This window comes from Eriocheir sinensis, chromosome 22, assembly GCF_024679095.1.
Source record: "Eriocheir sinensis breed Jianghai 21 chromosome 22, ASM2467909v1, whole genome shotgun sequence".
In the NCBI taxonomy this organism is placed as follows: Eukaryota; Metazoa; Arthropoda; class Malacostraca; order Decapoda; family Varunidae; genus Eriocheir; species Eriocheir sinensis.
The window spans coordinates 15323810-15458809 of record NC_066530.1 but is presented as its reverse complement, the minus strand read 5'-3'; the positions used below and the strand labels follow the sequence as shown (position 1 = coordinate 15458809).

Sequence of the window (135000 nt, the reverse complement as noted above, 5' to 3'; positions counted from 1 at the left end):
ACCACCACCATCACCACCACCACCACCACCACCACCACCACCACCATAGTAACGCTCACCACCACCACCACCACCACCATAGTAACGCTCACCACCACCACCACCACCACCACAGTAACGCTCACCACCACCACCACCACACTTGAATTAAACACACCACATCGAACGCCTTCTCCCCCTTCCCATTCCCTTTAGGCTGAAGAGGAGGAGGAGGAGGAGGAAGAAGAGGAGGAAGAGGAGGAAGAGGAGGAGGAGGAGGAAGAGAAGGAGGAGGAGGAGGAGAGGTGATGGTGGTGGTGATTGTTATGTGTGATATTATTATTATTATTATTATTATTATTATTATTATTACACACACAGCTTCAAAGTTAATTAAGAGAAGGCTCGTCAAGGTTATAATAATATGATTTTGATACAGTCCATTGATCATTATTATTATTATTATTATTATTATTATTATTATTATTTCCCAATCTCTTTTTTATCCATCTACTATTCTCTCCTTTTTTGCCTTGCCTAAATCCAATCATTGTTCTTGTTCTTCCATTTCATCATCATCATCATCATCTTTTCATTGTCCTTTTTCATCTTATTTATTCTGTCCATTTCCGTTTCTCTTTTCTAATTCCTTTCCTTAATTACTTTTCTTCTTTTCTTACCCCGTATATATCCATTTGTAGACGTTTTTTTATGATTAGAGAGAGAGAGAGAGAGAGAGAGAGAGAGAGAGAGAGAGAGAGAGAGAGAGAGAGAGAGAGATAACATGTCCACTGCCCTTTCAACATCCGTATTTAAAAGGATTCGAGTAGCCTTGTAACAGGATCACGACGTCACGAATCCTCTTTCTTCCTACTCCTCCTCTTCTTTTTTCCCCTCCTCCTCCTCCCTTTTTTTTCCTCCTCCTCCTCCTCCCTTTTTTTTCCTCCTCCCTTATTTTTTCCTTCATTGTCTTCTTTTCTTTAGTTTTCCTCTTTTTTCTTCCGCTTACTGATTATGTTTTCTTCTTCCTCTTTTTTTTTTCTTCTTCTTCCTCTTCCTTCTTACTTATTTTTTCTTCTTCCTTTTCCTCCGTATTTTTTTCCTTTTTCTATTTTCTTTTTTTCCTCGTCATTTTCTTCTTCCTCCTTTATCTTTCCCTTCCTGTTTTCCATTTTCTTCTTTTCTTCTTCCTACTCCTATTTTTTTCATGTTTTCTTCCTTTCTTTCTTCTCCTTTTCATTTTTCCCTCTTGCTTTTCATATTTCTCGTTTTCTTTTTCCTCTTCCTCCTCCTCCTCCTTCCAGTTTCTTTCTTCTTCTTCTCCTTCCTTTTATAGTTTTCTTCTTCTTCTTCTTGTTTTTATTTTCCTCATCTTTCTTTTTCTCTCGTCTTTATTTTTCTTCTTTCTTCTATTTTTTATCATCTCCTTCTTCTTCCCTCATTCCTTATTATTACTATTATCATTATTTCCACTTTTCTCCTCTACTCTCCTTCCTCCTCCTCCTCTTCTTTTTTTCCTCTTTTTTTCTTCTTCTTTATGGATGCTGAAACGACGTCTGGGAGGATAACGAATCTCTCTCTCTCTCTCTCTCTCTCTCTCTCTCTCTCTCTCTCTCTCTCCGTGACTCGTGATCGGATCTCAAGGTCGTGGGTTTCGATCGCACGCCTTGACGCTACTTGAATCTATCTTCTTCCTAGTCTTCTTCTTCTTCACTCCCTCTTCCTCTTTCTTCTTCTTCTTCTTCTTCCTCCTTTTCTCATTTTTATCTTCGAATTTCCTGCTTTCTTTCACTTTTTCATTTGTTTTTCCTTTTTTTTTTTTTTAGTGTTGTGGATTCTATGTTGTGGAAATATACATTGATTCTATTTTTCAAACTTAATTTCTTCCTTTTCATTTTTTTCATTATTTTTTCGTCTTCTTCATTAGCACTTTTTATATATTTTTTACATTTTTATTTATTTTCGAGGTAACGTTTAGTGTCTTTCTGTTTGTGTCTCTCTTTGTGTGTGTGTGTGTGTGTGTGTGTGTGTGTGTGTGTGTGTGTGTGTGTGTGTGTGTGTAAATGTATATAATTTATTTATTTATTTTTTCTTTTGTTTATTCTTCCGATTTATCTTTCCTTTTCCTTTTCGCATGATCCATTTTCGAAGTAGTATTTAGTATCTGTCTGTTTGTCTGTCTATCTGCCTGTCTGTCTGTCTATCTATATCTGTCTGTCTGTCTACCTATGCATGTCTCTCTGCCTCTGTTTGTCTATCAATCTGTCTGTCTGTCTATCTATATCTGTCTGTCTGTCTACCTGTGCATGTCTCTCTGCCTCTGTTTGTCTATCTATCTGTCTGTCTATGTCTGTCTATCTGTCTGTCTGTCTTCCTATGCATGTCTCTCTGCCTCTGTTTGTCTATCTATCTGTCTGTCTATGTCTGTCTATCTGTCTGTCTGTCTTCCTATGCATGTCTCTCTGCCTCTGTTTGTCTATCTATCTGTCTGTCTATGTCTGTCTATCTGTCTGTCTGTCTACCTATGCATGTCTCTCTGCCTCTGTTTGTCTATCTATCTGTCTGTCTATCTATCTGTCTGTCTATGTCTGTCTATCTATCTGTCTGTCTGTCTATCGGCCTGTCTGTTGCATAGGTTTGTTACTCCTAAATTTGCCTCAAAACTAACCTGTAAAATAAAAAAAATAAAAAGAAGGAAGAATGAAAAGAAAAAAAAATGCATAGTGTGTACATCAACAACAACAACAATAAATAAATAAAAGAAAGAAGAAAAGGAAGAAAAGAAAAGAAGAAAAAATGATAGTGTGACGCGATGCATTCATAAGTCACTGTATTTTTCTTCTTTATGCTTTTTTTATATTCTTTTTTTCTTCCCTTCCTCTGACACGCGTATCACAAGGACATTTTTTTCTTCTTTTCATCCCTGTTTTATTTTTTTCTTCTTTCCTCCTTTACCTGTCTGTCTGTATTCGTCCAGCTAATATAACGCAGTCTTTTGTTTTTTCTTCCTTCTAACTTTTTCTTCTTTTGTTTATATTTTTCTTGTTTTCTCTTTCTTCTTTTGTTTATATTTTCTTGTATTCTTTCTTCTTTTGTGTTCATTTTTTTTTCTTCATCCTCTTTCACGTTATCTTCTTTTCTTCATATTTTTCTTCTTTTTTCCTCTTCCTACTACTACGTGTTAGTCTTCTTTTGGTTTTGGTTTTCTCTCCTCCTTCACCCTTTTCTTCTTTTCTTCATATTCATTTTTTTATTTTTCCTCGTCCTCCTTCACCTTGTCTTCTTTTCTTCACCATTTTCTTCTTTTCCTCTTCCTCCTACCACGTGTCCGTCTTCTTTTGGTTTTTGTTTTCCTTCCTCCACCTTTTTTCTTCTTATTTGTCTTCTTTTGTCCTCTTCCTACTTCTCTGTTCATCTTTTATCCACCATTTTCTTTTGATTTATTTTCTAGTCCCACGTTTGCTTTTCTTTCTTCCTTTTCTTCGTCAGACTAAACAGTGATATTGTAGGACGGGGTATCTCTCTCTCTCTCTCTCTCTCTCTCTCTCTCTCTCTCTCTCTCTCTCTCTCTCTCTCTCTCTCTAACTCGTCTTTTTTTCAATCTCTTCTCTCTCTTTGTCTCCAGTGATGCAATGTCAACTAATGCTGCAGGGGAGGAGGAAGAGAGGAAGAGAGAGAGAGGGGAAGGAAGAGAGGGCAGAGCAGGGCAGGGGAGGGGAAGGCAGAGGTCAGGAAGGGTCAAGGTGTTAGCTAGAGAAGGTCACGGTGGGTTTGCTATTCGTGAAAGAGGGAAGGACAGATATAAGGAGGAGGAGGAGGAGGAAGAGGAGGAGGAAGAGGAGGAGGAGGAGATGAAAAATGAGACAAAATATAAATGAATGAATGGCGAGGAGGAGGAAGAAAAGAGGGTAATAAGGAGGAAGAGGAAGAAGAGAAGAAAAAGAAGATTAGGAGGAGGAGGAGGAAGAGGAAGGAGGAAGAGGAGGAGAAGCTGGTAAATGTGACAAAATATAAATGAATGAATAACGAGGAGGAAGGAAGGAGGATGATATAAGGAGGAGGAGGAGGAAGAGAAGAAAAAACAGGAGGAAGAGGAAGAGGAAAGAGGAGAAGGAAAAAAACTGAAAAATGAGACAGAATATAAATGAATGAATGAAGAGGAGGAGGAGGAAGGAGATGATGATAAGGAGGAGGAGGAGGAGGAGGAAGAGGAACAAGAAGAAAAAAAATTAGGAGGCGAAATATCAGAACTAGATTAAGAGAACAAAGGAAATAAGATCAGGTATAGAAGAGGATGAGGAAGATTAAGAGGAGCAGGAGGAGGAAGAGGCGAAGGAGGAAGAGGAGGAGGAGGAGGATCGGATAACAGATTCAAGATACCAAACACCCTACCCTCAATGTGACTTATCAATGTTCTGTTACTTTTTCTTTTATTTCTATTCATTGTTAAAATAGACACGTTTATCATCACTATCTTTGTTTCTTTCTTCTTCTTATTTTTTTTTTAGCTTTCGAGTTTGAAAAATAACCCAAGAATTTTCACGATCACATATTTCCACGTTTTCCTTTTTTTTCTTTTCTTTTCATCTACTATATATAAAGAAAAAAAAATCCCTCCCGTTTCATTTAATCTCTCTCTCTCTCTCTCTCTCTCTCTCTCTCTCTCTCTCTCTCTCTCTCTCTCTCTCTCTCTCTCAATGCTTAGGAAACACATGTTGTCAATCAAAGGTGACACACAGACGCAACACACACACACACACACACACAACAAACACACACACACACACACACACACACACACACACGTAAACAACATCCACGTTAATCACCACCAAAACGCCTTAGAGAGAGAGAGAGAGAGAGAGAGAGAGAGAGAGAGAGAGAGAGAGAGTATATTATGCAATGATGGACGGGAAAGACAGATCAGCATAGCGATACGAAAGTCAAACGTCACAACAAGGAAGAAGAGGAAGAGAGTGGAAGAGGAGGAGGAGGAGGAGGAGGAGGAGAGACATTCCCAGACAGCTGTTTTCGCACCATCACCAAACAGATCACTCTCTCTAAAAGGCTGATGATGATGATGGTGATGACGGTGATGATGATGCAAGAGTTGTCTAGTAAAGAAGAAAAAAAAAATGTTACACCTATACGATCGATAATTTAAGGGAGTGAACGCTAATTAATGAGAACCCATGGGAGTGACCTCTTGTATATTGGCTTTTCGTACGTTTTCATAATGTCACGTTTGTTTTGGTGACACTTGACTGACTGACTGATTTACTGACTTACTAACTGACTAACTGACTGACTAATAGATTGACTGACTGACTAACTGATTGATTGACTACCTGACCTACATGTTTTTTTATTCCTTTTCATAAACAAGCTTTCCCTAAGCTTATCACAAATCTCTCTCTCTCTCTCTATCTCTCTCTCTTTCGTTGGCATGCACGCCTTCTACGAGCCGTCAAAACTTCCTTGCTGTGTCTGACGGAAGGAAGAATGTGTGTGTGTGTGTGTGTGTGTGTGTGTGTGAGAGAGAGAGAGAGAGAGAGAGAGAGAGAGAGAGAGAGAGAATCTACTTCCCATTATAATACACAAGATAGGGTAATCACAACGTTAGCCAATTCAGGAGGTGAATATATATACATGTAAAAGTAAAAATTGCTTGGGTTAATACACCACATAACAAGAATGGAGAAAATTATCCCATTCAGAAAAAGAAAACATAGAGAGAAATACGTATGATAACAACATATTTTATCTTTTTATCTATTTCTTTTAATTATCTATCTATCTTTATCTTTATGTTTTGCTAATGAAAGATATGGATGTCCTAAATATATGTATGTGTGTGTGTGTGTGTGTACCTTATGTAGTGAAATAGGGTAATCAGAGTCTTGAAAGTATCACATATCGGTAATTATTCCTGAAAAACGGTAAACATTTTTGGGCCTTCACTCAGCACTGTCTAAACCTGTGGGGGGGAAGGCACTGACTGGCTTCGTACTTCTTTTATACAGCATAAGAGGCAACAAGGGGCGAAAAAACAGCATAAGAGGCAATTAATTGAAAGAAAATCCAGCATGAGGAGGCCAGGTGCAAAAAACATACAGGAAGAAGCTCTCAAAAAGTAATACTAAATCCTAAAATAATTATGAATACAAAGGTGACTGTTCCCTGGCATGACCTTACTGACACCCAAACAGTTCTTTAACCCCTTGACTGTGGATTTCCTACAAGAAGACATCACCAAGCTACAGGAATGGAGCAAAGAGTGGCTGCTACAATTCAATGAAGAAAAATGTAAAGTCATGCACCTGGGGAGGGGAAATCCAGCATATCAATACCACATGGGAAACACTCCACTATCCACCACAGAGGCAGAGAAAGACCTGGGAGTGTATGTGACCAGGCTAACAGTGAAGGCCAAATCCATGCCAGTCACAGTGGACGGGTTAAATATGATCACTGGCACAAATGACTTATATGTAATTAATTATATAGACGTAGAAATTAATAATGAGCATTATCTGAATCAAATCTAAAATTGAAGGAGTTCATGGATGCTGCCACATAACAACACTTAATAGTTTAAAAGATAGATATAAAAACCTTTCAAGATTATCAACTCATAAAATATATGGAAAATCAACAAATAATGTGTAAACGATATTAATCAGCATCAGAAGGAATAAAATCCAGAGGAAAGATGTAAAGAATGAAACAAACAAATTAAATGGGAATGACTAATGATGAAATAATGAGGAGAGAAATTGCCTAACTGCCCTTTTTACAAACTCTATTCCTCACCTTCTTTCACTTCTCTTCTCTCAAATATTTCGATCCCACTGTCTTTCTCTTGCTACCTGCCTGCCTTACCTTACCCTAACCTAACTAAAAACGAGACTTGGGTGGAGGTGATATCGTTCCACCCTCACCGGCCTTTTTGCAAACTCCATTCCTCACCTTCTTTTACTCATCTCTCTCAAATATTCTGATCCCACTGTCTCCCAATTGCTACCTGCCTGCCTGTCTTACCCTAACCTAACCTAACTAAACACGAGACTTGGGTGGAGGTGATATCGTTCCACCCTCACTGCTCTTTTTGCAAACTCTATTCCTCGCCTTCTTTCACTCACTCCTCTCATATATTCTAATCCCACTGTCTTCCTATTACTCCCTGCCTGTCTTACCTTACCCTAACCTAACGTAACTAAACACGAGACTTGGGTGGAGGTGATATCGTTCCACCCTCATCACCACCTCCAGAAACAGCATTATCAACACTCTTCTCACTCCCACTTCCGGCCTCCACCAGTCGGGCCGAAAGAGTAGCCCACGCCCTCTCCACCTGTTTTTGTGTGTACTCCCCCGACCACTGCGTACAGAACACCACGTTGGCTCTCTCGATGCGCTCGGTTGTCGACATCTGTGAGTCAAGTCGTCGCTCTGCCTCCTCCGGTGTCTTGCCGTCTCGTTCGACAATGCGCCGGACTGCTTCCTCACGCTTCACAATGCACACCCACACCTAGGGATTGGATGAGTGTTATATTAATAGTTCTCGTATTCAATCCAGCTCAACCTAAGCCAAATATATTCAACACCCGACTAGTCCCACCGCCACAACCATGAGAGACAAGAACCAAACTCCACCCAAATATGAGTCTTGAAAGAATGAGAGGTATTGAGTTTACAAGGGAGGGAGTGTATGGTGAGAAGCAAACCTAATCATATTCAACCCAACTCAACCTAAGCCAAATATTTTCAACACCCAACTAGTCCCACCGCCACAACCATGAGGGACAGGAACCAAACTCCAACCACACATGAGTCTCGAAAGAATGAGAGGTACGGAGTTTGCAGGGAGGTATAGCATTGAGAAAACCTAATCATATTCGCCCAGATCCAGATCCAGATATTCAACCTAACTAAACCTAAGCTAAATGTATGCAACAGTAAGCTAATCGCACCACCCTAAGCACCCAATCACAAGACAATACTCACTTGGTGGCATCTTCTCTCCCATCCGGCTTCCAGGAGAACAGCCGCGTCCAGCACCACCACCTTCACACCCTCCGAGGCAAGCTGACTCACTTTTTTCTCCACCAAACGCTGAATCTCTGGCCACACGATCTCGTTCAGACTCGTCCGTGCCTTCTCGTCCCCAAACACCTTCGCCGCTAGTGCAGGCCGGTTGATGTGTCCGTCCTCCCCTACGATATCCACCCCAAAGGCCTTGACAAGTGCCTCATGACATGCTGTTCCTGGGAGATATGCCTCGTGTCCCACTTTGTCGCAGTCGATCACAGCCGCTCCGAGCTTCGCGATACGCTTGGCCACGCTTGATTTCCCTGTCGCCGATCCACCGGTGAGCCCGATAACATAAGGGCGACTTGGTATGGAGGGATTCGGTAAGGGTTCCTGGAGGACAGTTCCGAGGAGTCGCATTCGCATGGACGATGAGCTAACCTTCGCCTCCTCCTCGGATGACTCTCGTATCTCGTCTTCCACCAGAGGAACGATGTGTCCCTCCAGGAGACGCAAATCGTTCTCCTTCCTGACCTTGTTTATGGCCTCCACGCCTCGTTTCGTCTCCTCGCTCACCACGATCATGTCCATATCGGGTTCCCAGCGCGTAGGGCCAAGGGGCTCCTCTATGGCATACACACGGCAGTCTATGGTTGGGTCTAACTCCCCTACCAACTCCACAACCCCTACCATCCTTTCCTCTATTGGCTTGATCAGCTCGGTCAGTGTCTTCTTCTTTAGCAGAGGACCGTCCGCCACGCCACACGTCAGTTTGTCACCACACCGCATCAAGGCAGTGGATAGGAACACCAAGTGGCCAGCATGTGGTCGGTCAAATGTCCCTCCAACCACAACACTTGGGTACACCTTGTCCGTAGGGAGAGGGGAAGGAAGGGAGACACCACCACTACCCTCACTGGTCTCCACATCCCCCTCACACTCCTCTATCACCACTACATCACCCCCACTAGTCAGACACCCTCGGTAACGCCCCTCGACCTCCACCCTTGCCTCACCCGTCACCCCTTCCAAGATCAACACATCAATTGGACGCTGGGTCTTGGGGGGGTGGGGAACCGGACCCTTGAACCCTGCTAGCAACACACGCACCTCCAGGCCGCGGCAGAGGGAGGGGCTGCGGGCGTAGACACTGCTGACGATGTGACTGTAGAGGGTGAGGGGTCGGGTTGTGTCGGGTATCTTTGTTTGGGCCAAAGGGTCAAGATGCACATAGAGAGTTCGACCCACTTGCTTGGAGGCAGCGCTTAGGACCTGTAGATGCGTTGGGGAGTTAGTAAGATACACGTTTAATTGCTGGGAAGGTTAGCAGCTCAGACAAACACATACGGCTACTTATTTTTCTTTGTTGATTTATACCATAAGGTGCTGGCTATCATGTGTTTGAAGATATCTTAAACTTAACCTAACAAAACCCAAAACAGTTACTATAGGTCTTGACTCAGAAAATTCATATATGCTGCTTTACAAATGAGACTTTTGAAATGCCATAATTTTTACTCTTTACTACACTCCCACACGACCATCGCATGTAATCGAAACACACGAGAAATTAATCCAGACAAAGAAAGGTTTGCTGGCGCCGGGGATCGAACCCGCGACCAGTGCAACGGGAGAGCCACTCCTTTACCAGTCGGCCAAAGAGGTACCCCCTGGGTAAGTGGGTTATGGGAGGCTCGCCCATCAGGCAAGTCGTGTCACTACACTTTCTATACAACAAAGTGAGGTCATTCTTTGTTGATTTATACCATAAGGTGCTGGCTATCATGTGCTTGAAGATACCCTAACATAACCTAACAAAACAAAAACATACACTATAGGTCTTGACTCAGAAAATTCATATATCCTTCCTTACTGATGAGACCTACACAACCAAGTGAAGTCATTCTGTGTTGATTTATACCATAAGGTGCTGGCTGTCATGTGTTTGAAGATACCAACTTGAAAATTTCCAGAATTCCTGGAAACTTTCCTTGGAAAGTTTCTATTTTTCTGAAAACTTTCCCACCCTTGACAATCCTAATCAAGTCCAACACACACCCGTGGAAGGCTGGCCACAATGCTGGCAGCTGGGCGGGTGAGCACCAGGAGACCCGTTGCTGGTGACATCCTGATGCCTCTACTATCGGTGAGGATGGGAGGCTGGTGAAGGCAGGAGCCACACTCCTGCTCCTCGGCACGGCTGGAACAACAAGAACAGTGGCGAAAGGTTACTTTATGTTTTACAGGAAGGGAAGCACCTCAAGGGCAAAAACTAATGAAAACAAAAATGTGGAGAAGATTGTCCAAAAGAGGGGTCAATTTCAGGGTGAGAGAGGTTAATAGGCATCATCTGTTGGGTAAGGGTGAGGTTAGGTAAGTTAAATTTAGGTAAATCTGGCATAACAAAGTGTGGATTCTATGGTGACCTGCTCTGTCATACTAACACCGTTTACCGTTGATGAGGTTTCAGGCCCTGCTCCGCAGCTGATGCAGCGCTCTACGAGGGCCGTCAACAATTACAATGTTAGCCTCAATAATAGTCTTCGATGCACTTATTCTCAAACATCATAGTGAGTGAGTGAGTGTCTTCATTTCTTTCATGAATAATATCACAAATAACCATTAGTTCAGTTTTCATGGCTAATATTTTCATAGTAGTATCACAATTAAATATCCAATGATTATTTCCCACACGCTGAACATCCATCACACACAATTTATCGTTAAGTACAGACACTAATTAATAGCCATGATCAGTCATCTTACGAATTCTCTCAATTTCAGTCTGGAGAACTACACAACACTGGTCATTCGCTGAGTGGTTGATTTCAGGTTTCTTGTACGGGTGTGATTCTGTATATTTATTGCTTTCTGGTGTAAGGTGGGGTTAGGTAAGTTTAAAAATGTGACCATGGTGTGGGTTCAGATGTGCCCTGCTGTCATATTGAAGTAGGTGTGATTCTGGATATTTACTGCCTATTGGGGAAAGGTTGGTTTAAGAGGATGTGGTTAAATGGGTGTAATTCTGGATATTTACTGCCTATAGGTGAAAGGTTGGTTTAAGAGGATGTGGTTAAATGGGTGTAATTCTGGATATTTACTGCCTATAGGTGAAAGGTTGGTTTAAGAGGATGTGGTTAAATGGGTGTAATTCTGTATATTTACTGCCTATAGGGGAAAGGTTGGTTTAAGAGGACGTGGTTAAATTATTATATTGAAATGGGTGTAATTCTATATATTTACCCTTCTCAGAAACAATTACTGCATGAAAACTTAGTAAATTGCTGTTCTAACCTTATAAACTCATTTGTGAGACTAGATTATGGGTAGAGTGCTAAGAGTTAGTTTTCTATTGTATTTAATGTTTCAACAATAGATATTAAACTCAATCCACCTAGGGAAATTAATGGTTCAATAGGTATGTTCTCTTGCCTTGACTTTACGAACCATTCTTAATTCTACTACACCAAGTGCAAGTAATTCCTGTAATGCTCCCCCTCCTGACCATGGATTAAGGTGAATCTACCTGTGTGTATCGCCTCAAGGACACACGAGTCTTTGGTGTCACGGGCCAGGCAGGCCGGGCTATTCCTTACCAACTTTTATCTTCCGGGCCCTGAGCCTGACCTTGATGTCACAGTCTTACAAGTGACTTCAACTGACTTGAAAATTTTCTCAGATCTGCACAAGACAACAACGCCAGCCAGCAACCAAATATCAAGAATAAGCCATAAGTGGGAGCCGTTACAAAGGCAATCCCACGCCTACTACTGGACTGGACTGGACTGGAAAGCTCCTCGCGTGCGATACAGGTCAAAAGAAGAAGAAGAAGCGGCGACGAGTGTCAACAAACACTGTGGAGGGTCAGGGCTGGAGGCCGCGGCCCGCAGCATAACTGGCCCTCTAGAACACCTCAGAAGAAGGCCACACACGTGGACACATCACCCACGGCGTCTTACACACACCCATGGATCATATTTATTCACAATATTCGGTCCCAGAACTCAAGCTGTACCTCGAGAACAGAGTTCATATGACGGGGTAACATACAAGCACTTCAGACTATCTCCAGTTCTCCACACGACCTTTGCTTGTCATGAAACACACGAGAGATTAATCCAGACTAGGAAAGGGTTTCACCGGCTCCGGGGGTCGAACCCGCGACCAGAGAGAGGGGAGAGTAGCTCCTTAACCAGGTACTCTTTAACCGTAACTCCTTCAGCTGTGTAAAATTCCTTAATCAGTCGGCGCTCGCAGAGTCAATTATGGAAGGCTCGCCCATCAGGCGGGTCGATCTGGCACTACACGACTTCCCTTCCCTATCCAATCAATTGATGTGTGTTTGCCACTGAAACTTCCCATTTTCTATGAACTCTTTGGAGAGCATGGGCCCTTACTCTTCCTGTAACCCACTCGGGGACGCACAACAGAACCCAGAAGATGCCCACCGCATTGCCACCACATGTATTGCCCAAAATTCCACTTCACTATATCTCCACACGACCTCTGCGTGTTACGAAACACACGAAAGTCGGTATGCTGCCCTGACTTCTACTCGGCAGGCACAGGTTCGATCACCGGTACTCATGCAGTGGTGTTAATTACGGGATTTTTTCAGTGTGTTTATGCAGCTTCCTTAATTTCACTGCTTTATCTAAAACATTTTTCCACTTTCGTACATTCCACTCAAACCCGTTTCAGAGGACGAGACATATTTTCACGCGGCCGTCTTCAAGTCTCCAGTCGTCCATTCTTGCCATTTACTTTCCATCATTCGGTCAGTTTTTATCGGCGTGTTGCGAAAAGGAAACCAGTTGGAGCTGTTCACCTGAGTCTATTTTCAAATGTATCTGGGGACTGTAAGCCAATCAATTTTCTAGATATTTTTGGGAAATGTAGGCAGACAGACAGACATTCAAACAGCCAATAGAAACGGAAAACGTCAGGAATGTTAAGAGCACACACACACACACAAAAAAAAAAAAAAAAAAAAAAAATATGGCAACGTTTTCATTTCCTTAAAGCTATACGAAAACTGTAAAATTGGTAAAAAAAATAGACAGAGTAAACAGACAGACAAACAGACAAATACCAATGAAAACAGGAACTCCAGAATTTTTTTACAGTACAAAAAAAAAACATATATTGCAACATTTTGACTTTTTTGCAGTAAAACGAAAACTTTCTTAACGAGGACGAGGACTACAAGCAGAACTTAAACTTACCTAAACTTAAACAAGATAAACATGACTTAGACAAAGATTACGTACATGAGACAAGAATGATTAAACAAAACGGAGAATCACTTAAACAGAATACAAAAACTAGAAGAAAAGAAGAGGAGGAAGAAGTTCTCATGTATGTAGTGTGGTATTTTTATTTTCATTACTATAGTGTCGCGTCCAAGAAAGTTGTGTCCATTCAGTCCATTCAAGAGGTGAGAACAGTCCCAAAATTCATCAGTCATCTAAGTGTTTCATGATGAGGATGACCACTATGCAGCTCCTTCGTCCTCATCGTCATCTCAAGTCATCACCGAACTACATGAGGGAGTTGAGTTGAGGAGTTAAGTTACAGAAGTAAGGTCAAAGGTTACCGAAATGAGATGGAGGTGACTTAAAATTGAGCTAAAGATAACAGATAGATAAACATTACGTATATATGACAAGAATAGATAACGTAAACAGAAAATTACTCAAAATGGAATACAAAAAAAGGTTGAGGAAAAGAAGAGGAAGAAGAAATAAGTAATAGTATAAGTAAATGAAGAAGATGAACAAGAACAAGACTGTATTGGAAGATGTAGTAGAAGAAGAAGAAATAGAAGGAAAAAAAATAGCAGTTGAATAAGAACAAGAAGAACAAGAACCGAAGAAAAAGAAGAAGAAGAAGAAGAAGAAGACAATAGTAGTTGAAATAACAGAAGAAGAAATAGGAGGAAAAAATAGCAGTTGAAGAACACACGAAGAACAAGAAAAGAAGAAGAAGCAGAAAAACAGTAGTAGTAGTGGTAGTAGTAGTAGTAGTAGTAGTAGTAGTAGTAGTAGTAGTAGTAGTACAATAATAATAATAATAATAATAATAATAATAATAATAATAATAATAAGGCACACACACACACAGTAATCTTCCATCAACACCTATATGAAAGCAGACAACCCACCCATATCACAGTTGACCTCGTCCGCCCCGTCCCAGCAGTCTTGGCGCCCGTCACAGCGGTAAAGGGAAGGCAGACAGTAGCTGCTATCACATACGAACTCCCCCGCCTGGCAGCCTGAGTGTGAAAGAGAGACGGGGACGTGTATACAGTAAGGGGAGAGGAAGGGAGAGAAGTCTGGGTCCTGGAAGGTAACCCACACTGTCCAACTCACTAATGCAAGAGCTAACCGGAATCTTTGCTCTTTCATCCCATTCTTAAGCGTACCAGGCTCCTATTACTATTTCCGAAGCCCACAGAGAAAATTCCCCGGGATTTCATGGGTGATTTTCCCCATTCAAGATGCAGAAGCCGTGTATAACTATCACTCCAGGATCACAAAACAGTCCATGGAAATCCCAGCAACTTCTATGGGAGGTTTTTCAAAGAGGCGTTCTGAGGTGTCGATACGTTGAAGAATCCAGACTCTGCTTTCGGTCTTGTTCTTGCTCTTGTTCTTCTTCTTCATTTACTTTTAACTATTACTTATTTCTTCTTCATCTTCTTTTCCTCAACTTTTTTTTGTATTCCATTTTAAATAATTCTCTGTTTACTTTATCTATTCTTGTCATATTTACGTAATGTTATCTGTCTCTCATCTCTACCTCACTTTTAAGTCATCTTCATCTCATTTCGGTAACCTTTGACCCAATTTCTGTAACTCTTTAACTCCTCAACTCAACTCCCTCGTGTAGTTTGGTGTATAACTTGAACACACGACAGATTCTTTAAACGTCGTAGTAGCATTTGTTAAGAGTTCCAAGGTTAGTTTGGCATTTCTGATTCCATTTTTGGGACGCAGTTTGCTAGAAGTGTTAGGTTCTCAGAGTTCAGTCGATATGTTACAAACTCAGTCGTAGAAAGTGACATAATAAATAACAGCAAAACCAACTCAATCTTTGGAAGTAGTTGATATGAGAGTCGTAGTAGCATCTGTTAAGAGTGACGAGGCTAGTTTGACATTTTTTATTCCATTTTTGGGACGCAGTTTGCTAGTAGTGTAAGGTTTTCAGAGTTAACAAATACCGTCATTATAGTCGATTATGAGTCTTTGGAAATAGTTGATATGAGAGTCGTAGTAGCATTTGTTAAGAGTTCCGAGGCTAGTTTGGCGTTTTTTATTCCATTTTTGGGACGGAGTTTGTTAGTAGTGTTAGGTTTTCAGAGTTCAGTCGATATGTTACAAACTCAGTCATAGAAAGTGACGTAATAAATAACAGCAAAACCAACTCTGTCTTTGGAAGTAGTTGATATGGGAGTCGTAGTAGCATTTGTTAAGAGTTCCGAGGCTAGTTTGGCGTTTTTTATTCCATTTTTGGGACGCAGTTTGCTAGTAGTGTTAGGTTTTCAGAGTTAACAAATACCGTCATTATAGTCGATTATGAGTCTTTGGAAATAGTTGATATGCGAGTCGTAGTAGCATTTGTTAAGAGTTCCGAGGCTAGTTTGACATTTTTTATTTCATTTTTGGGACGCAGTTTGCTAGTAGTGTTAGGTTTTCAGAGTTCAGTCGATATGTTATAAACTCAGTCGTAGAAAGTGGCATAATACATAACACCAAAACCAACTCTGTCTTTGGAAGTAGTTGATATGAGAGTCTCAGTAGCATTTGTTAAGAGTTACGAGGCTAGTTTGGCGTTTTTTTATTCCATTTTTGGGACGCAGTTTGCTAGTAGTGTTAGGTTTTCAGAGTTAACAAATACCGTCATTATAGTCGATTATGAGTCTTTGGAAATAGTTGATATGCGAGTCGTAGTAGCATTTGTTAAGAGTTCCGAGGCTAGTTTGGCGTTTTTTATTCCATTTTTGGGACGCAGTTTGCTAGTAGTGTTAGGTTTTCAGAGTTAAGTCGACATGTTACAAACTCAGTCGTAGAAAGTGATATAATGTTAAGAGTTCCGAGGCTAGTTTGACATTTTTTATTCCATTTTTGGGACACAGTTTGCTAGTGGTGTTAGGCTTTCAGAGTTAAGTCGACATGTTACAAACTCAGTCGTAGAAAGTGATATCAACAACAACAACAAAAATTCTGTCTTTGGAAGTAGTTTATATGAGAGTCGAAAACGTTTGAGGATACGATGCTGCTTCCCTCCTTGAAAAACGGGTCAAAAAGAGACAAATCAACCACACTATTGCTGTTGGACTAATATGACATTTGAAACAGCATGCGTTGTACACACTCCCCCCTCCCCCCCTACACGTCATCCTCCAATCCCCAGACATCCAAATAAGCACAACGATCCAAGGCCTGCCTGAGATAAGATATAGGCAGCTTAGAGTCATATATCACGGCGGCCACTGTAAATATAATTCGCCTGCTCCACTAACAGGCTGGGACGATCATATTGGCAGCACACACAGACACACACACAAAACAAACAAACAATGAAACTAACCCACGACAGAGGGAGCAAACACATGTATAACGAGAAGTGAGTGAATCAAGGCAACCCACACTGTCCAACTCACTAATGCAAGAGCTAACCGGAACCTTTGCTCTTTCATCCCAATCTCGGGTTAATCACCTCTACAGCCTTCATTCCTTCTTTTGTATACTCCCTTAAACCTAACCTGACTAATTTCCTTTTCTGTTTTTGGAAATAGATGAAAGAATAGATGAAATAGAGATGAAATACAGAAAGCGTCTGAGAGTCCGTGCGCTGGTTCACTCCTTTCTCGTGGACATGATATTTACGCTTTAAGTTAACAAAGAGGTATGTTTCCTCACCGCAGCCTTCCTCGTCGTCACCGTAGAGGCAGTCCACCGCTCCGTCACACACGTTTATCTGACACACGCTCTCGCCGCTCTTGCACCGGAACAAGTCATCCCCTGGACAACCGCTGGCGCCATCTGTAGGACACATGCCAATGAGTTATTTAGAAGTATATATATATTTTTTTACATGTTGTTGTCTCTTCTATTCTTTCCTGTCTTTCTCCTTCTCTTTGGGTCATTTTCTTAAACATTTCAGTGAACAAGCACGTACATTTAACAAGGCTTTCGTAGGAGTCGTGGGCATTTCCAGGGGTAGTTTTATGACCCTGGTGGTGGTGGTCATAAAACTACCCCTGGAAATGCCCACAACTCCGATGAAACTCTTGTCAAATATGTGTGTACTTGGGCGCTGATATGTTTAAGAATATGGCGCCCATCGTCTCTGTCTTCTGTCTGTAATCAGGTCGTTTACTCATTCCATTTCAGCCATTGATCAGCCTTTTCTTTACCGTGAACAAGACAAAGAAGCGCACCGCAGTTGGTCTCGTCAGCGTTATCAGCACAGTCTTAATGAATATGGCGCCCTTCGTCTCTCTGTCTTCTATCTGTATTCAGGTTGTTTACTCATTCCATCTCTGCCTTTGATCAGCTTTTTCTTTACCGTGAACAAGACAAGGAAGCTCACCGCAGTTGGTCTCGTCCGCATTATCAACACAGCCTTTAAGAATATGGCGCCCTTCGTCTCTCTGTCTTCTATCAGTATTCAGATTGTTTACTCTTACCATTTCAGCCTTTGATCAGCTTTTTCTTTACCGTGAACAAGACAAGGAAGCTTACCGCAGTTGGTCTCGTCCGCATTATCAACACAGCCTTTAAGAATATGGCGCCCTTCGTCTCTCTGTCTTCTATCAGTATTCAGATCGTTTACTCATTCCATTTCAGCCTTTGATCAGCTTTTTCTTTACCGTGAACAAGACAAAGAAGCGCACCGCAGTTGGTCTTGTCCGCGTTATCAGCACGGCCTTTAAGAATATGGCGCCCTTCGTCTCTCTGTCTTCTATCAGTATTCAGATCGCTTACTCTTACCATTTCAGCCTTTGATCAGCTTTTTCTTTACCGTGAACAAGACAAAGAAGCGCACCGCAGTTGGTCTCGTCCGCATTATCAACACAGTCTTTAAGAATATGGCGCCCTTCGTCTCTCTGTCTTCTATCAGTATTCAGATCGTTTACTCTTACCATTTCAGCCTTTGATCAGCCTTTTCTTTACCGTGAACAAGACAAGGAAGCTTACCGCAGTTGGTCTCGTCCGCATTATCAACACAGCCTTTAAGAATATGGCGCCCTTCGTCTCTCTGTCTTCTATCAGTGTTCAGATCGTTTACTCTTACCATTTCAGCCTTTGATCAGCTTTTTCTTTACCGTGAACAAGACAAGGAAGCTTACCGCAGTTGGTCTTGTCCGCGTTATCAGCACGGCGCCCTCCGTCTCTGTCTTCTATCTGTATTCAGGTTGTTTACTCATTCCATTTCAGCCTTTGATCAGCTTCTTCTTTACCGTGAACAAGACAAGGAAGCTCACCGCAGTTGGTCTCGTCAGCGTTATCAGCACAGTCCAGGTAACCATCACAGCGGAAGGCAAGCGGCAAACACCTGTAGCCGTCACACACAAACTCCCCTTCCCAGCAGCCTGTGGGTGTGAGGATTAGGTAATAGATAGATAGATAGATAGACAGATGAAGTGTGGGATGCACCGTTGCCAGATTATCGTACTCAGAGCCTCGTATTTACCTGTTTCTGAGCCATAGCTATTGCCGAAAAGCACCAATAATTAACCATTTTAACGATAACTATATAATATGAAGGCAGTTATTGGGGTCGAGGAGGCAGTTTTGGGGTTGGAAATCGGCAAACATAGGAGGCTGAGTACGACAATCTGGCAACGTTGGTGGGATGCTGGGTCAAAATGTGTCAGTTAGAAGAAGAACGGATTAGAAAAGAAGAGAATTAAGAAAGTGAGGTCAGTCGTTCCCCACGCTGCTCCCTCTACTCTGCACTTCTTTTTATGCGTTTTCTATCACTTCCTTCCCCCTTTTCGTTTTTGCTGACGTCACTTAATCTGACCCTTTTGTATAGGCACAGGTACGGACGACAGGTAAGAAGGTAAACTAACGGGTAGGTAGGTAGGTAGAAATATGCATAGGTAGGAAAGAAAGGAAATAGAAAATAGATATAAAGCTCTGTGTGAAGGCATATGCATAGGAAGGAGAGAAAGGAAAATAGAAAATAGGTATTAAGCTCTGTGTAAAGGGATGTACATAGGAAGGAGAGAAAGGAAAATAGAAAATAGGTATAAAGCTCTGTGTAAAGGGATATGCATAGGAAGGAGAGAAAGGAAAATAGAAACAAGGTATAAAGCTCTGTGTAAAGGGATATGCATAGGAAGGAGAGAAAGGAAAATAGAAACAAGGTATAAAGCTCTGTGTAAAGGGATATACATAGGAAGGAGAGAAAGGAAAATAGAAAATAGGTATAAAGCTCTGTGTTAAGGGATATACATAGGAAGGAGAGAAAGGAAAATAGAAAATAGGTATAACCTCTGTGTGTAGGCATATGCATAGGAAGGAGAGAAAGGAAAATATAAAATAGGTATAAAGCTCTGTGTAAAGGGATATACATAGGAAGGAGAGAAAGGAAAATAGAAAATAGGCATAAAGCTCTGTGTAAAGGGATATACATAGGAAGGAGAGAAAGGAAAATAGAAAATAGGTATAAAGCTCTGTGTAAAGGCATATACATAGGAAGGAGAGAAAGGAAAATAGAAAATAGGTATAAAGCTCTGTGTAAAGGGATATACATAGGAAGGAGAGAAAGGAAAATAGAAAATAGGTATAAAGCTCTGTGTAAAGGGATATACATAAGAAGGAGAGAAAGGAAAATAGAAAATAGGCATAAAGCTCTGTGTAAAGGGATATACATAGGAAGGAGAGAAAGGAAAATAGAAAATAGGTATAAAGCTCTGTGTAAAGGGATATACATAGGAAGGAGAGAAAGGAAAATAGAAAATAGGTATAAAGCTCTGTGTAAAGGGATATACATAAGAAGGAGAGAAAGGAAAATAGAAAATAGGCATAAAGCTCTGTGTAAAGGGATATACATAGGAAGGAGAGAAAGGAAAATAGAAAATAGGTATAAAGCTCTGTGTGTAGGCATATACATAGGAAGGAGAGAAAGGAAAATAGAAACAAGGTATAAAGCTCTGTGTAAAGGGATATACATAGGAAGGAGAGAAAGGAAAATAGAAAATAGGTATAAAGCTCTGTGTGTAGGCATTACCAGACCCCTCCCACACACACACACTTACGGCAGCTGGTCTCGTCTTCACCTGAGCGGCAGTCCATCACCCCGTCACACACCTTCACTTGGCACACCTTCTTGCCGTTGTTACACCTGAAAACGGCGTCCCCTGGGCAACCCCGACAACCTTGAGGCTTCACGACCCCTCCCCGTGTGATATCGTGACTCCTTCCTCCGCCCTCGTCTAGCGTTCCTCTCTCCTCTTCCTCCTCTGAAAAGTACCAGTCGTCGTTGTCGTCCTTAACCGGTCCCTCGTGGTTCTCGTTGTCTGGTCTTAGCGGTCGTACGTGCGGTCGGGTTGTGTTCAGTACCGACTCCCGTCTCGTCCTCAACTCCACCATTCTCTTAAGTCTCAAGTTCTCGTCGAGCTGGAAGAAGGAAAACAAGTTACCATCCTCGTCTGGTTTCCTATATCGGATTCTATGTTTCAGTTGGTATTTGAATCATTTTGAAGTGGCTCTGGCTGCAACCGCGACTTCCGACTAGTAAAACATCTTTCGGCTACCTCTTTGGATTCTTTTTAGGAGCAGCGAGTAGCGGGCTTTTTTTTTATTGTTTCCTTTTTTTGTGCCCTTGAGATGTCTCCTTTGTTGTATAAAAAAAAAAAGCGTGAATCAAGTTGAGGCGCTACTATAAAAAAAATCTGTCCGCTTAAGTACAGATTGGGTCCAAAATGCAGAGTCGTTAAAAAACAGACAAATTAACGGGTGTCTGATAAAATAAACAAAAAGGAAGAATGGATTTAAGTGGGAAGATAGAGGGAAGTGGAAGAAGGAGGAGGAGGTGGAGGACGAGGATGAGGAGGAGAAGGAGGAGGAGGAGGACAAAGAAGGATATCGTTTGCTTACTCACCTGAGACAAAGCGAAGGTGAGGACAACTGGGAGAAAGGTTACGAGTAGGAAAACTTTCATGGTGGTGGTAGTGGTCACAGTAGTAGAAGCCATAGTAGTAGTAGTAATAGCAGTGGTGGTGGTGGTGGTGGTGGTGTGGGTGGTGGTGACGAGGCAAACCCCAACACGTCCTTTCCAATTACTCTTCCACTTCCCAACTGACCACCATCACCACCAACATCTAAACATATACTACAACCCTGGCTCCTCTCTACCCCACACACAAACATATTTCACGTGTTTTCGAAGTGTATTATCGAAACGATATTAAAAAGATATCGAGTCCCCCACAATGCTCCTGAAGACCCTTATCACTTCTTTGAGAACCTCTTCCAATCCTTTAGTCAAGCTTGAATGCCGTAAAACAAAAGCTGACCTGCTGAGTATGGAAGGAATCATTCAGCTTTACCCTCTTATCAAGCGTCACATTTCACTACTACTACTACTGCTACTATTACTACTACTACTACTGCTACTACTACCGCTGTCATTACTACTATTTCTACTCACCCTACTCACACTATTACCTCTATTGCTACACCCACCCACACACACACACACACACACACACACACACACACATACATAATACCACGTGCTCTACTGTATCACGAGCAAGATAAGGAAAAAAAAAACACTAGATAAGCGAGTTTAAGGATTTATAGACTCAATGTATCAGTGTGCGTCAAAACAAATACGTGACACATACTTGTATTTATGCACACCTTGGTAACCTTGAACACGGCGACAGGTGAGAAGGTAAGGCAGGTAGGTGAGTAGGTTGATAGGTATTAAGAGGAGGGAATTGACTAAATGACAGACTAACTTAATAGCAGACAAACTACTTAACTATCCAATTAGCTTCATTATGCATTCTACTTTACTAACTATCTTTCTTGTATCTTATTTTGTCTTATCTTCTTCCTACCTACCTCTTTATGCCTTTTGTCTTCTTCTCTTTCTTCTCTTCTTGTTATTTACCTTAGGAGAAAGACATTTTTTCCTTACTTTTGTCTTCATTTTTTCTTCCTTTCCTTTCCTTTCTTTCGTTCTTTCATTGTTTGCTTTATTTTTTGTGTGTGTATTTCTGGGGTCCTGTAAACTCCTCTCTCGGTAAAAAAACACAATATTAGGAGTAAGACGTTTTATTTCCTTACTTTTGTCTTCCTTTTTCTTACTTTCCTTTTCTTTCTTTCGTTGTTTCATTGTTTGTTTTTTGTTTTTTATTTTCATTTTTTTGTGTGTATTTCTGCGCTCCAGTAAACTCCTCTCTCGGCAAAAAACAGAATATTAGCAGTAAGATATTTTTTCCTTACTTTTGTCTTCATTTTTTCTTACTTTCCTTTACTTTCTTTCGTTCTTTCATTGTTTGCTTTATTTTTTGTGTGTATTTCTGCGGTCCTGTAAACTCCTCTCTCGGTAAAAAACAGAATATTAGGAGTAAGACATTTTTTTCCCCTACTTTTGTCTTCATTTTTTCTTAATTTTCTTTTCTTTCTTTCGTTGTTTCATTGTTTGTTTTTTGTTTTTTATTTTCATTTTTTTGTGTGTATTTCTGCGGTCCTGTAAACTCCTCTCTCGGTAAAAACAGAATATTAGGATTAAGACATTTTTTCCTTACTTTTGTCTTAACTTTTTCTTACTTTCCTTTTCTTTCTTTCGTTCTTTCATTGTTTGCTTTATTTTGTGTGTGTATTTCTGCGGTCCAGTAAACTCCTCTCTCGGTAAAAAAAGAATATTAGGAGTAAGGCATTTTTTCCCCTACATTTGTCTTCATTTTTTCTTACTTTCCTTTTCTTTCTTTCGTTCTTTCATTGTTTGCTTTATTTTGTGTGTGTATTTCTGCGGTCCAGTAAACTCCTCTCTCGGTAAAAAAAGAATATTAGGATTAAGACATTTTTTTCCCCTACTTTTGTCTTAACTTTTTCTTACTTTCCTTTTCTTTCTTTCGTTCTTTCATTGTTTGCTTTATTTTGTGTGTGTATTTCTGCGGTCCAGTAAACTCCTCTCTCGGTAAAAAAAGAATATTAGGATTAAGACATTTTTTCCCCTACTTTTGTCTTAATTTTTTCTTACTTTCCCTTTCTTTCTTTCGTTGTTTCATTGTTTGTTTTTTGTTTTTTATTTTCATTTTTTTGTGTGTATTTCTGCGCTCCAGTAAACTCCTCTCTCGGTAAAAAAAGAATATTAGGATTAAGACATTTTTTCCCCTACTTTTGTCTTCATTTTTTCTTAATTTTCTTTTCTTTCTTTCGTTGTTTCATTGTTTGTTTTTTGTTTTTTATTTTCATTTTTTTGTGTGTATTTCTGCGGTCCTGTAAACTCCTCTCTCGGCAAAAAACAGAATATTAGGATTAAGACATTTTTTCCTTACTTTTGTCTTCATTTTTTCTTACTTTCCTTTTCTTTCTTTCGTTCTTTCATTGTTTGCTTTATTTTGTGTGTATTTCTGCGGTCCTGTAAACTCCTCTCTCGGTAAAAAACAGAATATTAGGAGTAAGACATTTTTTCCTTACTTTTGTCTTCATTTTTTCTTACTTTCCTTTTCTTTCTTTCGTTCTTTCATTGTTTGCTTTATTTTTTGTGTGTATTTCTGCGGTCCTGTAAACTCCTCTTTCGGTAAAAAACAGAATATTAGGAGTAAGACATTTTTTCCTTACTTTTGTCTTCATTTTTTCTTACTTTCCCTTTCTTTCTTTCGTTCTTTCATTGTTTGCTTTATTTTTTGTGTGTATTTCTGCGGTCCTGTAAACTCCTCTCTCGGTAAAAAACAGAATATTAGCAGTAAGATATTTTTTCCTTACTTTTGTCTTCATTTTTTCTTACTTTCCTTTTCTTTCTTTCGTTCTTTCATTGTTTGCTTTATTTTTTGTGTGTATTTCTGCGGTCCTGTAAACTCCTCTCTCGGTAAAAAAAGAATATTAGGATTAAGACATTTTTTCCTTACTTTTGTCTTCATTTTTTCTTACTTTCCCTTTCTTTCTTTCGTTGTTTCATTGTTTGCTTTGTTTGTTTTTTATTTTGTGTGTGTATTTCTGCGCTCCTGTAAACTCCTCTCTCGTCAAAAAACAGAATATTTGGAGTAAGACGTTTTATTTCCTTAATTTTGTCTTACTTTTTCTTACTTTCTTTCACCTTTTCGTTCTCTCTTTCCCAGTCCGTATGAATATTTAGAAATCCGGCTTACAAAAATTACTTCTGTATTTCTTATGTATTCAAGTAACTTACCGATCGACTAATTTATCAAGGCATTTATTAATTTATTCGTCACCTTCCTTATACTTTTAATTTCTTCTATCATTTTCTTTCTCATTTTCGTTCTTTCTTTCCAGTATCTCTCTCAACATACACATTTAAAATTCCAACCCACATAACAAGCTTCAGTTTTTCTCATCCTTTCAAAGTAATTTATTGATCAACTAATTTATTAAGGCATTTATTTCGTCCATTCGCTTATTCGGTCACTAATTAATTGGGTCATTCGGTAGGCTGTGAGTTCGGTTTAATTTTCCGGTTCTCTGATCAGGGGAGGCGAAAGAAAGCGTCCAACCGTCGACTTAAGGTAAGGACTTTGGGACTTGGGGTAGGGATAGGGTTACCGAAGCTCCCCCTACGTTGTACCGCTATCCTTCGACCCTTAGTGAAGGAGTAGGAGGAGGAAGAAGAGGAGGAGGAGGAGGAGGATGAGACAGACCCCGCCAACCTAACCTGTTCCTTCCATATGATTTGCTCCATAGTTTTCAGATTCTAACGAACACACACACACACACACACACACACACACACACACACACACACACACACAGAGGAGACATACTTAAGCTTATGAAAGAAGAAGACGACGACGGAGGTTTTTGCAAATGGTTTTACTTATAGAAAAATATAATTCTATTCGAAGGAGCTGAACGGCGACAAAATATATACATGCAACAAACCCGTTAAAGTCACGTATGATTTTAAGCTTTGGAATGTATACAAATATCTCTACAACCATACATATACATACATACATATATCTCTAACTACCATACATATCTACATACATACTTCACAACTACTTAAATACCAGAAAATACTATACCATTACACATCTCAAATTCAAATACTAATACATATACATACCATACATACATACAAGTCTTTAACTACCATTCGAATAATTACACATCAAACCGATAAGTACATTTTTTTACATCTTTTCTCTACCTCAAGACCTTTAGACATAACACAGAGGCACATAGTTAGTTCTTAAGGAGAGGAAAGGAAAGGAAAGGAAAGCGTAACAGGGTAGGAAAGGATTTGAAAGGAGAGGAAAGGAGGATTGGAAAGGAGAGGAAAGGAAAGGAAAGGAAAGGAAAACAAAAGATGGAAAGGATAACAGGGTAGGAAAGGATTTGAAAGGAGAGGAAAGGAGGATTGGAAAGGAGAGGAAAGGAAAGGAAAGGAAAGGAAAGCAAAGGAAGGAAAGGATAACAGGGTAGGAAAGGATTGGAAAGGAGAGGAAAGGAGAGGAAAGGATGATTGGAAAGGAATGGAGAGGAAATGATATAATAGGAAAAGCAATAAAGGAAGGAAGGAAGGGAAAGGAGAGGAAAGGAGAGGAGGGGATAGCAAGGAAGGAAGGAAAGAAGGAAAGAAAGGAAAGCAAAGGAAAGGAGGAAGAGGAAAAAAATAGGGGATGAAATAAAATGCTAAGGAAAGGAGAGAGAGAGAGAGGAAAATTAATAAAAAAAAAAATCATTCGAGTAAAAATAAGGAGATATAAACAGGTAAAATACATCTTTCTTTCAACACACCAACTACGTACACACACACACACACACACACACACACACACACACACACACACACACACACACACACACACACGCTGGCATCCCATTCTTAAAAGTAAAATGTACAAAAACGATACCTTGCACAAAGCAATCTAAATAAACAATAAACAAAAACAAAGTGCAGGTGATCATTCGTTTTCTTTGTAATACTTTATGTGCGAGGTAAATTGAGGAAGACACAGACAGGCACAGAATAGGCCACAGACAGACATAATAAGACACACACATTGGCACAGACAGACATATATATAGACAGACAGAGACCGGATAAGACACAAATATGGACACAGACAGAGACAGAATAAGACACAGATATGGACACAGACAGAGACAGAACAAGACAGAGATATGACCACAGACAGGCACAGAATAAGACACAGATATGGACAGAGACAGACAGAATAAGACAGACATGGACACAGACAGACACAAATTAGAACACTGACAGAGATACAGACAGACAGAATAGGACACAGACGTGGACAGACAGATATAATAAGGCACAGATATGGACACAGACAGAACAAGACAGAGATATGGCCACTGACAGACACAGAACAAGACAGAGATATGGCCACAGACAGACACAGAACAAGACAGACATGAACAGACAGAGACAGAATAAGACACATACATGGACACAGACAGACAGAATAGGACCCAGACACAAACAGACAAATACAGACAGACATGACTAGGAGCACAAAATATACATAAAAAACAAACAAACAAAGAAACAAAAAAGGTTCAGGTCTGTTAGGTTTCATGTGAGAAGCAAACAGATAAAAACACAGACAGAGACAGACAGGACTAGACAGACACAAAGACGAACAGATAAAATAAAGACACTATTAAATACACAGAGAGAGATAAATACATAGTTCTAGTTTACAATTTCTCATGGGAAAGGAAAGACATGGAAAGACGCAGACAAAACCAGATATAAAGAGAGGGACAGAGTGAGATACAGCCAGACTAACAGAAACAAACTCCACAGACAAACGTACTAAGACACAGACAACACTTAACAGAGGGAACCATGGAGGTATTATAACAGGAGGCGCCTTCCCGCGCCGTCCCCATACAGGCGAGTGAAGCCAGTGGGCGGAGCTTACCGAGTCTGTGGGCGGAGCTTACAATCGGCAGATAGACCCAAGACATTGCGATCTCCTGGGCTGAACTAAGGGAATTTACCACTTGTTTTTGCATACTAGACGAAAAATAAAAAAAAGAATTGATGGTTTGAGTCACGAAAAGTACATAATATTTTCCTATATATTTAATGTAGATCTATTATCAACGGCATTTAAGGTCAAGGCAGTCCCGTGGCTTAAAAAAAGCAATGAAAGGGCCCCGGCATTCCATGACATAGTGTTGCAGTGTGTGGCCCCTCGGCCTGGCACACAGCGTGCAGCAGACACAGGGGAGTTACTAACCTGCAGTAGTACCTATAGCCTAGCCTAAGGCGCATTGCTACCACATCCTGAGGTGCACTGTGTCGCCCATAGGGATAAACAGTGGTGGGAGACACTTGCATAATGGAGGCTGCTGGTGCTGCCATTGTCACAGCAGTGTCTGAGTTGGGTAGCAATGCTATTATGGAAATAATCCCTAATTCTATTCTTAACATAGCTAAGCGTATAGTCAGTGCCAGGGTCCACTGTGTCATCCTGAAGGGCACGTCGAGCAAGGCAGTCTGCCTTTTCATTGTGCTGGATGCCCACATGGGAGGGCACCCAGGTGAAGTGGACCGTGGCACCTGCGGCCTCAAGGGCACGGAGGGCAGTCAGGCACTTAATCACAATTAAGATCACAGTCTGTAGGGGAGGAGGACACAAGTTCATGTAATGCAGCCTGGCTATCGACAAACAAGTATACATCTTTGCGGAAAGCTGCTACAGTGTGGAGAGCCTCAAGTATGGCATACAGCTCAGCCCGGGTCGAGGACAGGTACCCTGGCAGCCGCCTGGTAACCTCAATGTCAGTCTACAACAAAACTGAAGATTTCTATCATATGTAGCCCTATCTGGTTATACAGTTCTCAACTCACCTGTGAAATGATGTAGAACCACTACGCTCCCTTTTCGTACAGCCATATGAACATAAGAACATAAGAACGTAGGAGTCTGCAAGAGGCCGATAGGCCTGTACGAGGCAGCTCCTTTGACCCTTAGCTCCCGTGTATATCTAATCCCACCTAATATCGCTGTCCATGAATTTCTCTAATCTATTTTTGAAAGTGACAATTGTATTGGCACTCACCACATGACTGCTAAGCTTATTCCACTCATCCACCACTCTGTTAGTAAACCAATTTTTGCCTATGTCCCTGTTGAATCTGAATTTATCCAATTTAAACCCATTACTTCGTGTCCTACCCGGTTCTCTTACCAACAAAACCTTATGAATATCCCTCTTATTAAAGCCTTCATCCATTTATAAACCTCGATCATGTCTCCACGCACCCTCCGCCTTTCTAGAGAATGCAAGTTTAACTGTTTGAGTCTTTCCTCGTATGGCAAGTTTCTCAACCCCTGAATCATCTTAGTCATCCTCCTCTACACCGATTCTAACATGAACCGCATAGTCAAGATGGGTCTAACTAATGCTAAATATAGTTTGAGGAAGATTTCGGCGCTTCTGTTGCTTACGCTCCTTGAAATAAATCCCAGTACCCTATTTGCTCGATTTCTAGCATGAACGCATTGTGATCAGAGCTCACAAAGACCCCTAAATCCTTCTCGCACCCAGACCTGCTTATGAGAATGTCATTTAAGCAATAGTCATGTGAGGGGTTGTTCCTACCTACACTCAGAAAAGGCAAGCATTGTATGCACTTTCAATGCGTCCACTGGATCAGCTGATAGATGTTTTGAGTCTAAAGGGGGTGGGAGACAGCGGACCAATAGCGCGTTGGCTTCGCGTTCGTGACGTCATAGCGGCTCCTTCCATAATACCTCCATGGTGGGAACAGACAAAGAAACAGACACACTAACATTGACCAGACTCCACAGACAAACGTAGAAAGACACAGACTCAAACCAGAGAGCACAGAACGAAAACAGACACAGACAAACAAAACCAAAGATGAAGACAAAGAAAAAAACACGACAGACCAAACACACGCACACACACACACACACAAACAGCAACACCACGACGGAGAGACAAGACACAGAGGGACACAGAGAGAGACAGGGCCATCGTGAAACCAGATTGACGGGTTCGTTTTGGTGTTGGCTTCAGTGCGTCTTTCCCAACCCACCGCCCGCCCGCCTTGCCACACCACGCAGTCTCCACACCTATTTCCCTCCCTCTCACACGTTACCTATAGCTAGCATATGAGAGGAAGATATAGGTGACGCAAAAACGGCCTCAGCAACCTGGTTTCACTATACCGACACCTGTGATTCTAACTAAACTGACCTTTACCTTCACCTTCGCCGACAGTTCGCCTCGTCTGAGTGGTCCATGCAGTGAAACACGCCGTCACAGCGATAAGACTCGGGGATGCAGAACAGGTCAGCGCACTGCCATAAGCCGGCCCGACACTCTGGCGAAGGAGGGAAGGAGGAAGGAAGGGAATAAGGAGGAGAGAAGGGCGCTGAGGTAGATAGGTTGATATGGAGGCAGTGAAGAATGGTAGGAAGTAAGGAAAGAAGGCATGGATGTAGGAAGGTAGAGTGGAATGTAGGAAGGAATGAAGGAAATATGGAAAGATGAAGGGAAGGAAGGAAGGAAGGAAGGAGAGAAGGAGAGTAGACAAGAGGGAAAGAAGGAAGGGAGGAAAAAAGGAAGGATCGAAAAAGAAGTAGCATGGAGGAGAGGAAGAAAATATGTAAGGAGAAAAAGAGAAGTAGACGGAAGGAAGCAAGAAGAGAAGGAAAATATGAAAATAAAGAAGGAAGAAAGAATGGAAGGAGGAAAGGAAGTAGGTACGGAAGGACGGAAATATGAAATAAAAAGAGGAAGGAAGAATGGAAGGTGGAGGAAAGGAAACAAAAGGAAGAACACAAAGAAAAAAGGAAGGGAGGAGGAAATGCGGATGTCACGTTTGTCTGTGGATGTGCGTGAATGAACGTAACCTATGCAAAAAAACAACAACAAAAAAAAAACCCTGAAAAACAGCACCACTAACACTTAACCACCTACCAAACGCTCTCAGAACATCAAGAGCCACACAGGAACACGAGGAAATGGCCAACGTATTTACACACAAGCCGCTGTAATATACCTATGATGACACAGCCGCGTTCGTCTGACCCGTCGGCGCAGTCCCAATACCCGTTGCAGAGGCACTGGGCGTTGATGCAGGACTTGTCGCCCTTACACTGCCACTCCCCGGGCTGACAAACTGTGCGGGGAGGATGAAAACGTTGGTGAGGATGAAAACGTTGATATGAGGATGAAAACGTTGATATGAGGATGCAAACGTTGAAGTGAGGATGCAAACGTTGAAGTGAGAATGTAAACGTTGAAATGAGGATGCAAACGTTGAAATGAGAATGCAAACGTTGAAGTGAGGATGCAAACGTTGAAGTGAGGATACAAACGTTGAAATGAGGATGCAAACGTTAATCTCCAGAAAACATCGTAAGGAGTAAGACAAACGTTTGAATCTCGGAACATCGTTAAAAGGGAAGAAACAAGATAAACGTTAGAATTCTGGTATATTGTGAAGACAGACTGTAGAGAGAAGATAAACGTTAGAATACCGGAACATTGTAAAGGGATGACTATGTGAGGAGAAAGACGTTAGAATCTTAAAGCATTATAAAGACAGGGAGTGTCAAGATAAACGTTAGAATCCTAGAATATCGCAAAAGGAGAAGAGATAAACTGTATGATGTGGATGCAAACGTTAATATTAGAGAGAATCGTACAGAGTGGTGATTAGACAAAGGTAGAAAGACACAGAATGAAAACAGAGACATCGTAACATCAGGAGGAGTGAGGAGACAAACGTTAGAATCTTAAAACATCGCAAAGGGTTGAATACGGGGTTATTTTCTTTCGAACCGATTCAAGTAGCTCTTCCTGAAAAAAAAAAGTTACCTAGTACAATTTTTATATATATTCAATAGGTATCAATTCCTTACAAGCTAGAATACTTGGTTAACAGTAGAGAGAGAGAGAGAGAGAGGGAGAGAGAGAGAGAGAGAGAGAGAGAGAGAGAGAGAGAGAGAGAGAGAGAGAGAGAGAGAGAGAGAGAGAGAGAGAGAGAGAGAGAGAGAGAGAGAGAGAGAGAGAGAGAGAGAGAGAGAGAGAGAGAGAGAGAGAGAGAGAGAGAGAGAGAGAGAGAGAGAGAGAGAGAGAGAGAGAGAGAGAGAGAGAGAGAGAGAGAGAGATATACATAAAAAAAATCAGACCCCACCAGACCCCATGGTCCAGACTTGTGGTCTGTCTTAAACCTAAGTGATTTTACATTAATCAGAAGACTCCAAAACGTTGCATTTCTACTCTAGTTGATATTAAGTTGAAGGAAGTGACGGTCGAGCTTATTTTTGAAGGAGTCAATCGTGTTACACTGGACCACTGACGGTGGAAGCTTATTCCATTCTCGCACTACAACGTAGGTGAAGAAAATTTGGTGCAGTCTGAATTTACTTGTCTACATCTGAGTTTTACGCCATTGTTCCTCGTGCGCAAAGTGTCATCGATCATAAACAATGTTGATCTGTCTACATTCGTGAAACCATTAAGTATTTTAAAACATTCGATCAGTTTTCCTCGGAGGCGACGTTTCTCAAGAGAAAACATGTTAAGGGTAGAAAGCCTTTCTTCGTAGGATTTGTTGCGCAAGGAAGGATCATTTCGTTGCCCGACGCTGAACACCTTCTAATTTAGCAATATCCTTTGCATGGTGGGAGACCAAAACTGTACCGCATATTCCAAGTGGGGTCTGACTAAACTGTTGTAGAGCAGAGTATTACATCTTTATTCTTGAATACAAAGTTTCTTTTAATGAAGCCCAACATTCTGTTCGCTTTATTTGCTGCATCGATGCATTGCTGTGAGAATTTGAGGTTTGACGCGATTTTGACCCCAAAGTCTTTGACGCATTGAACGCTTTTGAGTTTAACGCCGCGCATTTCGTATTCGAACTTCTTATTCCTCGTTCCAACTTGAAGGACCTGGCACTTGTCTACGTTAAAGGGCATCTCCCATCTATCCGACCAAGCTGAAATTTTGTGCAAATCCTCTTGGAGGCTTTGCCTGTCTTCGTCAGTGAGAACCGAGTTGCCAATCTTTGTGTCGTCTGCAAATTTACTAATGCGGTTATTGAGTCCAACATCCACGTCGTTGATGTAAATAATGAAGAGCACTGGGCCAAGGACCGAGCCCTAGGGGACGCCACTAGTGACAGGAGCCCACTCTGAGTTAAATCCGTCAATCACTACTCTTTGTTGTCTGTTGCTCAACCAATTCGCGATCCATTGGTTTACTTGACCGTCAATACCTATTTGCTTTAATTTGTAAAGTAATTTATGATGCGGGACTTTATCAAACGCTTTCTGGAAATCAAGATAGACTACGTCCAGTGATTTGGTTACGTCATAAACAGTGAAGAGGTCGTTATAAAAGGTTAATAGGTTTGATAGGCAGGATCTTTTGTTTCGGAAGCCATGTTGTGAGTCCCCAATCAATGAGTGGCTTTCAAGGTAATTCACAATTTTGTCTCTAATTATGCCCTCAAGTAGCTTACCTACAACCGAAGTTAGACTAATGGGCCTGTAATTACCTGGTACTTTTTTGTCTCCTTTCTTGAAAATCGGTGTCACGAGAGAGAGAGAGAGAGAGAGAGAGAGAGAGAGAGAGAGAGAGAGAGAGAGAGAGAGAGAGAGAGAGAGAGAGAGAGAGAGAGAGAGAGAGAGAGAGAGAGAGAGAGAGAGAGAGAGAGAGAGAGAGAGAGAGAGAGAGAGAGAGAGAGAGAGAGAGAGAGAGAGAGAGAGAGAGAGAGAGAGAGAGAGAGAGAGAGAGAGAGAGAGAAGTTGCTAGTGTCTTTTTGTGTTAGTAAATACTTAACACGTATAATACATCTTTTTTTACAACAAGGAAAGCTGTTCAAGGGCAACTTCAGGAAAAGCGTATCAAGACACCTCTCCACCCGAAACTGACCTCTCTTTTGGCCACTCTTAACTTTTGTCTATTATGGGAGAGGTGAGTAGCGAGCATTCTTTTTCTCGGCACTTTTTTTGTTGCCCTTGAGCCGTCTCCTTTGCTGTAAAAAAAAAAAAAAAAAAAAAAAAAACGTCAGAGTGTAGAACTGTTATATAAAAAATCCCAATTCCGTGCAGTGACCATTAACCTGTCCGTGCCTCACCTGCTTTAGCACACCCTCGTTCGTCTGAGCCGTCTGCACAGTCCCAGAAGTTGTTGCAGCGACACCCTCCATCGATGCAGGAACCGTCGCCGCACTGAAACTCCTCGGGCCGGCAGACTGTGGGAGAGAGACACCGGTCCTTATTTGTATCGGGTTCCCATTACGACATTCTTAAAAGCATCGGGATCCCATTACGACACTCTTAGACGTATCTGGTTCCCATTACGACATTCTTGGACGTATCAGGTTCCCATTACGACATTCTTAGACGTATCGGATTCCCATTACGACATTCTTAGACGTATCGGATTCCCATTACGACATTCTTAGACGTATCGGATTCCCATTACGACATTCTTAGACGTATCGGATTCCCATTACGACATTCTTAGACGTATCGGATTCCCATTACGACATTCTTAGACGTATCGGATTCCCATTACGACATTCTTAGACGTATCGGGTTCCCATTACGACATTCTTAGACGTATCGGATTCCCATTACGACATTCTTAGACGTATCGGGTTCCCATTACGACATTCTTGGACGTATCGGGTTCCCATTACGACATTCTTAGACGTATCGGATTCTCAATACGACATTCTTAGACGTATCGGATTCTCATTACGACATTCTTAGACGTATCTGGTTCCCATTATGACATTCTTAGACGTATCGGATTCTCATTACGATATTCTTAGACGTATCGGGTTCCCATTACGACATTCTTAGACGTATCGGATTCTCATTACGATATTCTTAGACGTATCGGATTCTCATTACGACATTCTTAGACGTATCGGATTCTCATTACGACATTCTTAGACGTATCGGGTTCCCATTACGACATTCTTAGACGTATCTGGTTCCCATTACGACATTCTTAGACGTATCTGGTTCCCATTACGACATTCTTAGACGTATCTGGTTCCCATTACGACATTCTTAGACGTATCTGCTTCCCATTACGACATTCTTAGACGTATCTGGTTCCCATTACGACATTCTTAGACGTATCTGGTTCCCATTACGACATTCTTAGACGTATCTGGTTCCCATTACGACATTCTTAGACGTATCTGCTTCCCATTACGACATTCTTAGACGTATCTGGTTCCCATTACGACATTCTTAGACGTATCTGGTTCCCATTACGACATTCTTAGACGTATCTGCTTCCCATTACGACATTCTTAGACGTATCGGATTCCCATTACGACATTCTTAGACGTATCGGATTCCCATTACGACATTCTTAGACGTATCGGATTCCCATTACGACATTCTTAGACGTATCGGATTCCCATTACGACATTCTTAGACGTATCGGATTCCCATTACGACATTCTTAGACGTATCGGGTTCCCATTACGACATTGGTCCACACTCTCTCCAATTACGACTATTTTCCAATGCCACAGAGAAGATCAACAGGGCTTTCTGGGGTGATTTTCCAGTTCACGGCGGTTGAGATTGAATGAGTGTTCCTCTTAAAGGGAGAGAAAAGCTGAAAGGGAGGAAAGAAGGAAAGGGAGGAAGGAAGGAAAAGGAGAGAAAAGCTGAAAGGGAGGAAGGAAGGAAAAGGAGAGAAAAGCTGAAAGGGAGGAAGAAAGGAAATGTAGGTGGAGAAGGAGAGAGAGAAATGTGGGTGGAGGTGGAGGAAGTGGAGGGAGATAAATGAAGGTTAAAACTATCACTGGTATCACAAAACCGTCTATGGAAAGTCCACCAACTCTCACGAGGGGCCTTTTCAAACAGGAGAACTGAGATGCCGATATGTTGAAGAATACAAGCTGTTATTTTCATTGCTATTACCATTACTGAGACCCAGATTGAGTCCACCGAGCTACGTAAGTTTTCCGCTAAATAACGCAAGCAAGGGTTGATTGTGAAGGCAGAGAACGGCAAGGGAGACTCCACAAGAATCTCCGCCTCACGCCATGACGCCGGACGAGACGAAGAGGCTGATGATGTTTCGAAGTGTTGCCTTTAAAGACGTATTCGGACACTTTGCCAGGGAGATGTTGTAAACTAAAGAGAATATGCCGTGAGTTGAAGGCAAAATAAGATGCTGTACGAAGCTTGGAGAGAGAGGCTGATGATGTTTCGAAGTGTTGCCTTTAAAGACGCATTCGGACACTTTGCCAGGGAGATGTTGAAAACTAAAGAATATATATACCATGAGTTGAAGGCAAACTATAAGGCTGTACAAAGCTTGGAGGGTAGCCAGAGAGAACTTTAAGACCAGAGGCAGCTTGTGGAAGGTGATGGAGAGGAAGAAGAAGGAAGATAAGAAGAAGCAGGTCGTGAAAATGAGGGGAAGAGAAGGACGATAAAGAAGAAGCGATTCGTGAAAATGATGGAGAGGAAAAAGAAGGAATAAAAGAAGAAGCAGGTCGTGAAAATGAGGGGAAGAGAAGAAGGAAGATAAAGAAGAAGCAGTTCGTGAAGATGATGGAAAGGGAGAAGAAGGAAGAGAAGAAGCAGTTCCTGAAGATGAGGAAAAAGAAGAAAGGGAAAAATTAAAGGCATAGAAAGAAGAACATGGGAGAAAGAAATGGAAGAAGAGAAAGAAGAAAGAGTGGAAAACGGAAGAAAGAAGATAGGGAACAAGCAATTCATTCAGATAAGGAAGAGGAAAAAGAAGGAAGTCGGAGAAAATTCAGTAAAAAAAATTGAAGTAGCTGAGAATAAGTGCAGCTGCCAGACGGATAACTATTATAATAATCTCCACTTGGATAGCCCCCTTGACGCCCTCAGAAAGATATCTCGAAGGGGAGCCCGAAGGAGGATCAACAGGGGTAGCAGCACGGTCCTTCGCACTCCTCACAGACAACGGCGCGCAAACACCCACATTCTGCACGGCTTTCGTAGGAGTTGAGGGCCTTTCCAGGGGTAGTTATGTGGCCCTGGTGGTAGCTTAACAAGGCTTCTGTATACCATGAACGTGAAAACACTCATGGGAACCTGGTTAATCTGTTTTTGGGCCTTCGGAAATACGTAGATGACATTAGGCTTTCGTTGGAGTTGTGGGTCTTTCCAGGGGTAGTTTTGTGGCCCTGGTGGTAGTTCGACACATGAGAACCTGGTTAACCTCCTTTTGGTCCTTTGGAAACAGCTAATGTGGGGGCCGGGAGCTTCTGAGAATTGCGACATTAGGCTTTCATGGGAGTTGTGGGTCTTTCCAGGGGTAGTTGTGTGGCCCTGGTGGTAGTCTGACACACGGATTCATGAGAACCTGGTTAATCTCCTTTTGGCTCTTTGGAAATAGCTGATGTGGAGGCCGGAAGCTTCTGAGAACAGCGACATTAGGCTTTCATGGGAGCTAAGGGCCATTCCGTGGGTAGCTTTGTGGCCCTGGTGGTAGTCTGAGACACGCATTCATGAGAACCTGGTTAATATCCTTTTAGGACCTTTGGAAATAGTTGATGGGGGAGGAGGAGGCGTCTGAGATAGGGACATTAGGGTTTCATGGGAGTTGTACGTGGGTCTTTCCAGGGGTTGTTTTTGTGGCCCTCGTGGTAGTTTGACACATGAGAACCTGGTTAACATCCTTTTGGCCCTTTGGAAATAGATGCAGTGAGAGGATGAAGCGTCTGAGATAGGGACATTTGGCTTTCGTTGGAGTTGTGGGTCTTTCCAGGGGTAGTTGTGTGGCCCTCGTGGTAGTCTGACACACGTATTCACGAGAACCTGGTTAATCTCCTTTTGGGCCTATGGAAAAAGTTGGTGGGAGAGCAGGAAGTCTGAGAATACTGACCTCGTGCCTTTGAACGTGAGAGTGGTTGAGTTTGCATGAGTGTTCCTTTTGCATTAGTTTGTGGGTTGACTCCTTCACTTCATAACATTAATTAGACTAGTTTCAGTTACTGTTATGAACCTTTACCTGCCAATGAGACCAATGGGGTGGATGATAATGATGTAAATATTCGTATAGGGAGAATTTACGAAGGCTCAGTGTTCCTCTAAAAGTGTAAATGTTCGTATAGGGAGAATTTACAAAGTTTCAGTGTTCCTCTAAAAGTGTAAATGTTCGTATAGGGAGAATTTACAAAGTTTCAGTGTTCCTCTAAAAGTGTAAATGGTGATGAACTTCAATTACAAAAACGAGATGGAAAGAGTATGCTAAAAAAAATAAAAAATAAAAATAAAGCGTTTCTTGTGATTCTGATTCTTTTATGGAAATGTATCACGAACCGAACATGTATTTTGATTCTCTTAAGGGAATGTTTCATAAATCGACGATGTATTCTGATTCTCTTTAAAGGAAATGTATTATAAATTAAACACGTATTCTGGTGCACAGTAAAAACACACCCTGATCACCCTCGTAAATAATAATAATGATGATGATGATAATAATAATAATAATGATAATAATAATAATAATAATAATAATAATAATAATAATAATAATAATAATAATAATAATAATAACAGTAAGAATAAGAATAAGGATAAGAATAACAATAAAATAAGAAGATAAAAAAGAAGAAGAAAATGAATAATAATAATAATAATAATAATAATAATAATAATAATGAACACGCCAAGGCAATATCCATTCACCTGTAAGTAGAATCAAATATATTACAAATGTCCATCAAATATAAGGTGCAAAGGTGTGTCCATTAGGGGATTCAATGCTGATTTATTATCGAGAAATGATAACTGTATACATTTTCACTCATCTTGTTGTGTTTTCTTAGTTCTGTTGTTTTTTCTGTAACATCTCATGATAGAAAAGTTCATAATCAGTTTGTTTTCTCTTATAGATCATATTTGAGAACCCAATGACGAACATATCTTAGGAAATGCTGTCAGAATCTAATGCTGAAAGGATTAAGTGGTGAACGAGTCTTAGGAAATGCTGAAAAAATCCAATGTTGAAAGGATCTATTGGTGAACGAGTCTTAGGAAATGCTACAAGAATCCAATGGTCAAAGAACCTATTGGTGAACGAGTCTTAGGAAATGCTACAAGAATCTAATGTTGAAAGGATCTATTGGTGAACGAGTCTTAGGAAATGCTACAAGAATCTAATGTTCAAAGGATCTATTGGTGAACGAGTCTTAGGAAATGCTACAAGAATCTAATGTTGAAAGAATCTATTGGTGAACGAGTCTTAGGAAATGCTACAAGAATCTAATGTTGAAAGGATCTATTGGTGAACGAGTCTTAGGAAATGCTACAAGAATCTAATGTTGAAAGGATCTATTGGTGAACGAGTCTTAGGAAATGCTACAAGAATCTAATGTTGAAAGGATCTATTGGTGAACGAATCTTAGGAAATGCTACAAGAATCCAATGTTGAAAGGATCTATTGGTGAACGAGTCTTAGGAAATGCTACAAGAATCTAATGCTGAAAGGATCTATTGGTGAACGAGTCTTAGGAAATGCTGAAAGAATCCAATGTTGAAAGAATCTATTAGTGAACGAGTCTTAGGAAATGCTACAAGAATCTAATGTTGAAAGGATCTATTGGTGAACGAGTCTTAGGAAATGCTGAAAGAATCCAATGTTGAAAGGATCTATTAGTGAACGAATCTTAAGAAATGCTGAAAGAATCTGATGCTGAAAGGATCTATTGGTGAACGAGTCTTAGGAAATGCTACAAGAATCCAATGTTGAAAGGATCTATTAGTGAACGAATCTTAGGAAATGCTACAAGAATCCAATGTTGAAAGGATCTATTAGTGAACGAATCTTAGGAAATGCTACAAGAATCCAATGTTGAAAGAATCTAATGATGAACGAGTCTTAGGAAATGCTGAAAGAATCTAATGTTGAAAGGATCTATTGGTGAACGAGTCTTAGGAAATGCTACAAGAATCCAATGTTGAAAGAATCTAATGGTGAAAGGATTTAATGCTGAAAGAATCTTAGGAAGTGGTGAAATAATCCAATGTTGAAAGAATCTAATCAAATGCTGAAGGAATCTTAGGAAATCACAAACTCACAAATATCAGAGAGATACCATTTCCAAATTCTCTCTTACTTCAATCTAAAACAAAACAAAAACAAATCAAAACAAATCACATGACGGCACCACGCACGCCTCATCTAACAAACGAAAAAGAAAAAACTCTAATCTAAGCCTCTCGTGGGTAGCCATTCGCGGTACTGAGGAGAAAAAAAACAAAACAAAACAAAACAAAACAAATCACATGACAGCACCACGCACGCCTCATCTAACAAACGAAAAAGAAAAAACTCTAATCTAAGCCTCTCGTGGGTAGCCATTCGCGGTACTGAGGAGAAAAAAAACAAAACAAAACAAAATAAATCAAATCACATGACACCACCATGCATGCCTTATTTAAAAATCGAAAACCCTCTTATTTTAGCCTCTCGTGGGTAGCCTTTTGCCGTACTGAGGAGAAAAAAACCCATTGCGTAAAGGTCCTATAAAGTCATGCCGGCGCCCCGATGTCCGAGCCTCACCTGGCCTGCCACATCCTTGTTCGTCAGAGCCGTCGGCACAGTCCCAATACCCGTTGCAGCGACACTGGGCGTTGATGCAAGACCCGTCGCCCTTACACTGCCACTCCCACGGGCTGCAAGCTGTGTGGAGAACATCAATAGTAGTAGTTTATCTTTTATATCTAATGTATGTTTTGGTCTATCTGCAGCAACCTCAAATCTGCCGGTCATTCCCCCTCGGTATCGTTTCCACGGGTTGCAAACTGGACGGAGAAGACCAAGATCAATTGTGTATCTCTGTTCCTCGACGTCTATTTCCTTTTAATCCCAATGAGGTCAAATTTGTATATCGTCAATTTCAATCAGTTTTCCTAGGACCAAAAACTCCTTGCAATGCCACTCCCGAGGGCTGCAGACTGTGTGGAAAACATCAATAGCAGCTGTGTATCTCTGTTCTTTGACATCTGTTTCCTTTTAATCCCAGTGAGGTCAAATTTGTATATCGTCAATTTCAATCATTTTTCCTAAGACCAAAAACTCCTTGCAATGCCACTCCCGAGGGCTGCAGACTGTGTGGCAAACATCAATAACAATAGTGTATCTCTGTTCTTCGACGTCTATTTGCTTCTAATCCTAGTGAGGTCAAATTTGTATATCGTCAATTTCAATACTTTTCCAAGGACCAAAAACTCCTTGCAATGCCACTCCCGAGGGTTGCAGACAGTGTGGAAAACATCAATAGCAATAGTGTATCTTTGTTCTTTGATGTTTGTTTACTTCTAATCCAGTGAGGTCAAATTTGTATATCGTCAACTTCAATCATTTTTCCTAGGACCAAAAACTCCTTGCAATGCCACTCCCGAGGGCTGCAAACTGTGTGGAAAACATCAATAGCAATAGTGTATCTTTGTTCTTTGATGTTTGTTTGCTTCTAATTCACAGTTAGCACAAATTTGTATACCCTCCCTTTCATAAACAAACTGCCTAAGTCATATTCCTCTCCTTTGTCTTTGCAGCGATCTCAAATTCGTATATACTGCAAGCTGACTAAACAAAGTAGTGGTAATTCATTAATCTATTCACATATATAAATTTTCACACATTTAGCGTTTTCATTCGCTATACCAATCACTTTTATTTGTGTTACTTGCGGTGCAGGAAAGACGAAGTAAAGCTAAAAGTGACGTTAAAGAAACAGACTTATTGCTAAAGATGTCTTGATGCTTTCCTCTTGAGGGTTTAAGTTCATAGGAAGAATTATATCGAGAAAAAATAATGAAGCTACAGATCAAAAAGTGAAAAAAAAGTGATGAAAGAATGAAGACACCGTTTAACTCTTGCACTGAGGAGTTGGATGGCATAGGGATGAGCTTGATTAGGCATGCCTCACCTGGATTGGGGCACCCCCGTTCGTCTGAGCCGTCTGGGCAGTCGCAATGGCCATTACATCGACAGTGCCCGCTGATACAAGACCCGTCTCCCACACACTGAAACTCCCAGGGCAGGCAGACTGTGTGGCGGGGAGGAAAACGTGTGAAACAAACGTTCATATTCCCAAACGTTTCGGCGCCCAGGCACACATATTTGACAAGGGTTTCGTGGGCGTTTTTGGGCATTGGGTAAAGGAAAGGACAAGGGAAGGAAAGAGAGAAAACAAAGGAAAAAAGAACAAGGAATCATTTTAAGTATTTTCAAGGCATATTCCCAAACGGTTCGGAGCCCAGACACACGTATTTGACAAGGGTTTCGTGGGCTTTTTGGGCATTGGGTAAAGGAGAGGATAAGGGAAGGAAAGAGAAAAAAAAGGGGAAAAAAGAACCAGGAATAATTTTTTCAGCTCCCAGGCGCGCATATATGACAAGAGTTTCGTGGGCGTTTTGTTTTGTTGGTATTAGGAAAGAATAAGGGAAAGAAAGAGAGAAAAAAAGGGAGAAAAGACCAAGGAATCATTTTAAGTATTTTCAAGGCATATACCCAAACGTTTCGGAGCCCAGGCACACATAAATATTTGACAAGGATTTCGTGGGCGTTTTGTTTTGTTAGTATTAGGAAAGGATAAGGGAAGGAAAGAGAGAAAAAGAAGGAAAAAAGGATAACCAAGAATCATTTTAAGTATTTTCAAGGCATATACCCAAACGTTTCAGAGCCCAGGCACACATAAATATTTGACAAGGATTTCGTGGGCGTTTTCTTTTGTCAGTATTAGGAAAGGATAAGGGAAGGAAAGAGAGAGAAAAGGGAAAAAAAGAACAAGGTATCATTTTCAGTATATTCAAGGGGTCAAATAGTATGTTTTGAGCCCTCCCTCCGCCCCCTCACACACACACACACACACACGCACACACACTCACCTTTAGGGCAGTTCTTCTCGTCCGATCCGTCGTAACAGTTTGGGAGGCCATCACAGCGACACGAGGCAGATATACAAAGGCCGTCATCACAGGTGAACTCATTACGCTTGCAACCTGTGAGAGATGGATAGACACAGATAGATAGATAGATAGAACGGCAGATAGATAAATAGATAGATAAAATAGAACACAAAAATATAGTTTCTTTCATATTACGATCATGATAAACATACAGATAGATAGATAGATAGACAGGCAGATAGATAGATAGATAGATAGAGAAAACAGAAGAACACAAAATATATAGTTTCTTTCATATCACGATCATGATAGACATACAGATAGATAGATAGATAGACAGGCAGATAGATAGATAGATAGATAGAGAAAACAGAAGAACACAAAATATATAGTTTCTTTCATATCACGATCATGATAGACATACAGATAGATAGATAGATAGACAGGCAGATAGATAGATAGATAGCTAGAGAAAATAGAAGAACACAAAATATATGGTTTCTTTCATATCACGATCTAACACTCAAACACTTCACTATAATTCTTTACTCAACATTTACTCTCTGGCAATAGGTAAAGGAACGCCTCACTGACTCCCTCTCCCTCTCCCTCTCTCTCTCTCTCTCTTACGGGGTTTTATGCGGCAACCGACTTCGTCCGAGGCGTCATCACAGTCTCTTCGGGCGTCGCATCGTTTGGACCTTCGTATGCAGCCTCCGTCCCGACACCCCCACTGATTCCTCCTGCACTCTGGAAGGTCGAAAAGACGGGGAAGGAGTGAGTACGAGTGCCAAGGCTGGTGGGAAGGTTCTGGAAGGTTGGCGTGGCAAGAATGAGAATGGGACAACAGAGGGACTGGTAGAGGCTGGTGGGAAGGTTCTGGAAGGTTGGCGTGGCAAGAATGAGAATGGGACAACAGAGGGACTAGAAAAGGCTGGTGGGAAGGTTCTGAAGAGTCGGAAAGAGGGAGAAAGCGTGAGTTCGCGTTGCAAGGATGAGAAAGGGACAACAGAGGGATTAGAAAAGGAATCTGAAGGGTCGAGAGGGTGGATAAGTGGGTACGAGAGGTAAGGATACGAGAGAGCCGACGGAGGGACTGGAAAAGATTGGTGGGAAGGTTCTAAAGGGTCGGAAAGGCGGGGACAGGAGTGAGTTCGAGTTGCAAGGATGAGAAAGAGACAACAGAGGGATAGAAAAGGCTGGTGGGAAGGTTCTGAAAGGTCGGAAAGGCGGGGACAGGAGAAAGAGAGAAATATTAGACAAAAGGAGATCTGAGAAAGGTTGATGGAAAGGTCGGAAGGATAAAATAAAGAAAAGGATTTAGAAACAGCGAAAGGGAGAAAATGAAAACAAAGGGACCAGAAGGCTATTGTAAGAAATTATTATCATTATTAGTATTAACATTTTTATTATTATTACTACCACCATTAATTCAGCTCGCAGTGGAGACATGTTTTATTATTTGTTGTAGTCGTACTGGTAGTAGTAATAGATAGAAATTGTACTGGCGAACCCTTAGTAGTAGTAGTAGTAGTAGTAGTAGTAGTAGTAGTAGCATTTCATTTTCTAATATATAACATTTTCGTACAAATATAATCTACTTAGCATGTCGGTCTTAAAACTATACAGAAACTTATTTGTAATGTGGTACTAACGTTCGTATTAGTGTTAGTGTTAGTACTGGTATTAGTGTTAGTATGTTTTAGTATTAGTGTTAGTGTTAGCATTAATGTTAGTGTTGGTATTAGTGTTAGTGTTAGTATTAGTGTTAGTGTTGGTATTAGTGTTGGTATTAGTGTTAGTGTTAGCATTAATGTTAGTGTTGGTATTAGTGTTAGTGTTAGTATTAGTGTTAGTGTTAGTATTAAGGTTAGTACTATTAGTGTTAGTGTTAGTATTAAGGTTAGTACTATTAGTGTTAGTGTTAGTATTAAGGTTAGTACTATTAGTGTTAGTGTTAGTATTAAGGTTAGTACTATTAGTGTTAGTGTTAGTATTAAGGTTAGTATTAGTGTTAGTATTAGTGTTAGTATTAGTGTTAGTATTAGTGTTAGTGTTAGTATTAGTGTTAGTGTTAGTATTAGTGTTAGTATTAGTGTTAGTGTAAGTATTAGTGTTAGTGTTAGTATTAGTGTTAGTGTTAGTGTTAGTGTTAGTATTAGTGTTAGTGTTAGTGTTAGTATTAGTGTTAGTGTTAGTGTTAGTGTTAGTATTAGTGTTAGTATTAGTGTTAGTGTTAGTGTTAGTGTTAGTATTAGTGTTAGTATTAGTGTTAGTATTAGTGTTAGTATTAGTGTTAGTGTTAGTATTAGTGTTAGTGTTAGTATTAGTGTTAGTATTAGTGTTAGTGTAAGTATTAGTGTTAGTGTCAGTATTAGTATTAGTGTTAGTGTTAGTATTAGTATTAGTGTTAGTGTTAGTATTAGTGTTAGTGTTAGTATTAGTGTTAGTATTAGTGTTAGTGTTAGTATTAGTGTTAGTGTTAGTATTAGTGTTAGTATTGGTATTAGTATTGGTATTAGTATTAGTGTTAGTGTTAGTATTAGTGTTAGTGTTAGTATTAGTGTTAGTATTGGTATTAGTATTGGTATTAGTATTAGTGTTAGTGTTAGTATTAGTGTTAGTGTTAGTATTAGTGTTAGTATTAGTGTTAGTGTTAGTATTAGTGTTAGTGTTAGTATTAGTGTTAGTGTCAGTATCAGTATTAGTGTTAGTGTTAGTATTAGTGTTGGTATTAGTATTAGTATTAGCATTGGTGTTATAGTATTAGTATTAAAGTTAGTATTAGTATTAGGATTAGTATTCACAGCACCAGAACAACAACAACAAGAACAAGAAAACAAAGCATGCCATTACTAAATTCTCCGTCTTACTCTTGGGACAGTCGGCCTCGTCTTCCCCTCTGCGGCACTCCCTTACGCCGTCACAGAAACAAGCCAGAGTTTTCTTGTCCCTACACAGCTTGGGTTGTCTGTTATTGAGGCATATGGGACCCCTGACTTCCGGAGTGGTGGTGGTAGTGGTGGTGGTGGTTGTGGTGGTGGTGGTGGTTGGGATGGTAGCTACAACTGGAGGAGTGGAGAGGAGGTGGAGGAGGGAAGAGGAGGAGAGGAGAGATGTGTTCCCTTAAATCTTTTTCTTCTACTACGTACAAAAAAACTTAAAATCTATGTCACTATTATGGCTATTTTTTTCTTATCCATTTTTCCATCTAAACAACATCTCGTGAAATTTACCTACATTTTACTTTCCTTTCCCTTTCTGTTTTAATCCTGTCAAACCGTCTGCTTTTATTTTCTTTCTTATATATCAGTCATACCTTCAGCCCTATGCTCTTTCTCTCCCTCCACATTGCCTCTAGTTTTGTGTTACTTTTTATTCTTCTTCCCTTCCCATTCTTAACCTTTTAACCCTTCCCTTTCCCCTCCTATGAGAACCTTTCCTACTACCATTCCACTGCAAGGGAAGGTAAGGACGAGTTCTCTCAAGCCCTCCCTCCTTCACCGCTAAAGACTTAATACAGTTGTCTTACTCTTGAACCCAATATTCCCTTCCCATTTTTAACCTTCTAATCCTTCCCTTATCCTTCCTATCAGAACCTTTCCTAGTACAGTCCCACTACCAAGATTGGACAGGGAGGAGGAAAAGTGGCGAATTCTCTCGCTTTCACCATCTCTCCTTGTCCTAGTTCTTTCCCTTCCTATCAGAACCTTACTTATTACAATCCCAGGACCAAGATTAGACAGGGAGGAGGAAGGGTGACTATTCCTCTCTCTTTCACCATTACTCCTTGTCCCAGTTCTTTCCCTTCCTATCAGAACCTTTCCTAGTACAGTCCCACGACCAAGATGAGACATGGGGGAGGAAAATTAAATCCCTCCTCTTTCACCTTCTTTCCCTTCCTATTTGAACCTTTTCTCCTCCACCCCTCCCCCACCCACACCTCCCAGCATGGCAAGACACGGAGGGGGTACTGTCACGCCCTCCCTCAGTAACACACACCATCCTTGTCACCACTTACTGCAGTTCTTCTCGTCGTCGCCGCTAACACAGTCTGGGGTCCCGTCACACACTAGGCTCGTCGGGATGCAGCGGACGCCATCGCACTCGAACTGATCGTCTCCGCAGTCTGAAGGGGCGGTGGTGTTTGTGCTTGTGTTTGAAGGTGTTTGTGCTTGTGTTTGAAGGTGTTTGTGCTTGTGTTTGAAGGTGTTTGTGCTTGTGTTTGAAGATGTTTGTGCTTGTGTTTGAAGGTGTTTGTGCTTGTGTTTGTGTGTGTTTGTGTTTGTGTGTGTTTGTGTGTAATGACTGCTGCTGTTATGTGAGATTGCTGCTGCTATTACAACTACTACTACTACTACTATCAACACTACTACTACTACTTCTACTACTACTACTACTACACACACACACACACACACACACACACACACACACACACACACACACACACACATAATCACACCCACAATCACCACCTTATCATAATCAATTTAAAAACAAACAGAGAAAAAAAAAAGAAAAAAAAGAGAAAAAGAAAAAAACGAAGCAAACTTAGAAAATCGACCCAGAGAGAGAGAGAGAGAGAGAGAGAGAGAGAGAGAGAGAGAGAGAGAGAGAGAGAGAGAGAGAGAGAATAGTCAGACAAGGGGGAAACTAAACTAAATCAGGACGCAACAAAGGGACTCACTAGGCGCCACTCCAGACCCTTCCTCCCTCAACTCCTCCGCCATATCTTCGTCGTCACTGTCAAACCAATTCCCCCAGAGCTGCCGCCGTGACCTCGCCAGGGGCCGCTCCAACTCCTCCAGGGGCGCCGTCAAGGGTTGGGAGGATTTCCAGGTTTCCGCCTCCTTCTCATCCCCGAACGTCCATTCCCCGTCATCCTGCAGAGAGGGTAAGAATGAAGGATAGAGAAGAAGGATGAGGAAATGGGAACTACTCCGGCGCCTTCTCCGCTTCGAATGCATAGTTTTCGTCATCCTCCACAGAGTAAAAGAAGAAAAGAATGGAAGGATAAAGGTGAAGGATGCGGAAATGGTAACTCCTTCGACGCCTTCTCCTCTTCGAATGCAAAGTCTTCATCATCCTGCACAGAATAAAAGAAGGAAAGGATGGAAGGATAAAGATGAAGGATGCGGAAAAGACAACTCCTATGACGCCTTCTCCTTCTTCGTCATCCTGCACAGAGTAAAAGAAGAAAAGGATGGAAGGATAAAGAAGAAGGATGCGGAAATGGTAACTCCTCCGACGGGTTCTCCTTCTTCGTCATCCTGCACAGAAAAAGAAGAAAAGGATGGAAGGATTAAGGTGGAGGATGCGGAAATGGTAACTCCTAGGACGCCTTCTCCTCTTCGAATGCAAAGTCTTCGTCGTCCTGCACAGAAACAGAACAAAAGGATAGAAGGATGTAGCGGAATAAGGATGCGGAGAAGAGAACAACGAACTCCTACGCTTCCTTCGAGGTCCTTCGAGTCCTTAATTGCACTATAGGACATTCATTGACACTCACTTACACTTACATATACTTACAAAAACATACGCGATTATCAAATAGAGCTTCAATTAAGAATATCGACTGACTGAGTTCATCCTTGTGTGTGTGTGTGTGTGTGTGTGTGTGTGTGTGTGTGTGTGTGTGTGTGTGTGTGTGTTTGTCATCGCTCGGTGGTATGTGGGGCGGTGGGTTGCCCTGTCCCGCTGTGAAGAATGAATGTGTGTGTGTGTGTGTGTGTGTGTGTGTGTGTGTGTGTGTGTGTGTGTGTGTGTGTGTGTGTGTTCCTACTTTCTTACGTCCCTACCTAAAAAAAAAAAAAAGAGGCAACAAAACAGACACAAAAACACACACACACAAAAAAAAAAAAAAAACATACCCTTCATAAAATCAGAACAAAACATACAAAAATGGGGCAGCCCTATCTTCACAGTCTTTCTTTGTCTCTTGCGTCTTAATTCCACACATGAAGTACAATCTCTGGTATCGAACAAATAGAATATTATTAACAGCCGCGTCTGAGGCGTGAGCGATAAAGTCACAAGGTCCCACATCCGCTGATAAGGAAGGTGCGAGTTCTTATGAGACTTCGGCAGCTTTACACCCACTGAAAATGATCACTGGGTATAAACATAATTCTCGTATCACCGTTAATCCTGAGTCCAATGGCGGGGGTGTCTGACGTATCAAAACCCCGCTAGTCTTGTTAATGTGGGATATTTGGCAACCATGTGGATAGTGAGGGAGACTAGCAGCCATGTGGTTAGTGGAGCAGTTAGCGGATATGTGGTTTGAAGAGTGGAGCAGTTTGTAGCTATGTGGTTAGTGGGATAGGTTTAGATATGTGGTTGGTGGAACAGTTAGTGGGTATGCGTTTTTTTTTTTGTTTTTTTTTTACATCTAAGGAGACAGCTCAAGGGCGCAAAGAAAAAAAAAAGAAAAAAAGGCCCGCTACTCACTGCTCCCGAACAGAGGTTAAAGGAGTGTCCAAAATCAGAGGTTAATTTCGGGAGGAGAGGTGTCCTGATACCCTCCTCTTGAAAGAGTTCAAGTCGTAGGCAGGAGGAAATACAGATGAAGGAAGAATGTTCCAGAGTTTACCAGCGTGAGGGATGAAAGAGTGAAGATGCTGGTTAACTCTTGCATAAGGGGTTTGGACAGTATAGGGATGAGCATGAGTAGAAAGTCGAGTGCAGCGGGGCCGCGGGAGGGGGGGAGGCATGCAGTTAGCAAGTTCAGAAGAGCAGTCAGCGTGGAAATATCGATAGAAGATAGAAAGAGAGGCAACATTGCGGCGGAATTTAAGAGGTAGAAGACTATCAGTATGAGGAGGAGAGCTGATGAGACGAAGAGCCTTAGCCTCCACTCTGTCCAGAAGACAGTCTTAGATATGTGGTTGGTGGAACAGTTAGTGGGTATGCAGTTGGTGGAGAAGTTAAGATATGTGGTTAGTAGAGTGGAGGAGTTTGTAGCTATGTGGTTAGTGGGACAGGTTTAGATATGTGGTTGGTGGAACAGTTAGTGGGTATGTAGTTAGTGGAACAGTTAACAGGTATGTGGTTAGTATAGTGGAGAAGTTTGTATATCTATGTGGTTAGTGAAACAGACTTACGATAAATGGAGAAGTTACGTCATGTGGTTAGTGGAACAGGTTTAGATATGTGGGTAGTGGAACAGGCTCAGATATGTGGTTAGTGGAACAGTTAGCAGCCATGTGGGTAGTGGAACAGTTATCAGATATGTGGTTAGTGGAAAATAATAGCCATGTGGGTAGTGGAACAGTTATCAGACATGTGGTTAGTGGAAGTTAGTAGACATGTAGGTAGTGGAGGAGTTATCAGATATGTGGTTAGTGGAACAGGCTGTGTACTTGGGGAACTTTTAGGAGTTATTCGGTTAGAGGAAGAGACGCAGAGGCCATGCAGTTAATAGGACAGATATAAACATGTGAGGGTCGTGGGCGCTGAAGGGAGACTTAAGCAACGCCAACACGATAACATAACATGATCGAGACCTGTACTTAGGGAAATTTCTAAGAGTTATTCGGTTAGAGGAAGAGACGCAGAGGCCATCCAGTTAATAGGACAGATATAAACATGTGAGGGTCGTGGGGGCAGAAGGGACACTTAAGGAAAACCAACACGACAACACAACATGATCGAGACGGTAGACTATGTACTTAGGGGAACTTCTAGGAGCTATTCGGTAAGAGGAGGAGACGCAGAGGCCATGCAGTTAATAGGACAGATATAAACATGTGCGGGTCGTGGCGGCAGAAGGGACACTTAAGCAATACCAACACGATAACACAACATGATCGAAACCCCGAAAGCCACCCAGGCCCCACTTGAGATACGGTTCCTTTAATCTCGGAATATTAATCCTGAGTCCAAAGTTGCCAGATCGTCGTACTCAGTCTCCTCCTATGTTTGCCGATTTCCGCCCCCAAAACTGCCTCCTCGACCCTAATAACTGCCTTCATATATGATTATCGTTAAAATGATTAGTTATTGGTGTTTTTTGGCAATAGCTATGACTCAGAAACCGGTAAATACGAGGCTCTGAGTACGATAATCTGGCAACGGTGAGATTCCTGACACCTGCCTCATATCAGGTGTTTGAAGGGCTCGTCATTGCTCAGGAACCCTAATTACTTGGCGCGAGAAAAGACGTAAACAAGATCAGCTGTCAGATTTAGTGTTTGTGTATGTGTTAATTAAAGTCACATGCTCTATAATGACTTGTTAACGTTGCAATTCACTGCGTCTGCGAATACGTGCCATAGGGTCATGTTAAAATAGGAACATGGAACAGGGAACCATGTGTTGTGGTGCCAATACCATACATACAAGAAAGAAGAAGATAGATAAAGCCATGGATGGGAGGCAAGGTGGGGGGAGTGTGCAGGCAGAGTGTTGTAAGGGCCAACCGGCCTCTTGCAGACTCCTTACGTTCTTATGTTTTTATGTTCTTATATCGCCGCCTAAGAACACATAATTGACCAGGTTTTCTTAGGAGTTGTGGGCATTTCCAGGGGTAGTTTTATGACCCTGGTGGTAGTTTGACCCTTCTTCTGTACCCTGAGCCTAATCAAACACTCATTAAAACCCGACTGATCCCCCCTTTGACCTTTTGAAATAGCTGATGTGAGAAGCGAAAGTGTCTCGTAATACCAGCCATAGTCTCAACAACTGTAACCCAAAAGAAGCAGCGCGTATCTTAGACCGTACGAAATTACCTTTACTGCATAACACAAGGATGCCGCAGAAGAAGACGGGCGGATTCACAGGGAAAGAATGAGACTACAAGATGGAGCAGTGACCAAAGAAAACAAAGCTGATACCCTTCCTGCATCCTGGGGCATAAGAACTCACCTTCACAATCTAACCCAAGGACACACAAGGTTAGAATATATAGAAGACAAGTGGCCAGTATATCTTCGCGGCATTTATCATAATCGAGAGAAAACCAGTTAAAATCAAGTCTGCATCCTGGGGTATATCACAACTCACCCTCACAATTGAACTCAAGGATTCACGAGGTTTTGAAATGACAACAACAGGCTATTTTATCTTCGCGGCATCCATAACCAAGGAGGAACCAGTTGAAATCGATCCTGCATCTTGGGTAGCCTATGGGCCCCCTTTTTCATCGGTCTACAGCGCACCGGGGGGAGGGGGGGGAGGTCCGGGAAACCGTCAAAAGCCCCGGAGGTTGTGGGTCAGCCTCGCAGTGTGCCGTGAATGGGCGGTGAGCCGCGGGGAATATCAACGAGACTTCACCTGCCTTTAATGCTATGCGGGGAACTTGTTGATGCCTTGTAAATGATGATACTGGATACTATGGGCAGTGATGTGATGAAGGGCGGAATTCTTATGCGTGGATTTACTTCCTGTCATCAGTATCAACAGCATCAGGATTTCGAGTTCAGTTAATGTTTTTTTTTTGGGGGGAGGGGGACCTTGGCTTATACTGTTTCTAGGTTGCCATTCGGTTACTTTGGCTGTCTATCTCTTATCGTTTGTACGTAAGACATGGCCTACCAGAGCCCATTTTTTGTTATTACTCTTCATTAGAGAATCTCCAACCAATCCATGATACTCGCTTCTCGTTTCTTCATTTCTTATCCAGCTTTTTCTCTCTCTTACTTTGGTTGTCTATCTCATATCAGTTCTACGCAAGACATGGCCTTCCCGAGTCCAATTTTTGTTCTATTCGTCATTTGAATATCTCCAACCTTTGTGTGTGGCCTTAATCCATGATATTCGCTTCCTGTTTCTTCATTTCTTATCCAGCTTTTTCTCTCTTACTTTGGTTGTCTATCTCATATCAGTTCTACGCATGAGATGGCCTTCCCGAGTCCAATTTTTGTTCTATTCGTCATTTGAATATCTCCAACCTTTGTCTGTGGTGAGGGGGGGGGGCTGTTTGAAATCGCCCCCCCCCCCCAAAGTGAGGGGGCCCCCCAAACGAAATTTAACCATTGCTGCTATTCCCTTCTTCACATCTTCCCTCTGTTCTTCCTCCAATCACTCTGTTCTTTCTCCCATCACTTTGTTCTACCTCCTATCACTCTGTTCTACCTCCAATTGAACCATTTCACTATGTTCTACCTGGCCTTCCTCCATTTACTTTGTTCTACCTTCCTTCATCTGTTCTTCATTTTATTCAGTGCCTTAGTTTTTAGAAATAAAATGATTTTCCTTATCCAGCTTTTTCTCTCTTACTTTGGTTGTCTATCTCTTATCAGTTCTACGCATGAGATGGCCTTCCCGAGTCCATTTCATGTTATTATTCGTCATTTGAATATCTCCAACCTTTGTCTGTGGCCTTAATCCATGATATTCCCTTTCTGTTTCTTCATTTCTTACCTGGCATTTTTTCTCTATTACTTCGGCTCTTTATCTCTTATCAGTTCTACGTAAGACATGGCTTACCCGAGTCCATTTCTTGTTATTATTCGTCATTTGAATATCTCCAACCCTTGTCTGTGCCCTAGTCCATAATACTCGCTTTCCATTTCTTCATTTCTTACCCGGCTTTTTTTCCCTGTTACTTTGGTTATCTCTTATCATTTCCACGCACGATATGGCCAACCCAAGTCCATTCCTTCTTGTTCTTTCTTCCTTTCTTCTTGTACTTATTAGCATACTCCCAACCTTCTCCCGTCCGCTAATTCACGATACTTGCTTTCTGTTTCTCCATTTCTTACCCACCTCTTTCTCTCTCCTATATGCACGTTTCTTAATACCGCTCAAAGTACATAATAAGTCCTCGTATATTCCTAGTACTCAATAAAATATCTCATACGGGTACATGTAATAATCACCCACCGTATGCTGATTACCGTACGTGCTGGAATGCCTAACCCAACCCTGCATAGGAGACTGTTGACCCTTTGACGTAAGCCTCGCCCAGACATCCGTGCGGTCGGGTAGGCGGGCGGGGAGCGGTCTCACGGATGATAAGGTGAAGGGGATCCGACGCTATGGTGAGGAATCCAGGTCCCGTGAGGAGGCCTGTACACTCTTCCATCCTCTTTCTGAATGCTAACCTGAATACTTTGCGGGAATATGTGATGGAAAGTTGATTATGCTGAATGCTGTGCCGGATAATATGAAATAGAACCTTGCTTATGCTGAGGATTGCTTAAAACCTCCACATACATGCTGAAAACGCTACGAAACATCCCTTAACACTGAATACTATGCTGAAATATGTGATAGAAAGTTGATTATGCTGAATGCTGCACCGGAAAACATCAAATAGAACCTTGCATATGCTGAGGATTGCTTAAAACCTCCACATACATGCTGAAAACGCTACGAAACATCCCTTAACACTGAATACTATGCTGAAATATGTGATAGAAAGTTGATTATGCTGAATGCTGCACCGGAAAACATCAAATAGAACCTTGCATATGCTGAGGATTGCTTAAAACCTCCACATACATGCTGAAAACGCTACGAGACATCCCTTAACACTGAATACTATGCTGAAAAATATGATGGAGACTTGATTATGATATGAAATAGACCCTTGCCTATGTTTTTTTTATCATTAGTGTAAAATTAAAAATAAGTTCATCGGCTCCAGTATTAGAAAAAGCCAAACGTCCCTGTTAGTAATATTAATTCGAAACTATTATTGGTCACAAGTCATCGATATTATTTTTCGTAGTTCTAATCTTAGTCTCCACTGTTCATAATCAATCCATGTGTTTCTTTTGTACAGTGAACAGCTCAAGGGCAAAAACGAAAGGAAAACAACAACAAAAAAGCCCGTTCAGTATTTTACGCCCAGAAAAACGAACAGATATAGACAGCGAACAGAGAGAGATCAGTTCTTAACCCCTTGACTGCGGACTTCCTACAGTAAGACATCACCAAGCTACAAGAGTGGAACAAAAAGTGGCTGCTACGATTCAATGAAGAAAAATGTTAAGTCCTGCACCTTGGGAAGGGATATCCAGCACACCAATACCACATGGGGAACACTCCACTATCCACCACAGAGGCAGAGAAAGACATGGGGCTGTTTGTTACTAGGCTACAACTGAAAGCCTATTCCGAGCCAATCGCAGCGGACGGGTTATTAAGGACTCAAGATGCAAACAGGTCCACGATCAACCGGTTTGCTGGTGAGTGATGAAGATAAGGAGCCAATGAATCACAACGTCAACAAATCAATACAGAACGTGTGGCTTCTGATGACTCAAAATGCAAATCGGACCTCCATAAACCGGTTCTCTGGCCATGATGAGACCTGAGACACGCAGATCGGTACTCTGAGACGCCTCCTTCTCTTACATCAATCACTTCCAAAGGCCAAACGAGAGGTTAAACGCGTCCCAATGAGAGTTTATTTACGTTCATGTTGCAGAAAATGGTGTCAAACTTCCACTAGGGTTATAAAACTAGCCCTGAATGAACCACAACTCCTACAAAAGCCTTGTAAATGTGTGGCTTTGGGGGCAGAAGGGTTTAAGAAAATGACCCTCAGACAGCCGCTGATTGACGTAAGCGATAAGTCAAATCCGAGAAGGAAAGCATTTTCTTTTTTTTTATTTTTACGTCGCGGCCTATTGCGCCGGTGGGCTTCTTCCCGGTGGGGCCTGATGGTCGGCCCAAGGCTTCTTCCCGGTGGGGCTTGATGGTCGGCCCAGCCCGTTCTGGCGCAGGCGAGTGTTTATAGTGGTGCTATCTTGCATTAGCTCATGCTGCCCTCCCGGAGCTCATCTTTAATCCTAGAATCTAGAGTACGGGTTGATAGGTGGTCTTCTGGACAGCATGTGGGTAGTTTTAAGCCACTCGGCGGCGGCTGAAAAATTCCAGCTTGGTGGCACCGGCCGGGGATTGAACTCGCGTCCTCCTGAACGCGGCGCCGTCATTCTGTCGACTCAGCCACCGCCTCCCCCTAAATTCAGGGCACGGGGAGAGATTGTAACCAGGCACCGTGACAGGAAGCTGCGGAGGAGTAACTGTGTCGGACTGGTGACCTCCATGTTTGTGCCGGAGCGCTGGCGGCATCTCGCCCCTCCACTTTGTAAGGTTTATGACTTCTCCACATGCTGTTCGCTAGTGGTTTAACGAGCTAATGATAGGTTACGGGGATGAGGCGCCCCATAGCTCTTTATTACGGGTGTACTTCGGTTCCCTTGTTGTAGTCCTTGAATATTCAGTGTCTGGGGATGTCTTCATTAGGAGGCCGATGGTGGGCGCTTCAACGGGATGACGGAGCGACCTTTAGATAATTTCAAAGGTATTTTGTGTTTGCTTTAATTTTTCGGTGTCTACAGTCTTGTATTTGTGAAGTGTATGCGTTTGGGAATTCCTATGACGTGTGTGTGTGTGTGTGTGTGTGTGTGTGTGTGTGTGTGTGTGTGTGTGTGTGTGTGTGTGTGTGTGTGTGTGTGTGTGTTATACAATGACAGGGGGCAAGTAAAATAAACCAAAACAAAGCTCATAAGACGCTACTGCCACTAATAAAACAGTTGTCTAAAGGGAATGGTCCACGTGTGTGTGTGTGTGTGTGTGTGTGTGTGTGTGTGTGTGTGTGTGTGTGTGTGTGTGTGTAGGTAGCTTCCGCAAAAAAAAGGAGGGCAAGAGTAAGACGGAAACGGTAGAAGTGGAGTAGTAGTAGAAGGAGGAGGAGGAAGAGGAAGAGGAGGAGGAGGAGGAGGAGGAGGAGGAAGAGGAGATGATGGAGGTGATAAGCGTCCTGCCTCGAGGCCTCTGGGTTTGGACTGGCCGGCAGGTGACACACAGCACACCTTGAGACCGCACCTATTAACCCGGTAGCTGCGGGGATCATGTTTCTTAAAGGCTCCTCTAAGCGAATTAATCAGAAAAAAATCATCACTCACGCAAACCATTTCATAATTTATATCAACGCATTTGTGATCAGTTTATGCACCATCTATTTTGGGGGTCTTTGGGTCGTATTTTAAAACATTTCGTCGCCCAAGTTCACATATTTGACATGGCTTTCGTAGGAGCTGTAGGCCTTTCCAGGGGTAGTTTTATGACCCTGGTGGTAGTTTGACTCTTCTTCTGTGCCATGAACCTTAAAAAACACTCATGAAAAACAGATTGATCCCCTCTTTGACCTTTAGAAATAGTTGATGTGAGAAGCAATAGTGTCTTAAAATACGGCCCATTAATTTCGCCCGTCGCTGGTACACGGTAAAGACACTAATTTGGCCCGTCGCTGGTACACGGTAAAGACACTAATTTGGCCCGTCGCTGGTACACGGTAAAGACACTAATTTGGCCCGTCGCTGGTACACGGTAAAGACACTAATTTGGCCCGTCGCTGCTACCGGGCTAAACACACCTCCACGAACCATCCTTAATTAACACACGGAGGACAACGAGCACTACATAAACCTCCACCACCTTACTCATGCCCTATGCAACACCAATAACGGCCGCCAAAAGTATGACCAACTATATCATTTTACTTCGTTTGATTCGTATTCTCAGACACTTTCGGCTCCAACAACAATGATTTCCAAGGCCCACAAAGGAGGTTGGTCGGGTTCTCATGAGTGGTTTTTCACGTTCACGGTCCAGAAGCCTCGTCGAACTATCACGAGGCTCAGGAAACTACCCGTGTAAGTACTAACGCAACCTCCCTGAAAGCCGTGTTAAGGACCGGTTCGACAGTCCAGCACCGAGTCATTGTAAGCCCCGAAACCAAACTATATTCCCCACAATGATCCGTTATCTCTACTCAGTACCAGACATTAAAGAGATTTCCTGTGTGGTTTTCTATAGTTTCCTTTTTTTATATCAACGCCAAGCACTATACAAGGAAAGGAATGTTCATGGTATTTTGTGTTTGGTTGGAGAGCTTACAAACTTGCTGCAATGGACTGTAAAATTGGTCCTTCGTGTGGGTGCGTGTGCCGGGCCCCAACGCTGCCAGATTGTCGTACTCTGCCTCTTGTGTTTGCCGATTTCCGAGTCCAAAACTGCTTTCATCACCCAAATAACTGCTTTCATCACCCAAATAACTGCTTTCATCTCCCAAATAACTGCTTTCATATATGGTTATCGTTTAAATGGTTAATTATTGGTGTTTCCTGGCAACAGTTATGGGCCAGAACCCGGTAAATACGCGGCTCTGAGTACGATAATCTAGCAATGGTGGTTTGGCCTGATATGTTAAAACACCATCACGGAGCACTCGGAGTCTCCACCCCCCCCCCCCCTCCCACCACCACCACCAAAGTTGATGTAGTTTACTTTGCGTGTTGGTAAATAGCAGCAAAGTGATTACAGGATACCAGGAAATGTGGCAATAATAGAGAAAGACATATTATCAGTAGAAAACTAAAAAAACCGGAGCCTTAAATCCGTGTATGATCTTGTGTTACGTTTATCGGGTGCGTGTCACGACGGCTCCGCTCATAACGCTGTGCCTCGAGCTTCGTCACGTTCAAAGTTTGGTCGCTTGGCTCAGTGACGCTCCTTTTCGTCTTCGCTGTTTCCTGACAAGATTCGTAAATAAGAAAAAAAAGCTCAACACCCACACACAAACACACACACACACACAACCACACACACACACACGTTTCCATTATCCGAAATTTCATTCACAGTTCGGCTGACTGGTCATCGAACTGGTAACTTTTGGCACTGAACAGGATGTCGAGCGAGTGTCTTCCCGATCACCACCTCGGCTCGGCTAACCACTCCGTCACAGTCTTCCGAGTCTCGTTCTGTGGTGTGTTTCTGCGTCTCTTGCCTCAGTTTCCTCATGGAGTACGCCAGACTAACTGTTTTCTAACCTCGTGGGCAGTGGCGGTCTCTTGTGTCACTCAGACTTCACATACAATGAGAGACTATTAAATTTTTCAACTTCGGGCACGAGCGGGTAACCGGACTAACTGTTTTCTAACCTCGTGGGCATTGGCGGGCTCTCGTGTCACTCAGTCTTTACATACAACAAGAGACTACTTCACTTCCAACTTAGGGCACGTGCAAGTTCAATTACCTGAGTCACAGCGTGTGTTAGAGTCATCGCCAGCAGCGCCGCCACCAGGAGACGTGTGGCGGCCGGAGGCATGGTTGTGGTGGTGTGAGCAGCGGCGGCAGACCGACCCTTCCTCTCCCTCCTGTGCCACGCCGCCTCTCCCTCCCTCTCCCTCAACACTCTCACAGCCGCCAACACCACCACACGACTTGAACTGAGCGTGGCTGGCGGGCTACTGGGCTGGGCTGCCTAGGAAACGAGGTACCGCTGGGCTCCTTCCTTCCTGCCTTCCTCACCCGCTTCGCCTGTGCCAGTGGTGTCTCCAGTGTCATGTAGCTACAGCAGCCCTAAGCCTACTGCAGTGACGTGACAAGTCCGCCGGATCAACGAAATCCACCCGTTGTGTAATGGTTCGTGGGTATAAGGAAACTGCCGCCATACCAGTGTGGTTTAAACTGTTCTTTCTTTGAGTGAGTGTAAATAATGGTTATTGATAGTACGAAGAGCTGCTGTGCGTCTCCTTTCCGCCGTCTGGTATTTAGTTATCTACTTGTGACGAAGTGGATCCCAGTGAGTAGTTAGTTTATCGCTGTCTTCTTGAAGCTTTTCTTATCACAGGTCTTTTGTTATTTCCCTTGAGTACTCTCCTGTGACTCCTTCCCGCCACCCGCCTCCACACAGCAGTCCGGACCCAGGATATTGCCACACAGCAGTCCGGACCCAGGATATTGCCACACAGCAGTCCGGACCGAGGATAAAGTCAGGGCCGCATGCAGCCCACGGATTATCAAGTGTTATCTGAATTTCATTTATGATGGCCGCCAAAATCATTGTAAGTAATTATTCATCCCTAATTATGTATCTTGGTAAGTGGCTATTTTTCTTTTCAGTTTTTAATTCTTTTTTTACATACGATGAAATATTAATGATGGAATGCATGCATTTATAAATTCTTCCAAACACACAAACACACACACATACACACACGATTCTCCGGCGAAGTGGAGACGGGTGGGTAAAGGCAAGATCTAAATAAAGGGATCTTGGGTAAAGGTGAAGGTAGCCTACAGGTGGGTGCAACGCTATAGCTTCGCGTGGCTGCGGTGCTCATCTCTGAACCGTTGGCCTTTGGAGCCTGTGGTAAGTAAGAACCAGTGGGCTCTTGCAGTGAGCTCGACCTGCCACCTGGTGGCCGTCTTGGAACTACAATAAAAATTGTGCATGCAGACCTTGTGAAAGATTTTTTTCTCTCAAGTTTATCGTTAGTATTTAAAAATCACATATTTTCACATAGCTGCGGTATAGAGACAATTGACTTAATAATGGTATTTAAGAAATGGAGCAACACGAAGATTTTTTCCCCACGGAAACAATCGTCACATGCTATATGATATCCTTTCAAAGTTCAGTATAGTGAATGTGATATTATAAGATACTAAAGATGTGTGAGTTATGATTTGAATTATATGTATGAAATAAGTTTAACACTTGCTGCCGGGAGCGTGCGGTATGCTCTGCAGCAGTGTAAACAACCTCCCGTGTTCTTGACGAGATAGATGGCTTCTTTCTTAAAAGGAAATTTGGGCCATCCTTTGACATATTTCGTGAATGGGTATTATTTTCCACTGAAGGAAGAACATGACTTACAGTACGCCGCAGCACAAACCAAGTTAGTCATCGACGTCGCCGCCTCCACGCGGGTGCTGGGTCAGGGTTTGTTTTGCATGCATCGTATGTGAGGCAGGGGCGTACCAGCTGGAGCAAATGTTGAATGGCAAAAATTTCAACACTTTCCATCACTACTATTGTAAGAAATTGAAAGCATGGCACCATTGTTTGACGTTTGACTTCTCTTTTCTTGCATGAAGGAAATGTTTCCCCATAGGCCTCCAATGATGCACCTATGAATCACTGGATGGAGTGTTGTAGGATATATCGTTGAATGCTCTTATTTTGCCAACAATGTTCATTATAACGCCATGCATAATGTAGAGTACTCAGATTTTTTGGTGGAAACATAATATTGACCATTACAACTCTGATGTGTTGCTATAGTCGGTTCCACGAGAGCTGGCGGCCAGATCCTTCAGGGGTGGACTCGCGGACTTGGTATCATTGCTTGGGTGACGGTACTGATTTTAAGAGGTAGCAGAGAGCGAGAGATAGTAGGCTATGTCACGGCAGGTTAGGTCTAGTAAACACCAGCCAATGAGCGACGCAAGAGACCGTCACCCAAACAATGATGCCAAGTCCGCGAGTCCACCCCTGAAGAATTAGGCCGCCAGCTCTCGTGGAACCGACTATAGCAACATATCGGAGTTGTAATGGTCAATATTATGTTTCCACTAAAAAATCTGAGTACTCTACATTATGCATGGCGTTATAATGAACATTGTTGGCAAAATAAGAGCATTCAACGATATATCCTACAACACTCCACCCAGTGATTCATAGGTGCATCATTGGAGGCCTATAGGGAAACATTCGCGGGACTCAGATGTTTACAGGTTTGGAGGTGACAGAGGTTCCAAGCGGGCCATTAGGGGGCAGGTCGAGCTCGCTGCAAGAGCCCGGGACAGGAGACAATGTTTACCTTCCCCAGGATTCCTCAAGTGCACGTTTATCGAACAGCCCGAAAGGGAGGATGAACAGATGGGTGAGCTACAGACCGACTGCCCGGGTCGGAGTTCGAACCTGGGCCCGCGGAGTCTTTGCCAGGCTCGCTGACCACTGCCCCACGGAGATGGATGGTCAGTCTCCTTCAGCCCGTGCCCCCTGTCCACCCAGCAGTGAATGGGTGCCGGGTGTCTGTCAAGGGTTGTGTCCCGCCCCACAGGTGTGTGTGTGTGTGTGTGTGTGAGTGTGTGTGTGTGTGTGTGTGTGTGTGTGTGTGTGTGTGTGTGTGTGTGTGTGTGTGTGAGTGTGTGAGGTTTCATCCATTCCCAGAGATCCATCACTTGTGAGCTCCAAGCCCCGTCGGGGAGGGAACCTACTACTGGCTGGTGATCGCAGGTCTATCGCGTGGACAGATAACGGGGAATTACACACACACACACACACACACACAATAACACCGGAGGCAACTGATCAGATGGATTAAGAATGGCTCTAGCGCGCGAGTTTGTGTGTGTGTGTGTGTGTGTGTGTGTGTGTGTGTGTGTTATCAGATAAACCACGACGTATATATCGGTAATCTAATATTTCAAACACTTAATTCCTTCCTTGATCCCAGGAAGCACAACATGACCCGAGGCCTTCCAGCAGCGGTGGTGTCGCGTGTTTTGGTGTTTCCGTCCACTCGTCACTCGTGAGGCCAGGATGTCACACTCGCTAGTAAGGTGTTCGTGCAAGTCAATCTGTGTTTTTATTGTTATTGTTACTTACAACACATCAACAGCTATCTAAATAAAATCACGATAATACTGATCAAGGCTACAGATAAATGGCATGGGAGGAGCAGTCATCTAAGAGAGAACTAAAGTCGAAACTGAGGGTCGGGTCAGGGGTAAGGGACGCGGGCGCCACTTGTTTCTATTTTCTATAAGGAAAGGAGGCAGCTCAGGGGGAAGAAAAGTTACAAAAGAGCCATCTGACGCTGCTCCTCCAAAGTGTGTAGCAAGAAGTTCTAAGATCTAAAAGAGTCCAGAATCATTTGGAGAACCCAGGGAAGCAGGGAATCCTCTCTACTGTTCAAAACAAAATCGTTAATCTATTGACACGTGACCCTATTAAACATTTCAGTTACCCCAATAAATACAGAACGGAGTACACTATTAGCCCACAAACACGATCCTTCCTAGGGCACTCAAAATACTGCAACCGGTGTGGCGGACAGGGAGTTCCCATACCAACAACTGCGCATACGTGGCCCACAACGCCCAGAGCTGCAGACGGTGGGTGTTGCTTTTTCTTTTTCACAGTAAAGAAGGCAGCGCAGGAAGATACAAAATGCCCGCTGCCACTTTCATATCTCCTGATCCCCGCAGACCTCAGAGCTGTGGCTAGTTTAGTGTGTTGTGCAGCACACAGCCGAGAATGAACGAAACGTCGGGTGAGTGGACTGAGGACTGATTGGCTGACTGACTGACTGCGGTATACCGTCTGGGGAACACTTCAAGCACTGCAGGCCGCATTGATATGTCTTGTTTAGAGTTTTATGCCTTCATGTGTCGGGCGGTGGTGTTGCTTTGAGAACTTATCGTCCGGGGAGCTTCTGGCCCGCTACACCGGCACTACGGAACAGTTCATCATCTTCCCAAGGCCTCCCCGCCTGCCGCCACACACCGCCTCCGTCGGGCCAAGTAGTGCCTCTCCGCCAAGTGTCGTGATGGGGTGGGTGGCTTACGGCTTACAGCGGTGCCCCCTCCCTTAGCCGTACATAGACCGGCGGCTCGCTGTTCCGCCGTGAGAGGGAGAGAAATGAATCCCTGACATAACACTGCCTACAGTTATGAGACCAATAAATCACAAACACACCAAAGAGTATATACAATACATCCAATATTTGCAGGGCTTCTGGTCTGGCCAATAATATGCACTGAACAATGATGGCGGAGGGACCTGTTGGCAAAGGTAATCGAAACACATTTCATCCTAAAAATCATAATCTTTGTAATTCTCCTTGATACAGCTGGCGTTACAACTCACAAACACTTCTATTCTGCTTGTGGACTCGACAGTGCTGCATGCTAAGGCCCATCGTCTCAAACATTTCGAGGATTACAAACCAGCACTTGATTAGGCTCTCGTAGAGGTTGTGGATATTTCCAAGGGTAGTTTTCAGAGCCTAATGGCGGCTTGGCAGGCTTCTGAACCCTGACTGTGAAAAGCACTGAAGAGAAGCGGACTAGCTTTCTTTGTGGCCCTTAGAAATACTTGTTGTGAAAGCCGAAAGCGTCTGTGAATACGGGCCGGAGATGTTTGCTCTGGGTCAGGGATTCCATCACCAACTTGTGAAGGAGTGATCCAAAGAGTGTGTGCTTGTGACCCTATATTGGTAGGGGGCCCGGAGTATGGAGAACACTTTTTTTTTTTTTTTTACGTCGTGGCCTTTTCAATTGCGCCGGTAGGCTTCTTCCCGGTGGATCCTGATTTCCTGATGGTCGGTCTAAGGCACTGAGGGAGTAATTACCCCCATGGGGGGGATAAAAGAAATGATTGAAGCCGTTAGGTATTAAAAAATTAAAAAAAAAAATAAAAAAAAAAATAAAAAAATAAATAATAATATAATAAAGTGCAGTTTTTTTTTTTTTTTACTTTTTAATCACGAATGCATATAATTTTTTTTTTTTTTAAAGATTTTTTTTTAAAAAATATTCTAATATTAATTCGTTTTATATTATTTCCTTCCCCCTCATTATTCTTCTTATTCTTTATTCTTTATTATAAAAAAAAAAAAAAATTAAAATAAGTAAAAAATTATATAATATATTTTTCTATAATTTCATGTAAAATAATTGTAAATGAACAGGAATGGGGGCTAGGGGTAATTGTCCTCTACCTCTGCGCTGTCAGGGGTAACAATGTCAGAAAGTTTGAGAACCACTGGTCTAAGGCTTCATCCCGGTGGGGCCTGTTTGTCGGCCCAGCCCGTATACACATCAAGTTGGAGCGCCGCTTCACAAACAGACCCATACAAAACGACGGGAAGACCTATTATATATGGTAGCAAAGGGAAGGGGGGCGTTAAGCGTAAAACAGGGTCACACAGTAAGAGAAGTTTGAAGAACACTGCTCCGGAGGCTGCCTTGGTCCACGGTCTTTGCGGCTCACTAGGTCAACAGCCAATCTCATCCGAGCCGTCAAAGCACTGAAGGTATCCATCGCAGCGGTCCTGCTCATAGATGCATCCACCGTCCCTACACGTCCAGAAGCCCGCTTCACAACCTGCATTATAGCACACAGTCAGGCAGGAGCGGGGCAAGGGTTCAACGAGCAGACACTTCAAGGGTGAGGGATGTAGAGGAGTAAAGTCAGGTTCAGCATTTGGTTGGGCAAAGTTTGGGTCAGGTCCGGTTGAGTTATAAGTTTGATTAGTTCGAAATCTAAGGTTAGTGAGTCTGTCCTGAAGGAGGTCTGTTTGAGGAAAAACATTTGGAAGTTATCTAAGTTGTGAACAGGTTGCTAGGTAAAGGCAGAGTTAGGAAATTCTCTCTCTCTCTCTCTCTCTCTCTCTCTCTCTCTCTCTCTCTCTCTCTCTCTCTCTCTCTCTCTCTCTCTCTCTCTCTCTCTCTCTCTCTCTCTCTCTCTCTCTCTCTCTCTCTCTCTCTCTCTCTTAGCTTTGTAATAATACCGATGAAGTTCTTTATGCACTCCAATCTCTCCAAACAAATAGAAACCTACTACCAGAGTTTGTATATTAAATAATACTTCGAGAAAAAATCGAAAGACTCTCTTCTTTCACATCCTCATTTAATCTGTCCTTGCATAATGGCATAGTCCGTTAGGATAAGAAGATGGCTTACGTCACCCCGTCAAGATTGCATGCAACCCGCGGATCATGGCCTCAACTCCAGCTTTGAACTTTGAGACAGAAAGGTACTTGTAATCACAGGCCCATTAGTCTAACCTGAGCAGCAATCCAGTGAGTGTTGGCTCGTCCTAAATTGCTACGTGAACCCACTTTGAAGAACCCTACACGTCAGTTTGGGATACCACTCCATCATAAAATACATACATACATACATACATAATGGCGGGCGGCACGGAACTATTAGTACTATAAGGAGGGGGAGGGAAAATGGGGCAGGTGAAGCGTAAAATAAGGTCATGGTACGGGAAGTTTGAGGATCACTGCTCCGGAGGCTGTCTTAGTCCACGGCCGTTGGTACTCACAGTTTTCCTCATCCGATCCGTCCCAGCATTGCAAGTAGCCATCGCAGCAGTCTTCCACAGAGACGCAGCCACCGTCCCTACATTGCCATTGGCCCGCACCACACCCTGCATAACAACACACGGTCAGGCAGGGGAAGGGCAGGGGTCCAATAAGCAACAAGGAGAGAAGGGAATAACATCACTCACCAGGAGGAAGAGTGGTTGTGGGGGTGGTGGTTGTAGTGGTGGTGGTGGTTGTGGTGGTGGTAGGAGTAGTAGTAGTAGTGGTAGGAGTAGTAGTAGTTGTGGTAGGAGTAGTAGTAGTAGTAGTTGGAGTAGTAGTAGTAGTAGTTGGAGTAGTAGTAGTAGTAGTAGTAGTAGTAGTTGGAGGAGTAGTGGTAGTAGTGGTAGGAGTAGTAGTAGTAGTGGTAGGAGTAGTAGTAGTAGTGGTAGGAGTAGTAGTAGTAGTAGTAGTTGGAGTAGTAGTAGTAGTAGTGGTAGGAGTAGTAGTAGTGGTAGTAGCAGGACAGCCTCCACTACTTGCAGCACAAAGGCCACCACCACAATCAGTCTGGGACGGAGCACACGGAGCTACACGCAGGAGAAAAAATACCTTCAATAAAATCGTCACAGTGATACACAACATTAAGGTACATTGCTGTGTCAGTCTCTAAACTCAAAGTCACAAATATAAATAGATTAACTCTCAGAAAAAAAGTACAATTGGCTCCACGCAAACATATACTGAGCATTTAATAACGAAAAATAAGTAGATTGTTATTACTGCTACAAAGGAAAATCAACTTGGACAGGGCAGGGATTCAATGTACAACAAGTTAAGGCCGGCACATCTAGTTTACTGATGCAGCCACTGTCCAGCGCCACAATCTGCATAATAGCACACAGTCAGACAGGGGCAGGGCAGGGCAGGGGTTCAACGAGCAAGGAGAGAAGAGAATAACATCACTCACTGGGGGTAGTAGTAGTAGTAGTAGTAGTGGTGGTGGTGGCGGTGGTAGTAATGGGGCAGCTTGCGATATCTGCAGCACAAAGGTCGCCACCGCAGTAGACTTGCTCCGGTGTACACGTGACTACACAGGAAAAAAAAACCTTCAAAAAATATAAAGTCAGTGATGCACAACGCTAACGAATATTGTCGTGGAAGCCGAAAATGTCGAAGTCACAAGTCTAAACAGATTATACCAGGAAAAGTACAATTGGCTCAACACAAACATATATTGAACATTCAACGAGGAAAAATAGTATTACCGCTACGGAAGAAAATTTACGTGGACAGTACAGGGGTTGAAACAGCAACAAGTTAAGGCCGACACACCATGGGTAAACGACACCTCATCACACACGTCAGTTTGGGACAGCACTCCCTCACAAACAGATACACGCAAAACGACGAGAGGCCAAAAGAAAATCAGGTTCACACTAAGAGAAGTTTGAAGGTCACTGCTCCAGAGGCTGCCTTAAAGTACGATCTTTGTTACTCACTAGAACAGACGCCAGATTGCTCATCCGAGTCGTCATTGCAATGAGAAAGGCCATCGCAGAGGAACTTCATATCGATGCAGTCCATGTCAGCACACTGCCACTGCGCTGCGCCACAACCTGTAAATAGCACACAGTCAGGCAGGGGCAGGGCAGGGGTTCAACGAGCTAAAAGTTAAGGCCGACACATCATGGGTAAACGATGTCTCATTATTGGTCAGGGAAGGGTTTGGGGAAGTAATGTAAGGTTCAGCATTTGGCTGGGTTAGGTCTGAGTTAGGTAAGAACATCAATTTGGGACACCACTCTGTCACACTTATAAGATCACAGTTCTGGAGGCTGCTTTAGTGCACCGCCTTTGATACTCACTGGTAGGGTTTACAGGACAGCCTTCTTCGTCCGAGTCGTCACTGCAGTCAGGTTTCTTATTGCAACGTGTCGTGGTGTCGATGCAGCCACCGTTTCTACACTGCCACTCGCCTGCGCCACACTCTGCATAACAGCACACAGTCAGGCAGGGGCAGGGCAGGGGTTCAACGAGCAAAATGTTAAGGCCGACACATCATGGATAAACGATGCCTCATCATTGGTCAGGGAAGGGTTTGGGGAAGGAAAGTAAGGTTCAGCATTTGGTTGGATTAGATTTGAGTTAAGTAAACACATCAATTTGGGACACCACTCTGTCACAATTATAAGATCACAGCTCTGAAGGCTGCCTAAGTGCACCGCCTTTGATACCCACTGGTCGGCGTTGGAGGACAGCCTATTTCATCCGATTTGTCAAGGCAATCATCCTTCCCATCGCAGCGTTTCTTGTTATCGATGCAGGAAGTGTCTCTACACATCCACTCGCTTGCGATACACCCTGCAAAACAGCACACAGTCAAGTAGGGGCAGGGCAGGGGTTCAACGAGCAACAAATTAAGGCCGACATATCATGAGTGAACGATACCGCATTCAAGGTTTTGGAGAGTAAAGTAGCTATGACTCAGCGTCTGGAAGGATTAGGTTTGATTTATTTACACACATTAGTAACTCAGGAGGCCGGAGTTCGATCACCGGCACTTAGTAGTGTACATTTCAAAATTTCCACTATGCTATTGCACGTTCTGTAATGTATATAAGCACCGTAGGTGTCACCGTGGCTTGATTAAAAGCGTCTCCAGCTACAAGGAGAGTGTGAGGGGTCAGTCTTCCTTCATGCCCATGGACGGTGCTGGGCTGGGGCGTGAGGCAGCGTGGCCCCTGGCGCGGTGACTTTTGGCTGACTGGTGGCTCAGTGGTGTGCTGCCCTCATTTCACTCATAAGGCCCGGGGTCGATCCCCCGCATCCAGTGGTGTAATTTCGAGATTTTTTCACCACGTTATTGCAGTTTTTATGATAAATGTAGTATTAGAAGAGGTAAAAATGAACTAATAATAGCGATAATAACGGTAGCCATATATCATTGTAATTATAATAATAAAAATGAGGAGAAGGATGATGATGCTACAACTATTACTACTACTACTACTAATGATAATAATAATAATGATAATAATAATAATAATAATAATAATAATAATAATAATAATAATAATAATAATAATAATAATAATAATAATAATAATAATAATAATAATAATAATAATAATAATAAATAGTATTAGTATTAGTAGTAACTATAATAATAATAATGATAATTCTCATAATAAGAAAAAAAAGACTAAGAAGACGATGATGAAGCAGAAGTAAAGGAAAACGAAGAAAAGATTACCAACGCAGCACCAAAGCTTGGAGCTCAGGGTCGGCGAAGAACAAACCACCAAAAGTACAATTTCGTGCCTCATTTGTCATTCGGAACACCGGAGCAGAGTTCTTCAGCCTTCCTCACTACAGAATAGTATAGTCCGTAGGGGAAATATATGTGAATGGTCTCTCCCTGGGAGAAAGTTATTTTCCTCTTCAGTTTTCTCCTTTCCCGTAAAAAAAAAAAAAAATATATATATATATATATATATATATATATATATATATATATATATATATATATATATATATATATATATATATATATATATAAAATCAGAAATAGGGTGCAAAATCTTACGAACCTCAGGGTTTGCCTATGCACAAGGACCTTGTGGATAAACAGGCAGACAAAGAAAAGCTGGAATGGAACATCTAATCGGGAAATGGGCGGGGCATAGCACTTTGAACACTGTACTGACTCGGTGTGCTATGAGTGGACTGTCCTATATATAACAATAGAATCCCCTACCAGTTCTGGAGGGTAATGATACCAGAGCCAGAAGCTAATCGATTCATATTTTTACAACCAAGAAAAGGGTTAAGTCATACAGGTAACGTTTACACGAGAAAAGACACCAGTTACTGCAACAGTAGCATAATGCTGAATCCTTGCCCACACTATGGCACTGACAACACTGAGCAAACCATCCTCTAGCCGAATCAGCTTCCTCGTGGTTAGACATTTTTGCATCGTTTCCATTATTGTTTCTTCTTACAGATGATATCCATATGTGAAGACCTTGTCTACCCTCTTATGAAGTATGCACATCACGTGTGAGGGGGTTCCACACACACAGCCCTTTTGGACAGAGTGGAGTTAAAATAATGTTTTTTTTAATTTTTTTATCGTATCAACTCCCCTCCTCTTGATGACCGTCCTCTACCTCGCACACTTCGCCGCAGTATTATCTCTCTTCCAGCGATATTATCGTGCTGAACTTGCTGGACTCTCGCGGCTATGCTGCACACGATTTTCTTTTCTAGCTCATCCCTATGCTATCTAAATCCCTTATGGAAAGCTTTAACCAGCACCTTCATGCTTTCCTTTCGCTGGTGAACTCCGGAGCAGTCTTCCTTCGTCTCTATTTCCTCCTGCCTACGATTTGAACACTTTCAAGAGGGGAGAATAAAGAGACCTCTCCGAATGATTCCGGCCTCTCTCCTTTGAATGATTCTACTAACACCCTTTGCAGAAGCATTGGCAATGTTTTATTTATGTTTGTTTCCTCATTGCTTGATACCCTTGAGCTGCCTCCTTTTCTATGAGAAAAGAAGTCGGTGTGTCTTTTTGAGTTTGGTCACGAATCCTTTACTTCGCAGCAAAGGGAGAGTGACTGACATCCATGTTCTCCTACAGCGCTGTGACGTCTGTGTAACGGTTCCTACGTGCCCTCTTTGGTCGCTAATGATCGAATGTCTTTTCCTAATACTCTAATGAATCTCTTGACTTCCAGATTTGCACATAAAGGGTTTTGAATGACACTTTTACTGCATATTTCCATTTCTTCTCCACGTCCTAATACAGCCGTGAACTGCTCCAAATTTTCGGAAATTTTGGGAATTATGTTTCGAGGACCACACTGGAAACCAAATTAAAAGAACCACACTGAAAATAAGCGTTTATAGCTTTCATGTGCTATCCTTAGAAAATCGTACTTCGAACTTTATGCTTCAAGTGAAAACTGATCCTTCACGAAACAAGGACGACTGACTGGGCAGACTGACGCACTATTCACCTGAGGCACAGTGGGTGAGGGAGGCGGCGAGCAGCAGGACCACCACAAGGGAGAGCAGCGGCTGCATGGCGGCGGCAGGGGGAGGAGACTCTTTGCCAGGACCAAAAAATCGGTTAATCCTGCTTTTTACCTCCTGTGAGACACGCGACCCGCACGCTGGGGCCGAGGGGAGCAAAGTGGCGTGGCTCAGCGTGGCTCTGGGCGTATATGTAAGTTCGTGGGTTGCGTCATTTTAAAAGGATTAAAGGCAGTAATACATGAAGAATGTGCTCAATAGGCAGTGAGAAAGTGCTCTTATCTAGGAGGTTATATATCAGTGAGGCGTGGATGCCAACGGGAAGTAAGTATCGATGATAAGCGATCCCTGACTGTTACAATATGGAAAAAAACCTGCCACTATCAGCACGCCGTCGACCACTCCAGAACCTTTCAAGTTAAATTAAAAGTTACAAGATCAGTTATTAAGCTGAAGCGGTCTGAGGAAACGAATTTGGGATTTTTTGGCGACCTTTAACTTATTGCAGTTTAACTTTCATCGCCCCTCAGTACTCTTTGGCGGAAAATGCTTACAGTAACAAGTCAAAGATGAATTATCAAGTGATCTGGTTAGCTAGCAAACCTGCTGGGGATGAAGAAATTGGGGCAGTAAGGTGAGGGATGGGGGGAGTGTGAAGAAGGCTCGAGTAAGTTAATAATAATCATGAGCCAGACGTAAGAGCTCTCGGCTTTATGGTAAGATAAGATGTGAGGAATAACATAACACACAGGAAAGCACCAGTGATTTATGGGAGACTGACTCGGTGACAGGGCAGAGCATGAGACAAAAAAGACGATCAGACCAAAGGGGTGTGGAACCTCTTTGTCAGGAAAGGCTCGGTTCAAGGGCACAAACAAAAAAATGGGAAGGAAACGCACTACTTAGCAGCACAATACTTTGAAACTTCTTTACACGTTATAATTTTTTTTTTGACATTGCATATATCGAAGGAAGACTTGAGTTAGTAAGTTAAAGTTGGTTCACATTATCTAATACTTATTTCCAATAAAATGACGTATTCGAACACGTATATTCAACGTATATTCAGGAACTTTCCGTGGAAAAAGGGTGCCTCTGCGGGCGAGAGAATTTTTGCGTCTGGGGGAATGTTGAACGAAGCTGATGAAAGCTTTTCAAAGAAATGTAGGCGAGGGCAGGGCAAGGGAAGTCCTTAATCAGCCATCCAGTAGCGTCGACGCGGCTTACAAGAAAAATGTAACGAAGGACACGTTCAGTAAGCTACAGCAGCCCTGAGGCTACGTCAATAAGTGACAAGTCCGCCGGATCAACGAAATCCGTCCGTTGTGTAATGGTTCGCTGCTAGATATGAAAAGTTCAAACTGCCCCCGTGAGCCTCTGTGGTTTAAACTTTTTTTTTCTCAAAGCGTGTGTAAAGCTGGCGCCACACTGGGCGTTTTTTCTCCAACCGCGTTCGCGGTTGTCGCAAACTGCAACTTCAACTTTTTAGGGTGTTCCTGACACATGGCAAGATCGGTTGTTCGTATCCAAAATATAAACAAAGCAGTCGTCCTGTATCGACATAGCGCCGACTGCAAAAATAAGGGCTGCTGTAGCTTGTGCTGTTGTTACTCAAGTTATGGATTTGTTGCTACAATTGAATGAAAGGAGGAAGCGGTTGTGGGATAAAAGGCGGTGTCACACTGAGCGTTTTCCTCCAGCCGTTGGAGCTCAGCGCAACCGCGGTTGCCCGTATGCCCAAGCGGGAGTGTGTTAGTGGCTGAGCGTACGGATGGAAAACCGTTGTGGGTACGAGCAACCGCACGGCTGTATGTTAACAAACAGACGATAGTAATGGCTGAAGAGCAGTAGAAGAAGGCCTACCAAGAGACTCGTAAAGTGGATTGGCAGAGCCGCTTTCTCCACCGTACTATTTGATTGGCAAGATAGAGAACACCTTGTGCTGTGGGAGTAAGTCACTCCCGGTAAGGTGAATACTGGAAGAGCCGGGGGGTGCTGCCAGCCTATCAAAAACCCTCCCTCCTTTGAAGTGCAGAGGTTCCGAAGGCTTTGTCCTGCACCGGTAACTGACGGCAGGCTTCCTCGATGCAAATGCATTGAAGAAGCCTGCCTGCCTCTACTTCTTGACTTGTTTTGGTCGGAGTGAAGGTATTACTGGGAGGAGTTGCATGTCTTAATTAAAAGGAAATCAGTCTCACAGTAAGAGAAGTTTGAAGGTCACAGCTCTGGAGGCTGCCATTATGCACGGTCTTTGTTACTCAGTATAGTCGGTTTCATTTCATCTTTCCACTCACAGTGCATGAATTTTGAGTAATGTGGCACCTACGCACTGCAGCTCATGACTGGTTAAAACTAACATGTCCTATATCGTTGTCTACATGTGATATATATATATATATTCAAACTACTTTTCTTGCAATTTATTTGAATGTTTATATACACAAAGGACCCTCACACGTTTTTTTATTTTTTATAAATCACAAACATGCCGATTTGCATCGACTATATACCCTGCAAGTACATGAGACAAACTTGTGTCAATTAAGTCAGATCAGACGTGAAGGAACAATAGGCTTTAAGTAATAAGCTCTGTCACCTTTCAGTTACACAAAAACACATCTGGTTCTGTAAATGTATATAAAAGGTATTTTAATAATATACTGTATGTAACTCACATGAGTAATATTGGACGTAGCATAAAATATTACTAAGAGGCAGATGTCTTTTTATGTACGTACCTGAAATGACCTAAATAATCATAGGTTTCAAAAAGTCATTGTTCGTTCGAGTATGACCTGACTGGGCTGTTTGATACCAGCTTGTCCTTCGTGTGCATGCATGGTATACTGGCGATGCAAATCGGCATGTTTGGGATTTATATAAGGTGTGCTATTTTGTATACATAAACATTCATATATATCACTGCAAATAAAGATTGAATATTTATCGCAACAGTTTATTTCACTAAATCCCGAACCACCAATGTAAGTGTGCCACATCTACAATCACGAGTGGACTGATGGAATGAAACTTACAATAGTGGGACAGTCTTCCTCATTCGAACCATCTTTGCACTGAACTAAGCCATAGATGGGGTCCGTTTCGTTAGTGCAGCCAGCGTCCCTACGCTGCCACTGGCCTGCGCCACACTCTGTATAATAGGACACAGTGAGGCAGGGGCAGGACAGGGTTCAAGAGCAACAAGGAGAGAAGGGAATAACATCACTCACCAGGAGGATTAGTGATAGTAGTAGTAGTAATAGCAGCAATAAAAATAGCAGGAATAGTAGTAGTGGTAGTGGTAGTAGCAGTAGTAGTAGTAGCAATTGTGATACAGTTACTTTCATCGGCGCCGTCGGTACACTCAGGATTGTTGTCACACTCCGCCGCACACGTGCCGTTACTGCAGGTGAAATTCTTCGGCGATGTACACTTTACACACGAAAAAAACCACTTCAACAAATTCAAAAGTCACAGTTATATAAAACACAAACGTATATTGGTGTGCAAGTCTAAAAGGTCGAAGTCACAAATCGAAAGAGATTAAGTTTCAGGAAATGTACAATTGGCTCCACACAAACATATACAAAATAAATATTACTGCTGAAAATAAATAGATAAATAAATAAATAAATAACTTGGACAAATCAGTCGTAAAGCTCCCTCGCAAAACACAAAAGGAAAAATGAATAAGAAATGCTGGAGGACGAAGAGGAATGGATGAAGAAGTAAAGAACCTTGACCAAAAGCTCGGTAGTGAAGTGACGTAAGGCAAGCGGGAAAGAAATTAACCAGAGGTGAGCACCCGCTAATTTTTTGTTAGTCCACAATTCGCAATTCCGCTAACTTTGTTGGGCAGTCTGCTAATCGCTAAAACGCAAATTTCCCGGCTTCGCCGGTCCGCATCGCAAATTCACTAATGCTAACGCTAATAATTTTGTGTAGCCCACTAATGAAGTCCGCAAACCCTTTATTGGTAGTTAAAAACACAATTTCGAATAGAATTACTTTACAATTTATATACTTGTTTATTTCATATATTTCCATATATAACATAAGTTTTAAAACAGCAAACACAGAATCCTCATTACAGTCATTAATCATTGTTGTCCTTCTCCTCCTCCTTCGGGCACAGCCACTTCCCCTTCAAGAGGTGCACGTTTCCATTGACAAACACCAGCTTCTCAAAATTATCATCAGTCAGGGATAACCTCTTGTGCCTGAGGACGTCAGAGACCAAGCTGAACAATCTTTTCACAGCCGCGGAGGAGGGGACAGGGGTGTTGTACTTCATAAAGAGGTCCACCCAGGCCTCTCTGTGCTCCACACTTTCAAGAATATTCTTGAATTTTCCGTAAGTTTCATTGTTGGCGTTTTTTTAAAGTTTGCGTTAGCGGACTATAATTTTGGCATTCCGCTAACTGCAAATCCGCTAATTTTTCAAATTTTACGCTAACGCTATTCCGCAATTTTTTGTTAGTCCGCCATTGGCAGATTAGCGATTAGCGAACTTAAATTGCGGAATGCCCACCTTTGAAATCAACATAGGACATCAGTCAAACATGAGCCCCCTTCCTACACATCCACAGTCAGTCTCATGCATTACACCAACCCTCCCCAGCCCGCCTACATTTGCATTTTTCCCGCTTATACGATTTTTCTCTTTTTCATTAACCTCTCAGCTCCCTCACCTTAACCCTCTCAAGCACCCCAACCTTTCCCACGCCCTACATCCGAGGTTCATCTTTCCATTACCTTCTCAACGCCCGCCTCCATGCTTCAGCACACCCACACTTCCCAAGCCCTTTATCAGGACCCACTAAACCTCTTCCACTGCTCAATCTCCTTCCCATTAGCTCGTTTCACTCGGCTTTTGTTACTGGATATCAGTTGAGCACAGTAACCTTTCACATTAACTCTTTTAATTCCCAGTCCTTCACGAACCCTTTCCCTAATAATATTTCCAACAGTTTTCCAACTTTTCCTTCTACACCCGACTCGATGACTCCTATTCCGCTTTTCCTCTCTCATTCCCAGCATTCAGTCGCCCATCTGTTTTGTACTTACTTGGACAGTTCTTTTCGTCTGTCTTGTCCACACAGTCCGGGACGCCATCGCAGCGCGCCGTATTATGTATGCATTTGGTTGCATCACAAGGGAGCTCGTCGCTGCTGCACACTGTGTGTGTGTAAAAGAGAGAGAGAGAGAGAGAGAGAGAGAGAGAGAGAGAGAGAGAGAGAGAGAGAGAGAGAGAGAGAGAGAGAGAGAGAGAGAGAGAGAGAGAGATTTTTACATATTTTACATAGAAATTCAGACCACACAGACCCTATGATCCAGACTAGGTGGTCTGTCCTTAAACCCAAGTGATTCTACATTAATGAGATAGCTAAAACCTTCTAATTTAGCAATGTCCTTTGCATTGTGGGGAGACCAAAGCTGTACCGCATATTCCAAGTGAGGTCTGACTAAACTATTGTAAAGCGAGAGTATTACTTCTTCATTTTTTAATAAAAAGTTTCATTTAATGAAACCCAGCCTTTTGTTCGCTATATTAGCTGCGTCGATGTATTGCTGTGAGAATTTGAGGTTTGACGCGATTTTGACACCGAGGTCCTTGACGAATGGACTTTTTGGATCGTATTGGATATACAGGCAGCGCCACACGTGGCCAGTCGGTGAACTGTCAAAGCAGTACTTTCCTCCATAGAATTCAAGTTATGTACTAGTGCGTCTGAGGCTGCCTCCAGGATACGAGGCCTTGGGGCCGCTTTCACAGTCACTTTTGTTTGTTTTGATCGATATACCAATGGCGGCGATCGCCACTATAGTATTTCACATGAAACTGGCCGATGGTGTTGTGGCGGCTGCAGAGGAAGCGAGAAATGTCGAGAGTGGTGTGGATCTAGGCGAACCCCGCAGCCGCCACTACCCGCCACCGCTCCAAGCCAACGGCTGCACACACTTTACTCCTTCCCGTTTTCCTGACTACTGTTTGACATGGAGAAAAATTGAAATCGGGTGGGGGTGAAGTGTGTGCAATCATCGGCTTGGAGGGATGGCGGCACCATGGCCGTGTATCCCGGAGACAACCTCAGACGCACTCTTGTCTATAACTTGAACTCTATGGAACGGACAGCTTGGAGTTGAGTACCCACATGTGGCGCTGCCTGCATAGCAAATACAGTCCATTGGCTATACAGGCAGCGCCACATGTGGGCACTCAACTCTAAGCTGTATTTTCCATAAAGATCTTTTACAACGTCAGTAATATCGACATAATAGTAGAAGTAGCCGCGCTCACTACTCCAGTGGCACGTCCAAGTCACTCACTGGCAGGTAAAAAGGTTGAGAAATTGTGATTTATGATTCGCGGCCAGATTACCGCTCCGGCAATTTAATGTCGTTCACCGTAAATGGGTGCCTGTGAATTTTGTTTATTATTAAAATCTGGGCAAAAATAAGTGTAAAAATCTTTAATGTTTCAAGCTAGCTAGACGTGCTGGTATAGGAACAAACACTGGTATAACATTTCATGTAGTCGCAGACCTTAGTTCTCCATCACTGAGTACAGACCAGGCTACCTGTCATTCTCTTTAACTTCAAATTACACACATTTCTTTAGACGTCCGCGCTAATATTTACTGCTACAATATGGCGGCCGGCCGTATACGCACGCCACCAGCCACACAACCAACCTCTCGACGCGTGACGTCACACCATGCGGGAAACGGCCGGTGTGGAGGTACCGTTCTCTTTACCTTGTGACGAAGATTGTCGCCGAGGTCGCGTCAGGTCACGGCCTGACACCCTGCTGGCCAGCACCCTCGTCTTGTCCGCGAAGGTAAAGTCTGCGTTTCGGCTCGGGCCATCCTGACCATGGGAGAGAGGAGAGCTGCAGCCCACCACGGCGGCCATGACAGTGTCCAGTTCATCCAAACTGACGACTCACACACCTCACTCCCACCCTGTGTCCTGACACCACCGTTCATTAAGAAAACTGAGGCCACCATCGTCACCCTGAGAAAATGCTGCATCACACTGGCAAACATTCGTAACAATTATGTAAAAACAAACATACGAAATTAAAGGGTTAATAAAGTATCACAAACATTTTCTTGCACTTATTTCACTTCGACTCCATAGTACTCAACTACTTTTCATCCTATCATTTTAAAAACAAGACTCCTGATTCTTTTTTTTTTTTTACGTCTCCACCTGGAGAGCCGGTAGGTTTTCTTGGTTGGGCTGCCCAGCCCGCTGTGGCTCAGGCAAGTGTTTCTAGTGGCGCCTTTTTGCTGGCTCATGCTGCCCCCCGGACCACATCGTTGACCCTCTTTTAGAGATGATCTAGAGTCCAGGTTGATAGGTGGGCTTCTGGACAGCATGTGGGTACTATCAGGTCACTCGGAGGTGACTGAAAAATTCCCGCTCGTGGCACCGAGCTGGGGGTGAACCCGCGTCGTCCTAGACGCGGCACCGTCACGCTATCTACTCAGCCAACGGACAAAGAACCGATAATAGTGTCGGCTCAGAAAAAATAGTATTGTAAAGTAATAACATTTGAGAGAATAACTATGATAGTAACAAGATCCTCGTCTTTACTCTTCCTTTTACCTAAATCTGTTATGAATGTTTGGCGATATGGTAACTTGGTTGACTACTTCTGGAAGATTCCTTCTATCCAAGAGGCAATCTAAGCCACTCATAGCGCAGGGCTCCCTAGCAGCCCAGATCTCTTTCTTGTGAGAATCCGAAGGCGGTCTAAGAAACCCACAGCGCTGGACACTAGATGCCCAGTTCTAAGCTTTCTCCTCCGATAACATGAGGATCAGCTCCCAATGCACGGGTCTCCACGCTACACCATATGAGGGGCCGCGCCCAAAGGTGTCCTCAGAACAATGTTTCAAAATGGCGTCTATGCCGGATAGCATTAAGCCTTCCTCAATAACATAGACTTGGATGGGAGCACCTTCTGAAAATGGAGCTAGGGTTGAAAGTTCCGCGAAAAAAGTTTTTATTTTCGCTTTACGCTCGCTAGTATCATCGGCCCGGGGCGCGGTGGCTATTATCTTCCTATAACAGTACAAACAAACATTAGACTATGCAACATACACCGTCATCTTCTTCAAGTAAGCAAAACCAGACAGACAAACAGAACGATGCATGCATTGTGTAGGGTGAGTGAGTGGAGAGTTGATAAGTTGCCGTGAATGTTTGTTTACAATAGGCCTATCACCTTATTGTCTGATGGGAGGGGGGCAGAGCACGGTCATATTGGTTATTATCATTGTTGATTTATGTATTGGAAACGAATTAGTGCCAGAAAACGGTTTCAGAGTTCAGCATAATAATATATAAAAATAGTATTAACTAACTAACATTAGTGTTACTCCATATATCGGCCAAATAATATGTTACAATCTACCCCTGCATACCTCAATATAAGACAAATGAAGGTTCTAACTTAAAAATTAACAGAAATATGATGAAAAGAATACTGCTGGACTTTGAACGCAACGCGCGGCCTCTCATATAAGAGAAACTTGTGGATAAACAGACCGTTAGAAGAGAGAAGCTAATCGGTAAATGGGCAGGGCATAGCTAAGGCATCGCTTTTTATATACCTACAGTGCTGGCTGAGCGGGCTACGAGTGGACACTCCCTTATATGACGAAAGAAGCCCTTACCCATTCTGGAGGGTATTACTAACAGGGCCAGAAGCCAATTGATGCCCATCTTAACTAACAGGGAAAAGAAAACATTACTTACTGCAAAAATCTTATAACACTGGATACACTACAGCAGTGACACTTCAGTGTATGAGGGTAGAGTGTGAAAATAAAAAAAATGGGGACGTCAGAGGAATGCAGAAGAATAAAGAATGCTGAGCGGTTTAGGAGAAAGAAAAATGAACGAAAAATAAAAATATGAACGAAAAAAAATGAGCGAAAAAAAAATGAACGAAAAATAAAAAAAACGTTCATATTTTTATTTTTTTTCTCAATAAAAATTTCGAGGAGTTACCGCTACGCCCATTTTCTCTAAGAGAGCGTCGACGCCAGAGAAAATGAGATAAGGATGAAGAAAGGGGACACACAACTTTTCACAGGTATACTTTGATCGGCAGGTATCGAGATAGGAGCCACTGGAAGTTTGATGTTTGACTGCCAAAACAGATTTAGGGAGACAAAGAGGAAGACTGCGATAGAAATATGTAGACGAATTGATCTGGAGTGACGGTTAATGATAACATTGGCTAATCTGATGGGAAAGCAAAATGGTAAGAAAGGAAATGCATAGACGCAGGTTAGTGTGATAAGAAGGGTAATGAATAGACGCCAAGGACACTGCGTGGAGAAGATTGACGTTCCGTAGCACCTCGGTCATCAGTGAGAGGAACAAGTTTATCACCATTCTTCACTCTCTTTACATACGTATAAGGGGAAAGGTAAATGTTTGAACCCAGCCAACGTATAATAATTAGTAAGGAATAATATAAAATTCGTATGGTCATTCTATCTGATATGTAATGGGTGTAATAAAGGCTAAGCTGAGATCGGTGTGTACTGTATATTTCTGTGTTTTCTGTCGATATTTTACGCGACAAAGACTCTTCGCATCGATCGGCTGTATATTTCACGTTAAGGAGCTAAGTTGTCTTCATCTAACAAGGCCATTATTTCCTTCCTGCCATTACTTTTTCCATACTTCTTCTTTTCTTCGTAACTATTCTTCGTGGACTGCTATGCCGTTTGCTCTTTCCCATTATCTCTACGTGTTGTGTTGTGGGTTCGTTTGGTCACGGATCCTTCACTTCGCAAATAAGGGGGTGTTTCACAGCAAGGGGAGTGTGACATCCCCGTTTTGACGGTCTGTGACGATTCCTAGGTGTCCTTTTGTCCCCTATGATCAAATGTCTTAACTCAGTTACTTTACGAATATTTCCAGTTTTCCACTAAAAAGGTTTATAATGACTCAATATTTTGCAGCACATTCCCTTCTCTCCTTTACGTCCTCGTACAGCCTCAGGGCTGTTCCACATTTTCAGGTCATCCTTGGGAAACAATTTAAGAGTACCAGACTGGAAATAACTTAATCACATTGATAATGTCATTATATCTCTCATGCGTTATCCATATCATGCTTCAGGTACAAACTCATCCTTCCCGAAGCAAGGGCGACTGACGGACTATTCACCTGAGGTAGACAGTGGGCGAGGGAGGCGGCGAGCAGCAGGACTACCACCAGGGGGCGCAGCGGCGGCATGGCGGCGGCAGAGAGTGAGCCTATTTGCCTCCTGTGAACAGACACGGGACCCGCACGCTGGGGCCGAGGGGAGCGAAGTGGAGTGGCTCAGCGTGGCTCTGAGCGTATATGTAGGGGCGTGAGTTGCGCCATTATGAAGGGAGTATATGCCGGGAATGCATGAAGAATGTGCTTTCTAGGCAGTGAGAAAAAATGAAAATAAAGGCGGAAGAAGTGATAGGAGGAAGGGACGTTGAAAAAAGATGTGCTCCTATCTGGGTGGTTATATATCAGGGAAACGTGATTGACAGCAGGAAGAAAGTACCCGGTGACGACACATGATCCATGGCCGTTGCGATACGGTAAATTAAAAGTTACAAGATCAGTTCCTAAGCTGAAGCGGTGTGAGGAAACGAATTAGGCATTTGTTGACGACCTATAACTTCTAATTCAACCTCCATCGTCCCTCAGTACTTAATTTCTGGCTGAAAATACAAATGGTAACAACTCAAAGATGAATTGTCATGTGATCTGGTAAGCCAACAAACCTGATAAGGATGAAGAAATTGGGGCTGGAAGGTACGGGGGGAGGGGGGAAGTGTGTAGAAGGCTCGAGTAAGTTAATAATGCTTATGAGTCGTGACTGGTGGCTTTATGGTAAGATAAGCTCTCTCTCTCTCTCTCTCTCTCTCTCTCTCTCTCTCTCTCTCTCTCTCTCTCTCTCTCGTGACGTTACATCCACGAGGATTTGAATGTATTTTTTTCTTACTTATGACAGCTTATTTTAACGTACATTGCTTCACGATGTAATCCAAATAGAATTGTGAACAACCTACACATCCCAACACGAAAGGGAAACTCAATAATAAGTATAGCATTTTTTTTAGCAGCACTGTAAAATATGTATGCAACATTTCTTTATATGCTTATAAATATCTTATCCAAAATATTTTTTTTTTTACACGCCAGCCTATTGCGCCGGTAGGCTTTCTTCAGGGGCCAGATGGTCGGCCCAAGCCCGTCGTGGCGCAGGCAATTTTTTTTATAGTGTCGCCAGTTATGCTTGGCTCATGCTGCCCCCCGGAACTCATTCTTGATTCACTGGACGGTTTCTTCTAGAGTCCGGGTTGATGGGTGGTCTTCTGGACAGCATGTGGGGAGTCTTAGACCACTCGGCGGTGACTGAAAAATCCCAGGTGGTAGCGTGGGGATTCGAACCGACGTTGTCCATGGCGCCGTGAATATGACCCCAGCACGCTAACCACTCAGCCACCGCCTACCCTAAATTGTTCTTTCATATGTTATAATACTAAGATTAAATGTGTATGCATATTTGCTGATCATATTTGCCAAGGTTTTACTTATATTAGAACATTTCTACATCGCGGGCTACGAGACACGCGGCAATGCTGTAAAAGGGGATCCCCTACGCTGACCCCCCCCCCCCCCCCCCCAACACACACACACAACCACACTATTAGCCGGTGTGGCGGACAGGGAGTTCCCATATCAACAACTGCGCATGCGTGGCCCCCCACGCCCAGAGCTGCAGACGGCGGGTGTTGCTTAATTTTTTTTCACAGTAAAGAAGGCAGCGCAGGAAGATACAAAATGCCCGCTGCCACTTTCATATCTCCTGATCCCCGCAGACCTCATAGCTGTGGCTAGTTTAGTGTGTTGTGCAGCACACAGCCGAGAATGAACGAAACGTCGGGCCGTCGCGTCCAGCCAGCAGAGACTCGTGTTACAATGCCTGACGCTGAGTGGACTGATGACTCAGTCTGGTTGATTGGCTGGCTGGGGTATACGATCTGGAGAACATCTCAAGAATTGCAGGAAGCATAGATGTGTCTTGTTTAGTTTTGTGCCTGAAGGAGTCGGCTGTTGGTGTTGCTTTGAGAACTTATCGTCCGGGGGAGCTTCTGGCCCGCTACACCGGCACTACGGAACAGTTCATCATCTTCCCAAGGCTCCCCGCCTGCCGCCACACACCGCCTCCGTCGGGCCAAGTAGTGCCTCTCCGCCAAGTGTCGTGATGGGGTGGGTGGCTTATGGCTTACAGCGGTGCCTCCTCCTTTAGCTGTATATAGACCGGCGGCTCGCTGTTCCGCCGTGAGAGGGAGAGGGAGAGAAATGAATCCCTGACATAACACTGCCTACAGTTATGAGACCAATAAATCACAAACACACCAAAGAGTATATACAATACATCCAATATTTGCAGGGCCAATAATAAACACTAAACAGGGAAGCGGGAGGGGCCTATTTGCAAGGGTAACCATATCAAGTTGAACCTAAATATCATGATCTTTCTAATTCTCCATTATACTCGCTGGCGTTACAAACATACTCGTGCTTCTATTCTACTTGTGGACTCGGCAATGATGCATACTAGGGTTCATATTATCAAACATTTCAGGGCATATAAAACCACATTTGATCAGGCTTTTATTGATGTTGTGAGTATTTGCAAAGGTAGCTCAATAGAAACAGTTTAACAAGCCTTCTGCACCATGAACGTGAGAAATAATTAAAAAAAATATATAAAAAAGCTACTAATCTTTATGGTCTTTGGAAATATCTGCTGTGAGAGCAAAAAACAGTTGAGACTATGGGCCTTAGTGGGGAAAAAGGAGGGACTTACTACGGCAGCTAACGTGAACAGCGTATAAGAGGACTCACAAGGGCAGTTCTCCTCGTCGGATCGATCAAAACAGTCGTAATGGTTGTTGCAGGGAGCAGTGAGGGGCACGCACTGGCCGCTGAGACACGTCCACTCATTGCCACCGCAGACTCCTGAATGTGTGTGTGTGTGTGTGTGTGAGAGAGAGAGAGAGAGAGAGAGAGAGAGAGAGAGAGAGAGAGAGAGAGAGAGAGAGAGAGAGAGAGAGAGAGAGAGAGAGAGAGAGAGAGAGAGAGAGAGTGTTATATGTTTCAAATATAGTTGAAAAATTTATATGCCTTGTTACAACATATTTTGATGTATACTTGCTATAACTGGACATTCAATGACACAATGAATATTGATTTAATTTTTAAACATGACAGAGATGACGTTAAACTCAACAAAGATAGTGTTGGCTCACATTGTGAAAGACTCCACCATTGTCTTAAACCTTGTGTACAGCTTATCGATAGAACACTAATGAGGGCCGCTTTCACAATCAGTTTGTTTGTTTTGATCGTTACCAATGGCTGTTATCGCCGCTATAGTATTTCTACGTAAAACTGGCCGATGGGGTAGTGGCGGCTGCGGGGTTAGCCTAGCCCCGCACCTTGCCACACACTCTCAACACCTCTCGCTTCCTCTGCAGCCGCCACTGCCCCATAGGTCAGTTTCACGTGGAAAACTATAGTGTCGATCGCCGCCATTGGTAACGTTCAAAACAAACAAAGTGACTGTGAAAGCGGCCCTAAGAGACAGTAATATGGAACATCTCTGGGTGCGGGTAAGTACTGATGAAAATAAAATGAGTATACTCCTCATCAACAGGCCTCTGAGACAAGAGCGTAATGGTAAGATGATGGCTAATGCTATACCGATACCTAAGAGAGGATAGAGAAATACCAGGTAATTACTTTCCCATTAGCCTAACGTCAACAGTAGGTAAGCTACTTCTTGACTCGCAAATGATATATGCTTATTGTGGAAGGGAGAATGGTTAACGTGGTGAGAACATTAAGATTATAGACTGAGTAACAGTGTGTGTGTGTGTGTGTGTGTTACCAGTGCTGGGTCTTACGTGGCTTGCAGTTCCTCTCGTCTGAGCCATCTGGGCAGTCTCGGTCACCATTGCAGAGTAGACTTTCGTCAATACACAAACCATCCTGGCACTTGAACTCCCAGTGGTGGCAGCGCTCTGAGATGTAGTTATAGTAGTAGTAGTAGTAGTAGTAGTAGTAGTAGTAGTAGTAGTAGTAGTAGTGATATGGTTGGATGCCACAGTCATTAGCGAACAGAGTTGGGGCTAATGACCTCCAAGCTATGGAGCCCTCCATGATTATGTGTCGGGAAAATAAACATGGGTGGAGGTATCATTAATGTAGTAGTAGTAGTAGTAGTAGTAGTAGTAGTAGTAGTAGTAGTAGTAGTAGTAGTAGTAGTAGTAGTAGCAGCAGTAGTAGTAGTAGTAGTAGTAGTAGTAGTAGTAGTAGTAGAAATGAAATAACAACCAACAATAATGGCAATAAAAAAAAATATATACGTAAATTTAAAAATATATATAAAAATAACAACAATAACAATAGTCTAACAATGATAATGATGATGATAATAATAATAATAATAGCAATAGCAACAACCCTAACGTTGATAATGATAATGACAATAATAACTATAATAATAATAACAATAATAATAATAATAATAATAATAATAATAATAATAATAATAATAATAATAATAATAATAATAATAATAATAATATCAGAAAAAAATGAGAAAAAGATAAGACTCCGACAATGATGGGGGGGGTAAAGCATACAATAGGGTCAGATTGAGAAGTTTGAAGAACACTGGTCCGGAGGCTGCCCCAGTCCATGGTCACTGATACTCACTAGGTGGACAGTTTTCCTCATCCGAGCCGTCCCAGCACTGAAGGTAGCCATCGCAGCGGTCCTGGTTACTGATGCAGCCGCCGTCCTCACACTGCCACTGACCAGCACCACAGCCTGCGTAATAGCACACAGTCAGGCAGGGCCGGGCAGGGGTTCAATGAGCAACAAGTTGAGGCCGACATATTAAGGGTAAATAATACCTCATCACTGGTTAACTTGAAGTTCTAAAGAATTTGTCAATTATATAATGTATTAGCCTAAATTCTTTATATCAACCCGGCATCTGTTCCAATGATTATCAATACAACAATCACAATAATAACAATAATTACAAAAGCAATAATAATAATCAGAAGAGAAAAAAGTGCTTATGACGACGATGATGAAACGATTCAGGTCTTTAAGTACTTGAAGAACTTCAGTAACTTCGACCACACCATGTTTATTGAGCTACAAACCGACTCAAAAACCAGAAACACCGGTCTACCTGTCCAAGCAAGGCAATGCAATACAGACATAGGCAGGTTTTGCTTCTCAAACCAAGCCATTTCCCATTGGAAGAACCTTCCTGCTGAGGCATCAGCTGTTACTTTGTTGCAACAAGAGTAAATTGAATGTACACGTACCAAGATACTTTGATCTGCTGTGCAGACATGAAATAAATATCGAGCATATCATATCACTAGAGCGGGCAACCTTGTAACGAGCTAACAGGTTTCCTGTTCCTCCATTTTTCCATGTGTCCAAAAAGAAATACTAAGAAGGAAAAAGAAGAGGAGAATGTAGCGGCAGCCTAGGCCGCTACAGCGAAAACCAAACATTTCTGTTTGTGTGTTTTCGAGGCAGCATACGTTGTAGCTGGTACAACGTATGCTGCCTCGAAAACACACAAACAGAAATGTTTGGTTTTCGCTGTAGCGGCCTAGGCTGCCGCTACAATTGGTGACCCCGGAGTGACCAAGTACGAGGTACACCTCGGGTATTTGCCGCTGTCGCTGCTGGCCATGCTTTGTCCGCTCCGTAGCGGCCTAGGCTGCCGCCACAATTGGTGACCCCGGAGTGACTGCGTTGGTTCCTGATGTCCTCCCTGAGCGTGTTGACCTCTGTTCGTAGCTTAGTGATAAGAGCCGTGAGCTGGTGGGTCAGACTGTCGCTGGTGACGGTGGGGGCATGGAGGCTGGCCACGCCCTGCGCAGCGTCGTCGTCAGACATCGTGGAGGGGCACGTTAGGGCAGGGTCGGTGTCGGTTGTGGAGGCCATGACCGCGTGTAGGCATTGTAGCCAGGGGCCGCGGTTGGTTTTCGCTGTAGTGGCCTAGGCTGCCGCTACAAGAATACCAACAGAGAAGAGCTGGCATCGTTACCGCGGCACCAAAGCTTGGAGCTCAGGGTCGGCGAAGAACAATCCACCAACAGTACAATTTCGTGCCCCACTTGGGCTTCGGAACACCGGAGCAGAGTTCTTCAACCTTTCTCACTGCAGCCTACAAAAACTGTTTAAAGAATTTCCCTCATGACTAATTTGGAAACTATATTCTCAAAACATTTTGGGGTTTACACCCACTCAGGGAGTAGGTGGGTAGACCATTACCAAAACGGACATATGCCACTCCCAGTTATGTGCATGTATCCTATGGGAGGCGAAAGGGTGCTGCAAGCCTAGCAAAGACCTCCACCAGGTAACTGCAGTGACCTTATATGAAAGGCGCCATTGAAAACTATGGGAGGTAACTACTTGCCGCCAGCAGTGGCCAAGTGAGAGCTGCATTGGGCCATTTTCACACAATATCAGAACCTCACACTTACCATCTGTCAAACCCACAACAGGTTTTTCACTCTGTTCAGCAGCCAACATTTCATGGAGGTCATCACCATTCTCTGAATCCTCTAGAGAAGAAGCACTAGTGTAGGATCTAGAATTTGATCCACATGCATTCGTTTCTTTCAAGGGCGTCTTTTCTCTTGCTTGGCCACCAAACCAAAGAAAAGAATCTCCTCATTTGACGCCATTCTTTCGACTGACAACCATAGCAGGAACACTATGAGTAACTACTCTCTCGTGTTGATAAGACGATAGGGAAATGGAAAGTGAGGACACAGGAGTGTCTTTGTTAGGCTTGAAGCACTCCCTTGCCTCCTGTATATACCCCCAGCGGTGACTTTGTGTGAAAGTGGCCTGAGATGTGAACCTTCAGGTCTGGTATTTCATCACCAACTTCGGAAGAAACAATCCAGGGAGTGTTGTGCTTGCAATGCAATAATGGGATGTGACCCACACTTTGGAATACTCTGCGGCACACACATCGAAATGGGACGCCACTCAATCACAAATAGATACATACAAAGTGAGAGAAGGCACAGAGCTAATATCACTATTAAGAGGCTTTAAATGGTACAGGTATAGGGGTGGGGGGAAGCATAAAACATGGTTACAATAAAAGATTGAAGAACACTGCTTTGGAGGATGTCCTAGTCCATGGTCTTTGCTACTCACTAGGTGGACAGTTTTCCTCATCCGAGCCGTCCCAGCATTGAAGGTAGCCATCGCAGCGGTCCTGGTTATCGATGCAGCTGCCGTCCTCACACTGCCACTGACCAGCACCACACTCTGTATAAATAGCATAAAGTCAGGCAGGGGCAGGGCAGGGGTTGTATTAGTAACAAGGAGAGAAGGGAATAACATCACTCACCAGGAGGAGGAGTAGTTGTAGTGGTGGTGGTGGTGGTGGTGGTAGTAGTGGTGGTAGTGGGAGTAGTAGTAGTGGTAGTGGGAGTAGTAGTAGTAGTAGTAGTAGTAGTAGTAGTAGTGGGAGTAGTAGTAGTAGTAGTGGGAGTAGTAGTAGTAGTGGGAGTGGTAGTAGTAGTAGTAGTAGTAGTAGTAGTAGTAGTAGTAGTAGTAGTAGTGGGTGTAGTAGTAGTAGTAGTAGTAGTAGTAGTAGTAGTAGTAGTAGTAGTAGTAGTAGTAGTAGTAGTAGTAGTAGTAGTAGTAGTAGGAGTGGTGGTGGGGGTAGTAGCACAGTTGTCTTCATCAGCACCGTCGGGACATTCAGGGATGCCGTCACACCTCGCAACACATATGCCGTTATTACAGGTGAACGTCGGCGGTGGACACGTACCTACACACAGGAAAAAACAACTTCAACAATATCAAAAGTCAGAGTGATACACAGCACTAACGAATATCGGCGTGGAAGGGTTTGGTAAGAGCGGTACACCATAATAAAAAACAGACTGAAATGGGTTAATGGGAAGGAAACTGAGCGGTGGAAAAGGTTTAGTGGGTCCTGATAAAGGGCTTGGGGAGTGTGGGTGTGCTTAAGAATGCAGACGGGCGTTGAGAAGGTAATGGGAAGTGGAAAATAGGAAAGGGACTGATGTAGGGCGTGGGAAAGGTTGGGGTGCTTGAGAGGGTTAAGGTGAGGGTGAGGTCTAGAAAGTCGGAGTCACTAGGCGAAGGAGATTAACCACTTGACTGCGGATTTCCTACCAGAAGACGTCACCAAGCAACAGGAGTGGAACAAAAAGTGGCTGCTACAATTCAGTGAAGAAAAATGTAAAGTCCTGCATCTTGGGAGGGATATCCAGCACATCAATACCACATGGGAAACACTAACTATCCACCACAGGGGCAGAAAAAGACCTGGGACTATAATATGTTGCCAGGCTACCAGTGAAAGCCAAATCCGTGCCAATCGCAGCGGAGGGGTTAACTATCAGGAAATGTACAGTTGCTTCCACACTGAACATTTAACTGACGAGGATAAAGAGGAAAAAAATATGAAGAAAAAAAGCTGGAGGATAAAGAAGTAAAGAACCATGGCCAAAAGCTCGGTAGTGAAGTAACGAAGATACAGAGCGGGAGAGAAATTAACAAAGGACATCAGTCAAACAGGCCCCCTTAGTACCCATCCACATCCAGTCTTAGGGCCGCTTTCACAGTAGTTTTGTTTACTTTGATCGTTACCAATGGCTGTTATCGCCGCTATAGTATTTCCACGTAAAACTGGACGATGGGGTAGTGGCGGCTGCGGGGTTAGCCTAGCCCCGCACCTTGCCACACACTCTCAACACCTCTCGCTTCCTCCGCAGCCGCCAATACCCCAAAGGCCAGTTTCACGTGGAAAACTATAGCGTCGATCGCCGCCATTGGTAACGATCAAAACAAACGAAGTGACTGTGAAAGCGGCCCTTAATCATTACACCAACCCTCCCCAGCCCGGCTTCATTTGCACCTTTCACACTTACACAGTTTACCCCTTTTTCAATAACCTCTCAGCTCCCTCACCTTAACCCTCTCAAGCACCCCAACCTTTCCCACGCCCTACATCAAACCCTTTCCTATTTTCCACTTCCCATTACCTTCCCAACGCCCGTCTGCATTCTTAAGCACACCCACACTCCCCAAGCCCTTTATTAGGACCCACTAAATCTCTTCCACCGCTCAGTTTCCTTCCCATTAGCCCGTTTCAGTCTGTTTTTATTATGGTGTACCGCTTTTACCAAACCCTTCATGAACCCTTTCCTAATAATACTTTTCCAACATTTCCTACTTCTCTGCGCCTGCCTCCATGACTTCTATTCCCCTCTCATTCCCAACATTCCGTCGCGCATCTGTTTTGTACTCATTTGGACAGTTCTGTTCCCCTGTCTTGTCCACACAGTCCTCGCTCTACGTCTACGCCATCGCAGCGCACGTCTTCTGACAAGCATTTGGTTTCATCACAATGCTTCCCTTTGCACCGTGTGTGTGTGTGTGTGTGTGTGTGTGTGTGTGTGTGTGTGTGTGTGTGTGTAAGAGATAGTAGGCTACTTAGCAGTATGAGAGAAATGGGGTTTGATGCTCTCTCTCTCTCTCTCTCTCTCTCTCTCTCTCTCTCACATTGCTGCTCGTCGTCTCCACCCGGACAGTCATCATAGCCGTCGCAGTTCTGCACGGCACAAATGGTACAGCCACTCTGACACATAAAGGGAGTTTGGTCATCTGGACATTTTCCACTCCCAGGACACGGTGCACGTTTTCTTCTGCTGAGTCTCACTGTAAAAATCGACATACATACGATTATTATTAAGCATAGCTCGCCAATTAACTTTTCCTTCCTTCGTTATCGTCATACAAAGAGACATGCGTGGGAAGGGCCCGCCAATGACATGCTTCCAGTCGTTTAACCTTGCAATAAAGGCGAGAACAAAACAAACCAGCTCACCGGAATCAGTCCCAGGCCTGTCCGCGTCCCTCTCGGCCCTGTGTCCCAGCCTCCCCGAGCCTTCATGGTGGTACACGAGCCTGCGTGACGAAGAGTGTCGCCGAGGTCGCGTCAGGTCACGGCCTGAAACCCTGCTGGCCAGCACCCTCGTCTTGTCCGCGAAGGTAAAGTCTGCGTTTCGGCTCGGGCCATCCTGATCATGGGAGAGAGGAGAGCTGCAGCCCACCACGGCGGCCATGACAGTGTCCAGTTCATCCAAACTGACGACTCACACACCTCACTCCCACCCTGTGTCCTGACACCACCGTTCATTAAGAAAACTGAGGCCACCATCGTCACCCTGAGAAAATGCTGCATCACACTGGCAAACATTCGTAACAATTATGTAAAAACAGATACATGAAAATGCGGGCTAAATAAGGCAGCGAATAAACATTTTCTTGCACTTCCTTTCAACTCTATAGTACTCTGCTGCTTTCCATCGGATCACCTGTTTCAAAACGATTCCGGAATCTGCAGGCTTTTCTGATTCTTCTGGTGTAGGTTACAATCGTGTTCTCTCTCTACTCTATCAGGCACCATGAGCGTGAAACTAACCTATTTTCATATCATATGTATATCATTTTGTCAAACTACTAGTCACTAAATTTGTAAATGCCTATACATTATCCCCCAGGAGAAGAATCACAAGTCGTCGACAGACCGACTCGTCGGCTCGATCTCGATCGCCGTGCTCCCCCGCGCAGGGAGGGAGCATTTTTGCCCTCCTAACGGGCCGGCGAGTTACGAGTGGACTGTCACATCCTGGAGAGTATTACTAGTTAACAGGGTCAGAAGCCAATTTTTACTACTAGGGAATAGAAAACATTACTTACTGCAAAAATCGTATAATACTGAATACACTATAGCACCGACACTTGATTGAGCGAACATAGTCAGCGGATCGTGTTGTGGGTTCGCCAGGTCGCGAATCCTTCACTTCACAGTAAAGGGAGTGTGACATCCCCGTTGTGACAGTCTGTAACGCTTCCTATGTGTCCCTTTTATTGTCCCTAATAATCAAATGTCATCCTGGTTACTTTTTCCACTAGAAAGGTTTTTAATGACAATATTTTGCAGCACATTCCCTTCTCTCCTTTACGTCCTCGTACAGCCTCAGGGCTGTTCCACATTTTCAGGTCACATTTGGGAAACATATTTAGAAGACCACACTGGAAATAAGTTAACCACATTGAAAATGTCATTATAACTTTTATGCTTCAGGCAAAGACTGATCCTTCACGAAGCAAGGACGACTGACTGGGCCGACTGACGGACTATTCACCTGAGGCAGAGAGTGGGCGAGGGAGGCGGCGAGCAGCAAGAACACCGCCAGGAAGCGCAGCAGCGGTGGCATGGCGGCGGCAGGGAACGAGCCTCTTTGCCTCCTGTGACAGATACGGGACCCGCACGCTGGGGCCGAGGGGAGCGAAGTAGCTCAGCATGCCTCTAATCTCCAAGGTCATGAGTGGGCCATTTTGTTTGGGATTATAGGCGTGAAGAATGTGCTATCTAGGCTGTGAGAAAAAATTAAGATAAAGGCACAGGAAGTGATAAGAGGCAGGAACTTCACTAAAAATATGTGTTCCTGTCTAGGTGGGTAATATATATATATATATATATATATATATATATATATATATATATATATATATATATATATATATATATACATATATAATATATATATCAGCAGGAAACAAGTAACTGATGACAAATGATCCTTAGCAGTCACACTGCAGACTCCAGAATCTTTAAGTTCAATCAAAAGTTACGAGATCAGTTCCTAAGCTGAGGCGGTCTGAGGAAATAAAACGGGTATCTCTTAGCGACCTTTAACTCATTCCAAATCAACCTTCATCCTGCCTACGCGCCCTTTGGTTGAAAATATTTACGGTAACAAGCCAAAGGTGAATTATTATCAAGTGATCTAGTAAGCTGACAAACCTGCTGAGAATGAAGGAATTGGGGCTGGAAGGAGGGGGGGGCGGGGGGCTGAGTACTCGAGTAAGTCAATAATAATGTGCCAGACGTCAGAACTCCGGGCTTTATGGTAAGATAAGATAGGAGTAAAAGATAAGACACATTAAAGTGCCAGTGATTTATGGGAGGATGACTCGGTGACAGGGCAGCTCAGTTGTGGGTCAGGAAAAGATTATTTGACCAAAGGGGGGAGGAATCGACTTTCTTTTTTCTTTAAGGAAAAGGATCAGCTTAATTAAGGGGGAAAGTCATTTTTACGGTCGTGTTCGGACATTTTGATCTGCGGGCGTAATTTTTCGTCTAGACTAATGATTTTTTTATAGTTTAAACACTAGACTGTGAGGTACCCCTGATATAATTTTCATAAAAATTGATTTTTTTTTTTTAAGTTTTACATATGCTCAAAAAATTCTTATTCCCGGAAAACTATTCCAAGTAAAGGAATATCCTTTATATGAGATTTAAAAGACACCCAACGGAACAATACTGCATATTATCATTTGTATATCGCAAATAATAAGTGCACAAAACAAAATCAATTCAAGCGGTAATTTTTTTTCTGTAAAAACTACCGGAAAAAAAAGAAAAAAAAAAATCAGATCCTACAAACTTCGACATAAACGAATCTCAATATGTAGTTTTGTAGATCATTCTTTTCTGAGTATTATGCTGAAAAAAAAATTAAAAAAAAAATAAATAAATAAAAATCGTCCCAATACAAGTCGAGTTAAATAATTCTTTACGTTAAAAATTTCATTTTGAGAAAAACGCACTTTTATGTTTAGGTGACAATGTACGGTACAGAGATGTTTTCTAGCACAACACAACTATGTCTCGTTCCTTATCTAACTCTTCTGATAATGTTCAAGAGGTCAGATTTCCAAGGAAGCTCTTGCAGGTCATCTCAGGTCACTGCTACGGGGAAGGAGTGCTCACAATTGATTTTCCTCGAAGTAGATACACCTTCATACGTTTCTTTGCAGCCTCACTCCACTTCACTGCCTTTGCTTTCCGCTTCCCCATAGAGTCTGAAAACCCACTGGAAGACGGTATAAGCAGGCCAAAAAGAAACCCACGTGTGAGTGCAGAGCGCGTGTACCCTCCCGCTCCACAAAATCAATACTGCCTCTCCGCTACACACTCACTCACTGTCTTCCCGCGTGGGGATGTGGAGAGACTATCATACAGTACCATACTTACATATAATCGCAAAAAAATCGGAAAAGAAGATGCAAATAGAAGATACACAAAGAGAAGTGACAGTATATATGTTCAAATTCCCCGTGCGTAGGGTAGTAGGTATTTAATTAAAGGGCACCATGACGCTCTAACGCTTGGCAGTGCGGCGCATTACCTCGGCACTAGCCGCGCTAGTTCATACGGAGATTTTAAAAAAATTGATATTTTCAATCGTAAAAATGACTTTCCACCTTAAGGTGGAGAGAGAGAGAGAGAGAGAGAGAGAGAGAGAGAGAGAGAGAGAGAGAGAGAGAGAGAGAGAGAGAGAGAGAGAGAGAGAGAGAAAAAAAAATTATAGAATTACATAGAAAATCAGACCACACAGACCCCATGGTCCAGACTAGGTGGTCTGTCCTTAAACCTAAGTGAATCTACACTAATCAGTTGGCTCCAAAACGTTGCTTTTCTACTCTAGTTAACATTAAGTTCAAGGAAGTGACGGTTGAGCTTGTTTTTAAAGGAGTCAATCGTGTTACACTGGACCACTGATGGTGGGAGCTTATTCCATTCTCGCACTACAACGTTGGTGAAGAAAAATTTGGTGCAGTCTGAATTTACTTGTCTACATTTGACTTTCATGCCATTGTTCCTCGTTCGCAAAGTGTCATCTATCATTAACAATTTTGTTCTGTCTACATTCGTGAAACCATAAAGTATTTTAAAACATTCGATCAGTTTTCCTCGGAGGCGACGTTTCTCAAGAGAGAACATGTTAAGGGTGGAAAGCCTTTCTTCGTAGGATTTGTTGCGCAAGGAAGGGATCATTTTTGTTGCCCGACGCTGAACACCTTCTAATTTAGCAATGTCCTTTGCATGGTGAGGAGACCAAAACTGTACTGCATATTCCAAGTGGGGTCTGACTAAACTATTGTAGAGCGGAAGTATATTACATCTTTATTCTTGAATAAAAAGTTTCTTTTAATGAAGCCCAACATTGTTCGCTTTATTTGCTGCATCGATGCATTGATGTGAGAATTTGAGGTCTGACGTGATTTTGACCCCCAGGTCCTTAACGCATTGAACGCTTGTGAGTTTAACACCGTGCATTTCGTAATCGAACTTCTTATTTTTTGTTCCACCTTGAAGGACCTGGCACTTGTCTACGTTAAAGGGCATCTCCCATCTATCCGACCAAGATGAAATTTTGTGCAAATCCTCTTGGAGGCTTTGCCTGTCTTCGTCAGTGAGAACCGAGTTACCAATCTTTGTGTCATCTGCAAATTTACTAACGCGATTATTGAGTCCAACATCCAGGTCGTTGATGTAAATAATAAAGAGCACTGAGCCAAGAACTGAGCCCTGAGGGACGCCACTAGTGACCGGCGCCCACTCTGAGTTAAATCCGTCAATCACAACTCTTTGTTGTCTGTTGCTCAACCAATTCGTGATCCATTGGTTTACTTGACCGTCAATACCTATTTGCTTTAATTTATAAAGTAATTTATGATGTGGGACTTTATCAAACGCTTTCTGGAAATCAAGATAGACTACGTTCAATGATTTGGTTACGTCATAAACTGAGAAGAGGTTATAAAAGGTCAATAGGTTTGCTAGGCAGGAACTTTTGTTACGGAAGCCATGTTGTGAATCCCCAATTAATGAGTGGCTTTCGAGGTAACTCACAATTTTGTCTCTAATTATGCTCTCAAGTAGCTTACCTACAATTGAAGTTAGACTAATGGGTCGGTAGTTACCTGGTATTTTTTTTGTGTCCTTTCTTAAAAATCGGTGTCATGTTAGCCTTATTCCAATCTGAAGGGACGATGCCTTGTTGCAAGGACATATTGAATACGGTTGTGAGGGAGGAGAGTATTTCACTCTTTGTTTCTTTAAGCAGTATAGGATATACTTTATCGGATCTGGGACTTTTATTTGTTTTAAGTGAATGGAGAGCTTAAAGGACTTCATTGGTTGTTATTTCAAAATTAGGCAATGCATGCTCGAGATTTACATTAGTACTGGTGTTGGTGGTAGCAGGAGGAAGACTGTTAGCATTAAACACCGAGGAAAAGTAATTGTTTAAGAGGTTTGCAATGTGTTGGCTGTCAGTCACTAGTGCACCGTCGCTGTTTGTTAAAGGTCCAATTCCACTTCTGATCGCCTTTCTGTTGTTTGTGTAACTGAAGAAAGATTTTGGATTACTTTTACAGTTGGCTGCAATATTTTCTTCGTATCTACGCTTTGCCTGACATACTAGTCTTTTTACTCGTCGCCTGGCATCATAATAAAGTCTAATGTTTTCGGGCGTGCTTTGTTTTCTTTAGCCTGTAAGGCAATTTTCTCTCCTTGACTGAGTGTTTAATTTCGCTATTAAACCAAGGTGGGCTTTTATTAGTGTTATTTCACTTCTCACACAAGGGGACGAATGTGTTCTGCTGAGTGAGTAAATGATTTTTAAAGCTTAGCCAGTCTTCCTCTACATTGCCAAAGAGGTACCCCACTGGCTAAGTGGGTTATGGGAGGCCTGTCCATCAGGCATAGTCGCCGCACAACAAATGGACAGTACTGACCCATGAATCCTGACATTCTTAAATTTCCACAGCAGGTCTTCGTTGTTGACATGATTAAACGTTGTTGATAAATCTAGCTGCACCACTCATGCCTTGTGACCCAGTCAAGAGCAGACTGGAGTTCATGGGAGATTGTCAGAAAAGCATCATGCAGTTGGTTTAGGACCTTTACAGTAGATGAAATGGTGGTCTGGAAGCAGGTGGAAGCCTCCAAGAAGTCCAAAAGATGAGCCGATACCAGATGCTTGAAGACTTTCAACAAGATTGGAGTCATTGAGATTGGTCAGTAGTTCATAATGCCAGGGGCTGGAGACACCTTGGAAATCGGTGTAATGTTCACCACCCTCCAGACACGTGGAAGCGCGCCCACCTTGGGCAAGACACCTGAAGACTATGCTCAGTTTTGGAGTCAAACAAGCAGATGTTGCTTTACGGAACACAGGAAATATACCAAAAGGGTCAGTTCGATCATGATCTTTCAGCAGGGTATCAACTTCTTAGAGCGAAAAGCAATGTCAGTGAGTATTGCATCATTGTGCGTGTCATTATCTAAATACACAGAATCATGGTTAAGCTTGGAGTTGCAATGAGCCATCAGGAGCTGAGCCTTATCCCTAGGATCAGTAACAAGTCTGCCAACAAGAGAGAAAAGGAAGAATGGACAGCTGAGAGCCAGAAATGCCAGATTTCATTGTTGATTACCACTTATGCATGAGGATCAGCAGATAAAAGCTTGTCACGAATCAAATGCAGGTACACATGTTGTGCATCAATGAAGATGACCTGGTTTGTTTATCCCTAACAGGGTATTCACCTAGACTTGAGTGAACACTTTAGGTTTGGTACTCTCCATCTTTCAATGAAAAATGTCTATAATAAATCAGGCTGTGCTAACACAGGTGTTGTTTACAACTTGAGATAACCTTCACGATTGTCTTGCTAGATTTGCATAAAATCTTCAGTCTGTTTTATATAAGCCATAATTTCAAATTTTTCTTGTGAATTGTATACCTTGAATGAATAAATTAAAATAAAGCTTACAAAAGAGAAGAAAAACAGAATTCCTTATAAATAGTAGATTCTACATTCCAAAAAGGAGATTATGTGTGCAGTACATGGGTTGTTTTACCATTCATCTGGCTCTTTGCTTAATGATGGTGACCAAAAAATGTTCCTTATATTATATAAGTTGATTTGATACCACACATTTCACAAATATTCTTTTCCCCTAAACCAATCAAGTTCTTTGTGTGAAATTAAGTCAGCAAGTGAATCTGGCATCTTTTGGGGGTTTACAAATGCTCCAATGGTAGAGGAATAATGAAAATAAAAGTAATTAAATTTGGTTAGGTTTGGCAATTTCTTGTACTTTTCTCCAGTAATGACATCCTGATAATGTAATATGACAATGTATCACCTCCTTCATCATTTCATTCCCTTCCATCATTAGCAATATAGTGGGTGCAGAATATTATATACTACTGGATCCCTCATACCAATCCATCTTCACCTACAGTATGAGTTGAACCTTTACTTTTCGCATTCATTTACCAGAGAAGAATACAGCTCAAAGGTTAGCTAATGCATCATCACAGCCATCCCATCCTGTCTTTTAACATTGGCACCTCATAAAAACAAACAGAAATATACTTAATTACTATGGGATGCTCAGTGAACTTCTGTCTCCCTAAAAGCTGTAGTAGTAATTCATAAATATGAGCCATCTCTCTCAAACTAATTGCCACACTAACAAATTAAGCTTGGTGGAGGAAAAACTGACTAATTCAACGATCATGTACCATCAAAAGACTGGATCTGCTCGTAGTGAAAGCAAAGAGAATGTTATCTATGTAAACTGACAAACGTTGCAGTAACTTACATACTGCAAAGTATAAATATGTAGTCCCAATTTAATCAACATAACTGAAATTCCTGCTGATCAACGCAAACAATACTTAAGGAGCGGCAGACTCCAGCACCAAAAAATGTATGACTGCATCCTGGGGGGAGAGAGAGAGAGAGAGAGAGAGAGAGAGAGAGAGAGAGAGAGAGAGAGAGAGAGAGAGAGAGAGAGAGAGAGAGAGAGAGAGAGAGAGAGAGAGAGAGAGAGAGAGAGAGAGAGAGAGAGAAAATTGTTGGCATGGATTGGAATTTTTATCTGGCGTAAATGCCGCTACACAAATTGAAGTATTCTAACACTATAATACTGGAATTACTTTCCTTTGCACTTTAACAAAGCTAAAGTTGAAAAGTTTTTTTTTGTCCACTAAGTTGAAACCAATTACTGTGTTAAAACCATTATCTTTCCTTCATTTGCTTTCATTATGTCTTTCCTCTTAATCCAAATAACTTTTTCGGCATCACTTTTACCTATGAAGCAAAAATCTCCGTTTTTGATAGTATCTCCAAAACACTTTTGACCTCAGAGAAATGGTTACTCGTTTCATGTGATGCAGTAAAAGGATTATGTATCAATTTCAACACTACTCATTCCTCAATACATTTCCAGATGGATAAATCTATTCTGTGTGATATGTTCTTTCCCTGAGAGTGATGATCCCTCTCTTTACAAGCTCAGAGTAGGCCAGCGTCAAGGGTGTTTCTGAGTCAACCTTGTAGATGTCCACCTCGGCCACGCCTCCCGTCCCCGGCTCCTGAAGCAGACACAAGGACAAGAAAGGAGAAAGATTAGCCCTTAGATGGCAATGGAACTATATATAGACAGTCCAAAATTCAGTCAGTCAGTTTTGTATGGCAGAAATCTAACAACACTTCCATTTTGCAGTAGAATCTATATATAGACGATAGTTAAAACGTCCATTATGCTGTGTAACTATATTTATGCTGTGGTCCTAAGGTCGGCATATAGACAACTGATTTTGGAGGGAGCTACTCCTCAAATACTGCCGCCGTCTAAGGCTTAAACAAACATTCAACTGAGTAAAAAGATTTGTGTCACTCTTCAAGTCATACCCAAGGAAGAAGAGAGAGAAACCATACATTCTTATGGGTAAAATAATGTCTCTTCTCCAGGCACGTCAATGAAGAGTTAAAAGTTTAGAGTCAACTCCTTTAGACATACCAAGGAAGAGATTAGTCAAACATTCTACTGAGTACAAAACTGTGACTCATATCTTCAAACATGTTAAGGAAGAAAGAAAGGCTGATCAAACATTATGGTGAGTAAATTGCTGGCCACCACGAAAGAAAGGAGGTCGCTAAAAAAAGAAAAAATATGGCTATGTAGAGGCTAGAGTTGACTATCATCATATTATGCCAACATTTCCCTCATAATTAGACCACAAACACAATCCTCCTCCCTATACAGACATTTAACACACACCAAAATGAAAATCTTTCGCATAAATAAATTAGGACATCACACGCAAACATTTCCCTTTTCCCTCACCACAACTGAGGCCAGAAAACACGGCTTCTGTGGGCTCATGAGGCACTCAATCATCGCCTTCATGGTCTTCGCCTCCCACAACGCCCCTGGACCTCCGGGCGGCTCCACTCTGCACAGTCGCACCAGTCTGGCACAACGTCCAATATGTCTCCCCAATTCTGGACACTCACGAATGCTGGATGAACAAGAGGGGGGTGTGGGGTTAACAAAGGCAAGGGGAAAGAGAACTAGACGTGGGGATATGGCAAATATTTAGCATACGTGTGGTTAATGCATAGGACAAAGCTTCAATTGGAGGCCTGAAAAATTTAATGACGGGGAAAGTTAATGGTGATTGGCGAGTTTTCGAGAGCTACCATGTCTGAGTGGTTGGCCCCTTACAGCCTCCTTAAATCTTGGTATTCTTTAGTGATAGGTGGAGAAGTGCTACAGACATGGCATGCGAAAGCAGGAAGAGCATGTATATATATGGAGTAAAATGTATAATTGTTGTATATGAAAAATGGAAAATCAGATAAAGTTTGGAAGAAAGTCAGAGATGGGACAAAGAGACAGTGCAGTGCAAATTTTATAGTCTGCCGGGAAATCCCATCCTTGCCAGACATGCTGTTATTGGCAGGGGATACAGGCTTATAAATTCAAGCTCCAGCACAAGGAAGGGTTGCCTTACTTCTCTCTGGGCACCGTCTCAGTGTGGCCAAAGTCAATGTAGGCCAGAGAGGCGGTGGTGGCGTCCAGCTCCACCAGCTCCGCCCTGAACCACTGGCTCTCTGAAAAGCCTGCCAGATACACCTCTCCTGTGGACACACACACACACACACACACTTGATGAATAGAATGATTAACCAAATGATCCTGTGCAAAGAACATACACAAATTTGTGATTGTATTCTAAGCACGAATTAAAACTACACACACACACAAAAAAGAAAAAAAAGGAATGCTTTATCAATACAAAATCATGCATCAAAAATACGTACAACAATGAAAGTTCATGGAGTTGTAACACGAATAAATGTTAAACTTAAAGGACACTAAAAATCAAAAAGCAATCTATAATACATGAAAAGCATAAGTAACACACAGAAGTTGAAGCAGTACAACAAACGCCTTGAAATTATGGGACGGCAAAGTAAAGAACCAATTAACACCACATAACAAAGCAAAATAACCAAGACTCACCAACTATCGGCTTGGTAACGGCCTTCAGACACTGCGGGTTCTTGTTAACGAAGCTCAGAAACTCATCAAGGTTACTGTTCTGGATGGCCCAAGACTTGTTGAGGGAGGAGGCAGCAAAGGCAGACGTACTGATGCTAGAGGTGCTTTCCTGGCTGGTGATGGGCCTGATGAAGACGTGCGCTGGGTCCCGAATGGCTGTGACCTGAACGCTGAACATGCTGCCAGTGGGAAGGACCAAGTCTGGGGTGTTGGATAGCTTCAAAAGTGGTGGCGATGGTGGTGGTAGAGGTGATAGTGGCTCCTCGGACTGCTCACTCTCTATAATCTGGAGAGAAAGAGAAAGAGAGATACATTAAGCTAATCAGACAAACAGAAAAACACACACACACACACACATACAGACTTAAGAATCTTACTTTTTAATAGTATCTTTAAAACCAATTATCTTTATATTTCACGTAAGAGAAAATGACCTCAGTAATTCCTATCAACTAGTACATCAACCTTGGTCTGGGAATACAAATAACCAGGCAAAAAAGGCAGGAGGCAAAAGGGGCAGAAGTTTCCTTACTAACCACATCGTGTGAACTCTCCTCCTCCTCCTCCTCCTCCTCTTTCCTCTTCTCGACTATGGGCTGGCTGATCATCCTGCATGCACGTAAGTCATTCACCAGGAAAGTGGCTACATCTACTCCCACAGAACGCAGCTTCAAGTTAACCTGCCCAGTGAAGATGAAGAGATTTACAGTCAGTTCCAGCAATTCTCTCTTATTCCAATTCTATAGGAAAATGAAAAAGCTTACAAATATGACACCATCTTAATTCCTTTACCTATACTCTTTGTACAAGGGCAGCTTGGCAAAGGTAGTTGCATCACTTTTTTAACCCCCAAGGGATGTTAAAAATCTAAAAGGTGACTCCTGAGAATGCAAGAAACAGCTGAACAAAGCATCAAAACTAGCCATGTGACAAACTCAAGGCCTATGTATGTGTGTATTTAGGCCTAAGGCTGTCGATTAGTGCATTTCAGATGTAGAATAATAGCAAAAGTCGTGAGGAAACAAGGAAAATAAATCAAAATGAAGGCACACCCATCCTTTAACAGAATTCACTAATATTCCTGCCTGCGTGTCACTCGTCATTTACGGGTTAAGTCATTGCCAACCAGTTCTAATGTGTTGGTGACAAAAGGCATGCAAGATGCCCACAGTGGGTGAAAATATATCGTGTCATTGAGTGGTGCCATATTGTGAACCTTGTGTTTGTCAGTAACTGGAAAAGACTTGACAACTATGATTATTTTGAAAGGAGTTATGAGAAGAAAACAGAGACTATGCAGTATACAAATCAAGAAATGGCAAAAGAATGAAGCAAGTAAGTAATATAAACATGCATACACAAAGCCAACACTAAGAGGAAGTGAAGAAAAGGTAACTGAGTGAGAAAGGGAGTGAGAGAGGAAGAGATAGGAGTGATGGACTGATTTACTGGAGTATACAGTCGTGGTGAAAACTGGGCACTGAACGAGGTGATAAGAACGTGTGGTGTGGAGGATGTGTTGAGAGTGCTGAGGAGGCAGAGGTGGAGATGGTATAGGTGCGTCAAGAGGGAGGAGGGTCATGTGTAATGCGGGGAAAACCAGAACAATCGATCCTCTTAAATAATTAAGGTATTAACTATGAATTATGTGATGGTGCGGCAGGGCAGACATTCACAGTTAATACCTTAATTATTTAAGAGGATCGATTGTTCTGGTTTTCCCTGCATTACACATGTACTCAAGAGGAGCTGTGGAGGTGGAGGTAGAAAGGAGGAACCAGCTGGAAGAGTGAAGACCTGGAGACAGTGTATGGAGGAAGGCACAAGAAGGATAAACATTAGGGAGGAGAGGATATGATTGTAAGAGTGTGGGAGTAACTCATAGCCTGTCCAACCCCAGATGTAGTCATGGTGTTGCAACTACTGTGGTCGTACGGTGCTAGAGAGAGAAGCGAGCTAGAGGGAGAGAGACCCCCCTTGATCCCGTCTCCCCTCCCCCATCCCTCACCTTTAGCACTTCTCCATGCCTCGGCCGCTCCACCAGCGTCACCAAGCACTCCTTGTCCACCAGGCTCAGGTGCATGAAGTCCAACAGCTGCCTCTTCCACATGCCATCATCATCGATCTTGCCAACGAAAACAGAAAATACAAAGAAGTGCACAAAAATGGTAGAGAAAGAAATAATATACTTTTCTCTTTGCCTTTTACAATCGCTGCTTCATTTGAGAGGAGGAGAGGGAAGATGAAGAGGAATAATAAATAGTGCCCATTCCACTTATCAAAATGTATTACCAACCACGGCTTTCACTTTCCCTGACTTAACCTTCCTAACTACTGCACTTCTTCCTAATGACTTCTAATTGATTAAGCAAAGAGAATTAGGAGGAGTAGAAAGTTGCCCAGCTGAAGAAGAATCCTCTGAGTAACAACTGGCTCGTATGAAGACACCCAACGAAAAACCTGAAAAATTACACTGCGAAAGAAGACTAAATTAACAATATAGATTCATACCAAGGACATCAACAGGGAAAAGGATAGAAAATAAGTGATACAAGCAAGAAAATAAAGAAACAGATTATGAGAACTACATTACGAGTGTATTAGAGCGAGGAAAGATAGCGAGACGCCACGGAAAACCAGAATACAGTAGATCAAAAGGAGAAGGATCTACAAAGCGAAACAGGTCAGAAGAAGAGGAGGAGGACCAAGAGGCACAGAACCCATCACTTACAGGCACCACATTGTTGAGTCTTGCCTTAATGCACTGAATGGGTATGTCAGTGTTGATGAGATGAGTGCGGATCTCCTGAACCTTCACCGACTCTGGGTTTCCGTAGTCGACGAACGTAACTTTGACCATTCCGTTTTCCGCTAGCTAGAAGGGAATAAAAGTCGTGTGTGGTGTAAATATTCATGTCAGTGGTGCGTAGCTGTATGTTCATTGGCTCACAAGGAGCATTCCAATCAACGTTATTATCAAGGAAGAAAGATGCTCCTCCAAAAAAAAAATATGGATAGAACATAATTATCGACTTTGCATTTTCTCCACTACTAATCCATTTTACATCTTGTCTAAATCTTTTCATTATGTTTTCTTTTTATACGAGTCTGCAATGGTAGTATCCAGGACCTCCCTTCCTCTGTTGACTTGCCTTGATGACCGTGGCCCGATACCACTTCTTGTCGAGGTGAAACTTGGCCACGACCGGGTCACCAGGGCGCCAACACAGGTCTTCATCGCTTGGAATGGAGCCATTGAACATCAGTGTCTGACTCTCTCGGATGAAGTCAATGGTGGCTGCATCTGAGGGAGGGAGGGAGGGAGGGTGGGAGAGGTCATAGAATGGAGTCTGTATATGGAGGGAGAGCAAGGGTAAGGTTTCTATTTGTTGATTTGTTCCATAAATTGCTGGCTGTTACGTGATGGAAGGAGGGAGGTAGGGAAGGAAGAGGGAGGGGGGGCAGGAAGGAAGGAAGGAAGGAAGGAAGGAAGGAAGGAAGAAAGAAAGGACGGAGAGGTCAAAGTACCGAGTCTGTATAAGGAGGAAGAGTGAGTTCTTTTTGTTGATTTGTTCCATAAATTGCTGGCTGTTACATGATGGAGGGAGGGAAGGAAGGAAGAAAGGAAGGAAGGAAGGAAGGAAGGAGGGGTCATAGTACTGAGTCTGTATAAGGAGGAAGAAGAGTGAGGCCTTTCTTTGTTGATTTGTTCCATAAATGGCTGGCTGTAAGGTGTGAAGAGACCCTTAACTTTACCTAACTCTAACCGTAACAGTCACTCTTGTGTATGCAGTAGATTCATACATGCTTCCTCAGTAATGACTCATGATCTAAAAAAGGGAGCTCCATCTTGGCTGATTAATGGTATAAGTTGCCACCTATCACGCTTCAAGATACCTTACATTTAACTAAACCGCAAAAAGTATTCCAATCTAACTTTACTAAAACAATATATACATGCTTCCTTACTAATGACATTTCATAACGAACAAAGTGGGGTCTTACTGTATTGATTTGTACTATAAACTAGTGGCTGTCATGTGTGTGGAAAGACCCAGAGCCATAATTGTAACCAAACCAGATGTCCTCAAAGCCCCACTGTAAGGTAACACAAGTAATGAGGCACCAGGAACAGGGCACTCACTACTCTTGGGCTGGAGGAAGACACTGCCTTCTTCATCCACATAAGAGGCTGTGGCAGTGAACGTCAATGTCGTGGGGAGATCAGGCGGCATCCACTTCCTGGGGGTTAAGGATGTGGAGGTTGGGGAGTGGACGATAGTTCTTGATGACTCTGCTTCACTCTCTGGGTTCTGTTCATCCTGCCGTGGTACCAGGAGAGGGATGGGCTTTATCATAGCTTTATAGACCTGTGAATGATGGTCATGAAGTTCCAGTTGATGTAAAATTTTGAATAATGAAGAGCAAAGGAAGATATGTTTTTATCATTGCTTGATAATCTTATAGTTCTTCATTTAGTGTTCTTATTTTCCCTTATGGGTTTGGATGGGGCGGTAAAGATGTTGTAGTGACAGGGATATGCTGGCATAGGTGCTGTCTTAAGTGTCCAAATTCAGAGTAACAAAGGAAATGTGTGAAAAGTATTACTGAGTCAATTTTTCCTCATCTGACCGTGCATTCACACCTCAAATTTTTCATGAGGGAACAACTCTTCCTCCTTGACTCGGGACAGCACAGCCTCCTCTTCTGCCAACGGTGGAGTGCTCTTATCCCTTTTGGAGGCACAGCTGGTGGATGCAAGGCTGGGAGAGTCCTCTGTGCTGCCCTCTGAAGGGATCTTCTTTGGCAGTGATTTGGGTCTGAAATGAACAATGGAGAGGACAATTGTATCAAACTTTTCATAAGGAACAGAGGCAGGGAACAAGAGAAAACTGAAGGGCATAATAAAAGAGAAAATGAACAATGGCGCAAGGTACGTGTGTTAGACATTTAAACCCTTGACTGCGGATTTTCTACAAGAAGACATCACCACATTACAAGAATAGGACAAAAAGTGGCTGCTACAATTCAATGAAGAAAAATGTTAAGTCATGCACCTTGGGAGGGGAAATCCAGCATACCAACACCTCATGGTAAACACTCCACTATCCACCACAGAGGCAGAGAAAGACCTGGAAGCATATGTTACGAGGCTATCAGTGAAAGTCAAATCCATACCAATCGAAGCGGACGGGTTAAGCTCCAAAATAAAAATAACAAACCCACCTTGCAGGGAGGGCAAGACCATGACTAAGAAGTTGCTTGCTCATGGAGACCCAGATGATCTTGTTGGCCTCTATGGGTCCGCCCTTCACCTCCTGCTGGCAACACAGGTCCACCGGCACAACCCTCACCTGCAGCGTTTCATCCCACACTGGGTCACCCTGAAGGCAAGGGCTTCGTTACACCACACCAGGACTTAGATGATGTTGATGTACATGGTCAGAGATGCAAAGTGTGTATAAACCAATAATCACAGCTCTGTTCTGCCCATCATGGAGAAACAAACGAGAATATAGTAAAAACATGTCATTATTACGTCATGTCAAAAATTGGATGACGTTCCTGTACGTGATAAAAGATGCGAAGTGTAAATGAAATAATAATCACAACTCTTTTTATACCCATCACGGAAAACAAGGAAGGGAAGAGAGTAAGATATGTACAAGGAGAAAGGGAGGAAAAGAAGGAAAGTGACGAGAAGGAAGAGAAAGGAAAAGTGGTGGTGGAGGTCTGCAGGAGAAAGTGGTAGATATAGATGGAGGAAAGAGGCAAACGATATGTAGGAGGAGAAAGAGAAGGAAACTGAACAGAAGGAAGAGAAAGGGGTAAGGTTGTTAAATTCAAATGAATTTTGAATTGGGAAACTTGGGAATTTTAGGAATTTCTGGGAACTTTGACAATTGAAAAAAATTTATAAGTTATATTAACTCAAACTGGTTTTTATATTAATACAAATACATGTGAAAAATTTGAAAATTCCCCAAAATTCCCAGAAACTTTCCCATCCTTTGCAGCCCTAGCAGGGGGAGGAGGTGGTTGATGGGTGGAGAAAGAGGCATGGAAGATTTGTAGGAGGTAAAAGAAAAGGGAGGAGAGAGTGGAGAAAGTAGAAGAAATGAATGGAGGATGAAGGAATAGCATTAATCTCCATCCTTTCTTACTTTAGGGATGATGGAGAACTTCTTGGACGATGCAAACTGCCTCCTTAAGTAGTCTAGCGTGACGCCGGGCCAGATGGTAAGACCAGCAGGAGGCAACACACCCACGAGGCTCACCACCTGGTAGAAGGGAGCCACGGTGTCCCTCCCCATCCCTGCTGGCATGGGGTGCACGCTGCATGGGTTCACCTTCTCTATCCCGCCACAGTCTATCAGAAGGACCTGTTGAATGGGACGTGTCTGTGATACTGAAGTGAGGAATGGTTGAGATTTTTAACCCGGTAGCAGTGAAGATCGTTTTTTAATGGTCCCTCTAAGCGAGAAATGAGAAAACATCATCACTCACACAAACCATTTTGTAATATATATCAATGCATTTGTGATCAATTTATGTATCATCTATTTTTGGGGGTTTATATCATGGCTCAAATTTGGCCCGTCGCTGCTACCAAGTTAATTCTGACCCCGACTTCAACTTGAGGAAATTTTACTTAACCCCTTGACTGCAGATTTCCTACAAGAGGACATCACCAAGCTATAGGAGTGGAAAAAAAAAGTGGCTGCTACAAATCCATGAAGAAAAATTTTAGTCATGTACACTGGGAGGGGAAATCAAGCATTCCAATACCACATGGAAAACACTCCACTATCCACCACAGAGGCAGAGAAAAACCTGGGAGTGTATGTTACCAGGCTACCAGTGAAGGCCAAATCCGTGCCAATTGCAGTGGACGGGTTAAGGTTGTGACACAGATTCAGACTCAATCCACCTCCCTCCTTCTTCCCCTTTTCAGTACAGTGGTAGGCAAATCAAATCCAGTCACACCACACTCAGACAGAAAACATCCCACATATCATACAGGAGTTGGAGTTGGGGATATTTTTACAGACTTGTAACATCCCTGCAAATTACTTCATGTTCTGGGCAAGGGTTTACTTTCCTGGTTAACTTTACATCTACGCACCTCCACCTCCTGCTCCGAGACGCTGAGGACAGTGGCTCTGGTGAGCTGGCCGCTGCTCATCTCCACTACACAGTCCTCACCCACATCTGCCAGGACTCCACCTTCTGATGCCTCCTCCGCACACACCTTGGCCAGCTGTTCCTGATACCTTTAGACAAGAGGGAGAAGGTACGGCTGAAGGAGCAAGTGAGTGTGTGATGTTAATATTCTCAGGTGATGAAGGTAGATGTGTGAAGTCTGGGCAAGTGTGTAAGTGAGCGAAGTAGAAATTTCTTAAGTGTGGAATCCCTACAAGAAAAAGAAGGGAAATTTAGGATACATTAGACACAAAAGGTAGAAATGCTAAGTCTGGGCCAGGGAATAAGTGCATGAAGTGGAATTTCCCTCAGTTTGGAATGCATTCAAGAAAACAAAGGGAAAAATACTGTACAGGATTAGACAACGGGTGGAAAAACACACACAAAAAGTACAAATAAGCAACACACACACACACACACACACATCTAAAAAAACTGAAGATAAGTATGCAGGAGACAATGGGTAGAAAATAAAGTGATGCAATTGAAAACATGAAATACAAAAGAAAAAGTACAAATAAGCAACACGCTAGCACAAAAACACACACACACACACACACACACACACACACACACATACACACACATCTAAAAAAAAAGGGGGAGAAGTATACAAAAACGATGACGGGTTAAAAAATAAAATGATGCAACTGAAAACACAAAATGCAGAAGAAAACGTGCAAATGACCAACACAGGAACACACACACTCACATTTGGCAAGCCTCGGCATTCTCCTGCAGTAGCATATGAAGGTACACAAAATACTCTAGCACCTTCAACTGGGCAACCTTGCGTCTCTCGACCCCCTTCTGCTGCTCTCGGGAAAGTAAAAATCATATCAGCTTAGGAGTCAATCGGATTTTGATTTATCTTCTCCAAAGTTTTCCTTCATAAGTTTTAAGTACCTTGTTTATCCTATAGACAAGTGCCCCATGTATCAAGTCCCTTTGTTCCTGTGTATTCCATCTCACGGTGTGTACGAAGGGGTTTTTTCTCACTCACCAGGAAATGTCGAGGGGTGGAAAGCAAGGATGGAGTCTTCCTCTTGGCTGAACTATTGACGCCTCTATTCATCACTGTTTGGTTTAGTTCGTGGCTGTATGTGTCACCGGCAAACGCACTGAAAGTTATACGACTATGATGACAAACTATGCATTACTACTGTTGCTACTCCTCCTCCTCCTCCTCCTCCTGCTTTTCTTCATGCTCCTCATCCTCTTTAGGCTGTATTACTAAACCTTCCGTCGCCCAAGTTCACATTACACACACATTTGACGTAAAGAGAAGTTTTTTTTTCATTCATTTTTTGTCGACGACTTCAACAAACATCCATTTCCTAAATAATAAAAACTTGTTGTTTGTACACTTCCCAAGGAAGGAAATAAACAATGGGCAGCCATTGCTGTCACAAGCTGTGTCTGTGTTGTGTAGCTGCTGTGGCTTTTGTATTGTTGTTGTTGTTTATTATAGGCCAAAGAACTCGAAAAAAAAAAATTATTACATTAAATTGGTTGAAAGTGATAGACAACATGATAAAGAAAGGAAAAAAAATTGACGGGATTGGAGTTAGGGTATGGTGAATCTATATGGATTATGTGGTGATGGTGTACTTCCACTTAGTTATATGATATGAAAAGATATATATAGGTAAAGAGTTTGGGAAAAAAAAATACCCTGACCGCCCATATCATTATTTACATGCTTTTTTACTTATTCTCCTTATCCTCTTTAGGCTGTATTACTAAACCTTCTGTCGCCCAAGTTCACACATTTGACAAGGCTTTCGTAGGAGTTTTGGGCATTTCCAGGAGTAGTTTTATGCTCCTTATCCTCTTTAGGCTGTATTACTAAACATTTCGTCGCCCAAGTTCACATATTTGACAAGGCTTTCATAAGAGTTTTGGGCATTTCCAGTAGTACTTTTATGACCCTGGTGGTACTTTGACTATTCTTCTGCACCATGAACCTAAAGAAGCACTCATTAAACCACATTGACCCCCTTTGACCTTTAGAAATAGTTGATGTGAGAAGCAAAAGTGTCTCATAATACTAAAGACAGCCTAAAGTCAAATATTAAAATCAGCCTTTAGTCAAATAGTCAAATATTGGAAACAGCCTTGAAGCAAATACTAGAAAAAGCCTTCTGAAATATTAAAAAAAAACCCAGCCTTGAATGAAATACTAAAATCAGCCTTGAGTTAACCCAGTACCTGCAGGGATCATGTTTCTTCCTTTCCTTGCGCGCGGTGCGGACGCGACTATCCCCTCAGGCGCAGTCGGGGAGCCCAATGAGGGGTCTCTTTTAACCTCTTATCTCAAAAATTATTCACCACAGCTAAAAACCAAAAACACCATTGAAAAGAGGAGGTCCAGATCTATAGGAGTCGATTATGTATGCCTCTCTTGCGAACCTACATGCACGTTCAGGGAGTGTTGAATGTTAACACTTACGTCAGTGCGTGCGGGATGATCAGCCGTATTGAGGGAACTGCGGACATCTTTTCTTCAGATTCTGGCAAGGGAGTATTGCTAACTGCAATATTTACAACTATTTGGTCAAAGAATCAGTCAGGTGATAGGCGAAGCTATGCAAAAATGCCGCTATATTGGGCAAGAACATCCACCTGTTACTCGTCCATACATTTGCTGTGCTGGGCTGATATGATTTTCCACCAAATTTAGTGAAGAATCCACTCAATTGGCAATCCTGTGTTGTGAGAATTAGTGTTGGAACACTCTCATACGCGGGAGATTTGAGTGTGGGTGGAGGTCGCAGCGAGCATTTAGCGCCACCAGCAAATACGCCTAACGCCTGCTGCAAGCGTTTAGCAATGAAAGGGTTAAAGGCCCCTCTAAGTGAGAAAAATGAGAAAAAATCATCACTCATGCAAACCATTTCATAATTAATATATATCAACCCATTTGTGATCAGTTTATGCATCATTTATTTTGGGGGTTGATATCATAGCAAAAATTTGGCCTGTTGCTTGTACAAGGTAAAGCCACAAATTTGGCCTGTCGCTGCTACCAGGTTAAATACTAAACACACCATCTCAGAGTCAAATACCGGAGGGCGTGTCATACTTACTAGGCCCCAAAGGGAAGTGCTCTGCCATCCTCCACTAGCAGCCGTCCCACGTCAAGGTCCTCCTCCTCATTGCTTCCCGGCACTGTCAGGCGAACGTTGCACACCTCCCCCTCACACTCCAGGAACATTGCCTGTGGGTGAATGGGTGCTATCTGACCTAACTTGAGCCTGACACTTAAAACATAGGGGTATATTCATAGACATTTTGGCCTCCAAGAACACACATTTGACAAGGCTTTCTCAGTTGTGGGCATTTAAAACACAGGCCCATATTCTTAAGACATTTCGGCTGCCAAGAACACACATTTGACAAGGGTTTCTCAGGGGCTGTGGGCATTTAAAACACAGGCCCATATTCTTAAGACATTTTAGCTGCCAAGAACACACATTTGACAAGGGTTTCTCTGTTGTGGGCATTTAAAACACAGGCCCATATTCTTAAGACATTTCGGCCACCAAGAACACACATTTGACAAGGCTTTCTCAGGAGTTGTGGGCATTTCCAAGGGGGGTAATTTTATGATCCTGGTGGTAGCTTGATGCAATTTCTGTACCATGAACATGAAAAAGCACTAACGGGAACCTAATTAATTGGCCTTTGGAAACAGCTGATGTGAGAGGTGAAGCATCTAAGAATAGAGACCATACTCTTATAACAATATCCTATGCAAGAGTACAACATACCAACCATTTAGTAAGCATAACAAACTATTCAGCATATGACTCCATGCCTACTTACCTTCAGCATCGGGACGTCACACAGGTCAGTCATGTGCTGGGTGTCTTCGTCCCTCCATAGGCCACCAATGGGAGTAATGCCGGTCAGCTTGCATGGGATAGCCTGAATGAGCGAGGAAATTATCAATCTTAATGGAAATGACATGAATGCGTAGTACTCATAACCTGAAAGTCTTGCACCACACTGGCAGCACTGGCAAGACTGACGACATTAGTACCTGAATTGGCAGAACAAGAAACCCATCCATGATCTTGTAGAGTTGGCAGCACCGGAAATGTAATGAAATTGTGGTACTTAATAATAACCTGTCACTTTATCACCGAATTGGCAGCACTGGTAAGACTGAAAATCACCTGAATCGGCAGAACAAGAAACTGATCCATAATCTTGTAGAGTTGATGGTACCAGAGTCGCTCCGTGTTGCCATAGTCCACAAACCTCACGTCCACCATCCGTTCCCCAGGCAAGTTTTCCACCCTCGCCCGCACCCACCGCATCTCCCCGCTGTACTGGGCCACACACGGCATGTCTGAAGAAAGGAATTGTAGTGCTCAAATCATAGGCAGATCAGTCTTACTTGAAATTACGTAGAATGGATTGCTTTAACCCCTTGACTGCGGATTTCCTAAAAGAAGATATCACCAGGCTACAGGAATGGAATCATAAGTGGCTGCCACAATTCAATGAAGGAAAATGTAGTCATGAACCTTGGGAGGGGAAATCCAGCACAATAACACCACATGGGAAACAATGCACTATCCACCACAGAGGCAGAGAAAGACCTGGGAGTATAAGTTACCAGGCTACCAGTGAAGGTGAAATATCAGTGCCAATCACAGCGGATGGGTCAAATACAGATCATCCTAGTGTTCAATAATGTGCAGTATAGCCTTTTCTTGATGACGTAAAACACAATGATACAGAAACTTCAATTTAGCCAGTCCTCTTCATCCACATAAAATGATGACATAATCCTGACATTGTGCGGATTTTAAGATAGTTTTGTGCATCATTTCCCGCAACTAATGGCAAGTTATGAGGATATTTTCATAACTTTGCAAATCTCAAACTACAGGTAGATGCTTCACCCCACTTAATGTGCCTTAGAAGGGTACAGGGATAGGCTTTTGAATTTAGCCCCGGTGCAGATAGTGTTGAGGTGTGGATAATGTTGATGTGAATAACTGCAGGCTTACTTTACACAATATCCTCTACAGAACAAGTAATTGCTCCTGTCAGAGATAGGTATAATACTCTGTGGAAGCCTTTTTTTACAGCAAGGGAGACAGCTCAAGGGCACTAAAATAAGAGTGGCAACAAAGAAGTCCAGTCCTATTATCATAATTTTTTGTCAGTCACTCTAACAATGACAAGATACTTACCTTTATACTTCCTTGGCATTCATGGAAATATGTTTTGTTATTAGTGAGATATTTTAAGTTTGGTATGCTTAAACATAAAGTACATAAAATAGGTCTCAAGGTCACCACAGGCTAACAGACACAAGCTAAGGATTTAAGTTTAACGCGTTGATTGAGGATTTCCTACAAGACATCACCGAGCAACAGGAGTGGAACAAAAAGGGCTGCTACAATGCTATGAAGGAAAATGTTAAGTGATGCACCTTGGGAGTGGATACCCAGCACAACAATACCACATGGAAAACACTCCATTATCCACCACAGAGGCAGAGAAAGACCTGGAAGTATGTTACTAGGCTACCAGTGAAAGCAAAATCCGTGCCAATCGCAGCGGACGGGTTAATACTGAAGTATATGTATTAGGCTACCTGTGAAAGCAAAATCTGTGCTAATCGCAGTGGACGGGTTAAGATTAAGTTTGAGTGTTATTTTTGTGTGCCACTGTACCTATCTTAGGGGAGTAGATTTTCCACTCCAGAGAGCTGCTAATATTTGGGCTTTTGTATTTCTTCTCAAGGTCTGCCAGAAGGGTGTTGAGGTGCTCCGAGGATGACTTGATTTGCAGGTAGAAATTGCTTGGAGACACGACGCTGGAGAGCAAGACTTCAGTGTCCAACTCAGAGAAGGGAATCTCAGGCAAGAAGTAGTTCCTCTTGAAGGACTCCTCTCGCCTTTTGGTGTACTGAAGGCAAACGAAAGGGAAACAGTACAGGATATCTTTACCTCACAGATGAAAGGGAAACTATAGTATATCTTTACCTTATGGATGAAAGGGAAACTACATCTTTGCCTTACAGATGAAAGGGGAACTACAGTATATCTTTACCTTATGGATGAAAGTGAAACTACATCTTTGCCTTATAGATGAAAGGGGAATTATATTATATCTTTACCTTATGGATGAAAGGGAAACAGTACAGAATATCTCTACCTGATGGCTAGCTGAAAGGGAAACTTTAGTATATCTTTATCTTATGGATGAAAGGGGAACTATAGTATATCTTTATCTTATGGATGAAAGGGGAACTATAGTATATCTTTACCTTACAGGGATAGTGACACATAAATACAATTGAGAGACAAAAGATGAATGAAGAATCAGACACACACAAGAAGACAGAGGAGGAGGAAATGTTAGGTTGGGTTAAATGGACAAGAGAAAGAAAAAGAGAAAGAAAATGTAAAATGAAACAACAGGGATAGTGAAAGACATAAAAAAACAAGAAACAAAAGATGGATGAAAAATCAGACGAGGGATTGAGGGATTGTTAGGTTAAGTTACAGGGCTGAGGGACGGGGGAGAAGGGGCGCACGTCACTCACACTGTCCTCGGGTGACTTGTTAGTGTACACGGCATACTCGAGGAACACTAAGATCTCACGGACGGACACAGGCAAGTCGTTGGAGATCCCGGCAGTTTTCCAAGGCCGACGCAGCTCAACCTGATGCAGAGGAACACAAGGAGGGAAGGATAGTGATGTCTGTGTATGATATATGGTTGAGTCTGTACTCTTACTTAACTGGTCTGTCTGAATCCTGTCCTGTAGAGAGTAAGTTAATAAATGAAGTTATGGATATATAAGTACACAAAATGTAAAATATCATATAAATTCATGCAAGTTTTTTTTTTTCTTGGCTTTTTGAGATTGAGTTTAGAGGTCAAAATTTACATGGATACTATTATTTTAAGGGTGACTACTACTATTACTCCCACCACTACTATGAATTTGGACGACATATTCATTCCTCACTTTTATCGTCTTTGAGAAAACGCAAAAGAACTGACACTAAACAAAGAGTAACTTGTCTGTGGTATCCTCCCTGACCTGGCATTTGGTGATGTTGTCCTCCGTCTTGTAGCTGATGAGGAAGAACTGTAGCGTCGTATCATCAACCAGCTTGGCGAAGATCTGGATGGCCTCCTCGTCCCAGTCCTTCCCCTTTGCTGGCTCCACCTCCCACAGGCTGCAGGCTAGGGCGAGGGCCGGCTCGTTCTCTAGGGAGTGCTTGGGCGGACAACGACGCAGCCTGGATGGATGTATAGGCCACGTAACAAAGCAGCATTCTACACCTGCTTATACTGTACACTCACTCAAATAAGTATCGTTACACATTCGGTACGCTACAAACTGACACCTAGGACGAATCCATTGATAACAGGCTACTCATGTTGGTATCCCTGCGTGTTTGGTGTGGCTTCACTTGCCTCAATCAAGTGAACGGTACTCGTATATGAAGCAGAATTTGAGCTGGCACAGTAATGCTTCATGAAACACAGGTGGAGCCTTACCAACCCTACCAAGACTACCGGGTTGCTCCGTGTGAAACTCCTCGGACCCCACAGTAACGATACTTTTTGAGTGTGTGCACGTGTCAAGGCACACTCGCTCTTGCTGCAAACTATCACCAAGGCACACTCACTGCATGCTTAATAAATACAGCAGGATACATCACCTGGCAAAGGACACCACTTCCTTGTTGCCGTAGTCGACGTAGGTGACCAGTGCCTTCTCCACTTCCTTCATGACAGTCTTTACCTCCACCCGGTACCACTTGGAGTCCTTGGAGAACTGGCCCAAGTACAAGCCACCTGGCAGAGTTGGGGCAATAGGTGTTATACATGTGCATAATCTACAGGACCGAATCAAGTTTAACAGAGCCCGAGATTTCTTATTAGTTTTTAGCCCCACAACATTTTTTCTCCCCATCTCTACAAGTTTATCTTTCTCACCAATCATGGCACCAAGATACAAATTATAATTATCATCAACTGATTTTAACGAACAAAATAGTTGATAGCTCTTTTTCCAACACACTATTCTTTCAACTAAAAAGTGTCTAGGATGTGAAATAGATAAATGTATAATAAGAACAAGAGGAAAAAACAATTACAGAACCCACACCGAAGTACTGTTCATGTGAGGCAAGACATGCACTACTATTTACCCTCAGTTGGTGGCTTTTTGAGTGTCTTTTTTGCCTTGGAGACGGCACGGTACAGCATGTTGGACAGTGCCTTTCTCTTCTGTATGTTGTCACGCGTATGTACGAAGAAGAACGAGGGAGTCTGGATGTGTGTCACCTCAACCTCCTCGTCAATGATGCCTAGGGAAAGAAAGGGAAAAGCGGTACAGTAGTCTACATGATAACAGAGCTTTAGCAGGGTAATAGGAGAACAGGCAGCAGTAGGCCACTAATATTATGAACTGGTAGGGTTGAGGAATATGGGGAAAGGTAAGGGTGAGGTTACTCCTGCAAATTATGTGTATACGTAACGAAAAATTGATTCTGCAGCCAAGGAAAACACTGCAAGGTGGGTTCCTAGTGGGCAGCTCAAGGAAACAACACATAAGGCAAAAATTCCACTATGCACTGCTCCTGTCAAGAAACAGTGAGGGTCAGTTTTGGATGAAGAAGTGTCTTAACCCCTTGAGTGCAGATTTCCTACAAGAAGACATCCCAAGCTACAGGAATGGAACAAAAAGTGGCTGCTACAATTCAGTGAAGAAAGATGTAAAGTCATGCACCTTGGGAGAAGAAATCCAGCATACTAATAAAACATGGGAAACACTCCACTATCCACCAAAGAGAACAAGAGAAAGACCTGGGAGTATATGTTGTCAGGCTACAAGTGAAAGCCAAATATGTGCCAACTGCAGCGGACAGGTTAATACACTCCGCACGAGGCATAAGAGCTATAGACAAGGTCCGTCAACAGGAACTAAGCTACACCAAAGAATAAAGGAGATAAAGCAACATCAACGAGGAACCAATATCATTTTCAGTTAGTTTGTCTGTTGATTTGGGAATGGAGTCCAGTTGGTATTCTCTCCCCTCTAACACCAACTATATCCCAAGGCCAAAAAGACGCTTCATTGTGTTTTGATGATACGTTTTTTATATGTAAGAAGGAAGCAGCTCAAGGGCAATAAAAAAGAAAAGACAAGTGTCCCGCTAATCACTGCTCGTGCAAAAATAGATTGAAGGAAAGGTCAGAGGAGAGGTCAATTTCAGAGGCATTTTTTTCACTTTGACAAACTATCACCAAGATCATAAAACTACTCACAAAACCCCCCAGCCAGAGGAGAGGTCAATTTCAGAGGTGTTTTTTTCACATCGACAAACTATCACCAAAGTCGTAAAACTACTCACAGAAATCCCCACCACCCCTACGAAAGCCTTTGTAAAACGAGCGTGGACGTGGAAACGTTTACGAATGCTGGGCTGACTTACACAATGGCTTCTTGGAGGGCACCGCAGAACCCATGCTAGAAACACTGGACTGCAGACTGGAGGTAGAGAACGTCCTGCTACCCATGGAGGAGGAGTACAGTGCTGGTGGGGGCACAGTCTTTATAATGTTAAGGTCTAATGCAACTGAGGATTTTGCCGTGGCCTGGGGAAGTGGCGGAGGGGGCTTAGAGAGAAAGTTGAAATCTGCTGGCTGGCTGGAGGTTGTGATAGGTGAAGGCAGCGGCAATGGAGGCGAGGCCGTGGAGTTGAAGTCTGCTTGCTTGGTGGGTGTTCTAGAGGTCTTTGGCACTGCTCCTTTGCTCCTCCAGCCAATCATAGAGGGAATGATCTGTGGGAAACATCAGGCTGTACTCCGTGACGAATAAATACGAGACATAAAAACAGATGTGACAGTTCTAAATGTCACTTGTTATTCTCCCAGACACAATTCTTTAGTGAAATGGGATACACTCAATCTCCCTCTTTTGGCCACTCGACTTTTGTATATTATGGGAGCGGTGAGTAGTGTTATTTTTTTCTCTCTGCACTCTTTTTGTTGCCCTTGAGCCATCTCCTTTGCTGGGACACACACACACACACACACAAACACACACACACACACAAACACACACACACAGACACACACTCCTTCACCTATATATTCTCACTGACTCCTTTCTCTGTGTTTCTACCTCACTCTATCCTCCTTTCTCTTCATCTCTACAGGCTCTCTTGCTCCTGTCTCTCCACCCTACAAGCTCGTCGCTCTTAACATCACAACAAAACTCACAAACCGACTATACTTACATCTGGAGTGAGTTTCTCCTGCAGTGTGTCCTCCTCTGTGGTGAAGCCTTGAGTAGAGTCCTTGGTGCTTGAATCCTCAGAGGCATCCAACAGTACCGTGTCATTATCGCTCATGTCTGAAGGTGCGGACGAGTCAGCAGCGGGCAATATGGGCTGGAAGGGGCTGCCAAGTGTATCTGAAAAGTCCTGAAGCTTCCCTCGACCCCTGAGTGACAAGTTAGCTCGGTTACCCCTCATCGATAGCAAGGGATCACTATCGATTAGTAGTGGTTGGAGTGGATCACCGAGGAGGGTTTTTCTCCCTCTCCTGAAGCGGCGTTTTGACTTTTGTTTCTTTTCCATCTCAAAATTTCCTTTACTTCCTTTGAATGGCAAGTAGTTTTTGATAGGGAGATCTTCAGGTAAGTCCAAGGGGAGGGTAAGTCTTTTTGGGTGTCCCTGGAATGGGGTCACAGTCCTATTAGGTTCTGTGGCTAAGCTGTAGTGTGCCTGTGGTTTGAAAATCATTGACTCTTCTCTCTCAGGGAGCATGAGTAAGGAAGAAGCTCCAATAGTATCATGAGGCAATGTGGGACTTCTCTGGAGCTTTGTAGCCATGCTGAGAGGGCCAGAAGGAACCTGAAGGTGAGCTGGGGTGAGGCGGCCATCACTTATTGCCTCCTCTGGACTTCGGCTTGAGGACAACACAACGTCTGCGGCATGAAAGTTGGAAAGTTTCGTTTAGTCAGCGCAACATCTGTGGTCATATGCCGGAGAGAGACAGAAGGGGAAGGAATTATAGGAAAAGGGAACAGATCCCAGGACACGGGACACAACCCCCAATTAATACCTGGTACCCATTCACTGCTGGGTGGGCAGGGGTGTAGGGTATCGGAACTGCGGAATGAAGATCAACGTGTTTTTTGTTTGAGATGAAGTGATGGGATTATATGATATGAACTTAAAAAGAAGGGGAGTTGGAAGATGTATGCCAAAACGAATGAATGTTAATGGATAATGACATGATATGGGAAAAAATAATTGCAAGAAACAGACGAAAACATGTCAAAAAACCACTGAAAAAAAATACTGTCCCTCGTACCTCTTAAGGCCTGAGGGGGTAAACTTTATGCTTTGAAACTGGTCTATATAGTGAAAGAAATATGATAGTCAACAGCTGATGGGCTATATTCCTTGATTCCTGTCTGTATATGTGTCCGTGTCTCTCACCTTTGTTGATGCTGGGTATGTACTGGGAGACAGAGGGTGCAGAGAACTGTTCCGTAAGGGTCTTGAGTATGGAAGAGACATCGAAGGAGACTGGGATCCTTCTTGCTATGTCATCAACTGTCTCTTCCCTGGTAAAGGAGACAAAACGGGTGACTAATAAAAGATCTTCTCCAGCTGAAATTGACCTCTCTTCCAGCCACTCAATTATACTTACTTTTATAGGAGAAGTATTTAGCAGGATTTTTGTTTCTCTGTTCTTACCCTTGAGCTGTTTCCTTTAGTGTATAGAAGAAAACGGATAAACAAAACCACTAACTTCTCTGTCTCCTCTTCTGCCTCATCTTCCTCCTCCTCCTCCTCCTGTTGCTCCTCTTTCTTTAGTCTATCCTCATCGCCACAACAAGGAGCACCACCCTTGGCATCACCACCCAGCAGCTTCCTTATTTCTTCCAGCAGTTTCCCAGCATGCCACGTGTCCTCCTCAGTGATCAGGGCTCGTCTTCCCTCGTTCAGGATCTCGATGCGCTCACTTATGTCCGCCTCAAGCTTGGCTCCCTGAGTGTAAAAAAATGATTTGTTGGTTAGTTGGGTACCCTGTGTTTTTTATTTCTTTGGGGACTGTGTGTTTTCATTCTACCTTTGTGTTAGATTTGTGAGCATGTGTTTTGTTTACTCGATATTTTGTCCATGAGCTGTATCCTTCACTTTATTAACTATCTATTGGAAGTCATGAGAAGCCCAGGTACATATATATAGTTGCTGGGGATTGTGTTTTCATTCTTCCTTTGTGTTAGATTTCTCAGCATGTGTTTTGTTTACTTGATATTTTGTCCATGAGCTGTATCCTTCACTCTATAAACTATCTATTGCAAGTCATGAGAATCCCAGGTACATATATATGGTTGTGTAAACATCTCATTAACTCTATTTACATTGGGGAAAATACTATTACACTTGTAGTACATTTTGGAGCATGACACTATGGCCTCCCTTAACCTAACGCCTTACACTAGAACCCAGCTTTTACAACATATATCCTAGTAGCTGAATGGGATCATGTTTCTTAAAGGCCCCTCTAAGCGAGAAAAACGAGAAATATCATCACTCACACAAACCATTTCATAATATATATCAATGCATTTGTGATCAGTTTATGCATCGTCTAATTTGGGGGATTTATATCATGGCAAAAATGTAGCCCGTCGCTGGTAAATGTTAAAGCCACAAATTTGGCCCATCACTGGTACACGGTAAAGTTACAAATTTGGCCCGTCGCTGGTACACGGTAAATCCAAAAAATTGGTCTGTTGCTGCTGCCGGGATATATATTACCCACTATTTTTCCTCTTCAACCTTTCACAATCCAACTATCTATCCATCCTTCCTGATCCTCCCAGACCACGATCCCACCTTTCACATCATTTCACTTCGACTAACCTTCATAGCCAGATCACAGCGGAGGGATGTGGATGCAGTATGTAAGTTGTGTAGGGCCTCCTGTTCCCTCAGCTGCAGAAGGCCATGAAGGTGCTGTGCTAACACTTGGGTAAGGTCCATAGCAACCTCCTCGGCCTCTTTTACGGTGCTCAGTAGTGTGTGGCATCGCTGTGGGGGGAGGAAAATACGCGAGCTGAGACAGAGAAAAGTGACGAGGGAATGGAAATGGATAATGTGATACCAAAAATTGATTGAAATGTAAAATACTTGAGTTGAAAAGAAAAGTGATGAGTAAAAAGGAAATGGAAAATGAGACCAATAAATCTGATTGAAATGGAAAATACTAGAGTTGAAAAGAAAGAAAAGAAATGAGGGAAAAGAAACGGATGATGTGATACCAAAAAAATCGATTGAAATGTAAAATAAGTTGACAAAAAAAAAATGTGAAAAAAAACAAAAAACAAACAAACCGATTGAAATGGAATACAAGTGAGTTGACACGGAAAGAAAAGTGACAAGGGAAAAGAAACGGAAAATGGGGGACCAAAAATACGATGGAAATGGAAAATACCAGAGTTGTAAAGAAAGAAGAGTGACGAGGGAAAAGAATGGGAAAACGTGACACCGAACAACGAAGGAAATAAAAAAAAGAAGAAAAGTTAAAAAAGAAAACTATTTAAAAAAGGAAAATCTAAGACAGAAAATACTTGAGTTACCCTTCGAGGCACACTGGTTTGAGGGTCTATATGGGCTATGAAACTGCCTGCTTTGGTTCGAATCCCTTGCATATGGTTCAGGGAAAAACACTTCAGGATACATATTGGTTTGAGGGTCTATATAATAAGTTATGAATCTCCCTGCTTTGGTTCGAATCCCTTGCATATCCTTCCCAGACTTTGGCAGACAGTTTGAGAAGGTGAACCAAAAATAGAGGAGAAGGAAGAAGTGTTATAAATAGAGGAAGAATTGGCACTGGATTGAGAAAGGTGGAGGAGGATCATCGCATTGGGAGAAGATGAACCAAAAACGGAGGAGGAGGATGAGGATGTCTGAGGAGAAAAGCGAGGATAGTTACCCATACAGACAGACGTTTTCTTTATAAGCCGGAAGGGAACATCAAGCTAATGGATAACTAGCTAAGACAGAATTGAAATCGAGGAAATAACGTGACAGAAAAAAGGAGAATGAGAGAAAAATAAGGAAATACGAAGATAGTTAGAAGAGAGAGGAAGTAGAGAAAATTTGGGAAAAGGAAGGAAGGGTAAATAAGAAAGGGGAGAGGAAGAGGGAGATAAGAGATAAGGGAGAGGAAAGCGAAACGTAAGAGATAAGGAATAAATAAGAGGAAAGAAAACAAAGACCAAAGAAAAGGAGCAAGATAAAGGAGGAAGAAGAGATGTGCAGGGGAAAGAGGAAGAACGTGAAGAAAGGGATGAAGGAAAGAGATAGAGATAATAGAATGGAAAATGGAATAAAGTAAAGAATAAAGGAGAGATAAGAGAATGGAAAGAGAAAGGAGAAAAAGGTGATGGAGAGGGAAGATAGGGGAGACAAGAAAGAGGAAAGAGGAGAAGATAGGGACGAGAGGGGGAGAAGGGGAAGAGGAGTGATGGAAAAAAAAAAAAAAAAAAAAAAAAAGTAAAATAAGTGAACTGAGAGGAAAGGAGATCATGAAGGAGGAAAGAGAATAATAAATAAATGGGAAGAGATAAGAAAGGTAGTAGTAGTAGTAGTAGTAGTAGTAGTAGTAGTAGTAGTAGTAGTAGTAGTAGTAGTAGTAGTAGTAGTAGTAGGAGGAGGAGGAAGAGATATAGCAGAGATAACAGTGGTAGTAGTTATAAGTAGTGGCACCATTAGTAGTATCCTTGACCACTTTTTCATTCGTCTGTCCTTTGAAATAATATAAACGGGAAGGGAGACAATGGTGGTGGTGGTGGTGGTGGTGGTGGTGGTAGTGGTGGTGGTGTTGTTAAGCCCATCCATCAATCTTCCACAATATTTATCTATCTTTCCTTTCCTTTCCATTTTTTCTACATTTTTTTCCCCTCTCCACTGAATTCCCATCCTTGACTTTTTTTTTTTTGTACCTTAACGTCAGCCTGTGTTTTTATCTAGCTCTCCTTTCCTTTCCATTTTTTCCATATATTTTTTTCTCTCCACTAAACTCCCATCCTTGAATTTTTTTATTTGGAGGGGTACCTTAACGTCAGCCTGTGTGTCTCCGCGTCTGTCTGATATCACTGACGTAAGCTTATATGTATGTAAATCACGATCGTTTCTATACACACACGCACATACATTTATCTTTAAGGAAGTGTGTATCTAGGAATTGGTTTGACGGGGGAGAGTGAGAATTCAAAAGCCCGTATTCTGGAACGTGTTTGAAAAGCCTCCCGCAAAAGTTACCGGTGGGATTTTCATGGACTACTTAGGGGGCTATTACACTGGGCAAATTTTCCGTGGATCTTCAGTTAAACCACGATTTCCGTTGGCGTGGTTCTCATTTGTTTCTTGTTATTGCTGCTGCTGCTGATGGTGAGTAATACCGTCGTCCTTCAGTGAAATCTACCGTAGCTTTGGAAGATCATGGACACGTCAGAAAACCACGGAAATATGAGAACCACGCCAGCGGAAATCGTGGTTTAACAGAAGATCCACGGAAAATTTGCCCAGTGTAATAGCCCCTTTAGTGATCCTATTTTTTTGTTTTCCAGCGAGAGACAGCTCAAGGGCAAACTAACCAAATTAACAATAACAGTAAAGCCCGCCATGCACTGCTTCAACAATAGAAAACAGAACGAGAGGCCAGATAAGTCAATTTCGTGTGTAGCGTGCTGATAGGTGATAGTTGTACACGGCATTTGGACCGACTGAGAGAGGCAGCTCAAGGGCAAACTAAACAAATTAACAGTAACAATAAAGCCAGCCATGCACTGCTTCAACGATAGCAAAAAAAAAAAACGAGAGGCCAGATAAGTCAATTTCAGGTGGTGTCTTGATAAGTGATAGTTGTACACGGCATTTGGACCGACCGAGAGATGCAGCTCAAGGGCAAACTAAACAAATTAACAGTAACAATAAAGGCCGCTATGCACTGCTTCAACGATAGCAAAAAACACGAGAGGCCAGATAAGTCAATTTCAGGTGGTGTCTTGATAAGTGATAGTTGTACACGGCATTTGGACCGACCGAGAGAGGCAGCTCAAGGGCAAACTAAACAAATTAACAGTAACAGTAACGCCCGCCATGCACTGCTTCAACGATAGCAAAAAACACGAGAGGCCAGATAAGTCAATTTCAGGTGGTGTCTTGATAAGTGATGGATGTACACGGTATTTGGACGGACCTTGAACGGGAAAATCACGCATGAAAACCCGGTTAATCTTCCCTGTGGTCTTGGAAAATAGTAGCAATTGGAGCAGGATACGTTTAAGAATAGGGACCAAAGACTTATCCACTGCTTGGCGTCGTGAACTGAAGAGGAGGTTAGGAAGCAAGTGGTGAATCGGGCTGGGAAATGACTGACTAATGTTTAAGTTCGAGTGCTTTAGATCCTCGTAATGAGAAAGTGATAAGTTAGGTGACGTAAGTGAAGAGCAAAGTGTGTGATGAGGCAGAAGAGAGGATCAGGAGAACGAGAAGCGATTGAAAGCGATACAGCTCATAATAATAATAATAAATAATAATAATAATGATGATGGTGATGATAATGATGAAGAAGAGGGAGAAAAATGAAAAAAAAATGAAGAGAAAGAAGAAGAAGAACAGGATGAAGAAGAAGAAGTGCAAACATAAGACTTCGAATATATGTAAAAAATAAAATAAATAAATAAATAAATAAAAAAATAAAAAAACGAAACTTCAACTAGACCGAAACTTTACTTATTTAAGGAGGAAAAATCTGGGTCTATTGTTATTATAGAGACACTCCATATATCACTAAAGGAGTTTCTGGTAATTCCTCCTTTCTTCCTTACTCCTTATTCTGCTTTATCCTTTTTATTTCTCTTCCTTCTTTCTCTTCTGTCATTTTGTTCTTTTTTAGTCCTCAATGTTTTCTCTTCTACCCACTCTTCCCTATTTTACTTCTTATTCTTCTTAATCCTTTTTCTCTCTTCTACATTTTCTTTCCTCCTCTTCTTGCTCCACGTCCTGCCCGATTCTTTTTTTCTCCTCTACTCTCTCTTCCCTATCTTCCTTTTTATTCTTTCTTTTTCTACCCTCCTCATTCTTAATCAATCTCCTTTTCTCTTCTCTTCGTCTTTTCTCTTCTTTTCTCCTCCACGTCCTGCCTTATTCTTTTCTCCTCTACCCTCTCTTCCCTTCTGCCCTATCTTCCTCTTTATTCATTCTTTTTCTACCCTCGTAATTCTTAATCAATCTTCTTTTCTTTTCTCTTCTCTTCGTCATTTCTCTCCTTTCCTCCTCCACGTCCTGCCTAATTCTTTTCTCCTCTACCCTCTCTTCCCTTCTTCCCTATCTTCCTCTTTATTCATTCTTTTTCTACCCTCCTCATTCTTAATCAATCTCTTTTTCTCTTCTTTCCTCCTCCACCTCCTGCCTAATTCTTTTCTCCTCTACCCTCTCTTCCTCTCTATTCTTCCTTTCTACCCTCCTCATTCTTAATCAATCTCCTTTTCTCTTCTCTTCGTCTTTTCTCTTATTCTTGTTCTTGTTTCCTCTTTAATCCTCTCCCTATTCTTCCTTTCATCCATCTCTTCCTTGTCTACTTAAATCACCTTTTCATCTTCCCCTCTACTTCCTTCTCCTCCATTCCTCTGCCCTTATGCTTGTTATCATTTCGTCCTTACCTCCTCCTCCCTCCCTCCCTGTCAACCTTCTTCCTCCTTCTCTCCCTCCCCCTTTTCCCCTCTTCCTCCTCCTCCTTTTCGTCCTTACCACCAGTGCAAATTCCTAATAGGCAAAAAAAGGAACAAAAGAAATGTAGTTTACGGTTAACTTCAATGCTAATCCACTGAACGACCCCGACTATGGAGGAGGAGGAGGAGGAGGAGGAAGAGGAGGAGGAGACAAAAACCAGACCAGTCCAAAACTTGACCACAAACTTCTCCGTCTCGAGACAATTCACTTTCAAAACCGATTCTTATTTCTCCCTTTCACCTCCTCCTCCTCCTCCTCCTTTTCCCCTTCTCCTATTGCATTGCCGAAAACTGGGTAACCGAAGGGAAGAGAAGGGGAAAGGGAAGGAGGTTACAAGGAAGGTAAGGGAGGGGGGTAAGGAGAGGTAAGTGAAGGGGAAGGAAGGAGAAGGGCAAGATAAGAATGGGGGATAAAGGGAAGGGAGAAGGAATGGTGAAAATGGGAGATTAAGGAAGGGAAAGGGGAAGGGAGGGTGAGATAAGGGAGATGAAGGGGAGATTAAGGAAGGGGAAGGGGGAAGGGAGGGAGGACAAGGAAAGAAGGGAGATAAGATAAGGGAGATAGAGGAAAGGAGAAGGGAAGGGAGAAGGAAGAAACGATGAGGTAAGAAGGGGAGATTAAGGGAAGGGGAAGGGAGGGAGGACAAGGAAAGAAGGGTGAGATAAGATAAGGGAGATAAAAGGAAAGGGGAGAGGAAGGGGAAGGGAGAAGGAAGGTAGGGGGAAAGATCAAGGAAAATAGATAAAAGGGAGGAGAAAAGGAAGAGATGGGTAAAATGAGGTAAGGAAAGGAGGAGTAAAGGGGAAGAAGAAATGGAATAAAAATGGGGAAGGGAAGGGAAAGAAGAGGGAAAAAAATACATTACTAAGGAAGGGAAGAGAGGATGAAGGGAAGAGAAAGTGAGTGAAGGGAAATAAAATCTGATAGGATGGGATAGGAAGGGATGAGAAGTATATCAAATTCTCTCTCTCTCTCTCTCTCTCTCTAAGAAAGGACGAAGGGAGAAAATAAGTGAGGAAAAAGAAAAAAAAGAATAGGAAGGGAAGGAAGGAAAAGTATATCAATTCTCTCTCTCTCTCTCTCTCTCTCTCTCTCTCTCTCTCTCTCTCTCTCTCTCTCTCTGGTATTTATCCCTCTAACTCTATTCCTTTTACTTCTTTACTTGTCCTTCCATACTTTCTCTCTCTCTCTCTCTCTCTTTCTCTGTGGCCTTTACCTGCCTGCCCATGCCAATTACCACGCCCAGGTAAATCACTACCTGACCCAAGCAAGGAAAAAAATGGTGAGAAAGAAATACAGAAGTGTGGTCCCGTTGACTCCACCCTTTAGAGGCGGGGAAGAAACTAAAGGAGGAAAATAAAGGAAGAAAGTAAGGAAGGAAGGAAATGTGAGGGAATAAGGGGGAAAAAAATAAAGGAAATGCAAGGAGATATAGAAAGAAAATTGAGGGAGATAATAAGAAACGTAGAAATAAAGAAGATGAACGTTATTGTATAGGAAGAAAATGAGGATAAAAATAAAAGAAGGAAATAGAGGAAGATAATAAAATAAATAAACAAAGGAAATAAAAGGAAAAAAAATGTAAAAAAATAAAATAAGGAAGGTAAAGATGGGAAGAAAAAGAGGAAGAAAAAAAGATAGGAAGAAAATAAAAATAGTGAAAGAAGAGGAAGAAAATAAACAATGAAAAAGAATACAGAAACAAAAGAAATAATTTAATAAAGAAAGATATAATAGGCAGAAAATGAAGAAAGGAACATAGGAAGAAAATAAATAAATGAATATTAGAAAAAAATAAATAAAGGCAGGAAATAAACGAAAAGAAAGGATGAAGATGGAGGATTAATTAGTAAGGTGAATAGTATATAGTAATGATGATGATGATAGTAAAGATGGTGACGAAGATGATGGTGATAAGTGATGAAAATGGAAAATGAGAAGAATGGTGAACTTAGAAGACAGTGAAAATGAAACAATGATAGGTGAACTTACGTCATCATCATCATCACTATCATTGTCAAGTAAGTATAGTGAATAATATAATGGTGATGATGATGATAGTAAAGATGGTGACGATGATGATGATGGTGACAATAAGTGATAAAAAAAGGAAAATGAGAAAAATGGTGAACTTAGATGAAAATGAAATAATGATAGGTGAACTTACATCATCATCAAGCTCACCATCATTGTCAAATAAGCTTAAAATTCAGGTAAGAAGGAAAAAAATGTTTATCGGTAACGCAACCTCGTAAATCAGAACATGCGAAACACGAATATGAAGGTAAAAAAAAAAAAGTGAAAGAAAAAGGTGTGAAGGGAAAGGTAAACACGATCAAACCGCTTACAACACCATGACCATAAATAAATAAATAATAATAATAATAATAATAATAATAATAATATTGAAGAAGAAGAGAGCAAAAGGAAATGAAAAAGAAGAAGAGGAAGAAGGAGATGAATATTAATAAGAAAAGGAAGAAATGTAGGGAAAAATAAAGATGTAAATAGGAAGAAAAATAAAGGAAATAGGAAGAAAAGAGAAAATAGGAAGAAAAATAAAGAAAATAAGAAGAAAATACGAATAAGAAAATAGGAAGAATAGGAAGAAAAACAAGAAAATAGGAAGAAAAATAAAGAAAATAGGAATACGAAGAATAAGAAAATAGGAATAGAAAAAAAATAGGAATAGAAAAAATAAGAAATAGGAAGAAAAATAGAGGAAGATGTAGACAGGAAGGAAAATAGGAAGAAAAATGAGACAGCAAGAAAAATAAAGGAAGATATAGATAGGAAGTAAAAGAGAGGAAGAAAATAGAAGATAATAAAAGAAGAAAGAGGAAAAATAAATAATGGAAAAAATATGGAAAAAAAAGAAGAGGAAGATGAAATGAAGAAAAATATGACCTGCACTTCGATCTTCCTCTTCCTCCTCCTCCTCCTCCTCCTACTACTACTACTACTACTACCACCGACTCTCCAGAACTTACAAACACATCAACGTCGAATAATTAACAACACAAAAAACAAAACAAAAAACGACAAACTCAACCACACACACACACACACACACACACACACACACACACACGTTAAGTAGTACACACGACCGGTTAGTTCCAGGTTACGTAAAGTCGGTGGTGGTGATGTTACACTTTTAAGACAATAAGTAATAATAAAAATAATAATAATAATAATTCGGTCGACCGCCGCGCCCTATTCTTGTAACCTGTTCGCGGTGGAGACGTTGATGGTTGTTGTTGTTTTTGTTGTTGTTAGTAGTTTAAGTATTTGCCTCATTGATCTACTTTTTTTTCCCTTTAATTCCTCTGTTCGTAGTTTCTTTGTTTCCTTCTTTTTTTTCCCAATTTACTTCTTTTATTTTTTTCTTTACTTTTTCGCCTTTTATTTCATTTTTATTTCTTTATTTTTTCTCCCTTTTTATATAGGTTCGTATTTTCTTTGTTTCCTTTTTTACGTTCCTTACTTTCCCCATTTATTTCCTTTTTTTTTTTACTTTTTCGTCTTTATTTCCTTCTTTTATTTCTTTACCTTTTCTCCCTTTTTATTTATGTCCGTAGTTTCTTTATTCTCTTCTTTACTTTTTCTCTTTTATTTCCTTACTTTTCCCTTTTTTTAATTTCCTCTTCAATTCTGTTCGTAGTTCCTTTATTTCCTTCTTTTCCCTTCTTTACTTTTTCCCTTCCATCCTCTTTTATTAACTGATTCTCTTTTGTTTTCCCTGCTAGTGGTGTTCCTGTTGTTATTGTTCTTGTTCCTCCTTTTCCTCTTCCTCCTCCTACTACTACAATAACAATAACAATAATAATAATAATAATAATAATAATAATAAAAACAATACAGGGAAATTAGAGGACGGTGAAACTTATGCTCGAGGTTGAGGCGTTATGGGGGAGGAGAGAAAAGATAGGAGGAGGAGGAGGAGGAGGGGGAAGAGGAAGGGGAGATGGGAGGAAGTGTGTGTAATTATTCTGTAATGAGGTTGTGCAGGAGGAGGAGGAGGAGGAGGAAGAGGAGGAGGAGGTAAGGGAGAAAATACTTATAACTGAAAACATGGCCTTTCTGTGTCTGTCTGTATGTCTGTATGTGGGTGGAGAGAGAGAGAGAGAGAGAGAGAGAGAGAGAGAGAGAGAGAGAGAGAGAGAGAGAGAGAGAGAGAGAGAGAGAGAGAGAGAGAGAGAGAGAGAGAGAGAAACACAGAAAGGTCAGGATGTGAGAGGTGGGGGTGGTGGTGATGGGGTCGAGGATGGGCATGGAATGGAGGAGGAGGAGGAGGGGGGGGGGTTGGTCAGTCTAGTTAGAAATGGGGGGGAGGGAGGAGAGAGAGAGAGGGAGGGAGTGAGGGTGGGTCACTAGCTATGAAGGGATGAGGGGGACGGGAAGGAGAAGCAGGAGGAGGAGGAGGAGGAGGAGGAGGGGGAGGTGAGGGAGAGGTCCTTGGTAGTGGAGGTGATAGTGGTGGTGGTGGTGGTGGTGGTGATGGTTCTCTCAGTATAGTGCAAGACCTGGCACCACCACCACCACACACACGGTCACTCTCTCTCTCTCTCACTCACTGACTCGCTCGCTCACTCACTGCCTGGCTTCCCTCCCCGTCTATAGTTTGTTTACATTTTCATCCCTCTCTTGAAAAAACATATGATTTTATTTACTCCCTTCTACTATTTCTCGACTTTTTCAATAATTACCATCATTTTTCCTCATTTAATTGATTCTTTGTTTTTTTGGCTCTTATTTAAGGTTTATTCACTGTTTTCTTGAGGTTTAAATCTTTTTTTTTTTTACGAAATACACGATTTTTTTTTTATATCTATACTAAAACTAGTGTTATCTTGCTTTGTAAATACTGCTCTCTCTCTCTCTCTCTCTCTCTCTCTCTCTCTGATATTGCAAAATCTACTAAAAAGATAAAACAAACAAATAAGGACAAACACACACGCACACACACATAAAAAACGAGGCCGCGCGTTGTGTGCGCACGTGTGTACGTTTAAACGTGTGTGCGTGGGTGTATGTAGGTATGTGGGGAACAGGTGTGTGTGTGTGTGTGTGTGTGTGTGTGTGTGTGTAAGTGATTACAACTATTATCGGCAAACAGAACGAGGATGAAAAAGGAAAAGAAAATGAAAGGAAGAAAAGTGAAGTGAAAAGAAAGGGAAAGTGAAAAATCTGAGACCAACAAACGAAAACAAGGAACCCGAAACCGAGGAGTGAAAAAGAAACCGAGAAAACAAAACAAAAAACAAAATAAAAATATAGAAAAAGGAAATTACAGAAAGAGGAACAACAGAGGAAATTCCCGAAAGTTTACCAAAGAAGGGAAAAAACGTAGAGGTGTGAAAACCCAATGAAAGTGAAGGTGTGTGTGCGTGTGTGTGGGTGTGTGTGCGTGTGTGTGGGTGTGTCTGAGGGTGTAGCTAGTGCAAGTTGAGCCAGAAAACAACAAAAACAACAGCAACAACAAAAATCAAGGTGCTCATAACATCGAAGCGTGTGTGTATATATATATTTTTTTTCTTTTCTTTTCCAGGGTTTCTCCAAAGCAAAAAAAATAGAAGCGGGTTAAAACTAAAAGAATAATGTGACGGGAGAAAAAAATGTAAAAAGGAATCAGAATATTGCAAGGAAGAAAAGAGAAGAAAAGAAGGCAACTATATGGAGGAGTAAAAAAATGTAAAGAGGACAGTCAAAATATTGCAAGGAAGAGAAAGGAGAAGAAAAGAAGAAAGCACCAATATAAAAAAAGGGAGAAAGTGAAGAGTGAATTAGAACACATACAAAAAAAAATAAAAAAAAAATAAATAAAATGACGAAGTAAAGAAGAAAATAACGACAGATGAATTAGAAAAAAAAAATGTTGAGTGCTTGTAAGAACTAAAACAGGAAACTAACAAATGAAAATATAAAGAAAAACAGAAACAAGAGCAATACAAACTAATAGGGCGATAGAAAACAAAGAAATTAACACCAACCAAAAATGCAAAAAACAAAGACCACAGTTGAGTTTTAAGAAGGAAAGATGAATTAGAAAAAGATGTTGAGTGCTTGAAAGAAAATAAAACAGAAAACTAACTAGTGAAAATATAAAGAAAAAAAAAAACAAAACAACAAGAGCAATACGAACTAAAAGGGTGATAGAAAACAAAGAAATAAAAAACAACCAAAAATACAATAACAAAGACCACAGTTGAGTTTTAAAAAGGGAAAGGAGAATAACAGAAGACAAGGAAAACAAGAAAAACGGAAGGAGAGGAAAATGAGGACCATGGCTGAAGGTGGAGAGAGGTGGAGAAGAAGACTAAAACACTCCTCCTCCTCCTCCTCCATCTTCGTAGTCTCCCTCTTCCTCCTTCAACTTTTGGGCAATGGTAAGTTATGATTGATTGATTGAGAGAGAGAGAGAGAGAGAGAGAGAGAGAGAGAGAGAGAGAGAGAGAGAGAGAGAGAGAGAGAGAGAGAGAGAGAGAGAGAGAGAGAGAGAGAGAGAGAGAGAGAGAGAGAGAGAGAGAGAGAGAATACACCCTTTTTAATTATTTTTCTCTTCCTTTTCATTCATCAATATTCCTTTTCTCCTTTTTCTTCTACTTCCTCCTCCTCCTTCTCCTACTTTTCTGCCCTTTCGACCCTTTCTCTTCCTCTTCTCTTCCCTTTCAATCATATTCTTTTCTTCTTTTTCTTCTACTTCTTTTTTTTTTTTTTGCCTTCTCAACTTTTTCTTCACTCTCCCTTTTCATTCCTATTTTTTCTTCCTTTTTCTTTTACTTTTTTTTGTCCTTTAACTCTTTCTCTTCTTCATTCCTATTCTTTCTTCCTTTTTCTTCAACTTTTTTCTCCTCCTACTTTTTTTTTGTCCTTTTAACTTTTCCTCTTCTTTATTCCTTTTTCTTCAACTTTTTTTCTCCTACTTTTTTTTTGTCCTTTTAACTCCTTCTCTTCATCCTTTTTTTTTTCTTCTCTTCTCCTTTTCTTCTTAATCTCCTCTTTCTGCTCAAATTTTTCCGCTTTTCAGCTTCTCTTCTTCATTCCGATTCTTTCTTCCTTTTTCTGCTACTTCTTTCTCCTCCTACTTTTTTTTTGTCCTTTTAACTCTTTCTCTTCCTTCTCCTCTCTTTCCCTTCTTCATCTCCTCTTCCATCTACTTCTTTCTGCTCATATTATTCCGCTTTCTGAACGCTCTCCTTTCCCTCTCTCTCTTCCGTCTTAATCTCCTTCCTACACAAAGGTCTTCACGTTTATCAATGGGCAAAAGGTCACGTTAGGCACTGATTGAATGGAAAGACAGTGACTAAACGAAAATTACTCTCTCTCTCTCTCTCTCTCACGAATCACGATCAGTAAATAAAAGAACAATCAACAGAGGAATGATTCAACCTAGACCTCAATGAATGAATGAAAAGGAAGAAAAATAAATAAATAATGAATGCAGGAAATTAATGATGATGATGGTGTGTGTGTGTGTGTGTGTGTGTGTGTGTGTGTGTGTGTGTGTGTGTGTGACATTGTAGAGCTGGTTCGTTATCTTCAGACGAGAATTAAAAGGAAAAAAAATGTCCTTATGAAGTTAAAAAGAAGAAAGAGGAGGAGGAGGAGGAGGAGGAGGTATAACGGTGTAAGTGATGTTAATAAGAAGAAAAAAGTGGAGGTGGTGATGGTGGTAGTGATGATGATGGTGATGGTGGTAGTGATGATGATGGTGATGATGATGATGATGATGATGATGGTGGTAGTGGTGATGGTAGTGATGATGGTGGTGGTGATGAAGATGATGTTGATGATGGTGGTGGTGATGGTAGTGATGATGGTGGTGGTGGTGGTGGTGGTGATGATGATGATGATGGTGGTGGTGGTGATGGTGAAAAGCTTAACAGAGCAGAACGAAATCTTGAAGGTCAGTGACTGTGAGAGAGAGAGAGAGAGAGAGAGAGAGAGAGAGAGAGAGAGAGAGAGAGAGAGAGAGAGAGAGAGAGAGAGAGAGAGAGAGAGAGAGAGAGAGAGATTTTTCAGCACGATGTTCATTACTTATTTGCCTTTCCTCCTCCTCCTCCTCCTCCTCCTCCTCCTCCTCCGCCTGCTCACTGTCCTAATGCATTCCACCTACACGTTTAGTACTCCACCTCCTCCTCCCACTCCTCCTCCTCCTCCTCCTCCTGTGTGTGTGTGTGTGTGTGTGTGTGTGTGTGTGTGTGTGTGTGTGTGTGTGTGTGTGTGTGTGTGTGTTAAGAGCAGAAAGTTAATATGAGAATAATAATAATAAAAAAAAAAAGAATGAGAGAGAGAGAGAGAGAGAGAGAGAGAGAGAGAGAGAGAGAGAGAGAGAGAGAGAGAGAGAGAGAGAGAGAGAGAGAGAGACAAACCAAATCAAACAAAATAAAAACAATGCCGTGACTTTTACTTACACACACACACACACACACACACACACACACACACACACACACACAGGGTTATATAGTATGCCCGCCTGACTTGATTTTGTTGTTTTTGTTGTTATTGTTGTTTACTTCGGCGTTCCATAAAAGGCGAAGTGAAAGGCACGAAGCAAAATATTATGAAAATCGAGATATAAAAACCTTCACGAAATCACCTGATACCTGAGAGAGAGAGAGAGAGAGAGAGAGAGAGAGAGAGAGAGAGAGAGAGAGAGAGAGAGAGAGAGAGAGAGAGAGAGAGAGAGAGAGAGAGAGAGAATGTAATGCTATATACCTGGATGAATGGCTGAACGTAGGAGGAGGAGGAGGAGGAGGAGATTGTGACACGCGAAATCAATTATATGGTAAGGAAAGGGGTTAGAAGGACACTGAAATTATAGAAGAGAGAAAGGGAAGGAGGAGGAGGAGGAGGAGGAGGAGGAGGAATGGAAGGGGAGAGAAAGGGAAGGGGAATGTAAGAAAATGGTAGAGAAACCAATCAAGGTGAGATTTTTTTTCGTTTTTCTAAATAACCTGCAAATAATGAAGGAAGGAATTTATAGAAAGGTAGAAGGGGAAGGAAAGGGGGAAGATAAGGGAAAGGAATGGATAGGGAAGACTGGTGGAGAAGAGAGGAAGGGAAAAGATAATAAGGTGGAAGAGAAGGGAATGGAATGGATAGGGAAGACTGGCGGAGATAAGGAGGGAGAAGAAAGAGCAGAGGAAAGTATGTAAAAGTGATAGATAACGAATAAAAGAAAATGAAGAAAAGGAAGAGAAAATAGGAAGAGAAAAAGAAGATAAAAGAAGAAAGGAAAGAGGATAGGAGAGAAGGAGAACAATGAAGAAAAACAAAGAGCAAGATTATAAAAAAAATTAATAGGTAAGATCAGGTGAGGTAAGCTAAGGTAATGTAAGGTAAGGTCAGGTATTTTTGCGATAGGTAAGTCAAGGTAAGGTAAGATAAGGTGTATTATATTAAACAACGGTAGGGAATATCAGGTAACAGTAAGGTAAGGAAAGGTAAGATAAATATTGGGAAATAACGAAGAAATAAAATAGAAAAAGCTTGAAAAAATGGAAGAGGAGGAGGAAAAGGAGGAGAAAGAGGAGGTGTGTCACTTAATCAAGGTGACGGAGGAGGAGGAGGAGGAGGGTGAAAAGTAGGTCGAGAAAGGAAAATATG

At 42.4% G+C, this 135000-nt stretch overlaps 5 protein-coding genes and 1 long non-coding RNA gene across 24 annotated transcripts in view; 1 reads left to right on the top strand and 5 right to left on the bottom strand.

Moving 5' to 3' along the window:
* Positions 1–5886: 5886 nt before the first annotated feature.
* Positions 5887–11774, bottom strand: LOC127002133 (bifunctional coenzyme A synthase-like). 5 transcript variants are annotated; one of them, XR_007755766.1, is made up of 5 exons: positions 11537–11771; positions 10069–10210; positions 7987–9282; positions 7004–7510; positions 5887–6848 (listed from the first exon to the last, which is right to left on the bottom strand). XR_007755766.1 is itself a non-coding variant. In XM_050867726.1 (4 exons), the coding sequence occupies exons 2-4, from the start codon at positions 10135–10137 to the stop codon at positions 7196–7198; spliced, it is 1680 nt and encodes a 559-aa protein (XP_050723683.1). In that variant the 5' UTR covers positions 10138–10210; positions 11607–11774; the 3' UTR covers positions 5887–7195. The 5 variants fall into 5 exon arrangements, 1 of the variants encoding a protein (XP_050723683.1); XR_007755765.1 differs by having other exon boundaries at positions 5887–6872; positions 7027–7510; XR_007755767.1 differs by having other exon boundaries at positions 5887–6872; positions 7032–7510.
* Positions 11775–13371: 1597 nt separating this feature from the next.
* LOC127002272 (uncharacterized) lies at positions 13372–21655 on the bottom strand. The gene is made up of 6 exons (XR_007755939.1): positions 21133–21655; positions 20288–20648; positions 18506–18613; positions 16938–17060; positions 14174–14287; positions 13372–13550 (listed from the first exon to the last, which is right to left on the bottom strand). It is a non-coding gene; the product is annotated as an uncharacterized LOC127002272 (long non-coding RNA).
* Positions 21656–26833: 5178 nt separating this feature from the next.
* On the bottom strand, positions 26834–58978 carry LOC127002131 (very low-density lipoprotein receptor-like). Of its 5 annotated transcripts, XM_050867723.1 has the most exons (11): positions 58125–58970; positions 46818–47013; positions 46149–46256; positions 45001–45195; positions 42758–42877; positions 42107–42220; positions 41146–41265; positions 39777–39896; positions 33331–33447; positions 30241–30360; positions 26834–29559 (listed from the first exon to the last, which is right to left on the bottom strand). In XM_050867723.1, the coding sequence occupies exons 1-11, from the start codon at positions 58194–58196 to the stop codon at positions 29441–29443; spliced, it is 1401 nt and encodes a 466-aa protein (XP_050723680.1). In that variant the 5' UTR covers positions 58197–58970; the 3' UTR covers positions 26834–29440. The 5 variants fall into 5 exon arrangements, 3 of the variants coding, with proteins under 3 accessions (XP_050723680.1, XP_050723681.1, XP_050723682.1); XM_050867724.1 differs by lacking the exon at positions 41146–41265 and having other exon boundaries at positions 58125–58978; XM_050867725.1 differs by lacking the exons at positions 45001–45195; positions 46149–46256 and having other exon boundaries at positions 58125–58960.
* Positions 58979–63657: 4679 nt separating this feature from the next.
* On the bottom strand, positions 63658–93151 carry LOC127002130 (integumentary mucin C.1-like). Of its 8 annotated transcripts, XR_007755760.1 has the most exons (19): positions 93064–93151; positions 91290–91521; positions 89966–90158; positions 89641–89796; positions 87452–87877; positions 87256–87369; positions 84763–84876; positions 83949–84065; positions 82888–83001; positions 80158–82307; positions 76719–76830; positions 75028–75138; positions 67159–67281; positions 66786–66908; positions 66420–66536; positions 65888–66007; positions 65124–65507; positions 64938–65042; positions 63658–63989 (listed from the first exon to the last, which is right to left on the bottom strand). XR_007755760.1 is itself a non-coding variant. In XM_050867719.1 (12 exons), the coding sequence occupies exons 2-12, from the start codon at positions 91359–91361 to the stop codon at positions 63880–63882; spliced, it is 1260 nt and encodes a 419-aa protein (XP_050723676.1). In that variant the 5' UTR covers positions 91362–91521; positions 93064–93146; the 3' UTR covers positions 63658–63879. The 8 variants fall into 8 exon arrangements, 6 of the variants coding, with proteins under 6 accessions (XP_050723676.1, XP_050723677.1, XP_050723678.1 ...); XR_007755761.1 differs by lacking the exon at positions 84763–84876; XM_050867719.1 differs by lacking the exons at positions 80158–82307; positions 82888–83001; positions 83949–84065; ... (3 more) ...; positions 89641–89796; positions 89966–90158 and having other exon boundaries at positions 65124–65268; positions 65386–65507; positions 93064–93146.
* Positions 93152–96801: 3650 nt separating this feature from the next.
* LOC127002129 (RING finger protein 17-like) lies at positions 96802–120670 on the bottom strand. 3 transcript variants are annotated; one of them, XM_050867713.1, is made up of 28 exons: positions 120505–120670; positions 119384–119622; positions 119068–119195; positions 117859–118550; positions 117052–117400; positions 115765–115923; positions 115273–115408; positions 114645–114846; positions 114141–114260; positions 113266–113500; positions 111751–111926; positions 111398–111499; positions 110659–110789; positions 108573–108690; positions 108282–108382; positions 107493–107640; positions 106531–106749; positions 105593–105750; positions 105012–105186; positions 104511–104736; positions 103515–103670; positions 103098–103237; positions 102375–102491; positions 100903–101046; positions 100328–100652; positions 99816–99942; positions 99146–99320; positions 96802–98390 (listed from the first exon to the last, which is right to left on the bottom strand). In XM_050867713.1, exons 1-28 carry the CDS (start codon positions 120622–120624, stop codon positions 98256–98258), a joined length of 5253 nt encoding a protein of 1750 aa, XP_050723670.1. In that variant the 5' UTR covers positions 120625–120670; the 3' UTR covers positions 96802–98255. The 3 variants fall into 3 exon arrangements, with proteins under 3 accessions (XP_050723670.1, XP_050723671.1, XP_050723672.1); XM_050867714.1 differs by having other exon boundaries at positions 104511–104688; XM_050867715.1 differs by lacking the exon at positions 100903–101046.
* Positions 120671–129863: 9193 nt separating this feature from the next.
* The window catches only part of LOC127002126 (mucin-19-like), a 29366-nt gene continuing 24229 nt past the window's right edge, over positions 129864–135000 (top strand). The window contains exons 1-2 of one of the 2 annotated variants that reach the window (XM_050867712.1): positions 129864–129937; positions 130937–131774. In XM_050867712.1, coding sequence (XP_050723669.1) covers positions 131663–131774 — 112 coding nt within the window. In that variant the 5' untranslated portion in view covers positions 129864–129937; positions 130937–131662. Of the gene's footprint in view, positions 130425–130936; positions 131775–135000 lie in introns of both variants that reach the window. The other variant, XM_050867711.1, reaches the window with a different exon arrangement.

Bases quoted from the DNA above. Each gene is read 5' to 3' on its own strand.
- LOC127002133 (XM_050867726.1), bottom strand. From the start codon at position 10,137: ATGTCACCAGCAACGGGTCTCCTGGTGCTCACCCGCCCAGCTGCCAGC. The intron at 9,283-10,068 runs GTGTGTGTTGGA...ACGCATCTACAG, and splicing joins TTGTGGCCAGCCTTCCACGG to GTCCTAAGCGCTGCCTCCAA. The intron at 7,511-7,986 runs GTGAGTATTGTC...TCCAATCCCTAG, and splicing joins GGGAGAGAAGATGCCACCAA to GTGTGGGTGTGCATTGTGAA.
- LOC127002131 (XM_050867723.1), bottom strand. From the start codon at position 58,196: ATGCCTCCGGCCGCCACACGTCTCCTGGTGGCGGCGCTGCTGGCGATG. The intron at 42,878-45,000 runs GTAAGACGGAGA...TCGACCTTCCAG, and splicing joins CGAGGCCGACTGTCCCAAGA to AGTGCAGGAGGAATCAGTGG. The intron at 33,448-39,776 runs GTGAGGCTCGGA...TCTCTCCCACAG, and splicing joins ACAAGGATGTGGCAGGCCAG to TCTGCCGGCCCGAGGAGTTT.
- LOC127002130 (XM_050867716.1), bottom strand. From the start codon at position 91,361: ATGCCACCGCTGCTGCGCTTCCTGGCGGTGTTCTTGCTGCTCGCCGCC. The intron at 66,537-66,785 runs GTGAGTATCAAA...TGCTATTTACAG, and splicing joins CTGTCCTGTAAACCCTACCA to GTTGTGGCGCAGCGCAGTGG. The intron at 66,008-66,419 runs GTGAGTAACAAA...TTTCCTGTGTAG, and splicing joins GCAATCTGGCGTCTGTTCTA to TCACGTGTACACCGGAGCAA.
- LOC127002129 (XM_050867713.1), bottom strand. From the start codon at position 120,624: ATGGACCTTACCCAAGTGTTAGCACAGCACCTTCATGGCCTTCTGCAG. The intron at 113,501-114,140 runs GTGAGTGACGTG...GTTTGCCTTCAG, and splicing joins ACAAGTCACCCGAGGACAGT to TACACCAAAAGGCGAGAGGA. The intron at 100,653-100,902 runs GTTAGTAAGGAA...CTTTCTCTCCAG, and splicing joins AGGAGAGTTCACACGATGTG to ATTATAGAGAGTGAGCAGTC.